The sequence below is a fragment of the Thamnophis elegans genome, chromosome 1, assembly GCF_009769535.1.
Source record: "Thamnophis elegans isolate rThaEle1 chromosome 1, rThaEle1.pri, whole genome shotgun sequence".
Taxonomy (NCBI): Eukaryota; Metazoa; Chordata; class Lepidosauria; order Squamata; family Colubridae; genus Thamnophis; species Thamnophis elegans.
Genome location: NC_045541.1, coordinates 120,750,235 through 120,894,413, shown reverse-complemented (window position 1 = coordinate 120,894,413; position 144,179 = coordinate 120,750,235). Strand labels below are relative to the sequence as shown.

At 38.1% G+C, this 144,179-nt stretch overlaps 1 protein-coding gene and 1 pseudogene across 1 annotated transcript; one reads left to right on the top strand and one right to left on the bottom strand.

Annotated features, from left to right (window-relative positions):
• The first annotated feature begins 47,380 nt into the window (after window positions 1-47,380).
• SPRED1 (sprouty related EVH1 domain containing 1) lies at window positions 47,381-125,845 on the top strand. Its single transcript, XM_032229991.1, has 6 exons — window positions 47,381-49,177; window positions 99,376-99,550; window positions 108,123-108,291; window positions 109,404-109,453; window positions 120,164-120,322; window positions 123,814-125,845. Exons 1-6 carry the CDS (start codon window positions 49,146-49,148, stop codon window positions 124,471-124,473), a joined length of 1,245 nt encoding a protein of 414 aa, XP_032085882.1. The 5' UTR covers window positions 47,381-49,145; the 3' UTR covers window positions 124,474-125,845.
• LOC116523754 lies at window positions 111,363-111,481 on the bottom strand (annotated as a pseudogene).
• Window positions 125,846-144,179: the final 18,334 nt, after the last annotated feature.

The window sequence follows — 144,179 nt, the reverse complement described above, 5'->3', positions numbered from 1 at the left end:
TATTCTACCATCACCATGGGCTCCATAGCTAACCACCATGTCTCTATTTCAAGGACTATAAGATATAAGAAATTCACCATACAAGTTAAATCTGAACTTAAACTGTTGAAACATAATGTTGCACCACATGCCTTATGCTCACACCCATTTGTACTAGAACTGCAAAAGGGTCTTTATAAAATGGTAATGCTGAAGGATTCTATGGCATGTATTATCACTTATTATCATCAAGAAGTACTGATGGAATGTGGACCAACAACTAAATGTTGCCCTTCCTCCTTTTTCAGTTCCATACTATATCCAGGATAGCTGCCTCTGGCCCATGGGCCTTGAGTTTGACACGCCTGGGCTACAGCTATTTGCAGAGGGTCCTGGTAGTTACCATGGCATGTAGTAATTGTATCTGCTTTCAAAGCTTGAGCAGTTATTGTTTATACCTGCACTGGCTTGGCCAAAGTGACTATTGGGGTCTGTAATGCTTTAACCATTGCAAAGTCTATAAAGTTGCCCTTTGTCACAGAATCCACTAACACTGCAATCCCTTCTTCATGTCTATGGGTCAAGTCAAGGCAACAGAAATGTTTAGCAATGTACCTTATTTAGATGGTGTTGAGCCATCTTTAATGTTTGAATAACCCCTCCTGAGGACTCTTATGAGGAGGGTTGTTGTTGTTTCCCTGGGTGTGGGCTCTGTGTTCAGGGTGGTGATTTCCTGAGCCCTGGCTGGGGGGATGTTTCTCTACTCTGGATGGCTTGGTTGGGCCATTTCTTACCATATGCCCAGATTCTCCACAGTAAAACCATAGTGCCAAGTCTCTATGATTCTGATTTGTTCTGTGGCTGGTGATTTCCTTGGCGTCCTATTTGCATGGGTTCCTCTCCCTCATGCTCAGTCCCCATTGGCATAATGCAAAGAAGGTTAGGTGTGATGCTGGTTGTCTGCAACATCCAAATTGGCCTCAAATCTCTTCTAAACATGAGTCAGTGATAATACAAATTGGTATATTTGGTTTAAAATCTGTAGAACCCCTTGTCTAATGAGCTCAGTACCAATTTGGCCATTCAGTCCTTGTCTGAACTGAACAATTTCATGAGGTTAAGATTTGCACTGCCTCTTTCCATCCTATGTCTGCTGTGATTAATTTGAATTTTGTTATTGTTAAATCGGCGGAAGGAAAAGCAGAGGCGTCTGAGGTAACTGTAAGAAACTCTTTATTACAGGCAAGAACAGTAACTGTTGGTAGACCGGCACCTCTCCTTCATCTGACAGCTTTTTATATGGAGCTGTCAGACAGACGAGCCAATAGCCTCGCAGATGACAGCCCGACAACCCGCAGGCGCGCCTAATTGGCTAAGGCGCGCCTGGCTGCTGCCGAGCTGTCATTCGTAAGTCCGAGGACTTACAAGGCTATTACAGTTATGTATAGTGTGACCTTTCTTTTTTATATATAAAAACATTTCATATTTTTAAACAAACAAGTACAGGCAAACATAAAACATAAAAACATCTTCCAATTCCGTACAGTGTGTCGATTGGTTACAAAACTTTTTTGTACATTCTCACCATGGTCTTCACTTACACTTTATATAGAATCTCATATTATCAATCTGATATATATGTATACAATTATAATCATTGTTATACATTTATTTTACTATAATTGTCATTGCTTCATTTTATGTGAGATATTCTACATTTTAGGTAAATTTATATTATGACATTTCATTACATCATCCTAAATCCATCCAGTAATAATACATCTTTATAAAATTCTTTGTCTAACCTTTAATAAGATAAGTCCCATGTTTTATAAAATTGTTTATCTTTGGTTACCAAACTTTTATGCATCCTCTTCATAATCCTCACTTACAAATTATATAAAATCTCATATTATCAGTCTAATATATATGTATACACTATTATCATTATTAATCATTTATTTGACTATAACTATTATTACTTCTTTTTATACAAAATATTCTAACTTTAAATAAATTCAAATTAATTTTTATTATAATATTTCATTACATCATCCTGTATCCATCCAATAGTAGTGCAATCTTTTATTTCTTGCCATTTGTGGTATTTGTATTCTAATTGCTTTTTTAGTAAATCTTGTATGGACATCTCTTGGCAACATATTTTACTGTGTATCCATCATCTTCCCTTTAGTTATGACCAATGCTTCTGCCAGAATTTCTATCATTACTTCTGCCAAATTTTCTCCCTTTTCTTCTTCTATCTTCTGGAATCTGAGGTAAAATTCTAGTCTATCAATCTCCCATTCCAATATTCCACTCTTATCTTTTTCAACAGCACTCATTCTGCTGTCAATATCTCCAATTTTCTTATCTCTTTGTTCATCTTTTTCTTCAGTTTTTTGAGATCTGTCCTCATATTTCATCATAGTTTGGTGAGTATTCTCAATTTTTTCCTCTGTTTTTTCTGTTCTTTTTCCAATAATCTCCAATCTCTTTTCAATGCTCTCTGTTCTTACTTGTATTTTTTGAATTTCTTGCATTATCATCTGCAATGTCACTTTCTTTTCTTTTTCCTGTTGCAACATTGTCTGTATTGATCTTTTCCTTCCAATAGTGCACACTGCCACTGTAAAATCCAAGGGTCTTTTCCAAACAAAGTTAATTGTTCTCTTTCCCAGTTCAGTGCAATCTTTTTCCCCACTCCAATCTTTTCACTCTGATAGTACCAGAGAAGCACCTGTATAAACATTCATGCTCTTCCCACTATCATTTTAAATAAACTCAGAGTCATTGAAGTGTAACACCATCTCTTACTTTGCACAAGATTATCAAACGCTCAAATATAGAGAAGAAAAACAATATTTCCAAGCTTCCAAACCTCTAAGTGGCAGTGTTACTTCTTTTCATCTATTTTCACTTTCCTCTTTATATTTTTTATATTCCAGGAAAGAAAGAAAGAAAATTTTTAACAAGAAAATATTATAGGGCGTTGAAAAGAGAAAAAGAATAGAAATCTTTTAAAAAGAGAAAAACAAAATCAGTCCAGTTTAAAAAATAAGCATTTGTAGAAATTCCAGCAGTAAAAGGATTAAAGAAAAATAACATACTAAGTTTGACTCAGGCTTAATCTCGCCACTTGACCTCTTCTGTCTTCAATTTTAACTTTACTTTTAATCTTTGGGGTGTTCTCTCACCTAATAGTAAAAATTTATCTCACCAATTCAGCACACTTTCTCTCCTGCTTGTCTTCCATTTCTGGAGCTGTCCCAACTTTCAACAGCTATTCTATTTTAACACTACTTATGTATCTATATGTGTATATTTGTGTTATGTATGTGTTTGGTAGCTATACACTTTTTCTTGAATTTCATTTTTAATGTGGGCCAGTGTGCTTAAAGTAAAAAAAAAGTCAATAAAAATTATCATCTTATCTAAATTATATATTATTTAATTTTATTTCTGTATGCTGCCTTTATTATTTTTACAGATAATAACACAAGGTGGAGAACATATAGCATCTGCTTTAGACCAATTCCAGAGGTTTGTTTTAAATGGAATAATGCAACAATAGAGAAAAGATTGCATTTGGTGATTACTGCACTAATGTTAAGGTTACATATTATACGGGCAAAACGGGATGTTCTTTGGAGGACACATGACTGGTTTACAAGCAAGCAAGCAAACAAACAAACAAGGCTTCAGAGTTAAAACACAGCCGCTGGAACGCTGCAGAATTTTGCATAGCAGTCACTATTAGGGAGACAGTCGGCAAATTGTTTGTTTTTCTTTTTTCTATAAATGCGGAAACAACAGATAGAGAAAGTTTGACTACAAAAATAACCTTCAGAGAAAGGGTTCCCACTGCCTTTTCCAACAGCATTTCATTTTATTAAAAGTTCAAGAAAAGAAAAATTAAAAAGTTAGCATATTCTTGTTCATAGACCAGCTTACAAAAACTTTCCAGTTCTGTCTCTTTTGCATCCAGTTAATGCAAATTTATAAGGGCGGGACATTATAAATGCAGCGAGATGTACAGAAAACAAATTTAATAAATAATAAAATGAACTGAAATGAAATGAAACACTTTTATCAACTTTTCATCACAGACTAAGACTTTTTCTCCAAGTAGGAGAAATGACCACATATGAACTCTTTCAAAGATGGAGAACAATTTTTGACATTCTTCTGTTCCCAAAAGAATCATTTGAACAACCTTATTCCTTAAGTCATGCAGCAGTTGGTTCTCCATTATGCAGCTACTTATGTATGTGCATTTAAAATAATACAGATTTGATCTTAATGCCTAGTTTTGACCTGGGTTACTGGCAGCAGATTTCGAAGATTCCAGAAGAGATCTTTATATCATTAGTACTGTCGAATTCCCTAAATGTATCAAAATCCACTTTTTATATTTCCTAAATACAAGGCCTCATATTCATCCATAGTCTTTTTCAATAGCTGTTACCTGTCCTGGCTGTCAGTGTCTACATTTTTCTAACTTCTGGATCTTTAAGTATAAGAATGTCATGAAAAAAATTCAAAGCAACAATATAATTTATTACATTTTTAACTACTAATATTGACCATTGTCATACAAGTTTTGTGCACAGATAAAGGAAATGCATCCCCTCATGGACCAGTCCAGAGTTTCAGGACTTAAATCATGTCTCAAATATTTGCATTCTGTTTCTTAAAACCATAAGAGCAAATGGGCCAAGGAGGGCTTTTCATTCATCTCCACATCTTTGTTCATTGAATCAGAAGATGACACCAGATGATTAATCTTTTTCTGTTATTGACACAGAGTTTCCAGAAATGATTGAGCTTCCTCCATATGAGAACTTGGGACAAAAGAGAGATCAGATTTTCCTTTTGTGTTACCAGTAAAACCATGCTTGCTAACCTGCCTCTGTTTTATAAAATACTAGCGGATAACCTGGCGTTGCCTGGGTATTTATTTATAGGGGGGAAAATGTCCAGACCAAAGGTAATTTCTAATGTTGGATTTTCCCCCTAACCAGACGAAGCCCCCTTGTGGAGTACTGTGAAGCTGTTACCATGGCAACTCTGCTGCGCTGTACAGTAGAAGCCATTTATGGCAGCACAATAGAAGCCATTTGAAGGCACAACAGCAGGGGTGGGTTCCTATCAGTCCTTGCCGGTCCTTGCGGACCGGTTGGTCAGTGAACTCGGAAGTAATTAACTTCCGGGAACGCCCCCTCTAAGGTGCGGCTAGAACTGGCCACCCGCAAAGGACCTCCCCAGACTTGTTTTGTTGAGCACTGGGTGACTGATGGTAGTTTGCGCTGGCTGCAGCTGCTCAAACTAGCGCCAGTTGCCCCATTTTCAGCAAAGCAAGCCCGGGGAGGTCCTTTGTGGGCGGCCAGTCCTAGCCGCTTCCGTCTGGCGCTGCGGCTGAAGTGAACCCCCAAAGCCCCCACTGCCACCGGAATATCTGCTGCCATCTCCTCCTCCTCCAACAGCACTGCCAGATTTGCCGCCCGATGCTGCAGCTGAGGTGAAGCCGCCAAAGCTCCTGCCAGCACCCCCACCTGTGGCAGTGACGCCTCCCCCTCCGCTCAGAGCACCTGAGCTGGGTCCTGGGTTACCCCTGCTGCTGCCTCCTCCTCCTCCTCTGCCATGCTTTTGAGAAGCCATGAGGCCTTTTTTTCCTGCTCCTGCCCCCTCCACCGCCTTCCTACTGGCCCCCGCGGCCTCATAGCTCCTCAAAAGCGTGGCGGAGGAGGAGGGGGGAGGGATAATGTGGGGCCCAGCTCAGGTGCTCCAAACAGAGGGGGAGGCGTCGCTGCCACGGGCAGGGGTGCTGGCAGCTTTGGCGGCTTCACCTCAGCCGCAGCGTCGGGCAGCAAATCCGGCAGTGCTGTTGGAGAAGGAAGAGGCAGCAGCAGATATTCTGGTGGCGGTGGGGGCTTTGGGGATTCACTTCAGCTGCAGCGCCAGGTGCAAGCGGCTAGGACTGGCCGCCCACAAAGGGGGCTTACCAAGTTTACCCATCTTCTCCAAGAAGCAACTACATTTCTCTCTTTCTTTATTGCATATTAGGCAGATGTATTAACCACTAAGCCACAGGCTGTCCTCCGTTATCAGCTGAGTCAGGGAGAAAGGTATATATTTAAAGTCACAACCCCTGGTACGCCCAAATATGGGAGGAAGGTCACTACTTCCATTCTCTGTCCATCGGCTCATCATAAGAGACCATCCAGACAGAAACCCAATATTTTTACTGTTGCCTTTGTTACATTTGTGCTGTGTTTGTGTGGATAAATAAATAAAGGGAGACTAGTATAGATCTATTTCAAGCTATATATTTGACTTTTGAGTTTTATGCTGCCAGAAATAGTCTAAAAGAATTAATAGTCTTTCTTTGTTTCTGAGATCAGAGGCTTGGGATCAGGCTAGAAGACTTGCTAAAGACCTCTGAAAGACATTACCTGTTTCAATCAGGATTCTTTTTAAATACAAGTGCCTTGGCATAAACTCTATTGCTGACTTATATTTATACAGCTTATTCTAGTTCCTAAAGCTACCTCTCACAGCTCCTATGTCGAGTGGTACAGTGGCCTAGAATGTTTCTTCTGCAATAACAATAAAACAGTTTCCCTTCCTCATTGCCGTATTGATTTTACTAGAACTGTTAGAAAAATTTTGGGAATGAGAGGGCATTCAAGAAAGCTTAGAATTTTCAGCTTAAAGCTTCAGTATTGCTCTATAATTAGCATTTGACCTAAGCCATTTATGGTTCTTTACATATAAGGTATTAGTTTCCTCTTTGCAGAAAGGTAAAAAGATGAACAGATTAGTAATAACAACTACCATTATATGTCATGTTTAGTTTTTTAATTTAAGTTTTGCAAATCAACTCTTATTCAGGTCAACATACCATCTTGTACTGATTTCAGCATAACCTGATCTTTTATAGGAGAGATTAAAAATAGCCATATATGAGTAAGAACATCCATTTACGGGCCATAATTTTACTGCTAAATAAGAGAATTGTGCATGAGGTGTGGGGGTGGTTACTTGGTGAATCATTTTCTTCGAGGTCAAGTAACAGTTGAATTCAAGTGAAGATTCAAAAAGTTCACGATATTGCCAAGTCTACCAGCATGGAGGTGGCGCCTTTTCTGGCAAGGGGTTAAAGGTCAAACAACATCCAAAACCATTTACTAAAACATTGTTAAGAGTATCGCTGATATTAAATGATGGAGGGAGAAACATGTTTTGGAAAATCAGACATAGCTGTGGCTGTTCTAGAGTCTCAGTTTATACCTAAATTTAGATATAGACCACTGGGTGGTGGATCGTTGTTCCTTCATCTCCACCAACATCATTTCCTGACCATATGACTCAACATATCTTGCAGAACGTCTTGCTGGGTGGTAAGTGCTGAGAAATTAGAGAACATTTCTATGTTCTCTGCTTCATAATTGCAGATTCAAGGGCACAATTTCACTCTGAGTGGAACAACTTGCTCAGTCAGACAAGTTGCATGTTTGTTTCCCATATACCGTTGGCATGCTGCTTTTACTCCATGGCTGACTCATTAAGATGAGAATATGGCATAGCACATTTAGGCTTTGGGGTTTATTTCAGCCTTTCCAAATACCTTTTCACAATAACCTGTATATATACTTGTGACTCAGCCTGGCTCCAGATATCAAGGTGGAACAATGTAAATCAAAACAGATGTTCATTTCTCTGTGGTACAAAAGTCTGAACTTGATCAGTTCCAGGTCTCCATGAGTTCCAATTTCTCTAGAGCAGCAGCATACTGCAGAGATCTCAATAGTATCATCACCGTCTAGAATATATGTGTCAAAGTGGCAGCCTATAGGCCGCATGCATCATGTGCAGGCCACACCCACCCTGGCTCCGCAAAGGCAAAAAATGTCTTGATACATCATGTGATCAAGCTTGACACCCACGATCTAAGTAAAAGGAGAAGAAGTTTGCATTCAGTAAAAGTCAGATCAATCTTCAAATTAGAGCTTTACAATTAAACCACCATTAGTCATCCATAATCACAGCATTTTGTAGGTAGAGAGGTCTTAGAAATAAGAAGAGATCTTTCATTTAGCCATTTGCTCCAAGCAGCTGCACATCATCGTCTAACTGCTTGTCCTGAATGATTATGTAACATTCTTTTCTGAGTTGAATGAGCTGGCTAGTAGCTAATCTGTTTCATTGAAAAGACCCGCAAATGACCATTTATATTACCACAGCAACCCTAACAATCAAAATCCCTGTATTTAGAAAACGGCATCAACTTTTTTCTTATGAACATCCTGGTGTGTTTTTTTTTCCTGCATGGACTTCTTTTAATTTGGCACAGGTGTTTGGAAACCTATTTTTAATCTCTACCCCAGAATTCAAAGAGATATCTCACACACTGGACTAATTAGTATAAATCTTTTAAGATCATATTCACTTAGGTAAGGTGTAGCAGTCCAAAATCAAGTTTGGGCATGTTTATGCTTGCCAACTTTGAGCAAGCTCAGTTGGCATTTCTCTGACAAATTTATCTGAAACCAGAGCTTTTGGTTTTTTGAAACTATTCTTTTCCATACATCTCTTGTTCTTCCAGTGGCAAGAATTCTTGCCTCTTCTTACCTTAGAGCACCCATATTAAAACAAACCATGGTATTTTATCAGTCAAATGAAAAAAGCCAAAAAAACAGGCACCTCTGGGGGGAGGGGGTTAACAATGAAATTAAAATGCCATGTTCAGTGTACATTAGAACTATAAAAATAAAACACAAACACACATCCTTCACATTATATACAATTGAATTGAAAATCCCTGATATTGCCATTCAGCAATATGGAGTGCTGAATGTCTGTTGGTTCCTCCATCCAAAAGAAGAGGAAGTAGGCAGAACTCTTGCCAATTTCACTGTGCCTTGGGTACCACAGTACAGTAAGGATTAAATAGGAGAAATTTCAAGGATCCTCAAGCAGTCAATGCAGCCAAGATCACTCTTGGCTTTATTTTGAAATGTCATTTGTGCAGTCTGTCTTCATTGTTTAATAACTATCTCATGTCCTGTTCCATTACAGATGCTATAGTAGCATGTAACCATGACTAGAGATACTAAGAAAACATATCTCACTGCAAAATAGTCAATATGATATGGTATAACTTTAGATGCTTTATATGCAATACAATAATGGTAGCAAAGGGCTTGGATGTATTCTTTCAAACTATCACTGGGTTCTCCTTATATGAACCTGAGTATGGCATAGTGGCAGAATATTATTTTATTTTCTTTGTAGCAGTACAGTGGGGTGAAGAAATGGGATGTTTCTTTTTCCAAACAATGGAGGCTTAGCATTAGGGCTAGCATTTTTGTGCTTTTCTTTCCAACCTCTGAAGGTAGCTCTGATATAGAGATGGGTTCCTACCAGTTCGCACCTATTCGCTAGAACCGGTTCATCAAATCTACCGAACCGGTTAGAAGAGGTTCCACCAGTGGACCTGGAAAGCAGGCCACACCTACAGAAAAGGTTCCAAAATTTTTTGAAACCCACCACTGGTCCTTGGGTATGATTATTCTACACTATCATGCTCATATTTATAAATCTCAGTGCCTCTGTGAAAGGTAAGGATGACTACTGCGTTTGTGGTGCAATCAGAACATTGCATGTGTTGAAGTTGTTTTAACGCAAACCAAAGATGCCTTTTAAAAAACAAGTTTACATCATATTCGTATGCATGTGCTGTGTGTCAGGTAATTTAAGGTGGTTCTGAGAAGTGTCATCGGCATCTTCATATCCGGTCACATGGGCGGCAAGCCACTCCCATCCGGTCACATGGGTGGCAAGCCACTCCCACAAAGGAGGCCACACCCACAGAGTAGGTTCGAACAATTTTTGAAACCCATCACTGCTCTGATGTTTCCTTGCCATCTATTTTTTGTGTATTAAGTCTTTCAGCGGCAAACATAATCACAGATCAGTGATACTAACTGCTTTGGGATGGAGGATTTGAGAATAAATGTAGTGGTTTAAGCACCCTTAAGAATTGCATCAAAAACATATCCACACATCATGTATGCTTTTATTTTAAAACCATAGCCTACTTTCAAAATTCTGAAACAGATTCTACTTCCACATATTCTAATGTTCATTTCCTGCAGCTGCAAATTTAATTTAGGGGTTTTTTTTCTCTTTATTGTGAGGATGAGCTGTTGTAATACCATGTTTCATGGAACAGGAAACCACGGTAGACCAGACAGTGACAGCAACCCCAAAGGCCAGACTAAGGCCAGGGTTCTCTTTCTCTTAGAATTATTTCTAGAAAATAATACAAGAGTTGCTATTAGTTAGATTTAATAATTTCTTAGAATAAGAAAATATCGAAGTTCCAAAGTGGTTTATAAATGCAAGAATTTTCTAAATCTGCCTCCTATCTATAAGTAATTCTTCCTTTTTTGGCATCTCCTTGTACTGTTCTCCATTTACCTGAAACAATATATACTTTTTCTTCAAATCTAGATTTACAGGTTAACAGAGTTGGAAGGGACCTTGTAGGTCATATAGTCCAACTCCCCCACCCAAGCAGGAAACCCTACATCTTTCTGACAAATGGCAGTCCAATCTCTTCTTGAAAGCCTCCAGTGATGAAGCTCCCTATATTCCACATGTCCAGTGAAATGGACTAATAAATATTCTGCCCTGATTTTTTGGAACAATAGAATACAGATAATCCTCCACTTACAACAGTTCATTTAGTGAACTAGAAAAAAGCACTGGCACTGAAAAAAGGAACATATGACCCTTTTTTACACAATCATTGTAGTAAACCTATGACTATGTGATCAAAATTCAAACACTTGGAAACTGACTTATATTTATTATAGTTGCAATGTCCCAGGGTCATATGACCTTCTGAAAAAGAAAGTCAATAGGGAAGCCAGATTAACTTAATAACTGTGTGACAAACCGCAGTGAACTATGGCAAGAAAGTTCGTAAAATGGGGAAAACTCACTTAACAAATATCTCACTTAGAAACAGAAATTATGAGCTCAATTGTGGTCGTAAGTTGAGGAGTACCTGTAACACAAATTTTGTTTCCTGAACAGGAGAAAATGTTTGATGCAGAATTTGAATCCATGTTTCATTTCAACACACTGAGAGAACCGCCAATATGTAGAGGCATGCCATAGGATCTCCTGTACAGAAGATATTTAGATACAACACGTATAACTTCCATTGACACTCTTGTCTGTCTCTGAAATATGAAACTATCTTAAGCCAATGACTTTTTTTTCACCTAAAGCATCTCTCCTTTTGAACCAACCTGTTTGATTTTCTAGGAAGCTGGAAAAATCAGTAGGAGAGATAACCTGAAAAAAAGTTGAAAACTTAGGATAAATTAAACACAAGTGGAAAAAGAGAAGCTGACCCTTGACTTAATTTGTGTACAACTATCAATTGTTTCAGAGTCCCAAAGAGCAAGTATTCTGGCGGTTAGTTATCCAACTTCTCCTTCCTTCCTAGAAGACGTCAGGAAATGATTAAAGTCACTCCTTGTCGTCTAACTGGTGTCTTTTGATAATATTTCATCACTTACTATTAGGATATAACTCATAATCTCTCTGCAGTCTTCAAGGAATTACAATAAATGATAAAAAGGGGGTGAGGCAAATTTGCACATTGAAAAGCATTCATAATAAATAATAGAGATTTCAATAATGGATGAATGGTGCAAAAGCTGATGGAATTAGCAAGAGATGGCTAAATTGACTGCTTTGGTCAAGGAAGAAAATACAAATACCTTTGTTTCTACCTGGAAACCGTATACTGGACATTGTGCTTGAGATAGAAAAAATGAAATTTTGATTTTGGCCTTTACCAATTAGATAGATATGGTGTTATGGAAATGACTAGCTTAAACTACTATGTAAAACTAAAAAGTTGTGGTTTGATGTTATTACCCTATTTTAGGAAATTGCTGTTAATTTCTTTCTCGTCCCCTTCTTTTCCACACTTTTCCCTTCCCCTTTCCCCCTTCCCATTCCCTACTTCTGCTTCTTTTTGCTTTTGTATTTTTTTGTATGTGATATCATAAATTAATAAAATTGTTACAAACCCACAAACAAATAAATAATAGAGATTGATGTTTTAAAATTACTTAGCAGAAAAGAAAGTTACAACCCTCACCTCTTTTTATGCACATTCAATCCCATACTACACATTTGCAATGACTGCAGCTTTAAGAAGACTTGGGAGGAATGACTCTAGTCCTGTTAACCAAATGGCGCCTAAATATACTGTTCTCCAGGATATGGCCACAATAACAGATTACTTAAAGTGGTTTTCAGCTATTCACTGCCCAATATTATGCTTCTAACAAAATGCGGAAGTCTAAAATATCTCTGTAATTATGGTAAACACAGACAACAATCACTGAAATTGTAGAGTACTACTCTCTCTCCTTAACCTACAGGCTGTATATAGAAAGCTAAATGAAATAGTTTTTCTTCTCCTGTGTAATTAGATATGTACTACATTCCAGGTGTTGGGAGATTATAGGGGCTTGCTTTTGCTGGGGGCCAAATTCTAATTCATTTCCTTTCCCAGTTTGTGCTGTTTGTTGCATTTTGAATAGAAGAATAGAGACATTTTAAGCAAGCCCCCCTGACTTCTATTAAATGTGTTTCAATTCAATGTGTTTAGGGGCGAGATGAAAATGTAGCTCCTTGCTGAAAAGCATCGTAGAACAATATGTTAGCTATTAGATTTGACATTGTCATAAATCTCATTCTCATCCTTCTTTCATATATCTAGGATCAAAATGATTATATTAAAACTGCACTAATTATGACAGAAGCATACATATGTATTTATTTAAAGAAAAAATGATATCTCCTCTTTCTCCTTGATGAGAGAAACCATCCAGACTCTAAGGAAGTGTTCTGGGGTGTGTGGGAGTAAAAATACAGCTTTTCTTGACCGATCCATATCTTTTTCAAGCATTTTTCATGACCCTTAAAAAGGCATAACTGTTTTAAAGAGTATATCAGTGGTGGGTTGGGGCGGTATGCTCTGGTTTGGGAGCAGCAGGCACTGTTCCGGTATGGTGTTTTGGAGGGCCCGCCCACCTGCCCGCATTCCTGAGCTGTATTTGACCCAACCGGCCATTTCTGCGCATTTGATACAGACACATCTTGTTTTCAGGTTAACCCAGAGCCTGAGTACATGCATACTTAGTAAAAATCTAATATATGATTAATTTCTTTTCAAGTCATGAATCTAAAATTTGTAAAATTAATTTTTGCTGTTTGCCTTTTTTCTTCATTATTTTTTGTGATTTTTTGCTATTTATTATACATTATAGATTGTACTTTATTCTCCTGGCCTGTGCAGTATCTTCAGAGTATTTTTATTTCAGTAAAAATAGAATTAAAAAACAAAATAAATCTAATTTTTCCAGTGAAAATTTTATTTTATATACTTAGAAAATGTTCATCCTACATTTCATTGTAATGTAACCCCAAGATAATCAGTACATAAAAATAAAAAGCAATAAAATGAATAATAGTTGAGCTGTCAAATTCACTCTGTGCCCTTAACTGCTTGTCTCTAATACCTAGTTCTCAAACTGATTAAACAGCCTGATGGATGATTAACTATGTTTCACTGGTTTTCATTTTAAAGTTCAGTTCCCTTTAGAAGGCAAAAAATTAAATGTTTCCAAAACATATTTCTGGCTGACTCAAGTATTCATCAAGTTCTAATTCCAGAACCATGCTCTTAGTATTTAGTTTGCTTGCTTATCTTTAGAATATTTTACTGGCTTTGGAGTGTGAGCTGTCTTTGTAATGCTTCCATAGACATATTCATGGCTCACTGATCTATCCTTATATTTGGCCATTAACCGGCAACTATCCTAGTTTGTCAAAGGTCATGAATGAGTTTCATAAAACATTTAGATAAAGGAAGCCACATATCTCACAGCAACTGTGGACGTGAAACAATCATCATTATTTTACAGATGTAAGGAATCTTTAGTTTTAAACAAAATCAGATTACTGTTTCCTTTCAGAAATAGTAACCAAGCACTTTATAAATTTTACAAATTCTTTTTCCTCATATTGTTCTCAAAGATTTATTGATCTATATATTAAGTGAAATGTTGCCCTTCTGAAAATCCCATTTAGATGTTGGCACGATATGGGATCACAGCATGGAACTCAGAATAGTTAGCCTCAGGATATTGGTTTTGAAGATGTAATCAGCAGGGGTGTGTTCAGACAAGAATGTAAGAAGCTGAACTTCTGCATTTAATTCAGCAAAATTATCTATCAGGAAGCAGGAAAATTGGGGGGGGGACCTTTGAACTTTGAACTAATACTCATTGTCCTCACCCATTGGTGCTGGGCACTGTCCTCCATGTTCCAACAATTTCAGATTGGTAGTATATTGAAAACTACAATTGCTGTCCCTGACATAGTATTTGCTCAGCTTTTAGCTTTTTCTATCTTTTGAACAATGGTGGGTTCCAGATCCCGGCATCGTCCACATGGACGAGTGCAGCACGAGCATGCGTCTTACCACCTCCATGAGCCTCTGCAACGTTCCAGCTGCTCAGCGGAGCAGCATGCAGGCACTGTATGCGCCGTGCCCTTGAACAGAAGCGCCAAAGACTTAAAAGACTGGTAAGGAGCTCAGGCGGGCGGGTGGGCCCTCCGGAGCACTGTACTGGAATGGTATCCGGTGCTACGGGCAGGCTCCAGTACGCCCGTACCGGGCCGTACCTCCTGCAACCCACCACTGCTTCTGAACCTACTGCATTAACATTTTCAGATAGTCAATCACTTAATGCACAGCGGTACAATTTGAGTCCTCCATATAATTCAGTCTCCTGTACAGACATCAATGGATGGAAAGGCTAAGCCATTAACACAATGTTCAGAGCAAACTACGTGGCTGTGACGTCTACCTACTTTTACCTAGCTATGAGTTTGATTCTTCTTCTGGTTTAAATTTTATAAAATGTGTTTATCAAAAGCAAAATTACAAAACAGAACCTGGATAAGATTAGTATATATTAGTGTTTGGGGTGTTTTTCTCCAAAATGATATGATAATGATAATGATGATGATGATGATATATTTTGAGAGGATTTATTCTGGGGAAGATGTAAAAAAATATTAAGATCATTTCAGTACTAAAATTCAGTTTCTGCTAGTTTTTGCATGATAGCCAGAAAGTATAATCCTTCCTTTGGGACTTTGTTTACTTCTTAGCCAATACAATTCCTAACATAGTTAATTTTTTTATATTATTTAAAGGTAACATGAGTCTTGCCCAAAAGGCTTACTGATTCCGCATGATATTTATGAGAGATACATGATGATACAACTCCCACAAGAGGCCATATGCAGCTTGTTCCTTCTCACATCCTACTTTAGCTTTCTATATTCAGATCCATGAATGAGAGGAAGTGGGCAGGATATTGCAAAATCAGCTGATTCCCATTCTGTGTGGGAAGAAGCCTTTGTGTGATCAGTTCCTGCTGTGTTTGTGCATGCATGTCAAGATGTTAGCCCTGCATGAGCTATTTTGCAATGAATTGTCCAGTTTTTTTTAAACCAAACCTGTGGTCCAAAAGACATAATTCCATTTCCAGCTTGGCAACAGCGTTTGAATCACATGGATACTTCAGCCAGGCTTCCTCTTTTGGGAGATTTATCATTCAATCAACCAGAATGTCAGACTGAAAAAAGAACCAGAGAGGAAGTTTAAGGACCAGTTTCTTTAAAAAGAAGTAGTAGCAGCTCTACAAAGTTATTGAATGTTTAATTCTATCCACTGTCAGAAAAGAGAGATCCACAGCTAAATCTATAAAGTGTGTACCAGATTGCTGTGTATTTTTTTCTTTTGAAACAGAATCCCCTAAAAACAAAAGATAACTTTTGCTGTTGTCCATGAAAATACCTAATTTTGCTCAGGATTTTCTTTGTTACATTTCAAAGCACTCAAAAGCATCTCTTCTGATGATATGATGCCCTTCTCCAAATCCTTATAATGTGTTTGTGATCTGATATGATTTGTCTTTCATTTATCTATTTTCCATTTATCATGCAGTCCTCCCTACCTAAATTCCCTGCCTCCTTTTATTGTCCAAAGCCTGCCTTGGTAGTGCCAAAAACTAAAATATCCACTTTGTTAAATATTGTTATACAGGGGAGGAATGTTTGGTTTCATCTACTTGTGAAGGGCAGCCCTGAGCAGACATTCTCCTGACCTGAAAAACATTGCCTACTGCTGTGTTATAATGTTCAATAAATCAATAACAATAACATAACATGCCCTTGAATACCACTGTGGAACCTTTCACTAGTCCAGATTTCACTAGTCCTTGATGTGCACATGTGATAGCCCTGCTGGGGCAAATGCTAATTTGCCTTAGGGTGCGATACAAGGTTCTGGTTTTAACCTACAAAGCTCTACATAGCCAAGGGCCTGGTTACTGGAAGTCATTATTTACATGATGTCTGATTTGCTGATTTGCTGATTTGCATAGAGAGAATTGGTATGCTCCAGGTTACTCCAATTAAATAATGTCACATATCAGCAAGCAGAAAGTGGGCATTCTCAGTTGCATTTTCTGTCCTCTGGAGTGTGACTCCCTCTGAGATTTTGGTTGCTTCCCCACCCTTGGTGCTCTAAAGAACCATAAAGAGCTGGCTATCATCTCAGGCTTTGGGATAGGGTGGTTTGAGGCTCCCTTTGCTAGATGTGGGATGTTTTGGTACTTGCCAGATGGCCATTTTGCCAGATTGTAAGGGTATGTTTTAAGTTATCTATAGGCATTTAGAACCAGGAAACAATAAATTGAATAAATAAATAAGCAAGCAAACATAAAAGCAGCGATCAGTAAAACTTTATAATGGCCTAATGTCTGGGTAAATGAATGTATTAGCTGGCCATTAAATCCATCAAAATAAAAAAAAAAGTTGGAGTCAGTGACACAAAGTTAATTAGATTACTTTAAAGAAAGTCAGATAAAAAAGTATTTCTCTCACTATTATAACCAATGAATTCAGGTGTATCAATGGTCTTTTGTTTTCAAATCATGTAAAACAAAAGGTGAAGCTTACTGAGCTGCTTATTTCAGTGCATATATGAAAATTGTTTTTAACATACTGTATAATTCTTCACCATCAGTTCTCTTGGAATTGTATGATATGTAACAATAGCTTTGCCCACTGCTACCAACTGCTCTGGTACAGTGGCACTTATCAACACAGTTACATAAAATAATCCTGGATCAACTCATGAACAAGCATGATACAATATTGTTCTCAGACAACTATCACAGCTTCTTTAGATTTGTGCATTTATTTTCTTTGGTGGATCCAGCCTCTGTATTTGGGGTATACCTAAAGACCCACCATGTCTTTAAAAAAATGAGCATAAGGTCATCCTAACTAGAATATTAGTTCATAATTGAGCAAGTTCCACAGAAAGATTCTTTATGGCTAAACTTCTGGTGACCTGCTTAGAATGAAGTCAGTTTAACTAAGAATGGGGACAAGACCTATATTTAAAATGTTCTGCCACACCAAGCCCACAATTAGTGAACCCTTTCATTTTAAATGAAGTTGAGTGGAAGATTTTCTATAAGGGATATGTTGTAGCATAATCCTCTCTATTTCAAAGTTCTCAGTGATCTCAGTAAACACATAAGAGTGTCAAATGCCTTATATAGCCTCTTTGCTCAGAAGGAATAGAGTTTTAAACTGACTGAAACTCGGGCTTTACATTTGCAATGGAAGTTATGGCAACGTGTTGATTATATTTTGTCTGTGAGAACCCATCCAGTATTTCACAAAGTGTTAAACCATGTCATGGCTCATATATCATCCTCCTTACTATATAGCCAAGACAGAGCTTTGCTTTGGCAAAAACATGTAAAAACCAATATATTAAACAGAGGGGAAGATGGTAGCAGAAGAGAGGATTATTTGGTTGTAGGTTTATTTGTCTATACAACTATTTGTATGCCCTCTATTCTCTCAGGTAACATTGGAATGCTGTGACTGGCCATAAAGGGGAACTGGTTGTCAAGTGCCCAAAATGCAGTCATGTGAATGTAGAGTGTGAGTGAACCTATTGGAAGTTCATAATGGGTCATAAGTCGTTTGGTTTCCCATCAAAATTTTAAATACTTCCTAACCAAGTGAGGACTATGTGTATATGTAAAAGGAAATTTAAACCTATAAACATATTAAGAATATGATTGTTAATTTCTGTTGTGATTGCTAAATGTATCTTCACTGTTATTTTGTTTTTTTAAAGTTTACAACAGTTTACCAGGTTTACAATTGCTTAATGTATTGTAAGTGTGTGTAGGACTGCACTTTTAACAAGTGAAGAGCTCAGGTGTATAAAAGAATTCATGTGCATTTCCATCCTGTAGTATCCATCAAATTACAGGGCAGTGGAGCTTAAGTAAAATACAAGTACTAGCTTTCATATGCTTATTTCTTTTTAAAATGTGCTAAGTTTGAAAAAAAACCCAACATTTTTAAAATAGATAAATGAGCAATCCTAACCCACTATTGTTGATAATTACAGGAAATTTGCTTCTTCTGCTTTTATTTAAAGTTGTTCTTCATTGCCTTCTATACTTACCTTCTTTATATTTACAGTTCTTTATTTTGTTAGTTTGGTGCTATGTGCTACATAAACATCTTGCTGAGCAAAGAATGAATTTTTGGATAACTCAAAATAGTAAACTGGAGTACTGTGTGCTTCTCTATTTTCTAATTGCCAGTATAAGAGTTAACTTTTAACAATGAACAATGACACATTAGTATTCTCATGCAAATATTAATTACTCATAGGGTTTAGTTTTGACAAAGAAGATGGCCAGGATGTGAAACTTTTAAGGAACAGAAAATAGGAATGCTTGCAAAGAAGGGGAGAATCCAGTGAGACAGAGAAAGACAGTGAGAAACAAAAGAATTAAAAAGGGGGAAATGAAACTGATATACAAAAATAGCATCAGCAATCAGATGAGCTGTACTACAGTACCATAAACAGAATACTGGATAATGAATATGTTTAGGAGTCCTAAATTGAGTTGCCAAAAAAGCTTCAAACTCAAACACCCAAACAAGATAGAACAGGTGACACCTGGCTATTGAATAATCACAGTTTATTTATTTCTTAAATTTTTATTAAAGATCTTCACAAAAGTAAAAGAAAACATGAATTAATATAGAGTAAGATTAAAAACAAGAAACAAAAAAGATACAAAAAGTGTGAAAAGAAATACAAATAAAAGAAAAAAGAAGATACACAAAGAACTAATTTCCAATCCTCTTTACAAGTTACTAACTTAATCTCTGTCCTCCTTTATTAAAATTACATTAAAATTACCTTCTTTTCATGTCCAACCCTTTTTAATCAGCAAATCCAGTTCATCAATCACCCAATTCATTTTTTTCCATTTTCAGCAAAAAGTCTATAGGATTTCCAGTATTTAATAAAAAGTACTTACTGTCTTATCACTGATCAAACAATTCATTTTAATCATTTCCTTGGATACCATTCTATCATCTTCCCAACCCATGCATCTAATGTGGGTATTTCAATATCTCTGTGTGTATAAAGTATAACAGCAGTTACCATATCAGTGGTGAGATTCCAAAATTTTTACTACAGGTTCTGTGGGCATGGCTTGGTGGACATAGCATGGCTTGGTGGGTATGGCTTGGTGAGCATGGCAGGGGAAGAATACTGTAAAATTTCCATTCCCTCCAGATCAGCTGGGACTCAGGAGGCAGAGAATTGATGGTGGTGGGGCCAGTCAGAGGTGGTATTTACTGGTTCTCGAAACACTCAAAATTTTCACTACTGGTTCTCCAGAACTGGTCAGAACCTGCTGAATACCACCTCTGTACCAGGGGTGGGTTTCAACCGGTTCGCAGCGGTCCCTGCGAACCGGTTGGTCGCCGAACCCGGAAGTAAGTAACTTCCGGGAACGGCGAAGGGCGTGCCCGCCTGCCCACAGTCCTTACCCGGTTTTGACGAGTTCTGCGCTTCCACGCATGTGCAGGACGCATACAGCGCCTGCACGATCGTCCAGGAGCAGCAGGAGCATCGCGCAGATGCTAGTACGCATGCGTGCACCACGCGCGTGCACGAGGACACCGCCGGCCCCGTTCCAACCGAACCGGTTGGAACGGGGCGAGAAACCCAGCCCTGCTCTGTACCATATACAAAACCAATCTCAGATATGTCTTTTCTAATTGGCTACCCTGAATAATCACAATTTACATCTACTGTGACAGACTTTTGGCAATGGACATTTACAAAGGGACGAGAAACACTTGCCACCTTCACTGAGCCATCATCTACCAATTTCCAGCTTTCTTTAGTTAAAAAAAAGTAGATAAAATGGTGTTAGGTAGCTAAAGGAGCTCAAGAAAAACATTAGAATTCATTCTGATTTTCCATTCCAAAAGGTACTCACAGAAATTAGCAATTCCTAAACTGCTTTTTGAGTGATCAAAGACATTTCTCTATAATATATATTAAGCAATAATTTCTGGATTTTTCCCCATGCCTGATCAAGGTAAAACATACTGAAGTAGAACTAGATTGGGGGAGGGGCATAATAAAAGCAGTTTGCTACTACATTCTTTGGATATGTATGTATGTATGTATGTGTGTGTGTGTGTGTGTGTGTGTCTTAATATATATATTAAGTCAAGCTAATTTCTATTTTAGGATAAAAACATCATTTGGATTTCTGCCCTTGAAGATTTTGTAATGTTTTATGACAATTTATCAAGCAGTACATTTGAAAGCATTTGCATATAAAAACTACAGTTAACACAAGCCAGTGTGGATGAGTTTGCAAACTATGCTGAATTAATTCTATATCTTTTTCCAAACAGTTGCCAATTTAATAGATCAAGGGAATGCTTCATAATATACCTGATCCTCAACAAAGCCTTCAACAGAGAGCATCATAATATTACCCTTCAAAAAGTGATTAAAATAGCTAGATGGTACTACTATTAAATGGACTTAAGTTGGCTAAATGACCATACTCCCAAGGTATTTTGTACAAGCTGTCAGCTAATTGAGTAGGCTGCCATATTAAGAGTCCCTGATATATCGGACTGTGAAACCAATGCCATAAAGTATTACTTTTATTGTAAAGCTCTAGTATAAAATCTTTCAAGGCGGAATACCCTTCTACCTCCCTTCCTTTATCTTGGTGTGATCTAGGGAGGAGCTTGTTTAAAATGTTTACTCATCTTACCTTCCTGTCTTTCTTGTCCCATAAGAGTCACATAAAAGATCCCTTTTATGTGATTCTTGCCTTGGTAGCAGCTCTTCTTCTTATCCAAAAAAATAACTAACATCCACAAATGTCATTTTTCTTAAAGTTACAGTTTCCGTCATTGAGAAACAAAAGGAGAATACACAATTAAATACTCCATACTGATTACATTAAAAGAAAAAAAACTTACTTTTATTTGTGGCAGGCATCATATGGTTTAAACCTTTGATCTTTTTTATTTACCCCTGCCATGACTTTGATATAATCTGTTGCATATGTAGGCTTGCTAGAATGCATATTATAATCTTAAATGGGATCTATAAAGTGTATCTTCTCCAAAAGAAAGAAAAGCGGAAACTTACAACTGAGTTTTTCATTCTTTTTTAATGTCAGTAGTAACAAATAAAAGGTTGACCTCTCTAGTCTTTATATATTTAATTGTCTGGGATTCTTCTTGGGTTTGATTTATATAATTATTTACACTCCATTTTTTCAGCTTGATGGGTCCCTTGAGTAGCTTACACTTAAACTAAACCATAAAAACAAAGTCATGTAAACTTGGTAAAAAATAAATCCTGAAAACATCAAAAAAAAGTGCAACAATCTAGTGTCACATTCAGTTTAGCCTCAAGAGCAAAGGCATTTCATGAATAAGTTTTCCTTAACCTATTGTTTTCCAGATGTTTTGGAACTATAATTTCCAACTTGTCAGCATCTGGGAATTCTGAGAGCATAGACCCCAAAACATGAATATTCAACATATGAATCCAGAAACTTTGGAAGAAAGTTTACAATATCAATACAAAATGACACAACTGTTTAAATTCTTCTGAAACTAAATTAAGTGCATTACAAATATTGGTGACATCGGATTCAGTAATATAATGTGAATTCTTATTGTCATAATCTTTTAATACCTGGTTTCATACTTGTCCATAAAATTGTTCGGAATTTATTCCTCTATAGTGGTAATTAAGTCCTACATTTTTGCTTCTTTTATAGCTTCCTGAAAGCTGAATGAATATTTAATTTGAAGATTTGTTCTGAAGAAACAATTGTTACATTACCCCTTTGACATAAATGTTCAAATCACATCAAAAAGATTCAGATCCAGTTCATGCATTAGTACAGATATTTGCCTATGCAAAAATACCCATTTTCTAATAATTTCCCATAGTTTGAAGAAAACCAATTCAATTCAAATATTTGAATCAATTCAAATTTCTGAATCAATTTTTTTTAAATCCAAGGGTCCTGGATTTTCCTAATTTTTATTTTGCTGTGATGCTCCGACTTTTCTGTCTGGCAGACAGATTTATATGTTAGATTTAGGCTGTAATGAGACTTCATCACCTTTCCTACAGTCTAAAATATTTGAGACTCTTTAGCTTAAAAAAAAAAGAAGCGGAGATATGATTCAGCAGGGATGTGACTGAGACATGAATTCTTGCCTCATGGATAAAATGAGCAGTTTTCCCTCACTTGTGGCGACAGTGTGCCTTCTACTAAATACTGACTCCTGGCAATAGCCTAGATTAGTCCCAGTAGTTTTCCCAATAGCATTTTCAGAAGTAGTCTGCTATTACTTTCTTCCTACAGCTGAGGAAAATAATTGAGCCATAATCTCCCAGCTGACTTTGTGCCTAAGGTAAGATGAGAACTCACAAGTCTCTAGCCCAGCCCAGGGGTGTCAAACTCACATCATCACAGCAGTGTCATGTGATGTAGTGGGACTTTCCCCCCCCCATTGCTGAACTGGGCATGAGTGTGGCCAGCACGTGATGCATCTGGCCTGTGGACCAAGAGTTTGACAGCCCTGCTCTAGCCTGATAACTTAACCACTACACCAAATTGCCTTTATGTCCCTCACTAAGGATGGATGGTGAAATATCAAACATGCTCTAGTGAATCCTACACTGAGCTGGGAGGTGAATTAGGGGATTTCTCATTCCCTTTCAACTTGATTCTAGTTTTTAATTGATATAGTAGTCTACTACTACAAGCCTTGGAGTGTCTCTTTTCAGAAAGTTCCACATTTACCAAATCTGCTGAGTTTACCCTTTGTTCTTTCTGCAGCTGAAACTGAATGCCTGGATTCTTTCCCTGCTCTCCTTCACTCCTTTTTCACTTTGTTTCAAATATTTACACGTTATCTGTCATGCAATGCATCTCCAGGCAGTTTACAGAAACAGAAGATTTTTACATAAATACAATCATGTAAAAACAAACATGTCCACCAGTATAACTGTAACACTGTATAGCTGTGTATCAGTGCCGCATAAATATTTCATCCCTGCTATCACAAGTTCTCAAATGCTTAGGTGGATTTTAAAAAAATTAACAACCTTCTCCCCTGAGTTTCAGAAGGTTCCACCCTTTTAGATTTCCAGAAAACTATGAACAGATGATCTTCCCTAAGTGCTAGGTTAAGATGAGACTGGAGTTCAGCTATGCATTGGGGAGTAAGGTCTTTGAGGCACCATGAACTGTAGTTTTGATTTTAATGTTTTTCTTTTCTTTTGTTTGTTTTATTGTTGCTATGAACCTACCAGGATTATTGTATATGAGAGGGATGGTCATATAAATATTGAACAGAATGAAACCAGACACTCAACTCCATTCCTGCCTTTTCTCCAACCTCATATTTAGAAGTTCTGAATGGGGAACTTTAGCTGTGTTCCTTCAAAATGAGTGCAACTTCTCAAATGATCTGACATCTGAATTAAGCAAGATCCAAAAACTTACCCATAGATATTCTCACCTTCAAGTGATTGAAAGTAGATGTTTTAGATCAGTGGTGGGTTTCTGCTGGTCTGCACCGGTTCGGACGAACTGGTTGGTGAAATTCAGCGAGCCGGTGAGGACTGGTGTACTCGGAAGTAACTTCCGGGAACACCGACACCGGCCCTGTCGCTCGATCGCCCTTACTGTCCCGTCGCAGCTCGCTCGCTCCCCCGCCCGTCCGCACTAAACTAGGTTAGCCCAGCCTACCACTCACTGATTGGCTGCAGTCCAGCCAATCAGTGAGAGGGCTGGAGGCGACTTGTTTAAAAGTGGGATGCCAACAGCCAACATTCCTCTCTTCCTCGTTCCCGAGCTGACAGCTTGCTGATCGGTCCTCCCTTCGCTTCGCCTTCCAGGAGCTTGCTGCTTCCCTCAGGTAAGCAACTAAGCGTGAGGTGGGGCGGCGGGACTTGGGAGGCTAGCTTACGCCAGCTCGTGAAAGCCGCGAGCTGGTGTACACCGTGTGCCTGAAAGCACACGGTGTGGGTGGCGGTAGTGGCCTAGCTTTAGCCTAGCAAAAGCTTTCACCTAGCAAAAGCCGCGTGCTGGTGTACATCATGCAGCCAAAGGCGGGTGGGCGACAGCGCCAGTGCTGGCCTAGCTTTCAGTGAAAGCCACGGGCTGGCATACGCCACACAGCCAAAAGCCCCCCAACCCCCCTCTCCAGCCTCGCCTGGCTGGCTAAGCCTCCAGGCAATGTGCTTAGTGACAGGCTGGCCTTGTCTCTCCAGTCCAGTGTCTTACCTGTCCTGCTGCCTCTCTGCATGCCTGCTCCCTGTTGCATCCCTCCATCGCATCGGAGTCAGATCCATCGCATCGGAGTGCTGCTGATTCTGCCTGCTGGTAAGTGACCCGTTTTTTTTCTTTTATTTTTTTTAATGTATTTTAAAATATTTTATTTATTGTGCATAGAATTTTTTAAAATAGTTTTACTAAAAAGTATTGAGTATACAATATTTTAAAATGGTTTACTTCAATTTATTGTGTATGGATTCTTGTTTTAAATTGTCTTTGGTTTATGTGTCTCAAAGTGGCTGCTTTTCTATGGGCAGGCCAGGTTGGTGCAAGGCAGCTTTGCCAGATTTAGTGTGTTTCACCCTCGTTGTTTAAGTAATTCTGAGGTGGTTGCTGGTTCTGTGAGCTTCCTGGCACTGTTCTTTATAATTTCCCACAATGCCTTGATGGTTTTTATTCCAGTGACTTTGTCTTTCCTGTCCTTAGGGTTAGGGAAAAAAACTGGTTTCATTTGCAGTCTTTTGGGGGGGGATTCTTATTTTTTGGTGTTTTCTGGCACTGTCATAGTTTGTGTGTGGGTGGGTGGGTGTAATGTCCCGCAGTTATCTATGCATTAATAATGATCTAGTAATATTTCCTTATACATTTAGGGACCTTTCCTTACATAACTGGTGTTTTCTTCATACTTTTGGATTTCTAATTTCTGTTTCTGTTAGTTAATAATTGCTAAAACAAATCCCACGTGAAAAAGTATTCTTGATTTTAATTGTCAGTTTATTTATTCCTGCACATTGTAATATTTATTCATTTTCATATCTCTGTTTTTCCACTGTTGTGCAAACACAATTCCAGCAGCTGCTAACATGTGTAAAATTAAATATATATTGTACTCCCTTTCAAATAGCCAACAAAATATTTCTGGTTTTAATTCCATATCTTGCTTTACCATTGCTTCTAACCACTAACTTCTGAATAGCTACTTGGACCGACCTAAGTGGTGTGCAGAAGACCGGCAAACCAGTGATCCTTCATCTGCAAGTAGCTGTCTTTATAGCTGGGTGTGCTCTGTGCTGGGTTCATCCTTGAGATAGTAAAGTCTTGCTTTCTGTGTCTCTCCTTTGTGCAGGTTATTGGAGCAAGGTAGTGAGGTGGTGGTGCAGAAGATGGAAAAAAGGACAGTAATTTTCTTTTCTATTGTTTTTTGTGCTTGTTTCATCCTAATGCAGTGCATGCAATTAAAGTCTTGTTTTTTGTGTCTCTCCTTTGTGCTGGTTATTGGAGCAATGTGGTGAGGTGGTGGTGCAGAAGACCAGCAAGGCAGTAATCTTCCCTCTGTAAGTAGCTGTCTTTATTGTTTTGTGTGCTGGTTTCATCTCAATGATGGCAATGAAAGAGTTCATTTCTGTGTCTCTTCTTTGTGCAGCCCATTCATTGGAGTCAGTGATACTGAAGACTGGCAAGAACAGCCATATTCCTGCTGTAAGTAGCTCTTTTATTGTTTTTGTACTTATTTTAATGTTATTTAATGTTCATCCATTGGGGCAAAGAATTCAGTGACATCGTCTTGGCCACTCCCACCCAGTTACATGGCTGGCAAGCCACTCCCACCCGGTCACATGGCCGGCAAGCCACCCCCACAAAGGATAGATACCACACCGACAGAGTAGGTTCCAAAAATTTTTGAAACCCACCACTGTTTTAGATGCAATATGTGGTAAGAGCCAAAGACACTGCCTGCACCACAGATATGCTTTATTATTTTCCACTTTGAACTTCTTTTTCATTCAGATGAATGTCAAAATGAAATTAGTTCTTGCTTTATTGCTAATAGTGTGCTCTCCAAATGTACTAATAGAAAAAGCCCTATTCTGAGTAATTCTGTTACTAGAATCAGCTTTATACATCATTTTTGCAGTTCCCTAGAAACAAATAAAATATGCAAAATCTTATTTAGACTTTACTACAATTATAATAGTGTTCCAATTCATTCCCTCTGGTTTTAAAAGAAATCCAGTCATTTAAGTTAAAGTAGCCTAGGATTGAAAGTAAGTAAGATGACCTTGACAGAGATATACAGGCTCCATTGCTAAGCGTAAAGAGTGGAAGCATTTTCTAGGTCCACAAGAAGATAAATTTGGAAGTGGCTCAGGCAGGCATTTTCTGTAATTCACTAGAGCATAATAAGGAGCAAGTACAGCACAGTCAGACTTGCAAGATTCAATTATGATAGCCAAGTTCAATGAAAATAATTTTAGCCTTCCTATGAATTCATTTCCTGGCCTTTTTTATTGTGTGCATCTAATAAATCAATCAAAATATAGTTATCAGATGAACTAGAAGAATATGTAAACTCAAAAGTTGGTATTCAAGCCTTTCTGTCTGCCAACTGAATGCACACAACTGAAAGAATGAACTTTCTTTCCTCTCTCTTAGCTTCCTAAGTTTATGTTGAAGGATGGGAATCCCCTTTGCAGCAGATTTGCAGAAGGAAGTGTAAAAAAGGGTAGAAAAGAGGAAGATGGTAGAGCAACAGGAACTTCATCCACACAACTATGGATATCAGCTAATAAATGAAGTCCACATTTCATGAATAATTCTATAAAAATAATGAGCATATAGGTAGAAAACGCAAGGAAATGAAGCATTTGTAAGAAGATAACATTTTATGACAGGATAAAAATAATTGCCTGTTTTTTCATGTCTAACACAATTGCAAGGCTAAGGTTAGCTCCAAGGAAACAAGTAAACTATCGATAGAGACAGCATACAAATCTATTCAGAGCAGCAAATTAGCCAAGAAATCTGAACCAAGGGCCCATAATCAAAGAGGAACTTCAAACAAATGCATTTAGTTGAAGAATTAGCATGCATATATAGCAGCTTGATAGCATAGCAAATTTGCCCAAACAGTGCTTAAATAAATTAACTGAACATTTGCCTTCTACGTTTGTCTTCCACTATCTAAAACATTAGTCCATATTACTTTTATAACAATACCAGAATATACAAAAACACTAACAAGTGAAGATACATTCTAGAGCAGTGATGGTGAATCTTTTTCTTACGGCGTGCCCAAATTGCACACACACACACACTCAATCTCCCCAACCCCCTACCTGCCCATGCAAGCACAACACACCCCATCTTCCTGCATATGCACACATGATCCCTCCATAGGCTCCAGAGGCATTCCTGAAGCCTGAGGAGGGTGAAAATGACCTCCCCCGGTGGCCCTCCGGAAGCCGGAAACAGATTGTTTTTGAACTTCCAGATGGCCCGTTGGGTTCATTTTTCATCCTCCCCAGCCTCCGGAGGCTTTCCTGAAGCCTGGTGAGGGTGAAAACATCCTCCTCTGGTCCTATGTATGGGCAAAAAATCAGCTGGCTCATGCGCACATGCACACTGGAGCTGACAGTTGGTGTGCCACCTGTGGCATGCATGCTATAGGATCGCCATTACAGATCTAGATAATATATGTCTGTTATTATCTTCAATTTGACCAATTTGACTTCACACTATCTGTCTGGGGAGGGAGGGGTTATCAAAAACCAAATCTGGGACCAAATTCAGGCTTTTTCATTCAGATGTTTAAAACATGGACAATCCAAATGAACAACTGACTTTCATGAGCCGAAGTCTGTTCCATCCAGGCTTTTAAACTTCTGTTTGCATCTCCAACTTTTCTGATGGCAAAACCATTGGGTAAGGAGAAAAAGAGAACATTTTTTGTGAGGCCCAAGGTTAGAAAAAATTAAAAATCAAGATGATAGTCATGCAATCAATGTCTTGCTGTTGTGTCTTTCTGAGATATACGGCAGTGCTGGGTACTCCGAGATATCTCTCTATTACTCAAAGCACCACTGGTAACCTGTCTTTGATATGGTCATTTTGATCTTTCCTGAAAGAAATGACCTGGTGACAGTCTGTTGTGACAGGCCAAGTCCCAAAACAGATACAAGAGACATTCAATTAATGCTACTTCATTGTTGTAGGACTGTGATGACAAACCTATGGCACATGAGCAGGAGGTGGCACGCAGAGCCCTTTCTGTGGGCACATGTGCACGCATGGTGGTCTTTGCACGCATTGGAGTGCCAGAAACTCAAAGACCAGCTGACCGGTGTACATATGCACGCCAGCCAGTTAGTCTTTGGGTTTCCGTGCGCTCCAGCACACAGACACACAAATTTGCATGCACGCGGGCATTCCATTTTGGGTACTCGGTGCCAAAAGGTTCGCCGTCACTGTTGTAGGGTATGACTCTTATGAGGTGAGGTTACTTTAAGCTTCTTTCTCATAATTACTCAAATTTCTGGATAATCTCGTTTCCAAGTTCCTTCTTAACAGCCCTTTTATATATTTCCCAAATTTATCTCTAAATTCCTTTAGACCCTGCCCCAATAATTTATGCTATAATACCTACTTAATTAGGTTATTACAATCTGTATATATATATATATGCTGGTCTTGTTATATTCAGGTCTTTTCCTGTGTAAGATTGAGATTGTCTTGGCAACGTTTCAGCGAGGTCTCACTCACCATCTTCAGACTGGGTTTTGGGCTGAAAAACTGCATATATGTAGGCAACATTTTAAAAAATGGCTTTCTGCCTGGGTGGCTCTCAGAGTGATCCGATAGACAGAAAAGGGAAGCAGTATGCTCCCTCCCATATTTGGACATACCAGGGGGTGTGACACAACACACACACACACACACACACACACACACACACACACACACACACACACATATATATATATATATATATATATATATATATATATATGATGCACATAATAAATCAATACTAGGCCTCTGAGACTTGGAAATGAGATATAAAGTAACAGTATTAGCCATTTATTTACATATGTGTATTAAATATGCTAATAAAAGCTGATAGCAGTAGACTTATATACCGCTTCATAGGCCTTTCAGGCCTCTCTAAGCGGTTTACAGAGAGTCAGCATATTGCCCCCAACAATCTGGGTCCTCATTTTACCCACCTCGGAAGGATGGAAGGCTGAGTCAACCCTGAGCCGGTGAGATTTGAACCGCTGAACTGCTGATCTAGCAGTAGCCTGCAGTGCTGCATTTAACCACTGTGCCACCTTGGCTCTTAGCTGAGAATTATATTTTATATATTTTCCTAACTTTGGGGTGGATGCATTCTTGATTGCCCCAAGTATTTCCCCACTAATTCAAAATTCATAATAATTTTACATGTTTACAATCTGCACCTTTTAATTCTAAGAAAAAAATAAATTTCATTCTTTAATGAACTGTAGCTCATATTAGGAATCTCCCCAGTACAGAGCTTTCGAGCCAAGTGTTCAGATTACTGCAATTCCATCCAGATGGGCATTAAAAGATAGGTGCGGATTGAATGTAAAATCAGACAAGAAACCAGAAAGTTGCTATTACATAATTTCTATTGGTAGCCTTCTTTCCTGAAGAACTTTTACATAGTATTACACATTCCACAAATGGTCATGAGTTCAACAGTAAATGCCAGATAATAAAGAGAAATGTTTCCCGTGACCAGGCATAGGATTGTGTGTCACATAATATAAAGTTTATATTATTGAAGAAATCTGGTTAAAGGTATTTGAAATACAGGTAGAAATAGGGCTGCAGAAGTACTCAATTTACTTGGTTAAAAGACTCAAAATAATAATAATAATAAAATGAAACTTTTATTTTAGGTTTTGGCGATTAGATCAACTTTGTGGTTAAAGAAATGTTTTGTATCTACTAAAAATGTCAAGCAAAAAGTTGAGGATGTAACTTTTTTTGTACTGAAAAAAACAGAAATCACTGCTTTTTTCCTTTCTATATCTTTGCACTCTTTTGTTTCTTCTTTTCCCTTTCTTTTCTGATTATTGTTTCTATTTGTATTTACAATTATAATAAACTTTTATAAAATTCTTGGAGGGGGGGGGAAGGCAACCCTTTAACTGCTTCTTCCCCAGAAATGTTTCATTTCAAAATGATTGTTATACACTGGACCATTGTTCCCAATTATGGAATGATATAGCATTGTTCAGAAAATAAGTGCAAGTGGTAGATTTTAAACAGCTTCCATATTTTTATTATCTTCCATATATGCATTTGTTCTTCATTTCCAAGTCTAATAAAGGCCTAGTAATGAAAGGAAAGTCCACCAATCTCTAAATCATCAATCAGCTAGAGGAAGCTAACCGTAAGATATAACTTTAAGATAAATTTAAAAAATCAATTTTTCCGAACGTAGAAGAAATAGGCAAGTGTAGATTCACAAGCTGCTCTCACTGTGAGGGAGTAGACAGCTTTGGTAAATGTTCTAAAATAAATAAAATAAATAAATGTCTGAGGTTGACCAATTGTATGCTAGAAAGCAAAGTGACTCACATCTGTAGGACCTTCTAAATATATTGGCTTCTGAATAGGAACACTAATCAAGAAATATGCCTACTCAGCAATACTGGGCCGCAGTTGCTAAATGCTAGAAGTGAGGATGAAAATACTTACCAGCAAGATCAATTACGTTTTGACATTTTACAATCAGCCTTGTTTATTTCCCTGAAAAGTAGAGTCACTGATTACACTTTCATATTCAATACTTATAATCAAATCAATAACTTAGGGGAAACCAATAAAAACAATACATTTCTGAAACATAAGGTCACAGTTGTCATGAATATTTACATATATATTTCTATCTCACAATAATATCAATTTAATAATCCTGCAAGAACAACAACAAATAAGCAACCTGCCTAACTTGTAATCAGCGTGGATTGAATTTGATCTTAGACCCGAGACTATCATTCACTGCTATCAACCATGAGCAGCTCTATTTTGACTCTGGGCTGCAATAAGTCAAATAACTGTTTGAAGTTCTTTTGTTCTGAGAGGTATACAATATCACTACTACACAGTTCCTATGTTCAATTCAAAATATTCCTTTAAAGCCTTACATGACACAGGTCCAGTTTATTGGTGGGGCTATTTCCCTCAGAGGGCATCTAGGTCAAATAAAGTGAGATTATGTCCAGGCTCTTCCATTAAAGGTTATCATCTGATGAGGCTTTGGAGGCACATCTTCTCCATATCTGCCCCAGCCCTTTGCAATAGCCTTCTAATCTGAGATTCAAGGGCTCCCTTCTGTTTTAGCCTTCTGAGAGACCATAAATACCTGGGTCTTCTCTAAACATTGGGCTAGCTTGGAGATTGAGCTAGGAGGCAAATAGTTTGATTGGTCTACTCTGGTGGTTGATGGGAGTGGTTGTTTAATTTTTATTGAATTGTTTTTATTGGTTGTTGAACCAATGTGTAAGAAACCTTCCACTTTTGGAGTAGCTGATAACCTTGGCCCAGCTCTCAGAATTCTGGACTGATTCTGGACTAGTCTTCCACATACTCCTATTTGCAAATAACTCATTCAGGCAAATATCTGAGACTCTGTTTTGAATTGCATGATATTATCTCTTGACCTTGAGTAAACTGAAATATATCATAGCAACTGTAAGTAAGTCAATAATTGAAACCTGAAGCAGGGCAGAGAAGAGATATATCAGCCTACAGAGGGAACGGGGCCAGAGCAAGTGTCTCAGTAGGGATTCTCCCTAATTCTCTGGGCAGCAAAGGCAAAAGGGATGGAGTGCTTTCAAAATTTGCAAGACTCTGTTATGTAAACTTACAACAAAGATGGTATTACTACTTATGGCACCAATCCTCAAATTATGGCCTGTCGGCTGGATACAGTCCGCCAATGCAAAATATCCGGCTTGCAGAGTGGTGAGATTCAGCCCCGCTCCTCACCCCACTCTGCCCTTCACTGTCAGCCTTATCTTCCAGCGAGCATCCTCTCCATTTGCACTTCTGGTTAGTTATTTCACTGGTTGAGCTGCACTTCTGATCACACTACTGCCGCCAAGGTAAGGCCGAAGGGTGCTGGGGAGGACCAGTTGACTGAGGGGTGATCTTGCCAGTGCAGCCACATGATCCAGGGCCAGTGGGTGAGTAGAGGAGAGGCTGCTGCTGGCTTGAAAAGCAGCTCTGCTGCCAGCTTGTAAAGTAGTGCTTTAAAAGTCTTTAAAAATGCTTTAAAAACAGCCTTTCAGGATGTTTTTCACAGCTATATGATCCAGGGCCGGTGGGTAAGTGGGGGAGGAGCAAATACAGCAAGGACAAAGGCAAAATGGACTACTAAATTGGCCATGCCTACCCAGTCACATGCCCACCTAGCATGCCTACCCAGTCATATGACCACCTAGCCATGCCCACCCAGTTGGTGCAGCTCCCCAACAGTCTGAGGGACCCTGAATCATCCCCGTTAAAAAAGTTTGAGGACCCCTGATTTATGGTTTTAGTTATTGTCTGGACCACCTCAAAAAACAGACACATGGTTTATCATCTTCAGATTTCCTAGTGTTCTGTCACAGCAGCATCTAACGATTTGGATGAACTTGTCAAAACTAAACAAAGTCAGATCTAATTAATATTCAAATGGGAAGCCAACAGGGAATCTCAGAATCCTTAAGCTTGACTAGAAAGCAAAAAAAAAATTATAATCCTGGAAAGTAATGACAAGTTACTTCTCTACTGTTTGCAAGAAAGTGACAGAGATACAATATGTCCATGTAATCACCATGAGTCAAGTTGAATGTGAGGAAACCTTTTAAATATGGACAATTCTTTCAGTCCTATTCCTATCCATAATAAAATATATTCATAATAACTATATTATTCATATTAATGATTCCCATCACATTTTTGGCTCATTGTGTAAGGTGACCAGACGTCCCGATTTTGGTGGGACAGTCACGATTTATAACAATTTGTCCCATGTCCCGGGCCATTTTTAAAAAGTCCCGATTTTCTGGCTTCATGCTGAAAGTCCAGTGGATTTGCTTAAGAAATCCTAACCGGGGCAAGACAAAAGACATTCTGTCTAAACCCTCTCTATGTCTCAGTACTTTCATTGAAGATAAAACGTTAAAGCAAGAAAACGCCCCCCCTCCCGCCCATTTTACTTACTTTTATAAGAAAAGATGACCCAGTACCATAGAGCTCCAGGAAATACTTGGCTAGAGAAGTCGTGAGTGTTCCTTCCTGGATTTTCTGGAGGGGAGGGGCACGGAGGTTGGAGGTTGGCTCGTGTGGAAAAAATGGTGGCAAAGTTTCTTTGGAAAATATTTCCCTGACTAATTTCACCATTTTAATTTGCTCAGTTCTTTGTATTAATATCTACATCATTCTGGATTGACTTGGAGTTCCTGTCTGCTGGTAAGTGAGCTGGGTTTTTTTCTTTTATTTTTTTAATGTATTTTAAAATAATATTTTATTTATTCTGCATAGGATTTTTTAAAATAGTTTTATTCTGTGTGGATTCTTTTTTTAAATTGTCTTAGACTATTTAAAAATAGATTCCATCCAAAATAAATTGAAGTGAAACCATTTTTAAAAATTCTATGCACAATACTTTGAAATATATTGTGCATAGAATTTTTAAAAATAGTTTTACTTCAATTTATTCTGTGTGGAATAGTTTAAAATGTTTTACTTCAATTTATTCTGTGTGGATTCTTTTTTAAAATTGTCTTAGACTATTTAAAAAAAGATTCTATCCAAAATACAAAATACCAGCTGCAGTTATTCACTTAAGAACTGTGGCAAGAAAGGTGGTATAGTGACCAAAGTTACAATGGCATTGAAAAAAGTGACTGATGACCATTTTTCACACTTAGCGACCGTTGCAGCATCCTCATGGTCACGTGATCAAAATTTTGATGTTTGGCAACAGTTACAATTTATATTTGTAAATTGTAGTTATGTTGAAATTAAAAAAATATTACAATACTATTTTTGCGTTATATGAAAATTTTTGTTGCTCCGTATAAAATTTTTAATCAACACCCCCCCCCCCCGGTCAAAGGTGTCCCTCTTTACCAATCTGAAAATCTGGTCACCTTATCATTGTGGCATGTTTTTAACTCTGGGAACTGAAGATGATAAGTGATGAAGGAACCAGGTAGCTTTGAACTGAGCAGACCAAAGTGGCTGTCAGCACTGAAGCCATTTTGGGAGCATCTTCAGGGCTGCCACAGCAAGGCTGGTTGGAGCTGTGGGAACATGGGGGGGGGGGAGAGATAGAGATAGCTGGGGAATGTGTAGCCAAAATAGCATTCTTTCCAGTGGGAGCCAAGGACACTACCAGGTGGTGGAAGGGCATGGACAAAAGCCAGCTGAAGTTGGGACTGCAACCTGATTGGATCATGTGATGGACATGTGACCTAAGGGGAAAAACTTTGGGTTTTGATTTGGATGGGGAAAACCTCGGGTCCTTCAGAGTCAGGTTTTCACCAACCATGCCAATATAACATTCTTAATAAATCCATAATTTAAGAAAACTCTAGGCCTCAGGATTTTGATTACTTTGGGTCTGTTATTTGGAACCCTGACAGTGGCTACTTTAAGTAAGGAGTCCCTGCAGATTTTATTCTGCTACTTGTTGCTGACAATAGGGTGTGTGTGCGTGCTCATATCCATTTCAAGGGCATTGAGCCAGTGCTGTACAAAGACATTTCTGTGGTCATGTGGCCAGCATGATGTCATGGAGTGCTGTTACCTTCCTACCATAGTGGTACCTATTTATCTACTCTCATTTGCATGTTTTTGAACTGCTCATTTGGCAGGAGCTTGGGCAAGGGAGTTCACCCCATCATCTGACCCTCAGGACTAGAACCTGGGCTGCCAATATTCTGGGCTGTCTTAGGCACTGAGACATCTTATCTCTGATATTTTAAGAGCATTATTGAAATTCTGCAGCAAATCACAACTACTGGATTTTAAAATTATCATCTTGAATTGGGGGGGGGGGCATTGTTCTCCCCAAGGTGTGTGTGTGTGTGTGTGTGTATTTATAAAATGAACAAATAAAACTAGCCATAGGGTAAACCCAGTACTTTACACCTTCATGTGAAGAAATGTATTATTCAGTACAAATTTCTGCCACATAATTACAAAAATTATGCAGAATCAAAGGGCAATTAACAGAGATGATATTTGTATAGGCAGAAAAGGAACTTTTGTGATGATCCAGCCAGATCAACTTTTAAGGAAGTTAATGGAAATTATTTAAGAAAAAAATCATCTTTTTTATAGCTATAACAACTATTTTTCCATTTTTATTTTATTATTCCTCTTGTTTTGCAAGAGGAAAATTGTGCAAATACTCACACAATTTCCCAGGCATGTGATATTATAAAACGCCTTATAAATAAATCCACTGCTGGAATCAATAAAGTGTTTGACCAAAGTAAATAAAAATAACTTGTTTTTTTTTTATTCCCTTTCTTCTCTTTTCTCTGACATTTGGGCAAGAATAGTTAGACAAAAGCTATGAGAACATTTTGGGAGAGGTCATCAGAAAACAGATACTTAGCAAGTTCATGTAAGGTAGGTAGGCTGGCACACACCAAGCTCTTAGCATTGTGCAGACAACTCTACAAAGTACTCCAAATCTATCAATTAGTGGAAAAATTAGAAGCTTTGCTGGAATTCTGCCTTTCCAAATGGAACATTTTTAGTTAATGGATTTCATAATTCTGCAAATAGGCATGAAGTAGGGATTTTCCCCCTCCCTTTCATTCAATCATGTCTGATTCGTGAAGACTGCCTGGACCAATCCCAGCAGTTTTCTTGGCAAGGTTTTTCAGAAATGGTTTGCCATTGCTTCCTTTCTCAGGCTGAGAAAAAAGACTGGCCCAAGGTCATCTCTCTGGCTTCATCCCCATGGTGGGACTAAAACTCACAGTGTCTAGCCCAATGCTTATACCAAACTGGCTCTCATGAAGTAGTTAAAATTTCTGCAGCTTATTTTTGGTGCCTTAGACCAAATCAAAACAAGTAGTAATTTACACAGCAATATTAATATGAGTGCTACAACTTTCCTTATTATCAACCATTTTAAGAGAACCTCTTTCATCAAACCAGAAGTGTACTGTATATTGTGAAGTTTTATAAGTATTCCGTATTATAATGTGATCACTATTAAAAACCTGTTTTTCTGTGTTACATTTATTACTTTAACATTCGATATCAAACCTTTCAAGGAAAGTTCTCAAGGCTCCACATCCCAAAGAAAATAAGACTAAAGTTTTTTTTTATGTTTCATACAATGCTTTCCATTCACATATCGTTGAAGGACCAGAGGAAAACAGAGAAATGCAATATCTTTCCAAATGTGCATTGCAAGAAGGTCTATTGGGAAATACAGAATTTACTTTTCACTAAATAATGGGAATTGGGATGAAAATATAGCACTATTTAAGAGTAGCCTAGTGGGAAGAAGCCACTACTTAAATAACCCTACAAATTCATGGCTACATATTGTTCTCAAAATAACACTAATCATTGCAAGTAAACTTGGATTTCTTTAACCATTTTTGTACAGAACAGCCTTCGCCTTCCATATATTCACTGGTGTTGATACAGCCTAAAAGGCAAGGGCTTTAAAACATTTCTGACCACAAATCTTCATTGATGTCATATGTGCTCACAAAGCAGTCTCCACTTATGATCAAACACAGCAGCTTTATTCTACACATAGAAGCTAACACAAAAAAAAATTGTTGCAATACCTTTGACTGCACCTGCTTATAACAAACTATTCTGGATAGACCCAAAGATGCTTTTTCAAGAGGCAACTGGACCTCCTGTTTTTTTCTTTGAAGACATTTCAATTCTCATCCACATTTCGCTTCTCATCCAAGAACCTTCTTCATCTTGGATGAGAAGCAAAACATCTTCAAAGAAAAACCCAAAAGTCCAGTTGCCTCTTGAAAAAGTACCTTGGGGACAACCATGACCTGGATGACTGAAAATCTCCATAGACATCCTGGATAGAAAAATTACCTCCAGATCAATGAATGCATATTAAGAGCATATGTGCATAAGTGGATAGGTTAAAGAAGACCCAGTTCAAGCCCATCCATAACCAGACAAGATCAATTATTATTCCTAGCACAGACAATATTGCAAGATTGGAGAGGGGGCAGCAGTACATACGGTCTTCCACTATGGAAGGGGAAATGGTATATAAGTCCAGGGAATAAAATTAGAAATAAAAAAAGAAAATGAATATCTCTTGAATTATCAGTGTGAACATTTATGCATCTGAGTCTTTTTTCCAAAGTCTTCATTACTGCCCCACCAAGTGCTAGTCTCTGCTTTCTTTTGAACTGCTGCTTCTTTCCTTTTGCTAATCAATCCTAAACCACCACCCCCAAAATCCACCCATTGTAACTTGGTTGCTGTTATCTGTTGTCATTAGTTGGGCCTTTTTAATATTTAATCATAGGGTTCTTTCACTGTATTCCTTGACTTTCATTATTAGATATTTGCATATCATTTGTTTCAGTTATCAGAGTACTATCATCCAATCAAGCAGATTAATGATGCTTTTCCCTTCCTATTTTGAAACTACACTCAGTTTCTTGCAATCTGTCCTCCCCCCCTCCCTCCCTCCCTCCCTCCCTCCCCCCCTCTATCTATCTATCTATCTATCTATCTATCTATCTATCTATCTATCTATCTATCTATCTATATATATATATTCAGAATATAGGTTCAATTGAGTGTACAACATTATCTCACTCCCTTGATAATCTGGAACTAGTTGTTACACCATGTTCTGTTTGGACTATGATTTTATGACCTATGTGTACATTTTGTGTGAGGACAATGAGATTTCAATTCATTTGCTAAATTGTATGGCCAGTCAGCACCTTGTGACTCTGGTTGGTGTACAATAGGAAAACAGTTTAATAATACAGACAACCGAATAATAGACATCTGGAGTAGAGTGGACCAATAATCTCTACAAGAAGCCATGTGACACACTCCAAACTGCCTTTCTTTTGCATTAGTCCAAGACCCAGGGGAAAACCCCAATTTTGAGGGCTCTTTTAAACAAATCTTTGGGGGACATGTTTTTCCAGATGGGAGGCACTTCAACAGAGAAAGGCAAACTTGGTTCGATCCTATCAAATGAAACTCTTTACTGGATGGGGCCTGAAGCATCCCTGATCATGTATGTTCTGGGATTTTCCTAAGGACAATTGGCATTTTAACATGGTTAGTATAATCAAAGACTTTATTAATTATGTATTAATTTCCTTTTGGGATTCTTCAGCTTTCTCATTTATTCAGCATTGTTTTGGTTCCGCAGCCTTTTCTTAAACTATCTTGAATATCTAGCATAGTTGGGTTGTGGAAATCTTGGATGTTAGTTTTAGAATCCAATTTATTTCTAGTTTTGTTAAGGTAGATGTTCTTTCACTCCCCTTGCCAACTGCCTGTTGATGCAAAGGGAAATGTCAAAAAATGGATCATCAAACAAATCAATCCAGAGTTCTCACTGAAGGCAGAAATGATCAGACTCAAGCTACCCTATTCTGGATACACTATGCAGAGTCTTAGCTCTCTGAAGCCCTAAATATGAGAAAGTTAGAAATGAAGAAGAGAATGACTAGCAACTAGTGGATGGAGTCAGTTACAGTAGTGATAGGTACACCATTGGGGAAGCTGAAGGACCAGTAAGGGGCCCTCTGGAACGAGCTCCCCGTGGAAATTCAGACCCTCACCGCCATCCAGGCTTTCCGCAAAGCCCTCAAGACCTGGCTGTTCCGACAGGCCTGGGGCTGATGAGTTCCTGTCCCCACTCGAATGGTGTGTCTGTTGAATTGCTTTTAAATTGTGGTATTGTCTGTCCATGTCTTTTTTGCCCTATTTGTACCCCCTAACCCCCCCCCCCTGACTTGAGTTGTGAGCCGTCCTGAGTCCCCTCGGGGAAAAGGGCGGCATAGAAATATAATAAATTCAATTCAATTCAATTCAGATGGTAATGGAGAAGATGTATTTACGTATGTGATTACTGAAAATCAGTGTAGAATTGATGACACAGAAGCAATCAATCAAATTTATGAAATAAGAAAGCACTGTGTTTTTATTCCAGAAATACACTGCTTCTTTATTAAATTAACAGCTATACTGAAAAGGGTGCTCTCTTAAATTTACAGTCCTGTCTGTCTGTCTGTCTGTCTATCTATCTATCTATCTAATCATCCATCCATTCTCTAGAGCAGGGATTCCCTAGCACTGGTCTGTGGCATTCCAGAAACTGGGCTGCACAAACAAGTGAAGCCCCATCCGTGGACTGCAAGCAGCATGTAAAATCAGCCTCCTCCTCAGTCCACGGAAAAAACTTCTCTCCACAGAACTGGTCCCTGGTATCCAAAAGGTTGGGGGCCACTGCCTTAGAGATATTCTGTATAATACTTTAATAAGCCAAATGACAGAAATCCTGATTATAAAGAATCCAACCTTATGTGCTATTCAGGTCATTGAGATTTATTCCTAAAATGCACAGAACTGCAATCTTAGAAACAATATAGTTTTGAGATACCACCGGACAACCAGGTTTCAAAATCTTCAAGATACAAAAAATTTTTTTTTTATGTTTACTCAATCTTATGAAAAATACTGAAGGGAGCTGCCACTGCCAAGCAATATCATTGTGCAGTAAGTCCAAAATTAGGGTGTTTAAACATGAGTTTGAGGGAGTGAAGTGCCCCTGCAATTACATCAGCAGGCTGCCAAGTGTTCAATTTTTGATTACACAATCATGACCATGGGAGCTCTGCAATGGCCACAACTTTGGGTATCAGACATAGGTACTATTTGTTCAGTACTACTATTAATTTTGAGCAGAAGCTGAACTAATGGTTGTAAATTGAGGATTACCTATATTAATTTAGAACCCTTACTCTCAAGAGTATTTTCTGAAGATTAAAAGTAAAATATTCCAAACATTTATTTTATTTTACAATAAACACATTTGGAGGACCATTTTAACCATGTAAGATTCATCACTCAGAATTTGCATCATAGCACTATCACCACATACAATTATTATTTTTAGATCATTGCAATGCCACTTTTGGGATCCCTTAATTTTTATGGCTCTAAAAAAATTGTGATCTTTTTTTTAAATGATATTGTTTAAACATTTCTCTAACATTATCAGGCTGATACAGGTGGTAAACTGAGGGCTACCTGGGTTTTTGTGGGGTTTTTTTTTGTGGGGAGGTTTTAATTGGTCCAGACATTGTTGCTGGCTTCATGTTGGCAACGAACCTAAAGCAAGCTGTGTGACTCAGTGACAGTTGCAGTCCAGACACTAGAAAGACAAAGAACTAATACACTGGAAAATTGTAGCCATGGATGACTTGAATAGTAAGAGATGCTGTGTATTTCTATACAAAATTAATGGATTGAGTGCTCTTGCTTAAAGTAGCTATTTATCTTTAGTACAGCTGAAAATATTTTTTGTCCATCTTTAAGGGGCAAAATCCATTCTAAAGCAACTTCCTCATTATAAATGGAGCAAAATATGAGTAAATCAATTGTAAAAGCAGACAATATATGCAATCAAAATACCAAAGTATTAAACATCCAGTCACAACTGTAATCTCAGGCAGAGCAATTTGCTGATTCACACAACTTGATTCTGTCAAAGACCAAACAGCTGCATACATTCAACATGCAAAACTTTGTACATTTTAACCTTGGTTAGATTTTCTCTACTTGACCGTCTTTGTGTGTGATGAACAAACCCTGCCTAGTTGTCTATTTGTGGTTCACTGTACTGTGAAACTGGAAAATGGGTTAATTCAGTAATCCAGTTAAGTGTCTTGTGCAGATCCATTCAGGGAAAAGTTTGGGTAAATGAATGGCTCTTTAGAGCTTTCTTACAACCTGGAAATAATAGGCCTTAATGAATTCCAGATGGCTAGGCATTTCCTAAGTACAGGGCCACTTCAGAAAAGGTAGTTCTTTCATTAAAAAGAGATTGGGTTTATACATCACACTGGAGTATAATATGATTTGTTTGAGTTTGGCTTAACTCTGTTGTGTGAACCAAGCCATTATATTTATAAGCATTAATTTAGTATGTTTTGTGAACATAGCCAAATTTGGTTTGTTCAGTAAGCCATGGTTTACCAATGACTTAGGAAATCAATAGTTGACATAGACATTTCTCTATGCATGCCATGAAATTTCACTGGGCTCCTTTGGGAAGAACGGAAAATAAACTGAAAATAATTCAGTTATTCCTGAAGTTATTCCTGAAATTGGTAACATTAAGGACTAAGACAAAAATTCTTACCTGTAATGGGCAAAAATAAAACTCTCTTTTGCCATGTAATCATTTCTTGCTATGGACAAGCAAATTTCATATAGCAGTTTTTTTCTGGTGGGTGGAAGGAACCAGGTGCAGATACAATCTCTGAGATTTTCAAAAATACAATGACTTCCATGTTTTTCTTGCAGAAGTACCCAACATAATTTTCATATCAAACCAAATTGACCCATGATCAGTGGTGGAATTCAATTTTTTTTAACTACAGATTCTGTGGGCGTGGCTTGGTGGGTGTGGCGGGGAAAGGATACTGTAAAATTTCTATTCCCACCACATTCATGGGAAGAATACTGTAAAATCTCCATTCCCTCCCCACTCCAGGGGAAGGTTACTGCAAAATCCCCATTCCCACCCGATCAGCTGCGATTCGGGAAGCCAAGAATCAGTGGTGGGTTTCAGGCAGTACGCCCCGGTATGGGCATGCTGGAGCCTGCCCAGAGCACCGGGTACCGTTCCAGTGCTCCAGAGGGCCCATCTGCCCGCCCTAGCTCCTTATCTGTCCTTTAAGTCTTTGGTGCTTCTGCGCACAGCACGTACGGTGCCTGTGTGATGCTCTGCTGAGAAGCTGGCAGGCAGGTATGATGCATGCGCACGCTGCACGCATCCATGTGGGTGACTCCAGGCCCATTCCAACCGTACCAGTTGGAACAGGATCCGGAACCCACCACTGCTGAGAATAGATGGGGGCAGAGCCAGTCAAGAGGTGATATATACCAGTTCTCTGAACTACTCAAAATTTCCGCTACTGGTTCTCCAGAATTGGTCAGAATCTGCTGAATACCACTGCCCATGATCCTAAATACCAGCCTTTTCCTGAAAATTCTCCTAAGGGAAATCTGGCACCTTTCTGAAGTGTTGAGACTGCAGTTCAGAGGATTTCCTAGCCAGGCAAACTAAATGCCCTGCTGGCTTGGATTTCCTGGAGTTACAGTCCAGTATGAGAGAGGCTGGTTTAAGTATCTAATTCTCTAACAGTAATCTTATTTTCTCCATAGAACATTTGTACACTGAATCCTGTTTAGAAATTTAATCAACAAGATATCATTGAACTAGTAACATAAGCAGCTAAATACAACTAAATCTGTATTAGCAGAATCTGGGTACTGGCCAGTAAGTGGTAACAGCCAAAGGATTTTTAACTATAGGAAATAAAGTAATATTAAGGATTCAAGCCTGGACAGAGTTGGGCTAATTACATCGCGTCAAGGTCACCAAGAGTTAAAAGGAATGGGATTACAGCCACTAATAATCATTTTCAAAAGACCATGCAGTAAAAACTATCAATCCTGATACAATTCCATAATACTTTATTTATTATCCAGAAGGTCTCTTGATGGACGCCTTTACTTATAAGTAAAAAATGAATAAAATATTCATAATAAAATAACTACAACCAAGAGTTTTGCTAAAATAGTTTAATAAAGAAGTATTTGGATTTAGTAGTTTATTTCTGGATGGAAAAATGTATATTCAGAACAATTTACTTACACAATTAGTTTTTTTCCCCATTTGTATACTTCTCAAACAAGGACATACCTGCAGGGTTTATAAACCAGTGAAAATAATTTTATCCATGTTATTACATTTATCAGTAGATCAGAATGATTGGGTGGAGTGGAACGGAAGTAAGAGTCAAAGATCAAAAACTGAAATGTATTTTTAAGTTTTGCTTAACCTGGTAAGGAGAAAGCAGCAACTCTCCAATTTAAGGAATGGTATAGAGAGATAATCTGGAGTAAATTTGCAAGTTTAGTTTGAAGAAAACATTAAGAATGAAATTACTCCTGTGATCTTGTCCTGAAGATCGAATCTATTATAGGATTAGCACTTGCATGATGTCTCATGCTACCTGTTTAGTTTTTATACAGGTAGTCCTCAATTTAGGATTGCAATTGGGAATGAAATTTTTGTTTTAAATTATGATGGTTGACAAGTCAAAGTATCCAATTGACCAGACCTAATTTTACAACTGTTTGTTAAAATGGCAATTAAGCAAATCACATGGTCATAAGTGAGAACTCATTCTCCTGAATGGGTATTTTTTGCCAGAAACCAGCAAAAACATTGCAAATTGCTGTCACATAACCACAAAACATAGCAACCAGTTATAAACGTGACCCAACTGCCAAGCTCCTGAAATGTGGTCATGTGACTCTGGAAAAAGCAATGGTCTGATAATTTACCACAAATGTGTTTTATGGGTCATAAAACAGCCTAAGCCTATCATAATTCCAAACTGTTGTTAAATAACTGGTCATAAATCAACAACTGCCTATATATGCTTTGATAGAATAGATACATACTTCCAAAAAAGGCTTTATCTCTGTTAAAGTCTTAGCAACCATTGGTAAGAAAAATTCCCTCTCCCGAGGACATTAGCTGCCCGAGAGAAACCCAATTTAGGTGCCTTAAAAAGAAAACTACAAACACTAGCGGATCAAATACAGAACAGGGCTATCCAGATGTACCATCTTTAAATGGCTTCAAAAGTCTAGTCCAGAATCAGATAGAAAATACCAAAAGTAGCCATAAGACATATATCATCCTTATGTTATCCTTATGCATTCCCAGATGCATCTGACTTACAAAAAAATGTTGACTGAGGCAGGTCTGATCCAACATAAGTTTTCTTTCTTTCTAGGGTTTCATGAAGAGCCATATGGTCTGGATCAGGGGTGTCAAACTCAAGGCCAAGCGGCTGGAGCCAGCTCGCGGGGTACTGGACTACGGAGCCACCCTGGAAACAGTGAATGATTGGCCCACAGTACTTCTACCAGTGAAAATTGGCTCCAGAGCTCTGTTTTCAGCTGCCACAGCCTCCTGCTACCCTCTGCCAGCAAAAATGAAGCTCTGTTTTCACTGGCAAGAGGGTTGCAGGAAGCCGTAAGAGCTGAAAACGGAACTCGGGAACCTATTTTCGCTGGCAGAGTGCTTGGGCCATCACAGGTGCCCCCAACAGGAGTGATGCTGAGTTGGCCACACCCACCCTGGCCATGCTCATCTGAGGTCAAACACAACCCTGATGCAGTCCTCAATGAAATCGAGTTTGATACCCCTGGTCTGGACCTTATGTGATCTGTTACTGAAGTTGCTGATCAGTGGGAAGAAATGGATGCTCTCGGGAAGATAGTCAACATCTGGGCAGGCCATTAATATGAAGAAGTGTTCCTTCAACAGATAAAGATCAACTTGTCAAACCACATCCCTACTGAAAAGATAAAGAACTGAAACGTTTGTCAACCATTCTTTAAACTATCTGAATCACAAGAAAAAACATTTAAATATGCATAAATATTTTGATAAGATTGTCTTCTATATGAAAAATTTGAAAATGAAGCAAATATTAGAAAACAATCTTCTTCTCGCTAGCATGAACTAAATCCAGTATGATCCTTCCTGCCACTATATTACACCTTTTGAGAATATTTCTTCTGGGAAATTCCAAAATTCTTCACATATGCTCTTTGCTTCTGCTGTGCTGCCTCCTGGAGGCCCCTGAAGGCTCTGGAGGTCAAAAATCGGCCCTATGGACAAACCAGAAGTCACCATTCTCGAACTTTCGGGTTCCCTATAGATCCGTTTTTTGCCCTCCGGAGGCTGCAGGGAAGCTTCTGAGGCCTCCAGAGGGCAGTCATGGGGGGGGGAGGCTGTTTTCACCCTCACCAGGCTCCTAGCAAGCCTCTGGAGCCTGGGGAAGGCGAAAAATCCACAGCAAAAGCGGGGGGGGGGGGGAGTCGCTGATCATGTGCATGCTGGGGGTTCGCGCACATAGCCTTTTGGGTATGGCACACCGGTGCATGACCCCCCTGTGCTCCCCCCGCTTTTGGCATGGCAGCCAAAAAAGGTTTGCCATCACTGCCCTAGAATGAAGCAGTCAGCAATTTTCGAGCTTTTGCCCAACTCTCAAAGGTAATATTTTTTTCTGTATTTCTTTTTCTCTTTATCAAATCTCAATCCTTTTCCACAAAACTGACACAGCTACGAAACACTTCTCTGATCTCTATTACTTATGGTCAACTGGACTTCACCTTCAACATATGACAGCGATGCATAAGGAATTGTATATGATGCTGCTGGGGGTCAGATGCCGTCAGCTGGAGAAGGAAAACACCTGGGGTTGATGAGTTCCCTTCCCCCCTCGAAGTGTGACTGTTGATTGTCTTTTAAATTCCCTTGTACCTTCTTTGTTGTATTTCCTTCATGTTTACCCCCCCCCCCTTGGGTTTGTGAGCCGCCCTGAGTCCCTCTGGGAATAGGGCGGCATATAAATAAAATAAACCTTCAAACCTTCATTTTCACATCCCAGCCAATTGACTTATATCACATATAGTCAAGTCTCACGCACAGGCTGGAGTCAAGAAAACAAGAAAATAGTTGGGGCATGACTCTTCCATGATTAAGACTACAAGAGGAAAGTTTCTCAAATTCATTGTTTTACACCAGTGTTTTTCAATCTCAGTAACCTAAAGTTGTGCTGACTTCTAACTCCCAGAATTGAAACTGAAATCCACATATTCTAAACACTAGCTGGGGAATTCTTGTGAAATCCAGACATCTTAAAAGTTACTGAGATTATAAAAGACTGGTCCTACACACAGCTTCTGGCATTTATACCCAGAAGTTGGGGATTTGGAAACAAATGAACACCACATTAGGAATGCTAGCAAGGACTTTAGTATTCTTTCAGTCACTCCTTAGAAATGCACGCCAACATTGAGCAGCCTAACTTCCTGTAGAATTGAGAAACGTTTCGCCACCCCACGTGTGGAGAGGAGGGGAAAAATGCTGGTTACTTGAATGAAAATCGGAATGCAAGACAGGAATGCATGCCCAGGATAGGAAACTCAACCAGCGTAGGGAAACATTGCGTAACTATTAAGAGCGTCCTACTCTCATCCCAGATCAAAGACACTGCTTACTTAATCGTCCCGGCTGGTCCACATTGCACCATTCGTCTTCAGCAGCAAAGGAACTTTTGGCTGAATTACGTGATTCAAGCCGGGCAGCCCCGGCTTCCACGCAAGACACAGATTTCTAGTGTAATTCGCTTGTGTAACCGAAGGGGAAGAGTTGCTCACGTCCCAAGGGTGAGAAAATCTTCCCAGCTTTTGGGCAAAAGGGAAGGACTTCAAGAGGTTTTGGGGTTGTTGGGGTTTTTTAAAAAACAAAACTTTGTTCCACTATTCCTGACTTCCCGTTCACCCCCACCCCACCCCCGTGTACATGAAGTACTCAGCCGCTTCAAAGTCTCAAGAACAACCCCCCCCCCGCCTCCGGAGAAGAGCGGGTGCGTGTTGAATTGTGCAGAACACTAGATATCCCTCCGCTTCCACCGTGCAACACTTCCAACCACACACACACACAAAATATCGAGGGAAGGGCGAACTATTTTCAGGAAACTAGCTCGTACCAGACCCCGGGCGGTGGAAATCAATTGGCCGTTCAGGAAGGGAGTGGGGATTAGAGAATTGATTAGGATTGTCCTTCCCCGTCTCGTTTCTGGCCTTCGGGAAGCTAACCTCCCCCCCACACACACACACGAGAGAATTCTTGCAGGGTCGGCAGGAGGGCGACTCAAGAAGCTCCATTTCGCAAACTGATAATCCGAGATTGATCGCCGGTGCAGACTCGGATCTCACGGCTCCTTCTAAGCTCCTCCTTTTGGAAGTCGGCTCTGGGCCCGATCCGTGCGGGCCTACAAAGCCTCTAGCAAAGGTGGGGGGAGCGCCAGCTCCCTCTCTCCCCCTCCCTCTGCGCTTAGAGCAGTGCACTTACTCGAGACCCGTCCACTACCCAGCTAAACGTGCTTGAGCTACAGTATTCAGCTTTCCCGGGCGGGAGGGGGCGCAGGACCCTATCCCTCCAAGGGGGTTGATTGTATGAGCTTGGAGAGTGGAAAGGAGCTCTATCCCCCATCCCCGCGTCGACGGCTCCCCTCTACCAAGTCCAGTGGATCAGCTACGGACCGTGCCTGCGCGCTGCTCTTTGGCACTTTTTTCAGAGCGAGCGAAGCAGGCCGGAGCTGCTTCCCCCGCCCCCACCGCGGTCTGCAGCCGTGGGCTCGCGCCTCTCCCCGGACAGCGGGTTCCCCGTCGGCCCTTTGGCCAAGACCGAGATCGCCTTTGGCCTCCTGAGCCTTGGCGGCGGAAGGAGCTTAAAGTCAACGCTTCCGCCCAGTTCTCCCGAAGGAGGGGGCCAAGCCAGGCGCTGGGGAAAAGCGCCGCGGTTCCTTCTGGGGGTTGGGGCGCCCTTGCTAAAGTTGCTTTCCTTCAGCTCCGGAGAGGGGAAGAGAGAGTTCTGCTCGTTCGTCCGCTTGGCTTCTTCCTTCTCAACCACCAGCTGCTGGTGACGCATCCGCCCTCCCCTCGTCTCCGGGCTGCTTTAAAATACACCCTCCCCCACTTTTCCCCCCCACCTTCCCTCCTCCCTTCCTCCCTCCCTCTTCCTCTCGCTCCGGGCTGAATTAGTTCCTCTCCCAGTGTGGCGTCTGCTGGCTCCCAGAGCTCGTTTCTTCTCCTTTTTTTTCGCGCGCTCTGCGATTTGGGGCCGCCGGTTCCTGCTTAAGAGTCTGGAGGAATTTTTGTGACTCCCCTTTTCCTTTCTGGCAGCAAGAGGGAACGGCGGCGAAGGCCAGTGTGCGGATGAAGGACCTGCTGCAGTAGCGGGCAATGAGGGCTCCTGTCCGGGTGCAGCTGCAGCCCCACAAGGACATTGGTCGGGAGCTGCGCTGCAGCTGAGCGAAGGGCTCCGGCTCGTCACCCCCACCGCGATCGGCGACGGCCACCCTTTTCCAAGCGGGGAAAAAAAGAAAGCAGAAGCTGCGATCGGTGCCGCTGACCCCCTCCCCTTCCCCGCAAAAGCCAGTCTGAGTCTCCGGAGGAGAAAGGCTGCTGTTTTACCCCACACATACACACACCCCACTCAAGGATTGAGGCCATTCTGGCGGAAGGGTGCGAAGGGGGGCTAGATCTGGGGTTTAACAATGGTGGGGCTTCTGGCGAGCTCCTGCTGCGCCCTGGCCGCGTCGGTGCTGCTCCATCCCGGTTTCGGATCTTGGTGAGGAAAAAATGAACGAAGAGACGGCGAATTCTAACCATGAGTAAGTTGCCTTTCATCTCTCCTGTGAATGGGTTGGTTAAGAGGACGGTCTCTTTCCCTGGTGGCCCCCGTTGCCCTGCAGCTTTTTTTTCTCTAGCCGAAATGCCTGTCTTTTGCCTACTTATCTATAGGAAATCTCGTTTTATTCGCTTCCTTTTGGAAAGTCACGGCAGTCTGGGATCTGGCGGGGGGGAGGGGGGAGATGTTTATGCTTATCCCGGATTAGCAATGGCCTGTACTCCGCCTCCTGATTAATCTTTTTTTTTGTTTTTCATGTGTATGTTTTATATTTCGAGTAAAGTGTGGGAGCTTCTTCATCCTGTAGGAAACTGGCCCTGAATTTTAATTGGATGAGTCAGTCAGTATAAATATTGTTAAACCTTCCCCTGAAGCTTAATTTTATAATGAGCTGTTAAGACTTTTCCTCCATTAACTAAAAATTGGAAGAAAGAGGATGTTTAACGTATTTACAACAATCGATTTCTAATCGGAAGTAAGCCCCTTCTTTGAGTTCATTCCCAGATGAGCGGTTTTTAGTATTATGGTATTCGAGGGTCTGCAGAATAGTAATTTTCAAAACATTTCTTAAGAGAAAAGTGCCACATCTTTTATATATTAAAAAAAGGAAAGTACGCTAGCCTTGTCACAGATCCTGAACTTGCCCAATTCTTTTAGGCAATGAACAATGTTGACATTACCTATGACACCTACCTTTTTAAATAGTTACTGTTATTTTAAGGAATGGATATCATTTATTGGATATAATTCGAATTATGAAAAAGCATTCTTCCGGTAACGGTAATTCTCCCCCCCCCCCCAAATGTCTGCGGTAGTTAAATGTTAAACATAATTCTTGGGTTTGGGTGGGGAAGGGACACTTGTCACTTGCAGATGCTCTTCCGAATAAAACAATAATCCTTTAAGATCTGTCAGTCAGAGCCTCCTTCTTTTGTTAATTATGTACTTTATTCTTAAACTAAAATGACAGGGGATTGAACCTAGGGTGCAATAGACAAAGTACAAAACATTGTACCCAGCTAGTTGATAAGGTGAAGTGTTGCAATACTGCTAGAACTGCGAGGGAAGCAGCCGCCGCCATATTTTCTTTTTTGTGAATTGTTCTAATTTGCATACCACAGTTTTCATTCATAAAAAAATAATTAAACCTTCACCACGTTTGCCATTGCTGGTCCTTCTTGGCAGGGAGTGGACTTTTTGTAGAAGAGTAGAAAAAGGTGATTAATCAGTACAAGAGTCAGGAATCTCTGGTTTTTTGTGTTGAAAAATGCTGCTTCTCTGGTTGTTGACACTGTTATGTGGGAAATATCAGCTCGGGAAGTGCTTAGAGCACGTGATCCACTCCATTCATAAAATACCTGGCTGGCCATTCACAATGCAATGCACTGTCTACATGGAGCAATTTCCAGATCAAACCTGATTTTTTTTTTTTTTTTTTTTTTTGGGAGGAAGATAATACATCTTGCTATGTACATCAGCATTACTTTTGCTGGCAATGCATAGAAAGTAGTATGCTTTGAAAAGAATTTTCAATTTTAAGGGAATTTCAGTAAAACAGTAATGCCACTGGGGGTTACTGCTCTTTATTTTAAAGTGCAGAATATTCCAGTATATGCTTCACTTTTAAAACATGGCACATCTAACAGTAGTTGTAAATGAGGGACAAATGGTTGCATGAAAGTGGCTTGAAGAGTTATTAATTAAGAATTAAAATGCTTGACTGCAATTCTGCAGTTCTTGGTTGATGCACTATATACAGCCTATTTTAATTTCATAAATTGTAAAATATTTGGCAATGAAAATTTTATTTAATAAATAATTGTGTTCTCTCAATTGTCAGTGAAGCATTTTCAGTAAAATTCCGGGATGAAAAAAAACTGTTATAATGTAAAATATGTTGTTGAAAAGATTTTTTGTTAGTGGCACATTTATTCTTCTTTTGTTCTTACAACATACAGATGTACCGTAGAAGAAATGCTCGAAGATCTTGTTTTGGTTGTTGTCAGATTGGATCCCTTCGTGTGTCATTAGTTTGTTGGTCATATCCTGAGTTGTTATTCTACTGATTCTTCAGAATATATTATAGTTAAAAGTGTTCTAGGTTGTTAGTTGTTATTCCATCCATTCTTAAAAAAACTGCTTTTTTTCCTGAAATGTTGCAATCAATGATTGTAGTTAATATTAATTCACATAAATTTTGTATTCAAAAGCTCATATTCTATTGAATTGCACATATCTATATTGTCCACACTTTGTTATTAAAATACATATCTATTAAATATTCTACTAGGCGCAGTTAGCAGAATTAGGTTCTAATATAACGAAAGTGTATGTGCACAAATACATACTTCATCCAAAGAATTTGCCATGAATAGCCAGTAATATTTTCCAGTGAGCATTTTTAAAAAACTTTTCTGGCTATTTATTTATAGTTATACGAGTTTTTTTAAAACAACAACAACAGAACTGCCAGAGCTTTTTACTCGGCCAGAGAAAGTATTTCATGGTTGAATAATGCTGTGCATTATGTGAATAGAATTGACAAATACTTTCTAATTCAAGCTTGCATTGTTTGTTTAAATATCCAGATCATAGCAGTGATTTTTTTAAAAAAAAAATACTGCTTGCTTTAAAGGATCATACTAGTGGCAGTTTTCGTAGTATTCTGTCATTGGATTCATTAGAAGCTAATATTTTTGCATAAACTGCCGATCAACTATTTTTGCTCATGAAGTTAAAATGGGACTATTGGTTTTGAATAATTGATGTTGTGAAGGCCATTTTAGGAAATATTTTGAATTATAGATCCATCTTAGCACACCTTTCCCTTGTTTCTTTTTAGTTTTTACTTCAAGCTGTCTCAAAGTACCATCCTAATTCATTCAGACTTTATTCTTAAAAGCCATTTCATTACCAAAATATAGTATTCTTAGGTTATGAATGAGAGGATAAAAAATGTAACTGTTTCCTTCCTATTCTTTCAGTAAAAATTCTGAAACTTACTGTTTTGTTTTCTTGTTCTCACATAAACCTGGTTGTGTACTGTTAATCATATACACTTGACAATTAGGGAAAGGACAGATCCTGCTCTCATTTCGATCGAGTTTGTTCTCTGACTTTGCAATGTGTTAGAAAGTCTGACTTTATTATTAAAGGTCCGATGTACCTGTTAACGTTACTTGCAAAGATTTGGCTCAAAATCATGCAAGGGTCTGAGGGTAAATGAAAGAACTACGCTAAATATCTTAAAAATGAGGACAACTATTTGAATTGCTGTTGTAGGTTGGAACTAATGTAGCTTTCCCAGCTGCACTCCTGGGTTGATGGCCTACATATATGCTTCTTGATTTTACGATCCAGCTATTATTATGACATGACTTTCAAGAAGTGTTTATTTTACATTTACAGAAGTACTAAAATGTTGATATTGCAGACATTTTATTGATAATGAAATTTAATCTGTTCACTGGTTGTATGAAATTTTAGATTTAAAATGTAAAGATGTGCGTATTTAATAAAGTTCTTCCAATAATAAATAGCAGCATATGTATAAATCACATTGAATGTACCATTTTATGATATAGATAAATGAAAGGTTCTGTAATGGCCGTAAACACTCAGACATGTATCCATATTAACTATTAATTTGCATTATATGGAGAGAGAACTTAATTGTATATTTATTTATTTATAAAATTGATTGGTCATCCATCTTACCATAGGGTAATTCTGGGTGGCTTGTAGTCATAAAAATATGTCTATAAATATACATTTTTTTAAAAATCAAACATGAAAATCTAAGGACATATATAAGCCAAATATATAAGGAAAACTCAACGTTATGGTATGTATTATTAATGCAGCTATTGCACGATGTCTTCAGAAAAACTGTAGTCAATAAATTGCAAAAAGGATATTTGCAATGAAAAGAACATGAAAATTAGGAAAGGTAAAATATAAGTAGCACTAAAATCAGTATAAGCAGAAGGAAAAAATAAATGGGGAAATATGATGTGTTAACTTGAAGTAAGGAAACAGGTTATAAATTGCACGTTGTAAATGGCATCTATGTATGTCATTTCATGTAGTAATTATTGTAAAGGTACATTTATATTAGGTGTGATAAATTTTAAAATTTCAACATCTTTGTAAATATTTAATTGGAATAGAGCCTGCTGAAGTTAGTACTGTGTTGTAAACATTTTGGCATCTGAAAAACACTAAATACAAACCATTTTTAAGAATATTTGGTATTTATAAAATTGGCATTCAAAGCAGAGTTCAGCTAAAGGATGAAAACAATGACATTCCTACATAAACCCCATTTATTTTAACTAATTTTTATTTGAAATGTACTTTCCTTGCATTGTAGTAGCTCTTGAAACCCCCTCAAGACTTTACATGGGATCATTTTTTCTGATATTGACAAGAGTCTTATGAATACATTCTACAACGGTATAAAATAGGAAACAGTAACTTAGCTACATTTAAATACTTCTTTTTTAAAAAATGGAAAACAGTAGTTAGAGTGGTGGCATAGCCCAGTATGATTTCAAGTGCCGTGGGAGATGCAATTCCAAATATCTCTTAACAACAATGAATATTGTAATGTTTACTTTTGAATATTGTGCATCAAGTCTACAGTTTTACTTTAATTTGTAGTACAGTAGTCTTCCAGTTATGACCACAATTGAGCCCAAAAATTATGTTGCTAAGTGAAACATTCGTTAAGTAACTTCGCTCCATTTTATGACTTTTCTTGCCATATTTGTCAAGTGAATCATTGTATATTTTAAGTTAATAACATGGTTGTTAAGTGAATCTGGGTTCCCCATTGCTTGTCAGAAGGTTGAACAAGCTGATCATGTGACCCTAGGACACTGCAACCGTCATAAATAGGAACCACTTGCCAAGCATTTAAATTTTGATCACGTGACCATGGGGATGCTGCAATGGTTGTAAGTGTCAAAAATGGTCATGTCACTTTTTTTCAGTGCCATTGTAACTTTGAACAGTCACTAAATGAACTGTTGTATGTCTAGGACTACCTCTATAAATAAAGGACTGATTCGATTCAAATGAAAGTAAATTCAAATCTTTATCAAGTCAAGTTTAATTCCTAGTGACAAGAAATATGGAAAGAACTCAAAACAGGCATTTCACAGTTACATGCTTTACATGTTACATACTTCTACTTCACATGAATACTTTTGAATGCCTTGCACAGCAAAGCATAATCCCGACAACAGAGACATAGCCATGTTGACTTTTTAATGGGATGATGGGTGGTTTGCCATTACCTGCCTGTAGGATGTTTTTACCAATCTTGTCAACTTCGTAAGGATTTCGTAATAGTCTCCCATTCAGACATTAATCTTGTGTGACCCTGCTTAACTGTCTCAGGAACATCCAAGATTGTCCTAGTGCTGCTATTTGCTGAAACTGAAGGATACTCATCCTCATTGAAATTAAAATAAAAGAATTGGGGGAAGTCTTTAATCTATTACTCTTTAGTTTCTTAGAGCAAGTTTAATAAATAAAAGCAAAGACAAAAATGCTCTTATTTCAATCTGTCATGTTAAAACATTCTGGCTCGTTAAAAGGAATTAAAATAAATCATTTTTTAAAAGCAAGAATTTGCCATATTGATCCTTCGAGTGTAATCGCTAAAGAAAACTGTTTCATAAGTCTTTCATTCAGGTTTTCATTTAGACCATTGGCTTCTTATTTATAAAAAAATATTTTAAAAAACGATCATGATCAAACTGTCTGTTGCTAAGCAATGCTGTCGTAAAGTGTGCAATCGTGTTACTGTGTTGCTTAGCAACAGCAGTCTCCATTGCCACTGTTAAATGAATCCCACTGATTATTAGGTGGAAAGCCAAACCGAGCCATTCCCAGCTTGCTTTCTCTCAACTCTGAGCCTCAGTAAGATAAGGGACTACCTTGTCTGCACCTCTTCCATTCCCCCCCCCCCGCACCCACCTGCCTATATTCCTCCCATCTCTTTCCTTTTGGTTGCCTGACACAGCAGTACTCTTCAGTGGTGGCAGCACAGGGTCTTCAGCACTCGTTTTGATGACACAAAGGAAGTGGTTTGCCACTACCTTCCTGCAGGATGTTGGCCACCATTGTTCCTGGACCTCTTCTTCAGCTCCAATGCTGCTGCCATGGGGTGTCTTAAGTCCTGTGCCGTAGCACCTGTCACAACACAAAGCACCCACTACACTGTACTTCTCCAACCTTGCTGAACCCAGCTGGTCATCTTCTCAAAACATCATGAGCATGAAATGCACAAATTGGAGAACAGAGGATGTGGCCTTTTTTTTTTTTTGGCAAGACTTCAAAAACCTTCCAAATCATTGTGAGAATGAATTTGGAAAATTCTCCAAATGCTCTTTGGGCAACAGTGGGAACAGTCTTGGGAAGAACACCTGGCATAGCCATCAGCTGCTTCACATGAGGACAGGCTTGCCAGCAGTGGGAGAATGCCGGTAAGGGCAGCAGGGCTTGAGGAGGTGGTAGAGGCTTTGCACTGCGGCACTGGGATAGATGGTTGCAGCACAGAGCTCCTTGGTGGAGCTGGGGCTGAAGTAGAGGCCTGGGACTGTGTTGGTGAGCTGAGACTCAGCTAAAGTCCATAGGCCTTTAGTTCAGCCCCAGTTTGCTGTTGAAGACAAAGAGTGACACTGTACAGGGCCTACAAAGGACAGAGATGGGGAGGAGATAGGTGGGCTGGGAGAGTTGAAGTGCCTCTGCAGTTGTAAGTATGGGCGGGCTGCCAAGCCCCAAATTTTGTTCATCTGACCACAGGAGTGCTACAACAACCATAACTTCATAGGTACTCTTTGTTTACTAACTTCAAACGGTTGCTGAACAGTCATTAAATTAAGTGAGGACTACCTATACTTCTATCTTCTTTGGGTAGAAATAGGATCCATTTCTATTCCTTTGTATCGAAATAGAGTCCATTTTTATTAATGGATGGAAACTAATTAAGGAGAGAAGCAATCTGGAATTAAGGAGAAACTTTCTTACAGTGGAAACAATTAACCAGTGGAAAAGCTTGCCTTCAGAAGTTGTGGGCACTTCATCACTGGAGGTTTTTAAGAGGAGACTGGACAGTCACTTGTCTGAAATGATATAGGGTCTTCTGCTTAAGCAGGGGGCTGGACTAGAAGACCTCCAAGATCCCTTTCAGCTGTATTCTAGTTGATTAAAAAAAACAGATTCTCTAAATTATCAGTTTCCTTGCCATAGTGAATTGACAGACATGATTTATTTTCATTTTAGCCACTATAACTTAATGACAAGAAGATTATTTTTATTGTTGGAAACTATATTTTGCCGTCTTTCTTGTTTGATGCCACAAATAATTTGATGCCACAAGACAGTTACTGTTTGTAAAAACTGCTTTAATTAGAATAATCTTACTATTTTAGGGATAGATTTCAGCTAACTTAATAAGGTAAGTTTCCAAAAGGGATAGCAAAAATAATCCAGGGGGAAAATAAATTTATTATGTCGTCATTGACAGGTGGTTTTTGCATGCTAAATAAAAGACATTTGCCACAGTTTATTGGACTTTTAATATTCCAACTGTCTAGCAAGGGTTGCTAAAATTCTGTGCTAAAATAGTTTTGCCATTGAAAAATGAATTCTCCTATTTTAAGAATGATTGATCATCTTATACCTTGTCCTTCAAATCCAGGACTATGAACAAGGTTGCATTCAGACAGAATGAAAAACTAAATTCTGAACCCGATTACAGTTTGAATCTAAAGCCAATATATCTCCATGTTTCATAAATGAACTGAAGTATGCCATTTCATTCCTTATATCATCAGCTTAAACATCTTTTTTTTCAAAGCCGAACCGCACACACCTATAAATGCTCACCCAATGTTGCTATGGCAATGGAAACATTTCTGCATACTTAACAAGCCAAAGTCAGGTAATAGAAGCTTTGCGAAAATAAGTTCAGTTAAGTATTTGCCTAGGGCATTGAAAAATAAAGTTGCTCATAAAAGCTACTTATCAAAACAAAAAAAACACCAGTAGATTTAATAAGATTTCTATAGTTTGGGCAGGCCTCTGATCTGCTAACAATATTAAGATTGGAGATTTTTCAACAAACAACAGGTAAAAGATATTGCTGCAGAATGATGATTTCTTTGTTAAGAGGGTATTGTGCAACATGGGTCAATGCTGCATACAGTTATAAGATCAAATGCAATCCGGCTATCAAAAGTTGAATTACAGTTACATTCAATATGAAGTACTTTCATTTCTGTCTATTTGCATGAACAAGCATTGTACAATGTGTGGTTTTAAACCAAGAACAGTAGAATTATTATTTTCTTTTGATATTGATACCAAGACTTTATTGCTGCCTGTAGATAAATATATTTCCAGGTAATTCATCAATCATTTTATTAGAGCCTCCTATTTTAAAAGAAGTGCTTGTTTTATAATGAAGTCTGACCTTGATTAGAGCTAACCTTGGTTCATTAGTAACCGGATGTAATGTGTTGACCTGGGGATCATGCTGCAGAATTCATTTTAGCAGGGCAGCAGGTGACTCCTTATCAAGGGATTGAAGGAGGGAAATGGGAGGAATTTACCACCACTAAAAGAAAAGCTTCCACTAGAAGCTTTTTAGGAAAAACACACCAGGAATTAGGAAATTGGCACCTAGGCGAATACAGACCATCCTAGCCATGAAACCCCCCAAAACAATACAACAAGTAAGAGCCCTATTGGGAGTTTTAGGGTTTTGCTGGCCATGGATCCCCTCCTTTGGGGTACTTGCCAGGCCTCTAATACAACTGACTAAAAAGGACATGCCTGATCCCATTGAGCCAAATGGGCAGCAACACAGCCGTTACCTCATCATCTTATGACACCAGCATTAACAATCATTCCTGAAGCATCCTAGAAAGAATTTTTGGATAACGGGGAAGCAAAACAATGCGAGGAAAAGTTGGGAGCAATTTTTAAGGAGGAATTTTGGAGGGTGCCTATAGCCACATGCCACCTTCTTAGGTTAATTTGCCAAAGGTTGCATGCCAAGGTACATTGTGGAACACAAGCTATGGTAGATGCTATCAGGAGAGAATGGTATGCACCGGCTGCTTACAGTGAGGCTATGAGAATGGCTAGCACTTGTCAAACATGCCAAGCAAATAACTCCATCTCCAGGAAATCCATTCATGAGGGAGGAAGGCCCTGGGCACAGCACCCTTTTGAAAAAGTACAAATGGATTACATACAACTCCCATATGTCCTTGTATGTAGGGTCCAACTGACTCACTGGATAGAGGTCTTCTCTTGCCGACGCGCCATGGCCCTTGAAACAGCCAGACACCTTCTTAAGGCTATATGGGGTACCCAGTGTCCTGGATATGGATAGAGGCAAACATTTTATATGCCCAGATCCTCACACACATATTCCAAGCCTTGGGCATTACACAAAACCTACACGTTCCACATTCTCCCACATCCTCTGCGGGGACTGAAAGGGCCAGCAGGGAAGTAAAGACCCTGCTGGGCAAACACTACCAGGAGACACACCTTTCCTGGCCACAGGTGCTCCCAATTGCACTCTTTTACATTAGAACTAGACCCAGATGAGATATAGGCGTCTCCCCCATTGAGATCCTTTTTGGCCAACCCCCAGATACATTAAAAGGCCTGGACCCACATTCCCTCTGTTTAGAAAAGGGGGATATGGTTCTCTCTTCTTATCTTTCAGCATTAAACAAAAGATTGCAGATCCTATGGATTCAAAGTGCCTTGACACAGACCTTGCCCTTGGAGGAAGCCCTGCACCCATTTGAACCAGGAGACTGAGTGTGGATCAAATTCTTCACGAGGAACTCGCCCCTACAACTTAAGTGGAAAGGACCCTACCAAGTCTTGCTGACTACACAAACAGCCATCAGGGTTGCTGACAAGGTCTCCTGGATTAATTGGACATATGCCAAGCCTACAGTTGTAGACCACAGCCCACCGTCAGCACTGACACAATCAATTCCAACGATCAAGTTGAGGAAAAACCCTGAGACAGACCAGTAGATATTGCAAACATTTTTTTTACAACATAGAACCTGGATGCCAAGATATAAACACTGGAATACAACAAACTAGACTGTATTTTTTTAAAAAAGAAGAAATAACAAACTTTCATTTTATTCCCCTTATTTTTTTTAATTTTCTAATTAATACTCATTTTTTTATCGTAAGGAGGAAATAATGGGTTTTAATTTTTTGATTGTTATTTTTTTTCCTTTCTCCAACGGACTCGACCTTTTTTATTTTTCACCTTATTTTTTTTTAAAAAGGGGGGGGAGCGTTGATCCAACCATGGGAAACAAACAATTCAATGTAAACACACTGTGTAGCTTATATAGTATATTACTATCTGTACTAGTTGTAACACAGGTAACAGCATTCTTAGAGCCAAACCTTATCCCAGAGAAAGGAAACATATGGGAATATTTAGCAAAGGAAATACTCAACACCACTAACTTTTGCTTAGCAGAAGGAAAATCAGTCAAGGATATTCTAACCACATGCTTAATGGGAGTAGCATCTAGACCACATGGTATCCTCAACCACACTACACTTAGAGACCTCCACCTTCCTGATTCCTACAAAAGCATCTTCAACTGGGGTTTTTCAGACACTAAGGACCGCACTATGTACACACTACACATTGCCGCAGTTACTGCTTCTGAGCAGTGCTTTAATCTCACAGGGTGTAGGCCACCGAAAGTCACAGAATGCATCAACTTAAGCAATACAGATTTACAATGCAATCACACAGAAACTATCCCATTTTCTTACAGCTACCTGAGGCTTCCCCCAGGATGGCTTTTCTTATGTGGGTTAAAAGCCTTCTCATATCTCCCTGCGAATGCCACGGGAGGCCCCTGTACTTTAGGGATATTGACAATGTTTATGCCCTCCTTACAGAGGCGACACAGAAGAGCTTTTCACACTTTAGACCCAGATTGTGACTCCAAAGTCTCCTTACTCACAAAAACTGAATATGTTTCATTGGCAGTATCACTAGTGGGAGTGCCAGGGCTGGCAGTACGAAATTCCAGGAATTTGAATAGCCTAGCATGTACCCTAGCCAGAAGTTTAAATTTGACCTCCCATGCCGTGATGCCTCAACTGAGAACTGAGAGAGGTCAGAGAAGCCACCCTGGAGAATAGGGCAGCAATAGATTTTCTATTATTGAAACATAATTATGGCTGCGAAGCATTCAAAGGGATGTGTTGCTTTGAAATTGACCAAACTTCTGGACTTATAGAGAGGGACATCCACCACCTGAAAGAGCTGGCCCAAAATATTGGCCACGAACAATCATTCTTCGATTTTTCCTGGCTCTTCTCATGGTTACCAGATTTTCATTGGCTTAAAGTCCTCATAGCAACCATAGTCGCTATTTGTGTCCTGGGAGCTCTCCTGTGTTGTCTCTGTCAATTCATACCTCTCTGCCTTAGTTGCATAAGAGCCTTTAGGCCTGCCCCTCAATCGAATATCCCAGGGAAATAGGCAGCTCTAATGATGGTTCAAATTGACCATGAATACCAAGTATATTCAGACATCCAATTAGAGGAAACAGACAGTAAAGAAAATCACTAAGAACAAAAAAAATGGGGATTGTAGAAAGTAAATGGGAGGAATTTACCACCACTAAAAGAAAAAAAGGATAAAATCCTAAAACAAAGGCACCAGTAGAAGCTTTTTAGGAAAAACATGAAACATTGGAATAGAAAATCATTTAAAACCCCCATAGAAACAGATAGCCCAAGAAGGAAGACAAAAGTAATTAAAATTCCAATATAGTGGAGGAAAAACAGGAAATGCAGATACAAGAGATCGGGCTAGGTGACAAGGGGGAAGCAAAGGGTGCTAAAGACAGACCAGGATGACAAGGAAGGAAGAAAAAAGGTGCTGAAGACAGGTTATAAAGATAGTATCAGTTTTGGGAAAACATACTTGGGGCAAATAAAGTTAAAATTACAAACACAAACTAGCAAACACCTCCTTGCCAATCAAAGAGCAAAGCAGGAATGAAACCATTAACAGAGGAATCACGCAAAAGCCAGAATCATTAGCACAAAGCTACAAAAAATAATAATAATATCAGACTTCAAAGGTAAAAAAGAGTATAAAATATCTAGTCAATCCCAGTTTAGTTGCTAGCCCAGGAACGGTGTCCTTGCTGCTTGTACCTTGCTGCTTGTACCTCCTTCTTGAAAAATAAAATACCTGGCTTCCACCCAGCTGTTTCGGTCAAATTATTTTTCACGCTTCCCGGCGGGAAATTTGAACCTAGCAAAGGAAGATTTGAAACCTTCCAACAGGATCCTAAAGTCCAACCAAGATTCAAGGGAAGTACTTTATTATTTCTTCCTCTACTGGTGCTTTATGCTTTTAAACTTAGTCTGTAGAAACCAGTGTGTGGCAAACTAAATAGCAGGCTTGCAGTATCTTTTGGCTATTTCTAGTCCCATCAGAGGCCCATTTCTCCCTATCAGAATTAGTAGCAGCAAAGCTTGCTATAGGAAGTACTATAGTAGTACTGCATCTCTAGTCACCAGTCCTGGAGAAAGTTCATAGTAACTTGGCAATATCTTCCTCAGGAATTTTCTTTTTTGCTTTCATGATTGGAAATGAGACTTAGGGAAAATATTCAGGATTTTTTTTTCAACAGACATTGAGAGATTGATATGCCAAAGGGTATACAGGGGTGGGAGATTGATTCATTGGTTTGATTCATTGGAGATTGATTCATTGGATTGATTCATTTCTTACTCAGTGTGAAGATGTGTAGTAAGGGCTAGTTCAGCTATTGCTGGCCCTTGAACAAATTGCAATTGCCTATGTTTCCTTACTGCCATGTAAAAGATTTGTCTCAATATTGATAGGATGAGTGCGTTCAATGTTTTGGACTAAGCATTCAAACTGTGAAACTCTTGCAAAACGTCCAAGCTTTATAGTAGTAAGAGAGCATTTATGTCGCTGTCTTGTCTCTACTAAATTTGAGTGATCAATGAATGGAGAAGTATTTCAAATGTAAACAAACATTCTGCAAAAGTAGCTGTAAAACTTTATTGATTGCTCTTACTCACTGAACTGCATTAATCCAGGCATTTCCTTGCCCTGGAAACCTCAGCACTGAATAAAAACACTATGCTAAAATACTAAGATTTTGCACGGCATTTGAATGGGTTTATCTGTACATAATCCTGCTTTGTTCCTATCCTTGTTTCTTTTGGCTATTGTAGGGGCTTCCTGTTTTGCCCCATCTGTATCATTCATTGCATGTGTTGGGTGAAAGCAGTTCCCATTGAATATTTGCTTTTCTTCTGACAATCACTTCCTGGTTTTGTTCATGCTGCATTTTATCAACTCTTTTATCACTGAAATACAATTTTATGGCTAAATTTATGATGGCCTTTAAAGTCTCATATATAATATATGCTAGAAAATATATGTATTACATTCTAAGACCACAAAACAGTGGTGGGTTACAGACGGTACGCCCCGGTAGCATGGGAGCACCTGGTACCGTTCCGGTATGGTGCTCTGGAGGGCCTGCCCACCCGCCCTCCTTATCTGTATTTGACCCAACCGGGCCATTTGCGCACATGCATGGAGTATATGGCACATGTACGATGACCTTCCAAGCAGCTGGAGCGTTGACGGCGGTGGGTGTGCATGCGCTTGCAATGCTCATGCAAGTGGTGTGCATGCACGCACAATGCTCATGCACGTGGTGGACACCTGGCCCTGTCGCAGCGTACCAGTTGCAACGGGATCCAGAACCCACCACTACCACAAAACTGATCTTCTGCCCTGTACTATGCAAATATCGTACAATAGTTCTGCCTTAGTTTTATGAATGAATTGTTTTTTGTTAAATTATTTCCTAATGAAGGTGATTTTTATTTTCTAGTACTCTGGTTCATAGTACAGGTAATATACCTGTGCCATGAAATAAAAAATGCATCAATATCACATAAAATAAATCTTAAGTCTTGTAATTTACATTTAACTAACTATATTAAAAATGGAAATCCAGAATTTTACATGTTATTGATACTGAAAACCTATGTTTAAATAAAATGTACTACGATACATGTTTTAAGTATTTTGTTATTTATCTTACTAAATTCACATCATTAAATATACTATTAAAATCTACTCAGTTTGTGAAATGGAAACATTTTGATTTTTAATTGTGGTGTTCTTATTTCGGATAGGCATATTCCATTCAAATCAGACATAATAGTTCTGAAGTTGAGTTTCAATTTTATTCTTTGAAAATGGGTGTCAATGCACACAAATAGTAAAGTATATTATTTAAAAATGATGAAAGCCATTGAAATAACTCAATGTAATCTTCACTTTACTTTTTTCTAAATAGGGGCGCTCCACAATGTTTTCTTATATCTGTGGCTGTATGTGTAGAATACAATGGTGTGTGTGTTTGTTAAATATCCTAATACCAATGCCAATTGCTAGATAGGAACAGCTGAATGAAAATGTGTATATTTATGTAGCTTTGTTTTTTTTAAAAAAAAATACAAATAATTGGAGAGGTTAGGTTCAATCACCACTTACTATCTAAAGAACTTTCACCTATTCAGTAAAAGCATGACGTCCAAAGTAAAAAATTACCTAACAGCATCAGATGATTCTATTAAATATTTGACAGTAAGTTAATAGACTATAATAGTTTGGGCACAAAGCACAAATACATTTTCAGTTTTTAAACATAGCCTCCCTAGAATAATAATTACATTGTAACTTGTATTATATAACGTTGGCTTACTGCATTATTTACCATATAGTATGAAGTCATAAGATTAAAATGCAGTTAGATTAAAATATCAATGTTCTATAATGGACCAAAGAGATCTTGGTTGAAGTCCAACTTCAGTCGTAGAGGTTATTTGCATGACTTGGGCCAACCATACTCTTTTCATTCCCTTCTATTTCACGTGGATATGGTTGCAGAGATAAAATGGAAACAGAATTGTTGTATATGTTGTATTGATCTCCTAAATGAATAGTAGGATATAAATAAAATCTTTGGTGCAATTGTATCAGCCAATAGAAAAGGTTGCTTTTATACCTCTACCCTTCTGTGTTCTTCCAAATCTGCTCTAGTATCTCAAGCAGATTTTGGGAACATACAAGAGGAGGAGGTATTGGGAAATTCCACAGTACCAAAGCATGCCTGTTCATGCAGTGTTGGATATAATACATAACTTTTAACATTTTGCAAAGTTGTAGGGTATTATGGGGACAATTATACATCTGATAGATGATTGCTGCTGATTTTTAAAACCTTAGCAACTGGAAAGCCTAGTTCTCTTGCTTGGGAATGAACATCTAGTTACTTGTTTGAATAAATAAGGAAAAGCCCACTGAAGTATTTGCACACATGGTGGAGAGGCAAGTGGGATAATGATTTATTGTGTCTATATTAATAAGGTATGCAGATTTGATGAATGATGGAACCATAATTAAGCCCCCTTCAACTGGATTAAGTTTTAAGACATGAAAGTGTATTAGCACAAGTGAAGCTCTCCTTAAACCACCCCTAAAGCAGCGGTATGCCTTAGAAGAATTATGCCACTGCTTTAGAAGTTTTCCCCAGCTTTCTGCCTGTGTTGTATGAACAGACGCTTTACTTTGCTGGTGATCCCAGTGGAACTATTGTCTGGGCAAATTGTTGGGAATATTCTTCAAAGCAGCAGTCTCAGCCTTCCAGAGACGTGATTGTGTTTAACACTTTGAGGTTGTTTTATTTATGCTAATGCATTTTCTAAAGCACCATTTTTGAATGTCATGCCGGGCTCTTAAACATGCTCTTTTATTTCAGTCAGAACAACAGGCTACCTTTGAAACAAAAGATCTACCCGTTATTTAATTTAATGGTTTTTTTCCCTGATTGTTTTTATCCTGCCTTTATTACCTTTATAAATGACTCAACACAGTGAACGTATCTAATATTGGTTCCTCCTCCTTTTTTCCCTGTAACAACTACCCACTGAGGTGAGAGATAGTGACTGTGGAGGAACCCCACAGAGACTCAGACTTGCTGAAGGACAAGGGCCTGGCCCCTGGCCAACCGGCCTTTGTGGGTCTCTCTTTAAGCCGTCCTTGTTCCCTTCCCTTCTCTTCAAGGCCAGGAAAATGGCCAATATGGGAACATCCCAACCTAGACAGGAATCTTCGACTGGGGTGGGGGAATCAAATGGATCTTCTGTTTTCCAAACCAGCTGTGGAAAAAGAGGTGGTTCATCTTCCAAATTATTCCTAGATGTCATCCATCGACCGTGGATTTCCCGGGGTTCTGGTCCCTTCCCTAACAATCAGGACAAATGTTTCTACAACATTGGTCCTGACTTAGCTAAGGCTCTTGAGGTTCCCACTGTGGATGCACCTGACACAGCCCTGTCATCAACAATGGTTATCACGGGTTCCCCTGAGAAAGCCCTCCGCCTGGCAGACGAAAGGTCTGAGCAGACTCTGGCAAAGTGCCACCAAGTTGCTGTCTGGCAGTCAGATACTCCACGCGGCGTCCTTCTTTACCAGAGATTTTCTATTCTGGTTGAAGAAATTTCAGGGTAGAATCCCCCTCACTGATGCCAGAGCCCATCAAGACCTCAATAAAATAAAGGCAGCAATGCAGTTTTCAGTGGACGCATCTCTGAATGCAGCTTGGTTTGCGTCGAAATCCATCATCTCGGCAGTAGCAACCAGGCACCTCTTTTGACTTAAACCATGGCAGGTTGACTCCAGACCAGTGGAGACAAGCGTCTTCCCCCTTCCCCTTTGCAGGGAATCAGCTTTTCAGAGCCCCTTTAGAGCCTCTCATGGTCAAGTCTAAGGACAAGCACAAGATTCTGCCATCACTTTACAGACAATCGGAGACTCAAGCTTCTACTATCGGTGCTGTTCATTTGGGTAGAGGAGTACCTACTGTAGATACGAGCGGAGCACATCTCTGAGGTGGCAAACATGCAGGCAGACTGGCTCGGACGCTTCCAGGTCAACCATACAGAGTGGCGCCTACACCCAAACCTGTTCAGAGATCTTATCTTCTGGTTCAACCTTCCAGTTCTCGACCTCTTTGCCATCCCAGACAACAGTCAACTGCCCTGATATTATACAAGGTACACAGTTCTGGACTTGAAGGGAGTAGAAGCCCTTCGTTGCCCATGGCCACCAAGGCTCTTGTATGTCTTTCCCCCTCTCCCACTCATCCAGATGGTTATCAGGAATATGTTGGAAGAGGGGGTGGAACTCCTGCTCCTAGCACCACACTGGCCCAGGCGACCTTGGTTCGCAGACTTAATGAACCTGACAGTGACTCCTCCCTAGAGACTTCCTCCTTCCAAGGTTGCACTCAGCCAGGGGTCACTCGTCCACCCGGATTCTCAGTGACTCCAGTTGACCACCTGGAGATTGAGCAGAGGGTCCTGACCATGGACAACTTTTCTCTGGGTATCATCATGACCATTCAGGCTTTGCGATGGTCCTCAACCAACCGTATCTATGACACCAGCTAGAAGGCTTTTACCTGCTGGTGCTTAAATAAAAACATCATCTGCATGGGTTCTTCCATCCCTAGTGTCCTGGAATTTATCCAACAGGGACTGGACAGCGGTTTGTTCCCTAACAGTCTTATGAGACAGGTAGTGGCCCTATCCTCGGTCCTGAATTGCAGATCCTCTGTATCTCTTGCCACCCACCCGCTAGTTCGAAGATTTCTCAGGGGTGCACCCGGTCTTCTATAGATATCCAACTTGGGACTTAACCAAAGTATTGGATGCCCCTACCAGGACTCCATTTGAACACTTGAGATCCACCTTCCAGCGCTACCTTTATCTCAAGGTAGTGTTCCTGGTGGCCATAACATCAGCCAGGCAAACTTGCAGCCCTGTCAGTGAGGCACGACCTCTGTGTATTCCATTCAGACAAGGTGGTGCTATGGCTGGACCTGCCTTTGTCCCGAAGGTGAATACAAGGTTTCATAGGTCTCAGCAGCTGTTGCTACGATGATCAGAGGCCTTCTTCGTTTTCTTCTAACCAGCCACAGTAGGAAACAGGGCTACCTCATCTTCCCTGAGTGGTTGAATCAGGGCCTGCATTGCAAAATCATACAAAGTCCAGTTGTTACCACCACCAAGGCGCATCACAGCTCATTCCACTAGGAGTGCAGCCATGACCGCAACCTGGGTAACACAGGCCTCAATAGAGGTCTGCCAGGCCGCCACTTGGACCTCTCTGTCCCCATTTATCCGCCATTACAAATTAGACAAATATGCATCAGCGGAGGCCACCTTTGGCAGAAGGGTCCTTCAACACATACGCACAGATTAGGGGCCTACCTGCAAGGACAAGCTAGCTTTGGTATGTCCCATTCCTGGATATCTCCACCACTTATGGAGAATGGGCATTGGTCTTACCTGAGACACCCATTCTCTCCAGCCCCACCTTGATTGGTGTCCGGCCCTAGACTAGTGACGAGAGGCATGGTCAATTAACATGTCTGTCTACATTGTTGACTTTATCAAAAGCTGAGAGGAGCTACCAGAGGAGGCGTATTATCACAGATTGTAGACTCAGTCCGATTGGATGCTGGATGGAGTTAAACCATTCCTGGATGCTATTTCCATCGCCAAGAGAACAGGCATCTTAGGTAACACCAATGCCCATTCTCCAAAAGCTCAGAGCAGTTGATTATATGGTAAAAAATATGTCCTTGTCTGTTTTGATGTTTAAGAACCAAAGTATTTTAGAAATTGTGTTTTGTGTGATAAAATAACTAGGCACACATGGATAAAATAGACTGTTCCTTCCCACTCCCTCCAACCTCTTGCAGCTGCTTTTGATTTAAATCAATAACTGGCTTCACACATTGTTCTGGTCCATAATGTTGTTTGGTTGCTTTAGATTTAGTGGTGATATGTGAACACAGCTGTTGTTTGTAAGACATGATTTATGGTTCAGCATTATGGCCAGGCTACTAAAATTTGTTTAGGAAGCCATGGTTAATCTGATAGACTAACCTATCTATGTTAATCTAACACTGCCAAGAAATGAGGAGAAACCAACTAGATATCTCATATAGTTTCAGTATCAGGATTTATAAATACAGGTAGAAAAGGACCTGTATGCCGACTGTTTGTGAATGCCAGAGCTTTTCAGTATATCACCCTTGATCTAAAATCTCCTGGCTGCTATAATTTTCAACTAAAGATAATGATATGGGAAATCTGAAAAAAGAATCTGCTAAATGGAAGCTAAAATGCTGAAATAATTTGGGGGTAGTTTATGTTCTGTATTTTTTAAAGACCCTCAGTGTGGTTTATTTTTAAAGCAGTCAAATACAATAATAGAGGAACCTTGCAACAGTATAACCACTGTAAATGGATTAGCATTAAAACAAAGTCAGATGAGGCTGGATGGAACTGAAGGCTCTCAATTAAATAAATAAAATTCTTGAGATCAGTGCTCAAATATCTGTGTTTTGTTGCACATATTCAGATGTATCTTATTTTCTGCAACATGGTTGTCCAACTTTTTTGCTTGCGTGGCCCGCATTGAATAAAGAATTGGTGTGTGTGTGTGTGTGTGTGTGTGTGTGTGTGTGTATGATTTTATAATTAATGTATATAAAGACACATACTGTTAAAAGTTTACAATCTTGTAGGGTTGTATTACTAGCTGTCGAGACCCAAACACACCCTTATTAGTGGAAAAATATTGTTTAAATGTGTCTATATTGCTTTTACAGTTGACAGTGATATTCATTATTCATTAACTTTATAAAAGTTAATTGAGAAAATCCTAATTCAATTCAATTTCCATAAAAAATAAGTTATTTTTGTTAATTAGTCTTATAATATATAATAGTGTGGTCTTTTGTCTAACCTTGGATATTAGTAATGAATGAGGACTCAAATGAAACCCAATTATATGAGCTGGAGTAGTATTTTATAACTGCCTTTGATTTTCAAAGCCATATCGCTATGCAGGATGCAAACAAGTCATAATAAGAACCAGTCTGTCATAGAGGAATCAAACTTTCACCATAGTTTCATTTGGGAAATAGTGGCAAACTCTGATTTTAAATTATAAAAACTCTACACTGCACAAAGCTTCTACACTGCTTTTAAGCATTGGTCAATAATGGGCTGACTTTTCTTGGAACTAGTCACTTCTTCCACTAAAATATTTTTTGTGTTACTCTCAATCTCTCAGTTTTCAACATATGAATAATGTGTATGAATAATGAAGATAAAATAAAATCAGGACTTGAGCAAAAAGAGTGCATTGTGTCTATATGTTTTTCATGGAAGGAGGGGAGAAGTTTCAAATCTGGCGGAGTCGGTGGGAACAGTTGCCAAGAAAGCTTAGGTTACTGAGAGAAGCGGGGGTTAATTTTTTAAGCTTGAGTTATACATTTTCCAGGCCATAAAAAACCATAGCATTCATATGGATAGAAAAGAATCTTTTGCTTCCTTTCTTTCTGTGCTGCTTTGGTTTTTAAAACTGAAAGATGCCTTGGGAATGGAACATGCTGTTTTCTGTGCCCTTCCGACACATACGTTCAACTGTGACATGCATATTATGAAGAGTAGGTAAGGTCAAGCAACTGCAAAAAAGGGTTTTTGCATCCTTTTCCCTTTCTGAAATCTGCTACTTCAAGGCCTTTCTACTGCTGACATTTTCTGTTTGCTTTACAGTCTTCATGTTAATATATCAAATCCGGTCATAAGACAGCACAGAAAGACAAATAACATTTGTGTAGCTAATGCTCCTTTCTTAAGAATGAAGTTACATTTCAAAAGACTTTCATTTTTTAAGTGAGAAAAAGAGCTGTGCAACATACTTTTATTCATTCAAGAAAAGTCTGATTATTATGTGTGTTTTAATATACATGTGCAGAGTAGTAAATGTTAATTTTCTCTAGCATGGTGTGATATAGTTTGATTTGGCTTAAATATTTTGCTCCTAGGGTATCTTCCCTACAAATAGACCACATAATTTTTAAAGTATTTTTTGATAACCGGCTTATAAAAGGTAGGAACGGTGTATAAAACCCAGTTAAAATTAATTAAAAATAGTTTTTGAAATCCCATTTCCTTGATCCAACAATACTGTATTGTTCTACTTATGCTCTACTTCCCTCTATTTATGATGATGATGAGAACTTCTAAATTCTGTTCAATAAAGGTACGTTTTGTATATCATGTCAAACCTTAGTAAGATTTCTGTTGTTTTATCATCTTCCTTCATTAGGGAGAGTTTATGTAGTGAGGCTAGCACTTCTGGACTTCTGTGTCATCTATTTGTGTGACACAAATATATTGTGGCAAGCTGCAAGCTAACTTTGCTTTCAGATTATCAAAGGCTAAATTAATTTTGAGAATGGAGAAGGTAACATGATTGGTGAAAAGACACAATTCCTTCCTATCATTAAAAAGTATCAGGCTTTTTTAAACATGTAGTTGAAAACAAATTATATTATAATTGTTGGGATCAAAATCAAAGTAAAACTGTTCAGGATTAACATGCAATAATCTTTGCTCTAAAACTGAATAACACATAATAATTACCAACAACTACCTTGCATTATTCATAATTGCCTTTTCTTACTTCAAATTGCACAAGTATGTATGCTTTTGAAATCACTCATTCAGAAATCTTCCATGACAGCAGGCCCTTTTCATCAAATTCAAGTAAGAAATCCTTACTGAGAAATATGAAATGCTTAGTTTCTTCTAATCATTGCAGTAGAAATACACTTGGTGAATTTGAAAAGAAAATTGGGGTGCTGTTTTTGTTTAGCTTGTTAACTTACCTGATTCAGAAGGCAGGTAGATGGATGAATCTGTTGGTCTTGTTTGCTCTCATATTTGATCAGTTTACTGTTGTGTTCTTTCTGCCTTGACATTTATAGCCTTTATTAAAATGAGAATCGGTCACCATATTTATTTATTTATCAATAGAATTGATTTTACCTAGAGGACAGAGCTCAAAAGAATGTTTTTTCCATTCCTTAAGAGAAACCACTTCTCAAAGAAAATAGTGGCATCCCATTTACATCTTCTGTTCAGCCCAGAGGAGGAGATTTGAAAGAAAAGAAGAAGTATCTGAAGACAGAAAATCAGGCTGCCAAAAACAGCAAATCCAAGAATTTGTGAGAAGTTTGTGAGAGCCCCCAAGACAAAGAGTTGACCACTTTATCCTTACAACTGGCCACTGAGATTGGAGAATTATCTGTCCAGTAGCAAGAAGAAGGCTTTCCAATATTCAGTTGATGCATATTTTTGTATTCAGTAAATTGTCCCAAAGAGTGGAAAAAGCAACAGAATTGTGTAGCAGGCAGTGTACAAAAAGAGGGGAAATGTACTGAACTCAGTATTGAAAACAATAACTAATAAGCCACACTTTTGGATGACATCCACCCAGTAACAGAAGGGTACACTGGGAATTTCTTGCTTCCTTGAGTGACCAAGGAACTGGCACCTAACATTTTTTTCCGATATCCCATCAATACTTAAAGATGGCAGCAGAAAAAATCAATGATAAATGCAAAAAATATTTGGATTTATTAAAGAAATGTATATATTTATATAACTACCCTGTTTCCCTGAAAATAAAACCTTCTGGAATAATAAGCCTAATCAGGCTTTTGAGCGCATGCGCTAAAATCAGCCCTCCCCTGAAAATAAGCCCTCCCCAAAAATATTGCAACACAGGAGCAGCCATAAGGTTACCACACTAGCCGTCTCCTACACCTCAAAATAATAAGACCACCTCAAAAATAAGGCCAAGCACTTATTTCGGGGGTTAAAAGAAAATAAGACCCTGGCTTTATTTCCGTAAAACACGGTACATTTTGGAAAAGAAGAAAGAAAGCCAATGCAGGAAACCATAAGATAATGGCAAAAAGTGTGAGAAGTCATAGGCAGATGGGAAAGGGATAGAAACATTAAAAAGCCCCTAAATCAGTTTAGAGCAGTGGTAGTCAACCTGGTCCCTACCGCCCACTAGTGGGCGTTCCAGCTTTCATGATGGGCGGTAGGGGTTTACTGTAACTCTGCTTTATACATTTTATAAAGTAAAGTTACTTCCCTATTTTATAAATCACCATTACTGTGGAACCGGTGGACGGTTAGAAAATTTTACTACTAACAGATATAAAAGTGGGTGGTAGGTATAAAAAGGTTGACTACCCCTGGTTTAGAGAAAAACAGAATCTAACCACTCCCCTTTCCATGAGCAAAAATATGATGCCCTTCTTTGAACAATGTTTATTCAAAAGGGATAAACTCTGTATTCTAAGAAGTAATTGATAAGACTTCCATTTCAAGGAACACTTACAGTCCTCCTTATTTCCATGTATTACTGTAGATCATAGCAGATCAACCCACCTGGCTTGTGTGGTTAATGGAGGGAGTATGGTTGAGTTTCAAAGCATCCAGTCAACCATCTGTTGTGAAAGTGTATCATATTTTGGAGTTCACGGAAATCTTGGCAAGAGCAAATAAAAATAAGTGAAGGATTGAAAAAGCTACTAAGGGACCTGGCCCAATTCATTCATCGGAGTCTATGAGCATGACAGACTCAAAAGTCTTTGAGAAAGACTTTTTCTGAAATTCTTAGAATCCATATCTAGAAACAGTCCTGAGGTAGGGCCTGACTAAGAACAAGTCAGTTTCCTCAGCAACACGTATTTAACAGTTCATCTGTTAAATGTGTTTAGCTGATACACAAACCTATTGCTTAATATTTTGTAACATTCACAGCAGCCGTGGATTTCACATTTTGTTACCACTGGTTCGCCCCGCACGCGCCTGCCTCAAAAACATGCCTAAATAAGACAGCATAGAGCCCACCCACAATTTCCACTACCGGTTCAAGTGAACCAGTCCAAACCAGCTGAATACCACCTGTGATTCACAGGCATTAAACTCCTATTTATGAATATAAGCTCAACTGGATGAAATGTGCTCTTTGCTATGAATTCCTGAGCACAACATTCCCTATAGAAATAAAAGCCTAGCAATATAAGGGTCTGTTGAAGAAATTGAGTCAACCCTCCCGTTCATATTAAACATTGTAGTTGGTTTAGGATTATTCAATAAGAAAGTTTTGTGCATTGCGCCAGATGTGTGGCTAAAAAACTACTATTAGGGAACAGCACCTATAAGTGAATTCTATCTGAATATACTTTTGGCTCTAAGAACTAGCAAAAGATTCTGTGATGGAGAACTGTAGTCTAGTGGTTGCTTCAGTGGGGGAAACTATTTTTAAGGAAGTCTTTGATGTGGAGTTAGCTGGAGACTTTTAGTCTACCGTACCTGAGTACCGCCTAAGATTGTCAGCTGACTTCCCAAAAGTATTGGGACTCAGGCCCTGATCTAGACTCAGTTTCATTTAGGAATCCCAAGATTTGTCAAAACTCCCTTGCTTTTGCTTCCTTTTAAAGCCTGCCATTTGGCTTTTTTATGGGCAGCTCCTGAACAAGCCACTTGCCACAGATATATGTGCAGTGGCAAAGTTGCACACTTTGAGGGTAGTGATTTTGCAACATCACTGGAAACTATTAATCTTATTCCCACATTGCTCTGACATAGAAGACTTTACATACAGTTAAAAAAAATTTAGAGTTGCTCTCAAAAGTTTTTCTTTTCCCTGAAGCTGAATTTCACTTTCTGTTATGCTCAGGGCAATGTAATACAAAAAAAGAGAGAATTTTTATGGATTATTGTGATTGTCAGAAGTCCTTCTTCTTTTCCTTTAAAGTGGATTGCTCCTCACTTCTCACATTGGTTGTGGCTCTTTATGTAGCTTTGCTTCAGATACTCTGGTTGTTGTATTTTTTTTTTTAAAAAATGTATCAATGAATATATTACTTTATTGATTTTAAAAAAGTATTTTTGTAGTGCAAACTTATCTATGTTGAACCAAATCAAAATCTAGGACTTATTCACTTGTAAATATATTTAGGATTACATAACATTTGTTTTAAAATTCAAAGCACTTTTAGAATTAGGAAAGATGCTTTCATTTTAGGATTTGGTATAAGAATCTTTAAAAAGACTGAAAAGAGAAGCTTTTGTCAGCATATTGCATTGTAAGGACAAAATGATATGTAAACATATGTTTAAATCTTCATTTGCCATGGTGTTTGATAAAATAAAATTGGACCAAAATTTAAACATTTTTTATTTGCTTTTTTTCTGTAGTCCTCTTATTCTATTGTCCTCTTTTCAGTAACATTTAAATTAGTTCTAGAATTTATTTAAATAGATCTAGACTTATAGATATAACTTTCTGGGTGAAAGTTAGGGTAGACAGTGCGGCAGCTAAATAGAATATTTTTTTCTATTTTCACTGACACGTTCTGCTGTTCATGCTTCGTTTTGCAGCCATTATATTCCCAGGCAACATATCTTATGAGACAAATATAACTCCATTAGTCAGCTTGCGTGGGTTGCTGATAGAATGTAGTCAGTAATTTCTCCTGGTGAATTTAGAAAAAATCTTTTGCATCTGGTTAAGCTGCCATTAGGAAACGGCAACTTGGGCAGTTTTTCAATAAGTACATTTTTCTATTTTGTTTCCCAAACCAAAAGTCATAATACAATTGTAGCAAGAGCATTTTGAGGACAAATACTCCTGAGATAAAATCCCCATTAAACAAAAACTTTCAGAGGTGTGAGTTGTAGGGGCTGAAATTATGGTAGTTTCACCAGTAATTAGAATGTGGTTTTTAATTGATAAAATCAGGCTGCTTGCTGAAATACATATCCACAATACTTTGAAATTGTACTGATGTGTATGAATACTTTTTATCAGAACATAAAGGAGATTGACATGAGAGCCAGTTTGATTTAGCGGTTAAGGCACCAGGCTAGCCTCTTGAGTGACTTTGGGTCAATGATTGTTTCTCTGCCCAACCTACCTTACAGGATTGTTGTTATGGGGAAAATAGGAGAAGGAAGAAGTAACAAGTAGTCCTCCACTTACAACCACAATTGAGCCTCAAATTACTGTTGCGAAGTGAGAATTTGTTAAGTGAGTTTTGCCCCATTTTATGACACTTCTTGCCATCACTGCAGTTGTTAAGTTAGCCACATGGTTGTTAAGTGAATATGGTTTCCCAATTGACTTTACTTTTCAGAAGATTGCAGAAAGTAATCACATGACCCTGAGACTTAGCAACTGTCATAAATATGAAGCAATTGCCAAGTATTTGAATTGACCATGGGAATGCTGCAAAGATTGTAACTGAAAAACTGTCATAAGTTTCAGTGCTGTTGTAATTTTGAATGGTCACTAAATGAGCTGTTGTAAGTCGAGGACTACCTGTGTTAGGTATGTTGGCCCTCTTGACTTAGTTATGAAAATAATAAAAGGTGGGACAATAACAAAGATAACTTGGATAATGTACTATATTTGCACTTACAGATAAGTGCCAGAAAAGCTAGAGAAGTTTTGTTCCACATACCGTATTTTTCAGAGTAGAAGACGCACCGGAGTGTAAGACGCACCAAGATTTTGAAGAGGCAATTTTTTTAAAAAAGTAGGAAGGTAGATAGAGGGATAGAGAAGGAGAGAGAGAGAAATACAGTAGATAGGTAGAGAGAGAGAGTGTAGGTAGGTAGGTAGGTAGGTAGAGGGATAGAGAGAGAGTGTGTGTAGGTAGGTAGGTAGGTAGGTAGAGGGATAGAGAGAGAGAAATGCAGTAGGTAGGGAGAGAGAGGGTAGGTAGGTAGATAGAGGGAGGGAGAAATACAGTAGGGAGGGAGGGAGAGTTGGTAGGTAGGTAGATAGATAGAGGGAGGGAGGGAGAGAGAAAGAGAGAGGGAGAGAGAGAGAAATACAGTAGGTAGGTAGAGAGAGTGAGTAGGTAGGTAGGTAGATGTTTCCAGGTGTATTTATCCATGTGCTGGAGAAGGAAATCAATCTCCTAACTAAAGAGTGGTATTTTTGGTATTTTGGTATTTATTATACATTTATAGGCCGCCCTTTTCCCTGAGGGGACTCAGGGCGGCTTACAGTAAAAGGGGAAAGGGAGTGTAGGACAAATACAAAAAGTGCCTACCTTTCCAAAAGGAGGGGGAAAACTCCGAAAACGGGCCTGGTTTTTTTTTTCAAATAAAAGGCATGAATCGCCGGGGGGGGGGCTCCTGGAGGGGTGGAGAGCCAAAAATGAGCAAAAAACGGCACTTTTTTTTCAAAAACGGGGCTGATTTTTGTCAAAAAAATTGCATGCATAGTCTTATGGAGACTTATAGAGTGCTGTTGGGGGTTGGGGGGGCAAAAATGGCCTGTTTTATGCTCATTTCTGCCCTCCCCAGCCCCCAGGAGCTCCCTGAAAGCCTTTGTAAGGGTATGCAAGGCCATTTTTGTTAAGGGGCAAAAGAATGCTGTATTCGATGTATAAGACACACCCAGATTTTCAGCCTCTGTTTTGAGGGGAAAAGGTGCCTCTTATACTCTGAAAAACATATGTATCTTCATATGACTAGTTATTCCTTTGTTAGATACAGGAGAAATGAACAGTATTTTATACTAAACAAATAAGAAACAATACGGTAATAGAAAAAAAGCAATTTTGTGTCTAGTACAAATTAAACTGGCAGAAGCAAAATGAACTCTTCTCATGTTCAAAGCAAAAGCCTAACATTTCAATAATATAGAAAAATTCTATAAATGTTATGTAACAATATGTTTCATCCCATTACTTTTTATATGAGTAGTTTTCTTAGCTTGTGAGAAAAGAAGGTTTATCAAAATTATCAATATTAAGAAAGCACATGAAGGCAGTGATGACTTCCAAATCTTTTCCTACCAGTTCTATGAGAGCGTGCTTCACGCGCTCAGCACTAAAAGACCACCCACAATGTCAGCGCTGCTGAGCTGAACTGTTTTTTAGTTCAGCTGAGGCGCAGTAATCAGCTCTGCCACGTGACTCAGCTGGGCCAAAAACAAAGGAATATAGGACAGGGAACTGCAGGGGCATGAGAACGAAGCCAGTCAGCAGTGATATTTGCCGGTTCTCTGAACTACTCAAAATTTTTGCTGCTGGTACGCCAGAACCGGTCTGAACCGGCTGAATACCACCTCTGCATGAAGGGTATTGCTGAAATACTTCTATCAAAGAATAGGCCTTTTGGTCATGGTTTTCAGATAGTGTCAGAGAAAGAAAGGAAAGAAATAACATTTGACTGACAATTGTTTTATACATATATGTAAATACTACATTTGGTCCAAGAACATCGCTTATCTCTAATATTGCATGTGATGCATTTGGGGAATCAACCAAATTGTTGGACTGTGACCTTATAAATTTATGCTGTAGACCTATGATTTAGGCTATAAGTAGTATAGAGAGACATCTTTTCCTACAATGTGCTGTTCTGCCTTCCTTATGCGTTTCCTGTTGTCCAAGGATCAAAGGCTAAGTTCCTTATGATTAATTTCACCTTTACTCACTGTTTTAGCAATTCTACTTAGAGATTTCAAAGTTTAAAGGTATAGTTAGACATTTTCACTCTTCTCAGAACTTCAATTTTTCAATTTTTGTTTTCCCAAATTAGAATGAATTCTTGCCATCTGACAAATAAACTTGTGAACATGAGAAACCATTGAAATAGCTCATTTTAGCTAATTGTTACTACAGCATATCTGTAACATTTTAGTTTTAATCAAGCAGGCAGTCTTTATTAGGTCAAAGATATGTGGGCATTAAAATGCAATTGTGGGGACATAGTACCACGTTTCCCTGAAAATAAGACAGAAGCCGCCAGCAGAATTTCTCTAAGTGGCCTTTCCACGGAGGGTCTGGCTCCAGATTTTTCCACTGGTATAAGTGACCACCATTGGATGACTCCCATAGAAGGGCATCTTTAGCTGTTCCACGCCCAATGGGAGCACATCACATTGGACCAGTGGGTCCTTTGACTGGACCCGGCATTTATTCCCAAGATCAACTCCTGGTTTCACTGAGCCCAGGAAGTTGTTCTTCTGATTTCTCTCTGCATCCCAAACATCCAAGGGAAAAGAAATGGTACATGCTTGACGTTTGTTGCACGCTATGTAGGTACATCAAGCACACGGCAGATTTCAGACATTCTAAGTTGTTTTTCGTGTCCTTTCAACCTGCATCCCAAGGTCGCAAAGTCTCTTCATCTACCATTGGACGTTGGCTGCATGCATGCATTGCCCTCGCTTATGTCCTACAATCCAGACCGGTGCCATGCCATGTTACCGCACATTCTACACTGAGTGCCGCTACCACCATGCCCTGCGCAACCCAGGCACCAATAGAGGAGATCTGCAGGGCAGCTACTTCGACTTCCTTATCTCCCTTCGTTCAGAACTATAAATTGGACAAATTTGCTTCTGCAGAGGGGGCATTTGGGAGGCGAGTCCTACATAGTATTCATACCAGAGGAGAGACCCTGGACTCTTCAGCTTCCTGTCCTAGTGACATTTAACGTGGGTATATCCCATGCTAGGATTCTCCAAGCAGCGTACAGGAATTGGCTTACCTGAAGGGTTGTTTTCTGTACGCTGCAAGGAGAGTCCACCCCCACCCCCCGGGTCTTTCTCCGCTGTCGATTCGTATTTTGGATGATTTTATGGACTTATTTAGACTACCTTTCAACGGGCACACATCCACGCCTTCATTGAAAAATCTGGCAGTCAAGGCAACACCAGAGACGTGGCTACAATTTCAATTCAGTCCTAGGCAGATTGGCTGAGTTTAACGCATTCTTGGACTCTCCTCGCAGCGTATAGAAAAGGGTAAATTTAAAAGTATAGTATTTAAATCAGAACAAGAGATTATTTCACTTTACAATAGTCACACTTCACCTCAAGTAGTGGGTCCATCATCAGAACTTGATTTAGACTAATTGAAACAGGGTTGGAGAAAGACAACAAGGGTGATTTGGAGATTAAAAATTAAATCCTGCAAAAAAATAGATAGATGCATCTATCACCCTGATAGCAAACCTATGGCATGCGTGCCACAGGTGGCACGCAGAGCCCTCTCTGCAGGCATGCAAGTTGTGGCCCCAGTTCAGCACTAACCATGCATGCAAGTGCACCTCCAACCAGCCAGGTGGTTTTCAGGTCTCTGCCATGCATATGTGGGGGGTGTCATGTGCGCTTGTGCGTATGTGCAGGGGGCTTGTGTGGGGTTGCGCACAAAAGTGGAGGGCAGGGGAAATGCATGGGAAGCACTGGGGTCATGCACACGTGGGGTGGGCACACATGCAAGAGAGGGCAGGCCATGCGGGGGATTATACGTGCATTGCATTATGGGTGCGTGTGGGCGTGCTTTCGGCACACGGAGAAAAAAAAGTTAGCTATCATTGTTCTATTATATACATTGTGGCTGCACCTTGACACAAGAGACAACTTCTAATTGAATTCATCCATTCTTCAGATAGACTTTCTCCTTTCTTTACAAAGGTATGTGATAAAATCATGCCAATTAAGGTTAAAAGTGCACCTGAATTTCTTTTGGTACCATCAGTGAAAAAAATGGTGTATCATGCACCAGTCTATTTGATGGATCAGGATAAAAATGCATGCAGTACTTTGTTGAAAATTATAGTTGACTGAATCTATAATGATAAGCCAAGAAGTGACATTTTTAGTTTGATAATATACATTTTGGTTAGCTTAGCATTTTCCCCCAACTAAGTTGTTTCTTAAAGCATCACAGTAATGATAAAAAAAAAATATTCAACACTTTTTAAAGTATCCGTCAGACAAATATATGGGTGGGGAAATGGTTGAGTCCTTTCCCTTTAATACACACACACACACACACACACACACACACAAAGTTATACATAGCCTACTCCCAAGAACAGCAGGTCACACACACACACACACACACACAAAAAGTTATACATAGCCTACTCCCAAGAACAGCAGGTCATGATAACCAAATAAGCTGTTTGAATGCATGGTAGAGTTTCAAATAGTACTTGAATTCATTCATAAATGATTTTCAGATAACAAAAGTTCAGTGTTATATTTTTGGTTAGAAATGCTGGGTACAGCAGGAATTATATGAAAGTGGAGTATATACGTTGTTGGGTGGAGATATATATTCCACTTATATATACACCACCTAATCCTTTACATCTTTCATAGTACTCTTGTTCCAAGCAATTGAAGAACTTGAAGGCCTTGTTACCAGCTCATTCACTTGCAGGAACAATAGTGTTTAGCATGCCACACCTGCTCTGAAAAAGTCCTTTAGCTTTGTTATGCCTGTGTTCCTCTTGCGGCACACAGCACTCTTTAGTGCTTTTGAAATATATTATATTATAGGCATTAAACTTCAAGTTAGTGACAAAGCCACATTGAATTGAGAGTTGAAGGTGTTGGGAAAGTCATTTGTTATGTAAACCCTAACCCTTCCAACTCTGTTATTCTGTCTTCTGTTGGCTTCAGAGAGCCTGGACCATTTGTAGCAACACAATAACATTACAACAGGGAGAGGGGCAAAGTTTTCCCTCATTTGTTTTGCTGTACAAATAAGGTTTGATAAATTTATTTCTCCAAAATATCAAAGAAAACATTACAATGTTGGAACTGCAATTTGGGTGCCAAATTTTACTGGTATCAATAAAAAATATTTATAAATTCTTTATTGCATAAGGGAAATAGATACTTACTTGCTTGCATGGCAAAATATCAATACATCTGGTTTTACCGCAGTGTACAATATATATTATGCCAGAATTGTTTCCTCAAAATTAGCCTCATCAAATGCAGAAAGACCTACTTTTAAGTATACAAGTATATGGTTGTTATTTAATGTTTCTTGTAGCCAGCTAAGAATCTTTCTTGTCTTGTTTTTAGATGTTTCCCTCATTCTTCCTTGCGGAAATCAACTATCAAATAATACACTCTTAGATAACTTTGCATGTATAGGATATTTGAAACCTCCCTTCAGATTTCCAGCAATTTTCAATAATATTCAAATTTGAGGACAGTGAAATATTTTCAGATGCCTTTATATTTCTTTCCTTTAAGTACCAATTAGTTAATTTAGAGTTATATTTTTGGATCATTGTGTTGTTGAATCATCCAACTACTTTTCACTTTCAGTTCCTTCACTGACTGACATCAGCTTAAAGATCAAGAAAATCTCTATTAGAACTGCCCCCAAATTGAACAGATCTGTGAAACAGAACCACAGATCCCTATAAATATTTGCCAAACTTTTAGAGGATGCTGGAGGTGCATGTCACAAGTCCACAAGATTTTTGCATGAGTGTCAGGCATGCCTCCTTCAATATCCAAGAAAGAAAAACCTCAACTCCATTTGAATAGAGATAAAGTACTTTTACTAGATCTGAATTGAAAGCAGTGAAAAGGAAAGCAAGATCTGAATTGAAAGCAGCAAAAAAGAAAGCAAGATCTGAGCCAAAAAGGTGCAAACATGTACATATCAAATGTTTACCCAGCACCCTCCCCGCAATTTCCCAACCCTAAGTCCAATCTGCAACTCCCTAAGGTGTCACGTGGGGTGCATCTTCAAAAAGCCTCATAAAGTTGGTATGTGAGATGGTTGGCCTTGACCAAGTCCAAACACAGGCCATCAGCATGCGCGGAAGATGGTGAGAACAAAACTCGCTTCTTCATAACTCCTCCAGCACCAGTAATTCCCCTTCCCAAATATTTCAAGCCTCCTCCCTCTCCATTTCTATGGCAGCCGATAGCAAGCAAGAAAAGTAGAAGCTGACATGAGAGAGTTGTCAGAAGAAAACAATTTTTCAGATTGTTAAACTAGCCATCCAGATTTATGATGTAAATCTAAATATATATGAACCTAGGAAACTAATCTTTCTAGTGCTCCAATGTCCCCAAGGCTGCAAACAAAGCTCTATTTTGGAATTGAATCTGAAATCTTTTGCATATAAAATATACTACTGTATGAATCATAAAAGGAATACGACTGGAAGGCTTGAAGAATTGTTGAATAGTTGCTACTGAATCACTCATCTGATGATGATGCTTATAAGTGTTGACTGCCAATAGCATGGACCACAGATTCTTCACCCTTCATAGGGCATTTACATTTGAGTTATTTTTAACCTATTTTAATATACAATAATTGGGGTCATTGTAAAGCTGAAATTGACAATATAATCTGTTCATAATGGATTTACTTGGATTTGAAAGTTTACTTTGAACTGTTTGGTGTAGTGTGTATTTCCTGGTGTGTGGGAAGTTCATACAAAGAATGACTCGGACTCTGTAAACAGACATAAAGATAGAAAAGTAGGTGTAATCTGGATATCTGATTACCTTATACTTCCTTGACTCTAACATACAAAATACAATCTCGTTTATCTAAATTGCCCAAAGAAATAACATTAAATGTTTGCATAACTAGGAGTTATAACTGGGAGTGCCACTATTTTAATTTTGAGACAACTGGTTCTTAAAATCACTTCTGTCTCAATCCTTCTAAGCCCCAAATGAAGAATTAATAAATGTAATATATGCTGATTTTCACATCTTCTGTTCATTAGGGAGATTAAAATATTTTAGCAGGGGTGCTTGTTTCCATCCCTTCAAGCTCCTCCTTCATGCAGATACTATTATACAATATTTCTTGATGAGCTCAGCTTTTGATGACTACATTTTCTGGTATCATGGGTTGAGAATGTAGTGGGGAGGATTATAAAGGAGACAGGAAGGGAGGAGGCAGTTTTATTAGTGTCGTGTGGGTGCGTCATTACAAGAGACCTTGGCAACGATGGCTCAGATAGGCAACCACACTGAAAATGTTGCTTATGGATTTTTCTGTGTCTTGCACTATATGGAACATATCAGTGGTGGGTTCCGGATCCCATTGCAACTGGTACGGTTGCAATGGGGCCTGGTATCCACTACATGAACACGCGCAGTGTGCACGCACACATGCACAGAGCGCACATGCGTCCTTACCTCTTGCGACGCCTCCACGAGCCTCCGTGTTGCTCCAGCTGCTTGGCAAAGCATTGCACAGACACCGTGCACTCCGTGCGCGGAAGCACCTAAGAGCTCAAATACAAGTAAAAAGCTCGGGCGGGCGGGCCCTCCGGAGCACTGTACCAGAACGGTACCCAGTGCTCCAAGCAGTACCGCCTGCAACCCACCACTGGAGCATATAGAAGTGAAACAAACAAATAAATAGTGAAGCCATTGGAAAAAGCCAGGAATTCACAGCGTTGGTCAGGTGCATGCCAGGATTCACACATTAGATTTAAGTACATGAAGCATGAAAATCACAATCTAACCACAATGTGAAAGTCAAGTGTTAAAAGCTTCTTGGACTTTACCTGTGGTACAACTGTCATCTATTAAAACCTTTAAATGAAGGTGCCCCTCCCCAGGGGTAGGCTTTAAAATTTTTAGCAAGGGGTTCTCTTCCCGATTGCTGGGGATGTGGCCACGGTTGGTGAGGCCTAGTCAGCTTCCTGCACTATGGCAGGCAGGACGTTTTTGCCCTCCCCAGATTCCGGAGGTCCTCTGGAGGTTGGAAATGGGCCTGTTTTCCTGAACTTCCAGTAGGCCCATTTTTTGCCCTCACTGAGTCTCCGCGCACACCCTGCACTTACCTGCATCCAAAACGGGCTGTGTGAAGAAGGCGAGGCGGGTGGGTAGGGCCAGCCAAGAGTGGGATTTGGGGGTTCTCCGAACTGCACAGAATCTTAGGTAGAAGTTCTCTTGAACCCCTGTGAACTCCCAGCAGCCCACCCCTGCCCCTGCCTGAGTAGAACTTTGCTATCAAATAAGTCTATATTCCCAGAGAATGTTTATTCTTGTGTTGTACAGTATTTGGGGATATATTTTTCTTAAAACCTGGCAAGTTTTTGCGCTTTTCTTCTGACTTGGTTTGAGAAATCCTCTCCCTGAAGTTGGTCTAAGCCCAGACCTATATATCCCTACTTCTGCTTTTGGTCAAACAGGATGTAATAAAGATACAATGGTTTGCCCTTGGTCTTTGATATCTTTTACGTATAAAAAGCTAGATAACTTAGTAGCAGGTGGAAAAACCTGCTGTGTCTCTTCTACATTTGGTCAGATTGGCAAGCCTGTGAGAGAAAAATACAGTAAACTGTTCATTTAAAAAACTTTTTAACAAACTTCAGAAATATTATTTTTCCTTTTGGCCTTCTTTCCCATTAACTTAGGCTTTTTTAAATAATAGTTTTATTATAAAGTGCATTTGTATCAGTTAAATATTGTTACCATTGTTTTCCCATTTCAGCTGTGGTATTCAAGAAGTGGTGGTGGTGGTGGTGAGGATGTCTGTTTTGATTCTTAATTTTAACACTTTCCAGTCTGACATTATGCAACAAAATAATAGAGAAAAGAAAATAATATGATCAGTAAAAGTGATTGATAAATTTAAAAAAAAAATGTGTTACTCTCATTCAAACTGAGATTAAATATCAAGATCCATGTCAATCTAAATCTCTGAGAATGAAACTACATATGTTGTTTGCCGATCATGTTTAATTATTAAAATGAGTAAGAATTTGTGAAATTTCAGAGTCCCTGAAGTGCAATTTCCAACAAGCTTGGCTGATGGAAGAGGGTGTGAGAACTTGCAACGTGTGTGTGTGTATGTGTGTTTGTGTTTGTGTGTGTGTAATCTGAATAAATAACTGCATATAAATAGTAAGTGGATTCAAATTTACAGAAAAATTTGGTGCTTAATTTTAACCACGTCAATATTGCTAACTTGAGGTTCACTGAAGAATATTATTTTGTCCAGAGGTGTCCAATCTATGTTTATCTGGATATCTGTGTTTATAATAGTAATAAAGAATTTGGAAAATTAAAAATATGCTTAATGCTTAAAAAGAAGCATTTATTCACTTTAGTTGCTGGAAAAAAAAGGCTATAATCTAACTTATATGCAGCAAATATAAAGATTGTCTTTACAACCTGAGAAGTGAGAATCTAGGATGTGGAGATTGAGATAACTTCTAAGTAATTAGAGAAAGATAAGGAATGAGGTGTGAGAAAGAAGACAAAAGAAAATTAAGATCATCCTGTATCTCCCTTAAAGAAAAAGATAATGTTGCAACAGATAGCAGATAATAGGACAGAGGACATGACCTCAGTTACTAGCCAAAGAAGGGCAACATTTCATACTGCTTCCTGTCGTTTGTGGAGGAGTTGGCTTTGCTGTTTGATTTGTGTAAATTGCTCCAGGTCCTTGGGATCGAGTAGAATGTACACCAGGTAGATAGGTATTGATTTTGTCCTATGCATTTAATCAACTTGCTCATTATTGATGGCTTGCCTTGCTTAGCCAAGCTCACAGAGCAAATGAAATGAAAGAACATTTGGCTAAGAGATTCTGCCAATTGATTGATTGATTGCTAAGATTTATAAGGCTGTTCAGTTAAAACTATGTGGCTCTGAGCAGACACATAATTAAACAAGCAAATAAATTAATAAATAAACAATAGAGGCACAAAGGAGCTCTACAGAGGGGAATAGGAACTGATCTCTTGCCTACTCATAATATTTAAAAAGTTTATTTTTTTAAAAAAAACTTTACATTATTAAGATTTTAAAAATCTTACTGTATCTCAATCTCTGTATATGAATGAAGAAAGTGTTAGCAATCCCTGATGAAGCAACATAAGATTTAATGCCCAAAAGGAGATGCAAGTTAAGTGCGCTGTGTTTTTTACAGCATGTTTCATGCAGCAGTCCATCTATCTGCCCTATGATGTTATTACCTGAGCAAGGCTTGCCACAAAGAAGTTTCCTATCATATGCACTCAAGATACATTGGGATTTTAATTCTCAGAATTCTGAGGCTACAGGAGGGTAGGAATCAGTGGTGAAATTCATTTTTTTTTTACTACCGGTTCTGTGGGCGTGGCTTGGTGGGCGTGGAGTGGCTTGGTGAGAATGGCAGGGGAAGGATACTGCAAAATTTCATTTCCACTCCACTCTGGGGCCAGCCAGAGGTGGCATTTGCCAGTTCTCCAAACTAAAAATTTCCGCTACCGGTTCTCTAGAACTGCTGGATTTCACCCCTGATAGGAATTGCGAGAATTATACTCCTAATAAGTGATGTTGATTGAGCAAAAATAGTGATTAACCAAACAAATCCTAATACATCTGCTTGTGCATATTGCTAAGCTTCTCTAGATCATTTTTCTAAACATTCTTTCAGAGAGCCCTATTAATTTTTTGCACTCTCTAATAATACTTTTCCATGATTGTTCCTAGTGGCTTATGTATAAAAATAATTACAACTTTCACCAACAGTATCTTCTTATGTGAACCAGCTTAGTAATTTTCAATCGACTAAACTTTGACATAAAGGAAGAGTTGAATTGATTCAGATAAGGCATCTGAAATACTAACTCTATTAGATCTGTACTGAAAAAGGAGATAAACATGGATGGCCAGCATCTTACCTTTTCATAGATGAGTGCTAATTTGTATTAAACCAGATTTCTGTAATGTGCCACAAGACCTATTTCAGGTGGATAGGAAAAATAGAAAAAGACTAGCCAAGCAGCACTTTTTTAAAATATTATTTTGGGTTGTTGTTTTTTTAGAAAATGGAAGGTATTTCATTAAATTTTAGTTTTTACTGTTGAAACAGCATATATATGAAGTTGCTTAGGAAATCTGTGTTCAGAGAGTAGAAACATTAAGTACGAGGCAGCATAAGTTTAATACATTGTCATTATTATGATTAGTCACACAGACAGCCAGATATTTAAACTGGATTTGGTATTATTGTCCTCCTGTCAAATCCTTCTCAAGGATCTGAGATAGGCAGATGTTATTGTCTGATGGTATTAAAAGTTATCATCGCAGGATGTAAGCAGTTCCAAGTAAAGCTCTTTTTGCAATTGACTGATGATGATTCTGTCAAATGTTGATTGTGTTCAAGCAGTGCTCTAGTTGTGGGGGATTGCATCCAAGATGCCTGTTACTATTGGCATTGTTGTTGTTGTTATTTACACAACAATGTAAAATCACATCTATCAGTTCTTTAAGATCAGAGGCTACCCAATCCCGTGTCCCCTGCCAGTCTGTAGAGCTGGAAAGGTTAGGGACCGTTGCTTCAGCTGGTATTGGCCTTCATACACATCAAATTTTTCCGAGAACATAGGATATGGTAATGTATCAGTCTAATATATGTGCAGTCCCAACCACTGTGGCCTTTAGTAATTGACAAATAGAAATTTTGTGAATGCACAGATTTTCTAAGTGCTCTCCAAGATATTTGGGTATAGCACTCAATGTGCCAGTAATCACTGGAGTCACCATGACTGACCTATACCATAATCTTTCAACTTCAGTGTTCAGATTTGATACTTTGTGATCTTCTCATAAAGACAAATATTCTGTCTTCTGTCTTACACGGTTTAACTTGGTGTGTTATGAGCCAAGACTATATAATAGTGATGGCTAACCTTTTTTTGTTGTGTGCCGAAAGTGCATGTGTGCATGCACAACAGCTTTCATGTGTACCCACACCCAAAATGCAATGCGTGCACAATCCCCCTGCATTTCCCAATTCCCTGCGCATGCACACATGACCCCCATGCAACCCCACACAAGCGCCACCCCTCGCAGCCCATTTTGGCTTCTGACAAATTTAAAATTTTCAAATAGCAAGGTAGCCCTTTAGGTATTGCTCCAAAGGCTCGAATTACAATTGGGACAACACATGATTTATTTTTCCACAGTCGCTCAACTTCAATTTGCAAGTCCCGGTACTTTGTGATTTTTTTCTTGCTGTTTATCTTCAATTTGTGCATCTTCAGGTATTGCAATGTCAATGAACCATACTTTTTTCTTTTCAACTATTGTTATGTCAGGTGTGTTGTGGGCCAAGTGCCTGTCAGTCTGAATTCTGAAGTCCCACAAGATCTTGACTTTCTCATTCTCTAAAACCTTCTGAACCTGATGGTCCCAGTGGTTTTTGCTGAACTCAAATCCAAACTTTAGGCACAATTTCCAGTGAATGATCTTAGCAATGCGGTCATGGTGTTGTAGGTAGTCAGTTTGTGAAATTTTGCTGCACCCACTGATCAAGTGCTCGACTGTCTCGTCTTTCTCATTACAGAGGCGACATTTGCTATTGGTGGTAACATGCTGAATTTTTTTCCTTCATGCAGTTTGTGGCTAAGGCTTGTTCTTGAGCTGCTTATTATTATTGTTATTGTTATTGTGGTTGGTCATGTAGTCATCCAGATGTTAAGAATGGATTTGACATTTTTATCCATCTATCAGGTCCTTCCCAAGGATCTAGGATAAGCAGAAGTTGATGTTTGATGGTGTTCTTCTATGCTGTTGTCTCAAGTTATTGCCACGTCCACTAACCAAATCTTTTTTATCTTTCTTATCAACAGTTGTTAAGTCTGGGTGTTATGTGACAAGTGCCTATCTGTTCGAACTATAAAGTTCCAGAGCACTTTGTCTTCTTCATTTTTCTATTCCTTTCTTTTATTTTATGAGCCCACCAGTTCTTGCTTGCAGGCAAATGGTATTTCTTGAGATCTTTCAATGTATCCCTGATGCTACTTTGTCATGCCGTTGTTTGTAGTCTTATTATTATTATGGTTCATAACATAGTCGACCGGATGTTCAAACTGAATTGGCATTTTTGGTCCTTCCCAAAAACCTGAGTTAGTTAGATGTGGGTATTTGATGATGTAAAGATATCGTTACAAGGTGCAAGCTGTTCCGCGTAAAGCTGCCTTTTGCAATTGACTTTATGATTATTTTGTCAATGTCAATTAATATTATTATGATTCATAAAAATTTGAAATCACAGCTGTCAGTTCTTTAGCTGGTGTTTGACCTCCATATAACCTAGGATGTTGTAATGCAGGAGTCAAGCTGCTGGCCCGTGGTCCGGATGCATCACACATAGGCCACACCCACCCCAGCTCCATGAAGGGAAAAAAGGTGATACATCACATGACAGCAATGTGAAACTGTGGGTTTGATACCCATGTTGTAATGCATTGGCATAGTATGTATGCAAATCCAAGCATTGCGTGTCCTGCTTATTATTATTAAATAAAATATGCAGGATGTATAAACAACATAATTCTGCAATTAAAAATCAGTTTTTGATTTATAATATTTTGACAAAGTAACCTGGAGGAAACAGAGTTTCACTCTGTCCTTAGAATAGAAGTTCAGCAGATACCATTCTACTTTCTTTAGATCTATTAGAAACATAACTTGCAAATGAGCAAATACCTGGTGATTCTGTTATTCAGTACATAGAACACAATGTAATGGTATAGAGCAGGGGTCCCCAATCCCCAGCCAAAGCCCACAACTGTACCTTAAGCCATTTTGAAGCAGTGTGGGAAATGGTGGGCAAGCAGCAAGTGAGCATGTTTGTGCATTCTCCATTTGTGCCAGCGGCCAGCACGATTGCCCATTGCTTGTGCAAATGGAGTTGGTCACCCGCTGTTCGTGTGGAACCATCCCTCCCCCCTCCCAGGTCTGCAGAAGCCAAAGAGGTTAGGAACTGGTATAGAGTAGAGTAATGCCATTGAAAGGAAATCCATCAGAAATGCATATCTGTTTTTATCTTTTATGAGGAAGATGTAAAACTTAAAAGACAAAATTCTCAAGCATATTTTTATATGAAGGAACGCTGAAGGAGAATTCTCCAAGAGTAGGCTTTACTGTTTAATTCTTTAGGAAGCAGGCAGAGGTGATCCAGTACAGAGATGGATTGCTCTTGGTTCAGCCAAACCGGTAGTGGAATTCAGGCCTGGGTCGCAGTACTGGCAGCGACCCAGGCCTGCCATGCCCCCGAACCGGTTCCCTCGCCACTGCTGGCCACTGCCATTTTGGTTGTTAGTGACTTTGGGTGTGCAGGTCACTGTAAATTGTTCTGTGCATGTGCAAAGAACAATTTACAGCGAATTATGCACACGTGCATAGCGCACGTGTGGCATATGCGCGGGTTGCGAACCAGTAGTAAAACCAGTAGCAACTCTGATCCAATAGATACTTGGACTTTGGACTAAGCCTAACATAAAAGACTAGAATAAACTGAGAGAAACCTGGGTGAGGGAACAGGTCTGTTAACAGGTTGGATAAAGAAAAGAAGCAGAAAGAAGAAATATTTTGTGGAGGGAATGAAATAAATGGGTTGAATATGGTTCTAGTAATTACCCTTCAGTTAGGACTGGAACAGTTGAGAGTAAAAACAACAAAACCAACCAAATTGAACTAAAAAGGCTACTAATTCTTCAAACTTTTTAATTTGGGGGAAGGAGGAATGACTAACTTGCAGGGCATGATCTTAAATATGCCTAGTATGATAAAAATGATTATATCATAAAATGCAAGGAAAATGAAACAAATACTTATTTAAAAGCAATATATTTTTGTTTATTTTAAAATAACTAAACAATTTTTTACCCAGACTTACAACACAAATATGACTTTTCTTAATTGAGTAGTGGCACATGGATTATAAATTAGATTAAACTACATAGAAAACTTTACATACTTTTCCAGCAAATAATACAGCCTCTGAAGAAATGTGTAATAATCATGGACTTCATCAAATTGCATATATTTTAACATAGAATAACCACATTTTATATATGTAATTTTTTTTTATCTGTTAGAAAACAATACACATCATTTCGGCGTCTGAAATACCTCTTCCATTCCTTTCCATAGGTTTCTCCAATATTTTTATTACTAGCTAGACAAGCAAAAACAAAATGTAGGCAAACAATTGTTGTTTCAGATAATTGTGTTAAAACAGTATCATTTCTGAAATGTCTGGATTTATTAATTTATGTTATCATTATATAAACTTTTAAACAGCCATATCTAAACTGTTGGTTTAATTGCTTAAAATTTAATTGTAGTGGTAGCAGTTACTATAATGCAACATCTTGAATTCATGGCTATTTTTTCTAATGGAATTTATGGCATCCTGCTCTTCATAGAAGTTGGAGATAATTCAGGAACCTCTGTGGTTCAGGAGCTAGCGCTACCCACATAAAAATAATTTGTTCCTCATAGCTGTGTCCTCTGCTTATAATACCTTTGTTTTCTTGGGAACTCAAATACCTATCATAGCTCAATTGGCCCTTGTATCGTATGCTAAAATATTGTGGTTTTTTAAAATAGATAAATTGATTCATTTTAAAGATTCAGGGTTGAACAAGATTTTCATTAAAAAAAGATGTTAGCTATATCCAATATTGACTTCTGGATAACTTTTTCCTTCCTGGTAGCAAGGTACGTCATTCATCATCTTAAGTCCTTGTTGTCTGAAATAAAGATACAGTTGTTTATTTCTAGCTTTTATGGTTGTATCTTTATTCAACTGAAACCAGAACTTTTATTTTGTAAATATTTTTGACATCATTGCTAATAGAAATTCTACTTGATTGGGGCCCATTTTCCTGATGTTCATTGACAATATCTGTAAGATGCCTAAGATAAAAAAATATTGACATTCTTAAGATTTGAAAATAAACGTCCAAAACCTAGATCTGTAATCCATATCAAAACATACAGTATGCTGCTTTTTTATTCATGATAGCCACTAATCCCTGATATTAATCATTGTTGATTGAACTATTTATCTTTGAATATTTACATATTAACATTGTCTTGGTCGACAAGATAAGCTACTGTACAAAACTTTTTTTATCATAAGGAACAGTGGCTCAAATCTGAAAAAAAATATTTCCTCTTCTCTACAGATATGTATATCTTCATAGTAAATGATAATTTTATATGAAGTGGTCTTTTTTTCTGTTCCAAATAATCTAGTGGGTTGGAACTTATATTTGTTGGACTAATTATTATTAAATACACAGCTGTCAGTTGCTTAGCAAATGTTGATCTTCATTTGCATCAAGTTCTTCCCAATAACCTAGGATGTCGTAATGTAGTATTTGTGCAAATCCAAACAGTGTGGCCTTTTGCAATTGACAAATGGAAATCAGTGCTCAGTGCCATCCAAATATTTTTTTCCTTTGATAACTACTGGAATTATCATGGCCAGTTTATTATTATTTTGATGATTGATCACATAGCCAGAGGTTTCACCAGTGGTGGAGTCATGTGACTGGGTAGGTGTGACTATGTAGTCATGTATGTGGGGGGGTCAAAACACAGAAATTCACTTTAACAATGTCCTGCTGGAGCAGGGTTGGATTAGATGGCCTCCAGGTTCCTTCCAGCCCTGGATTATCCTCTGAAGCTGCATCTAGTGCCAGGTTTGTTGTCCTTCCTTCCTCTCCTTTTTCCCTCCCTTTCTCTCTCTCTCTCTCTCTCTCTCTCTCTCTCTCTCTCTCTCTCTCTCTCTCTCTTTCTTTCTTTCTCAGAACCCCCACCCCCATTTTTGGGCTAACAGGCTTTGGGAAGCCTACTGGGAGCAAAAATGGACCTCCCCCCCCCCCCACCCTGTTTTCGGCCTAGCAGGCTTCAGGAAAGCCTGCTGGGAGCAAAAACGGAACCCCCCCCCATTTTTGGCCTAGCAGTCCTCAGGAAAGCCTGCTGGGAGCAAAAATGGACCCGCACCCCGTTTTTGGTGAACCTGTAGTAAAAAAATGCTTTAAAAGTTAAAAAAAAAAGTTCCAAAGATTAGCTGTGCGCGTGTGATCGTTGGAACTGTGTTTTTTTTTTAAAAAAAAATAGTATTTTTTTACTACCAAGTCTGCAAACTAAAAAAAAACTTTTTTACTACCGGTTCAGACAAACCGGCCTGAACTGGTAGCATTTCAGCCCTGATTTTTACCCGCCTATGGAGTTGTTCCCAAGGCACTGGGCTGACCAATTTTGCCAGCACCGATCATGTTCAAGTGGTTTTGAACATGTTTTGGGATTGCTCCAGGACACCTGTTACTATTAGGACTATCTTTGTTTTCTTTTTCCACAATCATTTAACTTCTGTTGCAAATATTTGTATTTTGAGATTATTAGATTTTTTTTTTTTGAGGTTATCTGGGAATGTATGCAATCTGCCTTTTACGCTGTTCCCAGGCAATATTACTGTTACTTCAGATCCATTATGTTTGTCTCACAAATTACATATTTGAAAAAATTATATGGGATCCGTAGGTGCTCACAAAGAATTTATACAAACGCCAAAAGGTTCCAACAGGGCTATGTACAGGTACATAACCCATGAGTGTTAATTCATAGGTGACCACTTGGAAGAACTGCAATTACAAGTGAAACAGGCTGAGGTGGAAGGACTTGTTTATCTGTCAACCCCAACTGAGTGATACCAAATTGACTTCAACATTATGCTGTTGACAGATTTGACCCCTGCTACTGTTGAAGAATTTCGGGTCATCCGCTCTACATCTTTTCATATGTAATTAATGCTCTTAGGGTATAATTTTTCTTTGGGGGTTGTTTGATACAATATGATGTTTTGACTCTGTTTTTTTATAATAAAAACTATCACTTTATCTGATTTCTTCAAAACAGAAGGTTCTGAATATTGGAATGGGCATTGCAAATTTAAAGTAATTCTATATATCTTTATATGTGGCTCATTAAAACAGTTAATAGCTTATGGGTTCTTTTATACTATATTAGATTATTATTCCTATTTTATAAATGATACTAGGGATTTAATATATGATCACTTAATATATGATTTTTTCATAGGGTTAGGTGGAAATAAATCATAATTTAGCCAATCCTCATAGATCAGATTGATTCTCTACAAAACATTGTTATATTTGATTGGGGTTCTTTTTTACTTGATCCCTTCTTTGCTCTAGCAAATATATTTTTCTTATGGGCAAATAAGAAATTAAGTTTAAAATAAACTTCCAAAAGCTATTAAAGGACTAAAACTGGTTTGGAAATTGACTAGACCAGGGATTCCCAGCTCCCAGGCCACAGATCAGTAGCAGCAAAGCTTGTTGGGAACCGGACTGGGGAAGTGGCAAGCACGCAAAGCTTCATTTGTGCATGCATATGAACTCATCCTCTCCCCCACTGTCGGTCTATGGAGCCAGACAAATTGGGGACTCTCAGACTCCCAATTTCTGGTTTGCACATTAAGACAAGCCATAAATCTGCTAAAGAACATCTAAATTCCAGTGTATTTCTGTTTCCAGCTGTACTGGGAAAAATGTGAGAAGCTGTGCATATAGTATACCTGTTACATAAAAACATTAAAATGCAGAGAAAAATGTGGACATTTTTCAGATTTAGGGATTGTTTTTTTATATACCTTCCCTTTACATAAAATGCATGTTCCCACCAGAAGAGGGTATATAAGTATACATGTGCATGTATTCAACCTGTTTCTTTGCTTGGTCTTTTTGTTCCCTTTGGGATAATCATGTGACAAAAGTGACAAAAAAAGCTACCTTGCATTTTGCAGATATTGTGTATGGATAGTGAACTGAAAACTTTACAAGGCAGGCGGAAATTAACAAATAGCAAGGCCAGCTTCCAAGTTTTCTTTCCTGTAATTCATCAAAATGGATGCTGTCCTTGTCTCTCAGGGGTTGAATTTCTATTTATTTGTAGACGGGGTCATTCTTGGCGAGTGCAATAGAGAACTCCTTATCATTGTTCCAGGAGCTTTACTTTAAAACCAGTACTGAACCTCTCAGCAATCATTAAGTATTCAGAGTGGGAATGAGAAGGGAAGGAAACATAAGACCTGTTCTCAATCCTCCATAGAGGGAAGAAGCAGTATTGTCCTAGCAGATTCCTGTTCTTTTAAAATGTAAGCTCTATGTTCACCCTTGATGTTTTGATATTTCTCCAAAGGAGGATATCGGTTATCATTATATTAAAAATGGTTGATTATGAACACTGCATCTTCATGCAAGTTTCATTATAAGCCTTCCATACTTTAAGAGCATTTTATATGTAGCCTTTAAATCTGTTTCCCAATTTTGAATAGCTTGTACAATAGCAAACTAAAAGAAAATGCTTTCTTCGTGGACAACTAAGTCGAGAGGAATTCTTGCCAAGAACACATTGCATTCAAAGCATTAGTACGGGTTTGAATTTTGTTTACAACTAAGTGAAGCAATTGAATGAGTTTATCATTCCTTTTAACCTATCCCTTCATAGTCTCTCTCCAATCCTGGATATCCTAAAATATTGATTATAATTTATTTTTGTTTTATATTTTTTTTCCACCCACAACTCTCATTAATGGAAGGGTCGACTTGAAGATTAAGCTAATTCTGTATTATAGTTTAATTAGTAATATTTAAATGGCAAAAAATACTGCACCATCTCTTCAATGTTTTGTTTGATCTTTGTAGTTCATGTTCTTTTGGATTGGTACTGATTTAATAGAAACACATACAAAGCACAGTACTCTACGACGTTACGCTGTATTAACATTTATCTGGTGTTTTTTCCAAATGAGAAGAAAATATACTACTTTGTTACTTAATGAAACTTTGTAAGTTAAATCTTAATATGACAATAGGAAATAATTACTAAATGCATAATTGATATACCAGTAGTTAAGTTTCCCTTTTAAAATAAATTAAAACTTTAAAACAAAATGTTGCCTTGCATCTGGTAGGCATGCTCGCTGTCCCTATCGCCAACTCCTTAAATCAGTTGTGCCATTTCCTGGGATCACATAGGAACTGTACTATCCCAGGGTGATTCAGAATTGAATTAAAGTTATGGTGACAAGGCAGCATATCCAGTCACATATTTTCTGTGGACATCATGTTTTATTTAGCATATAGTGAGAGTATGACAAAAAAGAACCAGGGGCTGCACAGCTACCATAGGTGTCCAGAAAAGGCACATCTTTTTTAAGGAGCCCCTGATAGATACAGTGGGCATAAGACACAAGATCCAAGACAGCTTTCTGCTTTGAATTCAATATTACTGGATCCCTATTTATTTATTGCACTTTCATAGCATCTAGCACCTCTCCATACATAGTTGTATTTCAGTGTAGCAATAAACGTGTGTATATTTGTCTTTATTTTTGTGGTTTTGCATATTTAAGTGTAGTTGATTAAAGTTAGACTAGGTTTCTTTATGTTTGAATTTGTTACGCAATTGCTGTCCTGTCCCATAAATCACTGTAGCATGAGATTTACCCTGAGGAATCCTATGGGGATGTAGGGAGAAAGGAAATTTGTTCTACTGACAATTACTGTTCTGTAAACAAATACATGTATTTATTAGACAACCGATGTCCTGTTGGGTCATCATCTGGAGAAATAGTTCCTTACCTAAACAGAAACAGAATGACCATGGGTGAACAAAAAGTAATGGAAGTAGGAGCGACTTTTGATAACCTGCTGGCTTCCTCATCGAATTTCTTTATGGGAAGCTGGCAAGTGGCATTGGACATCTTTCTCCCTCCGTCCCTCCATCCTTTGAATTCTAACCAGCTTCCCCATTTATTTTGCTTGTGGGAAACTTGTGCGAGGAGAAAGACAGTGGGGAAGCCAGCAGGAACGTACAAGTCCAAGGCCAGCAGGCAGCCAAATGGCTGCTGCTGGGTCAGGGAGGAAGCAAGGAAATAATGGCTTTTCCATATCAAAAAAGTGACATTTAAAGAAGCTGACTGAAGGGCATAGTTAGACTGGAGGTTTCATAATTGTTCTGTATCCCTAATGTGAGGGCAAATTAGACATAGTACTGGTATATATATATATATTTCTACTGTTGTTTACAGGAGAATGGAACAGAGCTTCATTTAACACTAACAGATAAGAAAATGAATAAACTGTTCCCATTTCATATTTCCATTTGCCTATAAGCAGGAAGTCAGATTTATAGACTTAATATATCTATAGATAGATCTCTGATTGTGCAGAATAACATTACCTGTTATTAAACATTTCAGAATTCCTTGTCACATCCCAAGAGATCATGGTGAAATGAAGACAGATAGAACATAAATTTATTTACATTAAGCAGAGTTATCCATATACTTTTTTGCTTTTTTCAATACAAAGAGTGGGTGAGCTTTTACACATTTACAGTATAAATGGCATTGCTTTTCATAATTTGGATTGTAAATAAAAGCAAAAGCTTTGGGATCCATTGAAAAAAGTTCTGAAACATAATGTTTTTCAGGCAATAGAATGCCAGTATACAGTACTTGAAATTGCTGATAAGTAAAATTTGAGTTTCTTTTTCTATTAAAGTAATCTTGAATATGTTCCTCTAATGAATTTGCAACTTCTGCTGACTTTCCCACTGACTTTAGTTATGAGAATTGTGTAGAAGTTCTTGGCTAAATCCAATCTATCCATTTACTAAAAATACTAATGAACACTATATGTGGCCTTTCCAGTATGTTTGAGTGGGTAATAATTGGATTCTGGTTGTATTATTGATAGTAAGGTATTTGTTGTTCTAATTTGTTTACCACATTGGATTATTTTTACCATATTGCATCCAAAGTAACAATGTAGCAAAGTTCTTGAAGAAAAGATAAATCTGTTTGGTACAAATACAGTAAAGGAGAATAGAGTTAATTTCAGATTATTCTTCATTAAAATGGTATGCTTTTGTGTACTTGTGCCTTCCATTTTGAAATATAATAAATGTGGTCCTTTGCCTGTGCTTTTTGCATTTTAGTACCAAAGACTAGCTAAAAACATATTAACTTTTTTTAAAAATATCTGTATCAATCAATTTTTAAAAGTTTTTTCCCCATCTGATAAACAACAGAAAAGTAAATTTAAAACCTGCCCTTCAAGGCCCTGTACTTTATAATTAGATTACATTGAGGTGGCCTAAATGTCCCTTTCACAATCTTTTAACTTCTTCTTCAAAAGCTTCAACTTAAAATATTGGGGTGTAAAAGGATGAATACAACCTTAGTCCTGTTACTGTTTAATTTTTACTGGATGCTGACCTTCCATCGTTGTATCCCAAAAAGTCAGTGATGGTAAAATTAAGTTTGCATTTACTGGCAGTTAAGTGACTTTTTACAGGAAGCAAGTGAGCAAATATTGTGATTATCTCCTACTTAATTCATGCTTTCTTGTGGCAAGTTATTATGATCCAAACTGTGTCTTTCCCTTCTCACCAAATTAGAGAATGTACTGCTGAATATAAACAGAACTGCATCAAATAATGTGTTGCCCTGGTTACCAGCCCTGACCAATACTGCCATGCTACACATGCTGATGCAAGACAATCACAGCCAATGTGGTCTAGTAAATTTGGGAAGAGAAGATTTGTTATAGTGTTTTGACCTTGCTTGTGCAATAAAGTGTCTATCTTGGATCCATTTTCATATAAGAAACATTGGAAATCTCTACCAAAAGCATTAAGACTAGGCCACATTCTCTTTGATGATCCAACTAGCTGAACTTTTGCTGATAACAACATTACAAAATTTGCCTCATCTCCCCAACTATGTTCAAGTAAACTGTATACAGTAATACCATACAATAGCAGAGTTGGAAGGGACCTTGGAGGTCTTCTAGTCTACCCCCCTATACTGTTTCAGACAAATGGCTATTCAACATCTTCTTAAAGACTTCCAGTGTTGGGGCATTCACAACTTCTGGATGCAAGCTGTTCCACTGATTAATTGTTCTAACTGTCAGGAAATTTCTTCTCAGTTCTAAATTGCTTCTCTCCTTGATTAGTTTCCACCCATTGCTTCTTGTTCTACCCTCAGGTTCCTTGGAGAATAGTAATCAATAACAGTAACAGTAATCAATAGCAATAGCATTTAGACTTACATACCACTTCATAGTGCTTTATAGCCCTCTCAAAGCGGTTTAAAGAATCAACATATTGCCCCCAACAATCTGGGCCTCATTTTAACAATCTTGGAAGACTGAGTCAACAATGAGCAGGTCATAATCGAACTGCTGGCAGTCGGCAGAATTAGCCTGCAATACTGCATTCTAACCACTGTGCCACCACCACACTTCAGTATTCAGTTCAGATTACCAAAGATGTTCCCAATGCTGCTGACAATCATGGGATATGAAATGTTTTTTGAAAACTGTATAATTGACTAGATGGTTTGAATAATTTAATGTGGCTATGCAATGACTTAATTTAATCATATTCATTCCCACATAGAAAACTTAATTTTTTTTATCCTTAATCTGTTTCAGTAATAGTTATGCCCGTGTGCGAGCTGTGGTGATGACCCGTGATGACTCAAGTGGTGGATGGTTACCACTTGCAGGGGGTGGACTAAGCTACGTCACCATTTTCAAAGTCATTCACCAAGAAGAAAGTGGCTGTGCTGATTTTCTTATACATGGGGAACGTCTCAGGGATAAAACGGTAAAAATAATTATGTCTCTTTTGCTATATTAATTAAAGGGAAGTAACTCCATAAGAAACAGTTTGCAGCACCGTATTGTTTATACGTGTGTTTGTTCCCCTACTCTTTTCTCTTTGTGGATGCAGATGTGCACCCACATAGGCATATGTGTGCATGTTTATATACACACTTAAACACATTTTAGTAAGTGGTTTTAAATTTCAAAGTTCATAACATTTTCTGATCATTTGGAAAGTACTGTTGGATTGCATTAAAAGTGGTTGATTGAAAAATCCATTAAAATATTCCTGTTTCTTGCATTGGAGATAACCTAAAAATGGTTTAAAGTGATTTGTAATAATTAACACAATAAATGTATAAAATACATCATAAGATTGCAAAATTTGAAAGAAATGTATTGTTGGTACTGGCTAGGGAATTCTGGGAGTTGAGGTCCATACATTTTAAAGTTGCCAAGTTTGAAAAACACTGTTTTACACTAATCCATTTCAGGATAAGGATCATTATACAAACCATAGAAAAAGTGTAAGAAATAGTAAGCAAATAAATTGGAAGCAGACTAATATAAGATAAAATCTAATTAAATCCAGTGCACATTACATTATTCACTATGCTTCTAAACACTTTTTCTGTTTCTGCTTCATGCACCAATTCATACATTGCCTTTAGCCTTTTAAATTTCACGTCTCTTTTTGAGAATCTGTTTCTTTTTCTCTTTATCTTTTCTTCACAGATTGACTTTGTAATGTACTTCATGCTCTCTTTTTAACCAAAATATCTTAATGTCCTTCTTTCATACTAGTTACTTTTTTATTTAGTCTACATTCATTCAAATAATAATCATTCCTGACCATATCTCTTTATTTTGCCATACATATCCTTTTTCAGTTCATAAGGTAAATTCCATTTCAATTCACTGTGTTGTTCCTCCTGACATATCCAGCCCTCATTTCCATGGAACACAATGGTCAGAATAGTGCACCTACATACATATTTTAATTGCTTCCTGTAAATACAGATTCTTTACAGTACACTGCTTTTTACTGGAATTTAACAGAATAATATATTTTTCCATCTTTAGAAAACATTCTACCCTTGTATAGATTTTTTTTCTATTTTTTTCTTTTTTTGTTGTTGTTTGAGATCCATTATCCTCATTCATACAGTATTCTGTATCTAATATCACTGCAATCATTTGGGTTCCTAGTCAAGAGTAGTGCATCATTTGCAGCCATTTTCATGTCCTTGACTAATACATTTCTCGAATTATTGCAAGCATTCCATATATGTTTATCAATAAATGCATTAACAACCAAAGGTATATTGCACATCCTTGCTTTCTCTGTGTTGAATCATTTCCTTATTTCCTCGCATGCTTAACTTCCATCATATATCATCTTATTACATGCAGTAACCAACATTAAATTCCATATTTGCACAAATGTTCTGAAATACATTAATAAGCTTCATTATATACTTTCTTTAAATCAATAAATGTATATTTTTTGCTTTTATTCATTTCTCAATTACTTGGTGAAAAGCAAAAATCTTCTGCATATACGTTTTTCTTTTCTAAAATAATATCCTGTTACCTGCTCAGTGTCACTCTGGCAGTTGTATAAATTAGTTAAATAAATAATAAAGTTTCACTATACTTCACAAATTTAACTCATCCTGGACCATTGATTTCATTATCTTTTTCTTAGACATTGACAATATTAATCGTGATCTTTTAAATTCTATTTTTCTCATAGCACTGTCATTCCCATATAGAATCTTCCATCTCACTTTAGTTTGATTCCAAATTATTTTGTAATTTAGCAAATCATAGGAGAACTAGCAGATATATCACAATCATGCTCATACTATTATTCAACTCTACAATATAAAAATTAGCTCATAAGTTACTGTTACTGTCAACTCACAATTAGGAGGTAGATGATGCGTACTGCCACACTCGATATATTAGCATATAAAGTTGTGGATGTTTTAGATTGTTTTATTAGAAAGCATCAAAATGGAAAATAGTATGCAAAAAGAAAAAAAATAATACTGTAAAAATTAATAAAAATACTGTATTTATATCTACAGTGTGTATTGCTATCAGCATTGAGATTTTAAAAGTTGAGATAATGTCACTCTTAAGAATGTAGATTGTGAAAAAGATTGCAACCAACAAAAATCTTTTTTTTTTCAGTGAAATAATTTGTGCCAGAAAAATGAAAGGATAAATTACAAGAAATCAGAAAACTAAATGGGTTATTAGTTGCCTGTTTGGTATAGAATTCGTCATTAATATAATATCCATTTCTTACACATGATCATGCTTATAGGTGCAGCTGGATATAACTATTCACTGATTTGCTGATAAATAAAGAGCTCTTTAAACATAGCAGCTTGATGAAAATTACATTTACATAAGATTAGGGTTACAACTCATCCAGAAGGGCAGGGAGCAAGACTGGGGGATTGGCATTTGGAAACTCCCTGGATGGATTACTTTCTTTAAACGTTACCTTTAGCTATACAAGAGGCACCCAGAAAAAGGCAGCTCCCACATAACTGGTAAACCATGAGCCTGGCATGTAGTAATCCATGTAATATCTGCCCCCGAGTGCCTGTTTTGCCATTTAAATTAAATGTAGAGCTTGTGAAATTGTCTGCTTTATTCATACTCTCAGCAGAGCAGCTGCTAAATAATATAGTCTTTGAATGTATAAAGATTTAGTCATAATCATTAGTGTTAAATATCCTATTTGCTATTTAAATGTCTGCTGATTCTTAAAATCATGCAGGTATGAAGTGGTCTGTAGATACAGTGAAGCAAGGTTGGTTTGTAAGGATATCAAGCCATTGATATAGAGAGTGGGGTTGCAAACTAGATCTGGGTCCTTTTTTTGATGCCTACTTTTCTGCCCTTTTGTAACAACTATCAATCCAAAGGTTAGTTAGGGTTTCTTATGTTGTAAGACATCTGTTCCCTGCTTGCCCTTTACAGTTTTGCATAATGTTTCCACCAGCAAAAAGGAGTAGTGCACTGGATAAGAATTTACATTTGAATACCTTCAAAGTGTCATTTTAGAACCTGAAGCAAATTATTCGAGATAAATAATGTTGATAAAGGTTAGCGTGGGAATATTGAAATAATTGCTCAGAATAAGGTAAATCATGAAAAATGAGAGTATTTAGTATGGATGAGAGAAGGAGTTTCAGTGTATTGTCCAGTTCTATATTATAGTGTGATTCCCACGAACACACACATATATCCTTGAAACGTATGGTTTTGCTTATTATGCTCCTTCTTTTCATCTTCTGTCTTAAATTTTCCCACATTGTACCCCTTGCTTTCCAACTGAGCAATGCTTTTAGTACTGTTGTTCCAATATAGTCAACAAATGGCATTGCTGCTGCCATCTTTTATGGACTCTTTTATTACCTGAAGAAACAAGGAAATCTAGATTTCAACTATTTTGTCAGAAAAAGCAGAGAAAGCAAAGAAGAGAAGCTACTACCAGAGATCAAACCATAGGAGAATGAAGGAAGGGAAGATTTGGTGAAGCAGTTTGCTTGCTTTCAGCAAGGAGGAGCAGCTGTTTGTTACTTCTTCTGTAACTAGAGTTGAGCATACAGTTCAGGAAAACAATGGACATTTGCTGTTCACCAAATGATATCGTCACTGTTGGCTAGTTGTGGAGGAAGGAAAAAGTGATAGAATTGGAAAGCCACTATCTATGGTACTTCTATGTAAGGTGTGTCTTTATCCATTATTGAAGATGTACAAATGGAGAACAAGACCGCAACAATAATCATTCTCCTATCTGAAAATATATTGCCATGTATATGTTTGGCATGGACTCAAAGATTCTGAGCAGCTAGAATTTACTTTGTATGATTTCTCACAATTTTTAATAAGTACAACTTTGTTTCTTTCAGTGTAACATATCAACAGTGCACTATTATGAGAATTTTTTTTGTAAAAACTGCTATTGAAACAGTAATTAAGATTTAGCTGGCAAAAAGTCTTGCTTGCCAGTAAACCACTATCTTGTCATTGCTGCTGTTCTTTTGCAATGTGTTCTTGTGTGTCTGTGTGTATACACACACGTGTATATGATTAGCACTGACATCCAGAGCCAGCTGATTTGTTTGGTTGTGGGGAAGCTGTCATAAACCACTAATTATAGGTCAGACTTAAAAACTCATCAGGTAGCCCTGCCTTTGGTTTTTCTAGGAGTTGTCCTGTCGTTCAGTGTGGATGGACCGGTTTCCATACTTTTCTTTTATCCTACTTCTACTCTTCAGCCCTGAAAAGCCTTTTTGACTGGTTGACTCAGTCTCTTCCAGACCACCAGATACATTGAACTCCCCATCTCAGAATTCCTGGCCATCCTGTTCACTCGGTTCAGGAGTTTAATTCAAGATGCTTAAAACCATGAGTTTAAACCTCCGGTAATAAAGTGGAATGTATTTAAAAGGAAGACAACAGAGAAGGATTGTACATCACTTGATTTTTGAACCTTTAAAACCTGCTTAGCATTAATGACATTATTAAACATTTTCTTGCTGTAATGCACTCCTGAAATGAAGAATAGAACTTAACTTGAAACAAACATACATTAAAAGGTAAAGGTTCCCCTCGCACATGTGCTAGTCATTCCCAACTCTAGGGGATGGTGCTCATCTCTGTTTGAAAGCCAAAGAGCCAGCGCTGTCCGAATACCTCTCCGTGGTTATGTGGCCGGCATGACTAAATGCCGAAGGCACACAGAATGCTGTTAACTTTCCACCAAAGATGGTTCCTATTTTTCTGCTTGCATTTTTACATGTTTTCGAACTGCTAGATTGGAAGAAGCTAGGACAAGTAACAGGAGCTCACTCTCTTACGCAGCGCTAGGGATTTGAACCGCTGAACTGCCGACCTTTCTGATCGACAAGCTCAGCGTCTTAGTCACTGAGCCACCGCATCCCACTAAACATAAATTAGGAAGTGCTTTGATGTATACTGACTGTCTCTCTGACTGTTTGGGTGGGGTAGCAAGACAGAGGTCTAGTTCAGAAAAGCAATGCATTGGAATTTAAGTAGGGGAGGAGAGTTTTGTGGTGTGAGCTCACTGCATCTAGAAAGCACAAGATTATGCAAGTAAAATCTTTTGATTTATTTTGTTTTATTCGAGAGTACTTGTGACAAAATACTAGATGTACTTTCATGAATGAGAATACTTGCTTGACATGTTTTTGACGAACAATCTGCCCGGTATCTTGAAAAGCGATAGCACTGAGGAAATGAGTTTCACTTTGGAATGACAGAGACTATTTCTGGACTTGTTTACCCAGCTTGTTTAGACCTCTGTTGGAATGTAAAGCAGTTTTTTTTTCACTCTTTCTTCACAAAGCACCCTTGACATAATTGCACACTTCCTCCTTCATTATACTTCCCTTCTGAGATCTGGCTCCAGCCAGTCTAGTTTGAACAATTACCTTCTACTCTAACCTGGACAGGTCTGCTGCTGTTTTAAGCTATGTAAACATTGCCGGATAGTTCCTTTTATATGAAGCATTAAGTAGGCACGCAGGTTTCAGTATTTTAGATTGTCAAATGCTATTGCTTTTAAAGTGATGCTTACTTTGCTTTCCAATTTTATAATGAGTCAGTTTGTTGCCTGTTGCATATCTTATTTTCTGTTGCCTTTGTTTAATCAATGCAGATTAGCATATTCAGACAATGAAAAAAGCTTTTGAAACTTGTACCATTTAGGTCTTCTAGAATAGGAATTTGAGAAGCAGAGAAACAATTTTTAAATGTCATTGCTTGGCATCACACTTCTTCCATAATTTAGTGTGCAATGATTATGGAAATTTAGCATGATCATTTTTAGCAAGGAAAAAGGGAGACAAAAAAGATTGAAAATATTAAACTGAACAGGTAACCCTGGGCCCAGTTTTTCTTATCCTTAACCTATGTCACAGGGGACAAAAATCTTTGGATTCCTCCTTGAAAGATAGGAGATCAATGAATGACACTAAAACTTGGATAGATTAATCAGGGTTGTTATTAAAAACCATTACATTTTTTTTTCTGTAATTGCTCATCCTGGATGCTTTCTACATATATTGAGGGAGGGGTTTTAGTCTAAAATCGAAGAGGACCTAACAGCACTCTGGAAAGAAAAGCAGCTTGGGAACAGAACAGTGTGAAACAAAAGCAGTTGATGGAAATTGAGTATGGCTGCGAAATGGTTTGGATTTGATTCTGAAATGGTGTCCACGGTGTGCAAGGGCATAAATATAACATCTGTCTACAACTTAAAGCAACTACATCACATAGCAGGTCCATAATAAAGAAACTCCTTTGTGTTTGCATAGATAGAAAAAAGTAAAAACCTGGGTTTGTTTAAATGAATAGAATACATTCGCTGATTTTTTTCTGAAATTAATTTCTTAGGGAAAAAACCTTTTAATATACAGCATGAAGAACATTAACAGAGATATTGGAAAGCAAAGCCCTATCAAATCAAGGGTTTGCTTGCAATAAAGGCTAACCAGATATGTATTTAGAGTTATTTGTGCTTACAGATAGTCCTTAACTTACAATCAATCATTTAACAGCAGTCTCAAATTATAATGGTCTGAACCTCTGCAACAGTCTTTCCATTCTCAAAGAGCTGCCTACCAGAAGATCAAGCTGAAATCCTTCTGCTGGCAGCTTTCATTCTGCCACTTAATGACTTGGGATTCACTTAATGCACACAATTGGGAGTGCTGAGGGTTGTGGTTTTTCAACAAAGTAGTCATGTGGCATTTTGTTTAACTATTGCTTCTCTCCACGATCAAGATTCTGGTCCCAGATGTAGTCATAAGATGAGGACTACTTTTATTTCTACTCTGAATTTAATTCAGGAGCTCAAGGTGACATAGATAGCTTTCCCTTCTCCTATATTTCAACAATGACCAGCCGAAAGTCATCAAGTAGACTTTTGTTGCTAAGAGTAGACTACAATCTGGTTCTTTCTGATCCTGGTTCTTAACCGCTGTAATATAGTTGGTCTTAGTTACTGATGTCCTAGTCGCATCCAAATTAGGTTTGGACAGCTGGGAAGAATGTTTGTGGAAGATAGGTTCGTTCGTTCATTCGGTTTAGACACCACCCAACTCCAGACTGAATCTGGGTGCCTCACAGTACAAGACAATGTAGCAATAACAAACTACATAAAAGTAAACAAATGGCAGATCCAATCAATACATAAAACATATAATATCCCTAGCAATGGCTTCAAACCACCTTAGCCAAAAGTCTAGGAGAGAAACCAGGTCTTTAAGGATCTGCAGGATACCATTCAGATGGGAGCCCCCCACATATCATTTAGGAATTTCATTCCAAAAGGCAGGTGCCACAAAAAACAAGCTTAATCAGTTGCCTAGAACCAGTTTTGCCTAGTGGTTAGGGCACCAGGCTAGAAAGAGGGAAACTCTGAATTCTAGTCCTACCTGAGCCATGAAAGACAGCTGACTTTGGGCCAGCCTCCTTCCCTCTCTCTTTTTCTCTACCGAAACCACCTGACAGGGTTGTTGTGGGGAAAATAAGAGGAGGAAGGTGTGTTTGAGATGTTCACTGTCTTAAGTTATTTGTAAAAATAATAAAGGTAAAGGTACTAGCACATATGTGCTAATCGTTCCTGACTCTAGGGAGCGGTGCTCATCTTCGTTTCAAAGCCGAAGAGCCAGCGCTGTCCATGGTCATGAGGCTGGCATGACTAAACACCAAGGCACATGGAACACTCTTACCTTCCCACCAAAGGTGATCCCTATTTTTCTACTTGCATTTTTACATGCTTTCGAACTGCTAGGTTGGAAGAAGCTGGGACAATAATGGGAGCTCACTCCGTTACGCGGCGGTAGGGATTCGAACTGCTGAACTGCTGACCTTTCTGATCGACAAGCTCAGCATCTTAGCCACTAAGCCACTGTATCCCTTAAAAAAATAAAAAAATAAAAGCAGTATACAAATAAATACACAAATAATATTCTTGAGTCAAACTGCCAACCAATGCTGCTTGCAAAGCAGGAATATCAAACGGTCATATAAAGAAATCTATTCCAATATTGTATTACTTGTGAAAGATGTCATTTTCAAATCCTGTTTACTTGTTTACTTACATACCTGAATAGTCCATAATCAGTTCACTTTACAGACTGTTGCCCTTGTGTTCAGGTATAGCCAAACTTGCTGGAAGGGGCGAAAAACCAAGGATATCTTGATGATGGTTCCCCTTTATAAAGCTTCCTTTTTCTTTGTGTAAATATTTCTGTTTCTGCTTTTGATTTCACATTAATTAAATTTTGGGATATGTAGAATAGGTTGTTAATCTGATATGTTTTCAGGGCTAGCTTTTAGAGCTTTGTGATTAAATTTACATTCTATATGTTACTAATTAAAATCTTCTTTGCTATGAGTTTTTTCCCTTTTTGTTTTCTGTGAAAAGCTTTGATTTTTTTGAACAAAAATTGTTTAAATACACAAAGACACAAAGGTCCTGTATAGTAACCTCTTCTTTTAACTTGGTTTATTTTCAGGTGGTTTTGGAATGTACGTTAAAGAAGGAGCTTATTTACAATAAGGTTACGCCAACTTTTCACCACTGGAAGATTGATGAAAAAAAATTTGGCCTCACATTTCAAAGTCCCGCTGATGCAAGAGCATTCGATAGAGGAATTCGTAGGGCTGTTGAAGATATATCTCAAGGTATGCATTATTCAGGCATTGTTTTGTTTGGAAAGCTTACACCTCCCTTTTTTTTTTTCTTTTTAGTTGTTCATTCATCTGCTCTCACCAACCCACTTACTGACAGTTTTAAAGAATGAAAGCCGAAATGTATCACTAAAATATATGTGCACATATGCAGAAAGAAAACTTGCCTTAAGTCTTGAAGGGAAAAAAAAGAACAGTATGTTTAACAATAATAAAGTCCAGATCTTATTTGGGGGGAAAAAAACCTTTGCAAATTTCTGTAGTTATCAAAGTTTTACTTTATTTCAAAAAATACTTAGTTCTCACCGGCCCCTTCTACAGAATGGAGCAATGTCCATACACTGCATGCGAACCAGTTTGTAAACATACCATGGCATCTGATGTGCTTTGGTCCTTGTTTCAAACTTTGTTAACGTGTTTACTGTCCCTTGGCCTCAAAGACCAGGACATCTGGGAACAGAGCAATCACCATTCAAAATCAGTGTATTAAAATAGATCTATTCCTGTTTTCTAGCAAGAAAGGGATATGGAAACAAAATACACTACTGTCTAAAGTGTTTCCTCACATAATGTGTTTTATTATATCCTGTATTAAGATCAGAGGTGGGTTCCTATCAGTTCGCACCAGTTCAGTAGAACCGGTTCGTCAAATCTACCGAACCGATTAGAAGAGGTTCCACCAGTGGACCCGGAAAGCAGGCCACACCTACAGAAGAGGTTCCAATTTTTTTTGAAACACACACACACACACACACACACACACACACACACACACACAAAGAAAGAAAGGAAGAAAGAAATAAAAAAGAAAGAAAAAGTGAGAGATGAAAGAAAAAAAGGAAAAAGGGACAGAAAGGGGAGAGAGAGAGAGAGAGAGAGAGAGAGAACACATGGCCAGCAAGCCACTCCCACCAGGTCGCATGGCCGGCAAGCCACTCCCACAAAGGAGGCCACACCCACAGAGTAGGTTTGAAAAAAATTTGAAACCCACCACTGATTAATATGATATAAATATTGTTCTTTATAAAGTCGTTGCGCTATGCTTAGTGAGAAACTCTGGAAAACAAATAAAAGTGAAATTTTATGTTTGTGCCTTTCACCCATAGGTTGTTTGACCTCACATGATGAAATCGAAGTGCCTGCAGATGGCTTTCCAGTAAGTGTTTTCCAGTTCATTATGTTAATTGTGTTGGCTGAAATTACAATAAGTCTTAATCTAAAAGACATGCTTGTATTCATTTTTATCTGTCGATAGCTAGTTTTGGGAGAGTCTTGCCTTGAGACAAGGCTGGTGGACATCTCTGGGACTGTACAACTATTACCTGTCCCAAGGAAAGCTGTTAATGAATCAGCATGGTTTTGCAGACACACGAGTGACAGGCTCTACAAGCTAATTATTAACTTTTCTAATCCCTGAAAAGAAATGATTCATTGACAGAAAAAGATGCTGAAACTGGGATAGTAGCAACATATGGTTATGGATGTGGGAGGAATACAGGATTTAACAAGGCAAGATTGTCAGATATTGTGTTTTCAGAATTAAGGTTTGGCCCCAAAGCAGCAGTGTTTTTTTTCTTCAAAAATGTCTGCTTGGTGCCCTCCTATCAGAGCGGATTGCTGTCAGTCAGGAATTTACAAAAACAACATTGTAAAAGCTGGGCTTGGTTCAGTCTAAACTTCCTAGTGCACTTGTTTCGAATGCAGGTAGTCCTCAACCTATGACCACAATTGAGCCCAGAATTTATGTTGCTAAGTGATAAATTTGTTAAGTGAGTTTTCCCCCTATTTTACAACTATTCTTGCCACATTTGTTAAGTGAATCACTGCAGTTGTTAAATTAGTAACACAGATGTTAAGTAAACCTGCCTTCCCCATTGACTCTACTTGTCAGGTGGTCACAAAAGATGATTGTCATAAATATGAACCAGTCATCAAGCATCCGACTGTAATTCACCTGACCGTAAGGATGCTGCAACCATCCTAAGTATGAAAAATGATCATAAGTCCCTTTTTTCAGGGCCATTGTAACTTTGAACAGTCACTAAATATACTGTTGTTAAGTCGAGGACTACCTGTATTCAGAAAAAGTTTTTTGTTTTTGTTTTATTTCATGTATACTAATGTCCCAGGTTCATTCTGAGATGGTTCTGCCAATAGTCAGGATTATCTAAGAACAAAAGCAATATGAAGCTCTTGCTTTTTAAACTTGCCAGAATTTGATTAAAAATTAGGGATGTACAGGAATAAAGTTTATGGATTTCATTAAGGAAAACAACCATCCTTCCAAACACCATCGAGAGAATCTGACTGTGAAACATGGGTTGGAAAAGATCTATAATTTAAACCCTGGGGCAGTGACCCATATGAAGACTGCAGTGGGCAAATCTTTGTGTATACAACTTCATTGTTTCCTTCTGTAAAGAAAATAATCCAGCTGAGTTATGTCTGTGTAGCCTTCTGTTGAGCAAACCAATTCCTGAGAAAGCATTTAACATTTTTGGAGCGATAAGATTTACTGCTGACACCTGCTTCCACAAAAGGGCTGTCTCTTCTTGCTACTCTTATTGTATGAACCAAGTGTACACTAGTATGATAATTGAGCGTAATTTGCCAGGGGATCTCTTTATGTCCTTACTACTCTGGGCAATGCAAGATTTCTCCCAAGATCCTGAACCGCTGTGGATCTCCTGTAGCTCTCTTTGTTTTTGGTACTGCTTTCTTTCCTCAATAAGCAAATGAACCTTGCAACATGTTTGTGTTTTTGAAAGCAAGTTGCATATGTCCACAGAGAATTGCTTCTGCCATCCTTTTTAAAATTTCTAGCATGTTAATACATCCACGAATGTTTGCATGTTTTTTTTTTCTAAACAGGTAGGCATCCTTCAAAACCTGGCTACTCACAGCCACCATTTTTACTATTCAAAAAGTGAATGTGGAATATCTGTAACATTCTTCCATTTGCATTATTGGCTGAACCCCATAATTAACAACTAATCATCTAGTAGAACAGAATAGAATAACAGAATTGGAAGGTACCTTGGAGGTCTTCTAGTCCAGTCTCCTGCCTAGTACAGCACCTGGTATTCTCAGGCGGTCTCCTATCCAAGTACTAACCAGTCCTGACCCTGCTTAGCTTCTGAAATCAGATAGGATCGGGCGCGTTCAGGGTAGTATGGCATCTCTACAAATCTTCTAAGTAAAACGATACTAGTGCTTACCAGTGCTTGTTTCTCCATTTTTTAGAATAAATTGGTAAGGCATGGAGCCTGACTTGTGTCAAGAGAGTTTTCCTTGTTTAGCTACAGATACAACATTTCCTTACCCAAACTAGTCATTCTGGTTTGGAACACAGTATATAAGTCACAAGGCAAAAAGAAAAAAACACACACACACCTACACACAACAAAGGAAATCAAAATTTTCTTTTAATAAATATCCTGAACTTTTTATCTGTTTTCCTGTTTGCATATATGGTATCAAGAGAAAAAAAAACTCAAATAATGAATCTTTGACAAAAGTACCTTCTTCCAAAAAGCAACAAACAACTAATGTTAAATAAGCAAAAAATTGGCAGAGTTATTAGAACAAAGACAAAGCCAGTAACTTAGAACAAATTTTCATAGCAAGCCTGGTAACAAATTGAAGCTTATTTCCAAATTTGAAACTTTCTTAGTGGTGATATCTGGAAAGAAAATATATGTTTCAGGCAAGTGAACAAGCGTTTTAAATCAAGGTTTTCAAAGTAGTCTGTCCAACATGAATGATTTTACAGTTCATCAAATATAACCTATTTGTTGTTGTTAGTTGTGAAGTTGTGTCCGACCCATTGCAACCCAATGGACAATGCTCCTCAGGGTCTTTCTGTCCTCTACCATCTTCAGGAGTCCATTTAAGCTCATACCACTGCTTCGGTGAATCCATCCAGCCACCTCATTCTCTGTCGTCCCTTTCTTCTTTTGCCCCCAATAATTCCCAGCATTAGGCTTTCTCCAGTGAGTCCTTCCTTCTCATTAGGTGTCCAAACTATTTGAGTTTCATCTTCAGGATCTGGCCTCCTAAAGAGCAGTCAGGGTTGATCTCCTCTAGGACTGACTGGTTTGATTGCCAATCAGTCCTAGAGGAATAAAGCTATAGAGGTCAAATTATTTGAAAAGGAAAAGAAGTCTTGGGCTGAGTATCTGCCTTTCCACAGTTTTCACTTGAATCCACGCTTTCAGGGTTAGTGAATTCATTGATTTCTCATTAGTTCTAAAACAGACATCTGAATATGGATTAGAGTATTGGACTAAAGGGTGATTGTGGGTGTATGTGTGTTCATAGTTCACCAATAGATCACATGTATTTGCAGGGCAAACCTTTATAAAGAAGCAATCACATTAACTTCCTGGTAAGATAACTTACGACTGCAATTTTCATTGCCTTGGCTGAAGAGCAGGCAGCCAGAGGTCACAACCATTTTGTGCCTTCCAGATATTCTGCTGAAATTCAGGAATGAAATATTGATAGTTATAATTTGCCCCCACTGGCTGGGGGGGGGGTGTTTTAAAAAAATAGGGGGGATGTATTTTAAAGCTCTGGGAAGCTGTTAAGACAAGAATCACACCTTAATTGCCTCAAAATTATTGGGTGATTACTTCCTTGTGGTGGGGAAAATGAGGGGGGAAATCTGTAGGCTTCTTTGAAGCTTAATTTGTAACATCTCAAGTGTAAGTTGTGCCAAATATTTTGGACCACCCATTTAAGTGATATCATACCTTTATTGTTCATGCTTTCTGCAGCCTTCAGAGATTAAGAAAGTTCTTTTCTACTGTGTTTTATATATAAAGAGAAGTGCAAACTTGGAAATATAATTGCTTGTCTAGATTTTGAAGAGCAGAGTACCCTTATGTCTTTTCTTTGAGTATGTATGTCAAGTAGTGTGAATAGCGTAGCATGACTTATCTGTTATCTGAAAATCAATGACCTTGTACCAGTATTAAAATAAAATATACATATTTTGGTCAGCATATGCAGATACTAAAATATAAAGGAAATATAATGCAGCAATCTTTTGAGAGACTGCTCAAAGAAATTGGAATTGTAATATAAAATGTACAAAGAACAAAACCACAAAAGAAAATAATATTTAAAATGAGCACGTTGCATAGCAGTATGAATACTTCCAGTCACTAAGTTACAATTGTGTTGATAAAGCATTGTATTAAAAAGAAACATTGAGTTGGAAGGAAGCACTAATGTAATTGATCAAGCTGGTTTTAATTTAATAATGTTGAAGCATTTGTTTTAGAAAGGAAGCCTGAGTCTTGAAATAGACAACATTAATTTGGAAGTTGTTATGAGTACAGAAGAAGGACCAGGAAGTTGCACAGGAAGAACTGGAACCGGAGTAATAGAAATGGAATGAAATGAAATCCTGCCAAGTAGAAGGCTATGAACTTGGAATGATAAGAGACATTTTTGTTTTTGGCTGAGAATTCAGCTGAAAGTACTGAATAAAGAACCAGGAATCTTAGTTTATTAGAAAATGACTGAGCTGTTGATGTAATGTGTATCTGGAAAACCAAAATCAGTTTTGGATTGATTACAGGTAGTTCTTGACTTACAACCACAATTGAGCCCAAAATTTCTGTTTTTAAGTGAGACATTTGTGAAGTGAATTTGCCCCATTTTATGACCTTTCTTGCCACAGTTGTTAAGTGAATAACTGCAGTTGTTACATTAGTAACAGAGTTATTAAGTGAACCTGACTTGGCCATTGACTTTGCTTGTCAGAAGATCGCAAACGGTGATCACATGACTCCAGGACACTGCAACACTCATAAATATGAGTCACATGCCAAAGCATTTGAATTTTGATCATGTGACCATGGGGATGCCACAAAAGTCGTAAGTGTAAAAAATAATCGTAAGTCACATTTTTCAGTGCTGTTGTAATTTTGAATGGTCACTAAATGTATTGTTGTAAATCGAGGACTACCTATTTAAAAATATCCCAGTAATACAGTTAAAACGTGATTATTACTGTCAGATAGCCCAATTCTGAATGCTCATATATTGTTGAGGGATAAAACGGTTAAATTAGAAAAAGATATTAAGAAAAAAAGTGTAGGGTTGATAAATAGTAAATTGTACACTATTTTGGTAATCCCTGTTGGATTTTCAACCTGCCTCAAACAATAATCAAACAATCTTCATGGTGTAAAAATTGCCTCCTGTTCACAAAGCCAAGAGAAATGTAGGTTTCCTGATTTTGTAAGGCCTCTGTAAACTACTTCTGGCAAGCCACACTTGCAAGAACAGAAGTTCCCAAAGGAGTACATTGCTAAAGAAACGATGTTCCAATAGATAGGATTTTCAGGGCTAATAAAATTAAAAGCAGATCCTCTCTCAGTGGAGAATCTAGAAAAGCATTTCTTCTTTTTTTCTTTACATTCTCTGTTACATCAAACATCTGCAGCTAGCAGCCGTACATGTGACACTTGAAACCCACTTAAAAACATGTCACTAAAATCTGCTGAGTGGTTTAACGTTGGAAGAGTGCTTTCTACCATTTGAATCTGGTATCTGAAAGCCTTAACATGTGATTTCTTAAAAGTGCATCAGTATAAGGATACTGTGTAGGATTTTACTCTGAAGTCATTTTAAATATATAGTTTGATTAAACTGATATTCAGTCAAAAGTAGAGGGATTGATCTGGCATTTTTAATCTCTTTATGCAATAAATAGAGGTGATTTAGTGAAGCTTTTCGTAAGGCTTCCTATAAATTAAGAGCCGTAACTTAAAAGAAAAAAAAAATTCTCCTTAACTACTTGGTTGCATCTTCATGAATCCCACTATCCATGTTTGTGGGAAGAAAGATGTGAGGATTTGTGTAAATTCAGTTTGTGATCTATAAAACTTGGGAAACAGTGTCTTTCTATAACTATAGTAAAGGGGTGCTGCTAAAGGCATATTCGCAGGAGGGACAACCCTGTTCTCTGAACATCTGGATAAGGGAGTTACTTATGAATCCTATCATAAAATGCTGGCCAGCTGTTGTGAAATAAAGGCTGTTTTCATGTGTGGCTTTTAGTGGTTGGGACAGGAGAATTTCTATTTTCAGCTTGCTTTCTGAGTATGCCAGAAAACAGCAAGACATCATACTCTGCTTGTACTCCTAAGGAATTGGCTTAATCTTCTTAAGCATCTGAAGTGAGTGCTCTCTTACAGTATTACTGTTTGATTGAGAGGTAACTTATTGCATAAAAATAGAATTGGCCTTGTTTGTAAAGAGATTCTCACTGATTTGATCAGCAACAGAAACCTTAGGCCATGATTCTGAATATCCTTACATGCAGGGTGGGCTTCGAAAATTTTAGCAATGGGTTCTCTGTCTGATTGCTTGGTGGGCGTGGTCCAATGGTGGGTTCTGGATCCCATTCCAACCGGTATGGTTGGAACGGGCTCAGTGGCATCCACATGGATGTGCGCAGCGCGCGCATGCATCATACCTGCCAGCAACACCTCTGCAAACCTTGCGACGCTCCAGCTGCTCAGTGGAGTGTCACGCAGGTGATGTGCGCGGAGGTGCCAAAGGCTTTAAAGGACAGGTAAGGAGCTCGGGCAGGTGGTACCTGGTGCTCCGTGCAGGCTCCGGTACGTCCATACTGGGGCGTACTGCCTGCAACCCACCACTGGCGTGGTGTAGTTGGCCTCCTGCATCACAGTGGGGGAGTGTTTTTGCCCTCCCCAGGCTCCAGAGGAGCTTCCAGGAGGCACATTTTTCACCCTCCCTGGGCTCCAAAGGCTTTTTTCGAGCCTCCGGGAGGGTGAAAACAGCCTCCCCCAAGCTCTGGAGGCTCCCTGGAGGCCGGAAAGAGGCACATTTCTAGGCTTCCAGAGCCTCCAGGAAGCCCATTTTTTGCCCTCCTCAGGCCTCTGTAGGGGCCCTGCACTTACCTGGCATCCAAAATGGGCTGCGTGGAGACTCCTAGGAGTAGTGGGATGGGTGGGGCCAGACAGGAGTGGGTTTTTGGGGTTTGCTGAACCATGCAAAATCTTCACCCGGGCGAACCTGGAGCAGCCCACCCCTGCTTACATGACAGTAAACCCACATTGTGAAAGAAGTCCAGTGAAATAAAGTAGACAAAAGGTGGCAGCTTTGATAATGTGCATGCACTTGGATCCTGAAAAACAGAAACTGCTGTTATCGATGGTTCCCTCATGCTTTTAGCAGATGCTTTATGTGGGAAACATTCTGTTTTAAATGGCTACATAAAATATTTCATAGACCATAGACTGCTTCTGAAGCTATTCAGGAAGATGGGCAAGAAGAATGCAACTAATTGAAGAGAATCCGTTGTTGGTATTGAAAGCAATTGCTGCTGTCTGTGAAATCACAAAGCGGGGATGATTTCAAATTTGATGTTCATGTTCTTAATCTTTTTAAAATGTATTCTAAAGAAAAGGGGGCTGATGAATAAAATGCTTTTGGGAAATGTGGAAAATCCTGTAAAAGGTAAACAAGTGCAGCGCTGGTATCCCTTATTTTCATTTCACTTCTTAAATTACTTTCTTAACATGATTTGCAGGAGAGCACAATGTTCTCTCCTCGGAACTTCATCCTGGGAAAAGTATGGAGAGGAGGTTTGAAGAAGAGCACATCCAATCTGTTTTTTATTTTATCTGCAGCTGTCTTCCAGCTTTGAGTTCTGCTGGACTGCTACAGCTGGAATCATTTTATTACTCCTTTATCCAGCATCCTTTTGCTTGTGCACACAGAAATGTTTTAATAGCCTTGGAAAAAAGTCAAAGTATGTCTTAGCAACCATAGAACAGTAATTTTTATGCCAGCAGCTGAGAGCAAACCAGGTTTACACTATGCATTAAAATTGGTATAACTTCCTTTACAGGTGATAATGGATAGTTTATACCAGTGCTGCAGTTGAAGATATTGAATATAGGTGTGTAATTGCTTTGCAAGTAGAAAAGAATCAGACATTTGTATATCTGTTTGAGTACAGTGAGATAGAGACAATAATGAACATTAATGCAGTGACTTTTTTTTGTAATTTTACTATAAAAATGTTTGTTTTGGCTTCGTTTTTACTATAATAACAACTTGTGTTGGCGTCTTGTTGGAATTATGTTTCCTGATTAATTTTTTGTTCTATTACTGTTTTATTAACTTTATTTTATTTTTTTAGGAATGAACCCATGTAAATTCATAGTAGTCTAAAATGGAGAGTAAATAAATTGCTTTACATTACTGTAGCTGTTCCTGATGCTTAAAACCATATAGATCAATATGTTGTCACAGTGCAGAGTAATTATATTGCACATTCTCAGGAATGGCCAATGTTTATAAACTGGATCTGTCCAATTTAATGTGCAGACAGCCGGGATGGCGCAGTGGTTATAATGTAGTACTGCAGCTAATTCTGCTGACTGCCAGCTGCCTGCAATTTGGCAGTTTGACTCTCACCAGACTCAAGGTTGACTCAGCCTTCTATCTTTCCGAGGTGGGTAAAATGAGAATCCCGATTGTTAGGGATAATATGCTGACTCTGTACACCGTCTGTAGAGGGCTGTAAAGCACTATGAAGTGGTATAATGTCTTAAGTGCTATTGCTACATTCAGGAGGCTGCTTGTAAGTCCATTTTGTTTGCAAGTCCAAACAAACATGCCTATGTGGCATCCTGTAAACTAACAATCCAGGACCTTTTAGGTTGGAGTTGCAGACAGGTTTGTTTGTATCATCAAAAGATTGTAAGTAGAGTAATGTCTATGTATGCTGCTGAATTGAGCACAACTACTGCCTATAGTAATAAGATCCTAAATGCAGCTAGATTTCCTTCAATGGGACAATATCACAAATAGGACTGTGTCTTAGCCTCACTTGTATTGAATTTTTAATCAACATTTTGACCTTGAAGGATTTTTTTTAATTAAAGCAATTGCATTTTGATAGAAAGCGGTCTGCCTTTGTCTATGCCAATTACTTGATCTTAATGGCTCTGATAGAGTAGCCTTCAACAGCTGCATTCTGGGAGAACAAAACTTGTGAAAAAAATCATTTTCATACAGATGGAGCAGCATTCCCCACCTTGAATATTTATTTCCTGATGGCAGCTATTTTTCAGTTCTGCACAGCTTTACTTCAGTGGCAATTGCAATTGAAGTGTCCTTTGGGCATACACACACTCAGAGCATAGGGAAAAGGTTCTCTGTTAACAACATGAACGTTGCTATAAAGACATTTTGATAATTGATGAAACAGGTGACTTTCATATCACTAGCTCTGTTATAAAATGTAGACTTGGTACCCATGTATTCCTGAATAGACAAAGAGTTTGTCTGAAGTGTCTCAGAAATTCATCATACATCTAGTGAAGAAGCTTCAGGCTATGTCTAAAGCTTTTTCAAATAATTTGGTTTTTGGTGATTAAGGCTTACATGGTCTTGGTATTAAACTTGGCACTTTTCCTACCTATGGCATCTAGAAACCCTTTTTTATGTTTCTTGGTCTCTTAGGTTGGTAGCAGTTATTGACATTTTCCTTGGAAAAATTGAGTTCATGGCCTATCACAAGACTTCTGTTTTCTGAATGGAACTTTCTTTGCCTATTTTTTTCTCGAAATTCTGGCATCCTCAAAATCTATTCTGAAAGTTCACATGCATTTTGGGATAAATTTTGGGGGGAATGTGAGAAAACTGCTCCCTCCCCCCATTTTAAATGAATGAGCTTTTCTTTCTTTCTTTTTGTAAAGCATTAATTGGAAACTATGTTCCTCTGCTTTTCATCTGACAAAATAAGATATCCATGATCCATGATCTGTGTGATTTTTCCCCCTTTTATTTTTTTAAAAAACATTTTATGCTCTGTGATGTTCAAGAGTTGATTTGAACTGGCTTTTTACCTTAAATTACATTTAACATTTTTACTGAAAAGGTTGGGTTCAGTTCTGTAATATGGATGTTGGACAACTGTAAATTGATCAAAGTTTTAGCTTCTATTCAGCTTCTTTGAATTAATAGAGTTTTCTCAGAACTTAGATAGGCCATATTGTTTTGAAGCCTATTGGCCAAACAATAAATACATTCCCAGATTATTATAATAACTGAAAATGTGGAAGTGCTGGCAAGTATACAATATTCTTTTAAGATGGACTTTGTCAGGTGATGTCTTATATATTAAGACATGATCAAGGCATTTATCTGAGTTAAAGTAGTTATAATGGATATGTTTCTTCTATTTATAGTAATATCTAGATCTCTACTCTCTGATCTACAGGATTGAGACTTTTTAACTACATCATTCTACTCCATTACTGGCTACTTGAACAAGGGGAATTCTTGATTGATATCCTTGATTATCAAGCAAAGCAGTCATAATGCTAATCAGGGCTTGGGAAAATGATTAATACTCATTCAGTTCTAGCGCAGTTTTCTATGTGGCAAATATAAGAACAATTATATGGTCTTCTACCCATATTGCGTGGCTTTGATATATGTAGCTCTTAATGGTTGCTTCCTTTCTTGCACCTCTGATAAAGCACTGAGCAAGTACCTTTAAGGAGTGATCTCCTCAAATTAATCTGTCTTCTTCTTTCACTTCTTCTTTCACTTCCTCTTTCATTGCTTTGGGTTACAAAGGATTTCCAGTGTATTCGTTATTATTTTTATTTTGATGCTATAATGCTACCTCCATTTATTTAAAATAGTATGTATGGTGCATTTTAATTATGTATGAAATGGGTACTTTGAATGTCATATGCAGTTTACTAACTGAAGTTCTAAACAACATTGAAGTGGATTTAATTTATATAGATAAAAGAAAGAGAAAAAAACAACCCTATGTATTTTAATATATAATCTTTTCCAGGCAATTCCAGAAAATACATCAAGTTTGCTAATGAAAGATCCAATTTTCCAACATGACTCTCTAGCAAGCAATGATCCTCACAAAACCTTATGTATAAGACCTTCGGTCTTTGAAGATTTGAACAACAGGAGATTGTACTTCCACAACCAGCCAAACCAGGTAATCCATGAAAAACAACTTGTATATTGAATATGTCAAAAGATACCTCTGAAGTGCTACCAGAATTTTGCCTAGCAATATCACTGTTCCAGTTCAGACATAATGGAACAGAGGATTCCCTGCAATGATGTGAAATGTCACAAAAGAGACTGGAAGTTTCTGCTTTCAAACAAATCATAATTCTTGCTATGATTTGGTCATAATGAGTAACTGTTGCTTGTTTAACAGCAGAAGCAGGGGCTTTGAACTCACTTCTCTGGTTTGCATAATTCATTGATACATTGGAGATTCCTCTACTCACGTTCTATGACAGATAACCATTGTTTTTTCCCTCACCTTTTTCCCCCCCCCTCAGCTGTGGGGGTGCAATGGCTCAGTGGTTAAAGACGCTGAGCTTGTTAGCTGGAAAGCGGACAACCCAGTTCATGAAATGACAGGGAGAGCTCCCTTTATTTGCCCCAGCTCCTCTCCACCTAAACAATTAGACGGCATGCAAATGTGAGTAGATATTTAGGTACCACTTTGGTGGGAAGGTAACACTTTTGTGTACCTCGGCATGTAAATCATGCTGGCCATGTGATTATGGAAGTGTCTTCAGGCAATGTTGGCTACCTCAGCTAAGAAATGGAGATGAGCACTGCCCCCTAGAGTTGGACTTGACTGGAAAGAGGAAATCTTCATGTTTACCTTTATCTTACAGTGAACTAGCCTGTCATCTCATCAATATCATGATCAGCAATCATTTAGAGTTACTAACAAGCCATGAAATTCATGATGTTTATGGAAATTTTGATTTTAGGCTGAGAGAACTGAAATGCTTAATTTTAAGACTTGATGAAATAAGTCTTTAAAGATAAGTACAGTATATATTTCTATAGTGGTGCTGTGTTTTATTTCTTTTGCATCTGCTTGTGTTGAATCATGGTGGAAGTATCTCACAGATTATTTTTTTCTTATTGATTTTCTTTCAAATCTAGGCAAGCTATGTTCTTGGGTGAAGATCATACTTCCATAAATATTTGAACAAATACCTATTGTGCTTGCCCAAACTTATGCTGGCTATATGATTGTGAACAGCATTGTAAGCCAGTTTCTATCCATGAATCAAACAATCTTTTTGGTACCATGCACACTGATTTTCCATAGTAATGACTGAACTACTCTGTAATTAAAATTCAGAACTATATGTAAAAAAAAACAACTCTTGATTTGCATGCTCTGCTTTTAATTGAGAATGGAACTTGAATTATATTCCAAAGAATTCCATATTTAGCTTGCTCATTATGTAGCGAGTTTGAACCATTTGGCAAGAGTAGTTTTCATTAGTTTGAGCCAAGTAAGTCATAGTGAATCTCAAATATTCCAACATAAGGTTGCTCTGCCCTATAATGGAGTGTCTTGTCTTTGCCTTTGGCAGGGATGGGAGACGGCTATTTGCTTTTTAATCTTTGCTTATAAACTAAAACGTTATAGCAAACTTTACTTAGTGAACGATGCTTCTGTCATCACCAGCCAATACTGTAGAAGGCTATAGAAAAGTTATTTCTGTTTCGGTTTTGTGGATTTCCATTAGATGCCAGCAAAGTGAACAACTTCTTTGGTCCTGGCTGAAGTTCCTACCACAAGTGTTAATGTATTTATTAAGCAAGTACTTCAAGTAATCAAGGGATTTTTTTTCCTTCTAAAAGCATTTTGAAATAATTCAGGCCTGAGCTCCAAGGTTACTTTTACTTCTGCACCTGTACTAACCTTAACCTCTGCAACATGATTAAAGTTCTAGGCCTAGCTCAACGAGAATCACTTAAGACCAAATTCTTTCAACCTTCCTAATTTAGCAGTGGATGTTTGCTACAAATTTAGGCAGAGATCAAACTGGGGGCTGGGGAGGTGAGCCTTCTGAATCCACTCATGTTTGAGAGGTTTTCATGCTTCAAAATTAGATGGTTTCTTTTACTGATTTTTTTTTACTGACAGTTTTTATCCGTCAGATATTAAGCATGCACACAACCAACTGGGGATGGAGGGAGGAAATACCAATATGCAGCTTCCACTCACACAAAATTCTGTCTTTATTATTATCAAATTCTGCTGATGATATGTACATTTAATTTGTCTGTTAATTGACTGACTGTTGTTGCCAGCGGGAGGGAGGGATTGCTTTTTATTATTTTTTATGATAGATGTTTTATCTTCATAAGTTCATTGAGAGTTTATATGGGCAGCTACATAAATTTTCTTAAATAAATAAATGTTCTGTGTACACACAGTTACTGAAATTGCATTTTTTTCTCTAATTACATTTTGTTTACCGTTATTTATTGAACAGTTTTCCTGTTTAAAAGAATATAGCAGAAAAAGCAGTTAATATCCTCAAAACGGTAGATAAAATAATTATTGAATATAATAATAAAATAATTAGAATGCAGAGCCGTATTTAAGAAGCAAGCAAGAAACCATGTGGGGGTGGGGGGAGTAGAGGTAATTCCAGGATTATCACATTAACAATTGCTATGTGCTCAATAATCAACTTGATGACTTTCACAGATGGATTGGAAATCTTGGGTGTTGTATATAAGCTTACTTTCAGATTTTCAATACCAATATGATGGATTGGCTGCAGATATGAATCAGTTGTCTATATAACTACAACAGAAATACGTACACACAAACACAGACAAGGTTGAAATTTATGCACTTTTTTAAAGGATAGCCTCATATACAGTGCATTACTGTAATTCAGCTGGGATGTAACCAGAATTTGTGCACCAGTGCAATTAAGTTCATTAAATAAGACTACATATGGCAAGGAGTCCAAGCTGATAAATGGCATTGATGATGCTTCCTCTTCCAACAAAAAGAGCCAAATCTAGGAACACTTGCCAGTTGCATATTTGGGCTTTCAAAGGAAATGCAAATTCATCAGGTATAAATGTAAATTACTATCTGCAGAGATCCTGGCTTGATTAAGCTTCAGATTATTCACCCATCTTTCTTAGATTCCTATTTCCAGATATTCACTGTGGGAGTTCCACCATCTCCTTCACTTTAAAATAATGTTAGAACTGCATATCATCCACAGCTTGATGTAATCCCAGTCTAATTTTTAGATGCCTTCAAGGGATTGATATGACGTTGTGAATACGAAGTTCATTAAAAAACATTGTGCTTTGGAATAATCACCTTCTTGTTAATTTGTAATATTTCAACATGTCCTTTACTTCAAAATGTTCTGTGTGAGAGAGAATGTGAACTTAATAATATAACGATTATCAGCACTGCAGTGCTTGGTTATTTTGACTGTTGAAAAAAAACAACATTAAATATGGCAGATATGTTCAGTAAATTGCGCTGTTTAAGAAAACTGATTCTCTTTAGACATAAGGTATTATGACTTAATACTTTGCTTGTTTGAAGTAACGCACTCTGTCATCAGTATGGTTATGTGTAATATTAAAGGGCCCTTTTTCCCTTCTGTGTCTTCTTTTTTGTAGATACCCCAGAAGCCAGTCAGGAGTGTCACTTTTCAGGACGAAGAAGAAATTGTTCGGATAAACCCTCGTGATATTCTAATCCGTCGCTATGCAGACTATCGGCATCCTGATATGTGGAAAAATGACTTGGATAGGGATGAAATAGATTCCTCGCTGCACTGCCCTAAAGCAGACCATAAAAAATCGGACTATCTCTACCCATCCGGAGATGGGCCTAAACTGAATTCCCTAAAAGATTCTAAGAGTTCTGTGGTACTCAAAACACAGCCTTCTTCTATCAAATTGAAAAAATCTAAAAAAAGGAAAGAGGATGGTGAGCGCTCTCGATGCATATACTGTCAAGAGAGGTTTAACCGTGAAGAGAATGGCCGAGGCAAATGCCAAGATGCTCCAGACCCGATTAGAAGATGCATATACCAAGTTAGCTGCATGCTTTGTGCCGAGAGCATGCTCTACCACTGCATGTCAGACTCCGAAGGGGACTTCTCTGACCCTTGCTCCTGCGACACGAGTGACGACAAGTTTTGCCTACGATGGCTCGCCCTCGTCACTCTGTCATTCATTGCGCCATGTATGTGCTGCTACCTCCCGCTAAGAGCGTGCCACCACTGTGGCGAAATCTGTGGATGCTGTGGAGGAAAACATAAAGCTGCAAGTTGAAGAAGCCCAGTGCAAAAATGGGCTGACAAGTCTTTGTTGCTGGGAAGTATCCAATTCATGGAAGCACTTGGCATGCAGAAGGGAAAACCCACCCTATAGGAAAGGCCTCTTGTGGAAGAGATGTCAGAACTGTGGCATTTGACCAATGCAAGCCATGCCTAATCTACTTTTTAAGTGCATAGACAAGTGGTGAAGGAGTTCTTGCAACCTGAAAGCCTTTCCTTCCGATTGGTCTTTGAAAGAAGTATAAACTCCATACTTCAGCACTCTGTACATTTTGTGCTATAGGTGATGGGGGGGAACACTCTTTGAAATAATCAATTTGGCAGAAAACTTAATTACACCTGCACTAGGGAAAGCTGATTGAAAACTAAAGGAAGTTAATGTCTTGGCAGATATGAAAAATTAAATTGATTTTAAGTGCAACTAAATTACTTATAAATAGTTTTGGGAAACAGTTTTATGTACAAATAACAAATGTTTATATTTAACAAAATATACGGTACAAATTGTTAAATCTTTCTTCCACTTTCCAGTTCAGCAGTTATGGACCTTGTTTTCCAGGCACATTCCGTGGTAGTATTTATCAGTTTTAAATACTTAGTATTTTTATTCAAATAGAGAAATCAATATTTTCAGTCTTATTTCCCTTCAACTACATTTTTGTATTAATTTTCTTCTGTACATTCTGGTAATCTGAAAGCCTTTAAATATTAATTATTGTAGTCTTGAATGACCAATGTTTTGTTAAGCACAGATATAATTGTCTAATGCTCTTATGAGAACATAACATTTATTTTTATATATAAATAACTCTAATTTCAATGTAATGGCAAGATTTTACCCCTCCCTTTCTCGCAGCCAGCAAATTTTCTTTTAGGATTTCCTCCTAAAAATTTTGATGACAGATGTTTGGGAAGAGAAAATTACCACTTCGAAATTGTTTAAAATATATGCTTATAACTTTATTTCAACTCGGTGCCAGTTATTTCTTTATATGTTTCCATTATTTTACTTTTATTTGACCTACCACAAGTTAAACTTATGCTGTATGACAAACTGTAGTCCAGGTAGGAAAAAACAAGTTAATTTCTTGTTGAATGAAAATGGATTTTATTTTGTCTTTGAGTTGTATTAATGAATATATTTAACTTAACATTTGGCTGTGTGTTCTAAATGCCATTTCTGGTAATTCCTAAATGTTATCTATCATATGGCATAATAACATAATTAAGCATAGAGGATTTTTATTAATAAAAGTTTAAAGCAGTGGAGCAGTCGTTCATTCAAAAAGGTTAAAGGGTGTGGAGAAGGAAGTAAAATATGTCTTTAATATGTTTTTGGATTAAAATTAAAATTTCACAATTTTTAATATCTGTCTTTCTTCAGAAAAATATACATATTGATTTTGTTTTCTTTGGATCATGTTCCATCATACAGTTCCACCTCCACAATACAACCTACATTTCCCAGAGCCCAGACATTCAAAACCAAACAATTGTACATAACACTGTTTGTAAAATATCTTTTAAAAGGGGCATTTATATTTTATACAACAGCTTGAACAGACATTATGTACGTACATCATCTTGAAGTATTATTTCACATTGAAAAGAAGAGAAATATATTGATAAGTATTGAAGTTAAGAGCTTCTTTCTAGTTTTGTACTTTTATCTAGAATAAATAACCGAAGTCAGCAAACATGATTCTTTAGCAGCAGTTGCCTTTCCTGCATTTTATATCTTTAAAAACTGCTGCATAGGATGTCTTTCATGCTTCGTGTAGTCATTTAGTCAGCTAACTTGGTTGCCTAGGCAGAATGTTCATTTTTCCCCAAACAGAGAAAAAGGGGGAGAGAAAAAAAAATCTCTAATTTTTATCTCATTAATGGCATGAGAACTGCATGAATTGTGAATAGCAATGATTAAAACATTCTGGGTTTTTTTTTTTTTTTATGAAAGTGGGGCATAGCAACAAATAGCCATAAAAAGGTACTTGCTGGCTGACCAAGAAAGTGCTTTGGACCTCTGCATGTATATTTGCACACATACATATTTAGATATTTTAAGATACAGCGAGTCTGTCTGATGAGCACTAATCAATATAATACATCGGATCCTGTAATGTTTTTCACATGGAATTCTGTATGCTTTAATCCTCTTTCTGAATACGTGCATTTCAGTGTGTTGCAGAATTCAATCTGGCTTGGTCACTGGCACCAGAGGACATTATCCTGGGACATGTATATTCGCCTCCGTTCATGTCAGTGTGTATTTAAACATTTCGCTGGTAAACATGTATTATCCTTTATTGAATAAATTTATGTTCCTTTTTGGGGAAGGCCCTGAAATACAAACACAATACTATGGGATTTTAGGTTCACCACTACCATTTTTAAATGGAGATATTTGGAATTTAATGTAGGATTAAAGCAAAGTCCCTTCTTAGAATAACCATTAGATTTTAACTTAATAATCTACTGACTGTCTCCTATTATTTAATGAGTTTATTTAATAGTGTTTAATCATGCATTTTCAGTGGATGTTTATCCGTATGTTGGATGCATTTCTTGTTCCTGTTTTTTATTTTCATCCTGCTTTGTCCAGAAAAGTACAATGAAAAGCTGTATTTTATGAAACAGCAATTCAGGTACTTTCTAATAGATAAAGTTGCCTGTTTTGCTAAATCTCTGAATGATATTTTTAAGCTTGGGAAAGTTCTTCCTAGGTTATCCTACATGAAAATAGCTCTGTTACTCGGGCACCACCTGCTGGACAGACATGATTTAGAAATTGTGACGAGTCATACAGCCCTTTAAGCATTAATTTAGTAAAATCTTCCACCAAGTAGGCAAAAGTATATCAGGATCTGCTCATAAATATGGGGGTAATATGCAGCAGGTCAACAAAAATTTCTGGTTTCAAAAAATGAAAAGAAGGACTAGGGGAGGCATGATAGCCGTGTTCCAATTTCTCCGGAGCTGCCACAAACAAGAGGTAGTCAAGGTATTCTCCAAAGCACTTAAGAGCAGGACAAGAAGCAATGGGTGGAAACTAATCAAGAAGAGAAGCAACCTAGAACTAAGGAGAAATTTCTTGACAGTTAGAACAATTAATCAGTGGAACAACTTGCCTCCAGAAGTTGTGGATGCTCCACCACTGGAAGTTTTTAAGAAGATGGTGGATAACCATTTGTCTGAAATGGTGTAGGGTTTCCTGCCTAAAGGGAGGGGGTGGGGTGTTGGACTAAAAGACTTCCAAGGTGCCTTCCAACTCTTGTTATTCTGTTAATTCAACAATCGTGACAAAACTCTCCCTTCCTGCTAAATTAGGATATTGAAAGAAAGAAACTGTAAGAGGGTGGGAGGGAGCGAAACAGTAGCTTTATGAGTCATACAGTTTGCTTGCAACATCCAGCTGGTTTACTTGGAAGGCTTTGGGGATGCTAGAGAAATGAAATAGACAAGTCTAAAAGAATATAATGTAATGTACCCACTCACAAACTAGACCATGTGTATAGAATATATTTTCTGGGATTTGGCTCTACAGTGGAGGTCAATTCTTCCTATTTAGCATTTGCAATTTCTTTTTAATTCAATGTACTATAAATGTCATTTTTGAAAGGGTAATAAACTGATAATCACAGATTTGTCAAGTAGTAATAAAGTTGTAATGTTTTCACGCAAAATCCATGAGCTTCAAGAAAAATAGTTATAGACTAACTTTTAAAAGTTAAGATTGTTTTTCTCTGGAAAAGTTCTCTAAGATTAAATATATTCTTTAATCAACCTTATTCCCATTTCACCAAAAATCAGATCTATGTTGATGGAGAAGAGTTTGGGAAGAAACTAGGAAGCCTGAATGCTTTCTTAGAGAATGTCCCCAAATAATAGCTATGAACACCCCACACTCTTGCATATCATTTAAAAAGAAGTAGCTCAGAACATTTGCAGTGAATCACAGAAAGCTTGTCCTAGTTCTCCTTTAAAGCCAAGGATGAATTTTTATACACAGCCAGATTATAAAGGTTTAATATCTGAATCAATGTTTCTACAAGGTTGGCAGCTGGAATGTAAGGTAAAAACAACTGACAAACATATCAAATATCCTTCCCTAATTCAGTGTCCTACAAAGACTATGCTCGCATATCCTACCCATCTGGAGAAGGTTGAACTCTGAGAAATCTACCATTAAAATGTAAGGATATAACCATTCTTAACGGGCTTGATTCCTGAATCATAATCCACGGTAGCAGTTTCAGAAGATGTGTGTACATTGAGATATTTCACATTTTGTTCTTCCTAAATTTTTATACTCATATTTTGCCTCTGCACAACAAAATTTTAACACTAATTTGAGTAGTGTATAATGTTTATTCTACATGAAACTACAATTCACAAATTTCACTTAAGTATTGTGATTACTACAAGTGGGTGGTTAAAATATCCATATGCATTTTAGTGCCACTAAATGCCACTTAAATAGCATTAAATGACATTTTGCTCCAAAGATGCTTAATTTCAATAGTTGTCATTAGCTATGAGAATAGAAAAAGATTCAGTGGAAGAACTTTATATTGGGAGGTGCAATGTAACCTATATATAAAGTTTTTCCTTTTTATTTTTGGATTTTATTTTGGTAAATGCCATTTGTTTTTCACTTCTCAGAAAGTGCCTCACTTGCAGATTATTTCCATTTAAAAATGTTATATCTATACTAATGTAGGTTTTAGGTTCAATTTCATGTCATATATGTATTTCTTTATGTATAAAATAATATTAACAATATCCTTGAGTACCTAATGTAGATATATATGAGTTTTAACTCATCAGTTACTACAGTACACCTGTTGGAATTTGACATACTGGATAATAACATAAAACAGTTTTAAATGTTTTCTGCAATTATCTGAATAAAACTATCAGGACATTAAACAGAGTGAAGTCATGGTTATTGCATTTAATTTGGGGGACTATTCTGAGTAGGATATCAGGAAAAATTGTAGAAAATTGCATTATGTAGCATTTCCAATATGAGTCTGTTACCTTTGGCAAGGCCTTGTATGATGCCTGTAAAACAAGTGCTCTACTCACTTATATAGCAGGAACACACAACACTGTAATTCATAAATCCAAACCATGATGAAAATCTGAAGCCATCATACAAAGACAGTTCTATAAAGCCAAGCAGACAAAATACAGATTTTTTAAGGTAAAGCCAGCCAATGACAAACAAATTTGAAACTTCTGGAGAAATAAAAACATTTTAACTTGGTGATAAAAAGATAAGCAATTCCAAGTCAGTTCTTCAGGGAGCATGAATGTACTGCTAAAATAATTATCAAATAGTCCATGCTTAAGAATGACATACCTCATAAAGAAGGGCTTTGAAAATTACTTCTGTAACCAAATAGATGACATGAATAAATTCCATTCCATTGGTACTGAGGTTCAGTGCATAAAAGTACTGTAGTTCAAAGCTGATACCTCACATTGGTCTTAGAAATGAATGGGAAACTAGGCAGAACACATATCTTCAAACTTCTATCTTGAGTTGTTATAAAGTTGTTTCAAAATAGAAGAGGAAAGAGGACCCAATGTAGAAGAAATCAGATTTATCTCTGAATGTAAAGGCATCAAGTTTATCTAATATGAAGTGTGGAAGAAGTTTGTCCCACCTTTTAAAGCACAAGAACAGGTGTTGACAACTTTGAAATATGAAGTAAAGCACTCTGAGTAAAATTATCTTTGCCTGCAGCAAAAGGATATAAGAAAGCTCACCAGATGTTCTTCGGCAGCATGCTCCAAAGGGTAGAAGACCCAGCAAGAAAACCTTTGTACAGTTCCCATCAACCATTATTCTCATGGTAGACAAAGGGAGAAAGATCTTAAAGCCCAGATAAACCTGGAAGACAGAAGAGGACAAACGGGTTTGTTGTATGTTTTCACAGATTTTGACTTTTGCACTGATAATAGTGATGCTTCTCAAAGACTACAATAAAGTATTTTTGTTCTGTGCAGTTCTTTGTCAAAACCCCAATTGATTTAGGAGGTCTGTTGAGTTCAACTGGACTTGCATCTCAGGAGACAGAAATGTACAGAAGTGTTTTTCAGTTCTTTTAGTTTACCTATATATATATATAGGTAAACTAAAATGGCTATGTGTGTATGTTCCAGCATAACTCTGGAAAGTCTCGAGCAATTTCAACCAAACTTGGTACACAGATGACTTACTCTCTAGAAGCATACTGTGCGGGTAAGACAATCCTAACACCCTTTGGGGTATGTGTTCTGTTACGCCTGTTGTGTCTTAAAATGGCTTCTACTGTACTTCCGTAAAATGGCTTCTACTGTATAATGCACTGGAATTGCCATGGTAATGGCTTCACAGTACTCCATAAGGAGGCTCCCTCTGGTAAAGTGGAAAATACAACATTAGAAATTATGTTTGGTCTGGACATTTCCCCCCTATAAATCAATACCCAGACAACGCCAGGTTATCAGCTAGTTTCCAATAATAGAATGGGATGCAGGGCAAAAGGCCCAAAGAAGAGATGTGGATGAGCCACAGGAAAAGCAGAAAGAGAGCAGCCTAAAGTTCAAGGGTTTTTTTAATGCTACCCTCGGGGGTCTGCATATTAATCATGGCCACAGAGGCCATGCTTATCAGGAGAGCTTGCCAAATATTCAGCTTAAAAAAGCATAAAACGCATGTGTTAGGAAACACCTGCAGCCTTTTTTATTTATTTATCTGTTTGTTTATTAAACCTGTCTTTCTGCTGATGAAAGTATTATGTGTCTCAAGCATACAAAATGTAGTTTTTGGAAATTACATGTATCTCTCAAGCATTTATAGCTCTTATATTAATGTATGAAAATTAATGTAATTAATGATGAAATGCACATGCTATTGAAATGCAAATTTATTTGAAACAAAATTAAAAACTGTACTGGAGAGCAGCTAGCCTTCAAGGAATCACCTGACCCTTGAAAGCCAATGAAAGAACAGAAAAAAAGAGGGTTTCTCAAGTTTGAGGTAGGAAGAGTTTCGGAGTTCTGTTAATGAGAAAGTTGACTAGAATCCTGATGAGAGGGTGGCCTCCAGTAAGGTGAAAATTATTTAGCTGTAAATACCAAAGCACACTCAAAATTAGGAAAGCTAATGACTCAGGATCTATCTCTATTCAAAGAACAATCTCTATTCCTCAAAGAAAGAGTGTTTGATGCTCACCGAGGTTGCCTTATCCTATCTTATTTGACAAAGCACCCTCCTCCACAGATGTTCATTCTGTGGCTGTTCAATGGAACAAGTGAACAATCTTAAACCACGTTCATTTCTTAAGAGGTGGCCCAGTCTCCAGAATTGAGTACCCAAATTGATGGTTGCACTTGTCCTAATTCTGTTCTATACTCTGCATCAAAGAGGTAAAATTGTTAGCATATTGTGTTGCTATAACAACAAAATGACACCGTTGGCTGTAGCCAGAAAAAGCCTCTTTTATTTATACAGTGCCATGTATTAACTGGTGTAGCTTTGCATGTTTCAAATTTATTAATCCACTTATTTATTAGTAAAATTTGTATAAATGCTCATGGTAACACACAATAATTAGATAAAAACCACAAATATAAAAACATTAAATCTTGAAATCTGCTTTAAGAAATAAATTGTGTGTGTGTGTGTGTGTACACATACAAACAAAGCCTAGGTCAGGGGTGTCAAACTCGTGGCCCATGGCCTGGATAAGTCATGCGCTAGCCATGCCCACTCCCATTTTAGCAAGATAAGTTATGATACATCGCGTGGCAACAACTTGATGACGTGGGTTTGACACCCCTAGGTGAAGGGAAGATGCTGAGCTAAAATGACTGGGAAGAGGCAATAACTCAGACAACCCAGTTCCATGCTATGAAGGACTTTTCATATTAAATCCAACAATTTGAATTGGATCCAGAAGTAAACTGGCAACGGAAATGTAACTTGCACTGTTCTAGGAGCACATATAACTGGCCCTGCTACTGCATTCCATACCAGCTGAAGCTTCCAGATATTGTTCAAGGGCAGTCCCAGGTAGAGTGTATTGCTGTAGTCCAATCTGGAGGCCAGTAGGCTGTGAGTGAGTGTAAGCTGGGCCTGCTGACCCAAGAAAGAGGGCCACTTGTGCATAAGATGGAGCTATGAAAAGGTCCTGCTAGCAACAACTGCCACCTGCTCATCAAACAGGAGTTGTGAGTCTAGGAGGATCCCCAGATTGCACACTGGATCTGTTTGGGGGCAGTGAAATCCCATCAAACATCAAAGATGCATTATCCTAGAACCAGTGGGCCTCAAAATCCAGAGCCACTCAGTCTTGCCAGGTTTTAATTGAATCCTGTTATTCTCCCTTCCAGACTCTCACAGCTTTCAGCCATTGTGAAAAGATGTACATGGCATTTGTTGCAATGTCTTAGGCTGCAAGACTTTTAAAGACTATTATTTTTACAAGTGCATACAAATATTGTTTCTCCCATATAAATTATGCACATTTTGAATCAGCAATGACTCGTATTCCTATAATTAATGCAAAAGTTGTAATGGCAAAACCAGTTAATGTTGCCTAGTAATTTTCATTTTATTTGAACATTTCTGGTTCATGTGCGTTCCCAGCAATGACAGGAATGGATTGATTTGATGGATACTTTGCCAATCTTTTAACATGCATATTGGTATTTCCTAGACGCCATGTGGGAATAAATACAGCAAATATTGTAAAGTGTTTGCTTTAAAAATTAAGAAATAAATGTTCTTTCCAGTCCTAATTCTAATTCTTAGGTGAATTTATATTTAACATTTTGACCTACTAAGTTTTGAATGTTTACTCATTAACAGTAATTTCCTTTTTACCTTTTCCTTTGTGCTCGTAGTCTTTGTTTTAAAAGGAGGAAATGCTTTTGTATATTTTAAGATCAATTAACTGCATTAGCAATAACCTGTATCCTGAGGGTAATGGGAAATATGACAGCATGAGATATGACAATTTGGTTCCTCTGCCAGCAGCAAAAATGCCTGACTAAGACTGTGTGGAGGAATAGTGCTCACCAATTACTCATTTGCCATGTAAGTCCAATGTTCTCTTTCCATCATGACCACAGTCATGTGCTTGCTATAAATTAATCCAAGCTTTTGTTCTTCAATCAAGGCTATATTTCTATTCTTATCTATAGAACTTCTTTTATTTGGGGCGGGGTTCCCTAATAATGTTTCAAGTAGAACATACTGTATATGCTTTGTTGAAATGGGTGGCCTGATTACTTGGAGGAGCTAATGACAAATCTGGAACCAGTCTTTCTCCACTTGAGGTCTTCCATATGTGTTGGGATTTCAGCTCCCAGGATTCTCATCCACTGAGCCCTGTTATCTGGAAATATGGGGACTACAAATGACAGGTTGTCACATCAGAGAAAGGAGCCATGGTAACTCACTAGGGATGAAAGCCCATTGGATAGAATTGGCTTCTACTCTTGATATCAGTTGTCCTCTAGGTTGTTTACCAGAAGGGGAGATGCTTTGGTTGATCTAGAACAGGGCTGTCGATCCTTAGCAAATTCTGAGAGTTGAAGTCCACAAGTGTTCAAGTTGCCAAGTTTGGACACCCCTGATGTAGAGTGTACAGTAATAACGTTGATAGTTTGATAGTTTTGATGGGGGCAAACGTTTTAGTATAAAATGGCCTCATATTTATGACAGTTGCAGTGTCCCAGGGTCATGTGATCAGTTTTTGCAAACTCCTGACAAGCAAAGCCAATGGCAAAGCCAGATTCACTTAATAACAATGTTACTAACTTTAACACTTGCAGTTATCCATTTAACAAATACGGCGAGAAATGTATTGTAAAATAGGGCAAAACGTACTTAACAACTGTCTCTCTCAGCCAGAAAAATTTTGAGCTCAATTATTTTGGTCGTAAGTCGAGGACAACTGTACATTTTGTTGAATTCCAAATGCTATTAGCCAGTATTCAAGGACGATTTTAGTTGCAGTTTAACTCTTCAGGAATAGGGTCTCTGTTTACTGGCTTTTATATTCCCATTCATTTGTCTTACAAGTTCTTCTAGCGGTACTTATTGCATTCACAATTTTTGCCTTCTATTCCTTGAAAGAGAATAGCTTGTTGCATTATTTTTTCCTTGTCTCTGAAACATTTCCAAGTTAGTGTAATACAATAAATTAATTAAAAAACCCACTGAATGCTAATACAAGAAGTATGTGGAAACTTTCTTTCCCCTTGCTTCTCCCTCTTTCCTTGATTGTTTATATAATTTTTCAATAAGACTGGAAAACTATTTCTGAAACCATAGACTGTGACCTATGAGATAAGGTTTCTTAGCATATCTATAAGCATATCAGATCTATTTATTAATAAACAACTCCTGTGGAAGTTCAAGACAGTATACATAGGAATTCTTAATTTTCATTTGAACAACAGCCCTGTAACAGAGATCAAGCAGATATATAATTGGTCCATGGTCACCCGAGGAGCTTTCATTACAAGCAGATTCAAACATATTTTTGCTAACATGTTTGACAACCTACCCCAAAAGGCAATTTACTCATGAAGAGAATAGGAAGGGGGAGCTATGATTCAGATGTTAAACATGTCTCAAAACCCATTTCCATGTTGACAAATACTGCTGGCGTTGACTCAGTGGTGAGTAGTCAGCATGTTTCCAGAGCACAGCTATATTTACCGAATGAAAATACGTGTATCTCATCTTGATCTCATCCCGACGTCTATTTATTATAACAATAAATAATATAAAAACAAAATCATAAAATGTCACATAAGTAACATACCCTAGGAAAATGGGATCATCATTAAGGAAAAGAAACAAGGCTCACAAACATGAAACTTCGTGACTGTACACTCCTATATGAGGGGTGTCCAACCTTGGCAACGTGAAGACTTGTGGACTTCAACTCCCAGAATTTGCCAAAGTTGGACACCCCTGTTTTAGATCAACTAAAGCATCTCCTCTTCTGGTAAACAACCAAGAGGATAACTGACACCAAGAGTAGAGCCAATTCTATCCAATGGGCTTTCATCCCTAGTGAGTTTATCATAGAACTTACGAATGAAGCTTCTGAGGGAGCACCTTCATGAATATCAGTCTGAGCATGGGCAGATTTTTGAGATAAATAGGGGGTCTTCCTGCATATTGGATTATTTCAGTATATTGATGTCATGATTGGAAGTATAAGCTATGGTAGAAAAGTTCAGTCTTTCTAGGTTAGGCATACATGGTGAGGCATACACAGCAGTGGTGGGATTCAAATTTTTTTATTACTGGTTCTGTGGGCATGGCTTTGTGGGTGTGGTGTAGCTTTGTGGGCGTGGCAAGGAAAGGATACTACAAAATTCCCCACTCCTTCCCCACTCCTGGGGGAAGGATACTGCAAAATCCCCATTCCCTCCCCTCTCCACTAACCTGTTTTCAAGCTCCGTTCTCCTGTTCAGGGCAACAAAAGAAGATCAACTGGGAGGCAGTGGGGGTGGGGCCAGCCTATTTCCTGGTTCTCCGAACTACTCAAAATTTCTCGGTTCTCCAGAACTGAGAAATTTCCCAGGTCTCCAGAACCTGTCAGAACTGGCTGAATACCACCTGTCTATTACACAGGTTAGGCATACTTTCTAGGTTAGACATACATGGTGAGAATGGCTTATAGGTGGCTATATATAATTATTTAAAGAGTGCTGGTAAAATCTGTGTATTTCTTTTTTTAAGTTTTTTTAATTTTAATTGAACAAAAACACAAAAAAAGAATCATCCTTCATTACATCTTGTAGAAAGCATGTCGATTGGTTATAGATAACTTTCGTGCATTTCTTCCACAGTCATTACTTATAGTTCATATTAGATTATACACTTTAAATCAAAAATCTTTGTATATCTTACTATCAATGTACCGCAATTCTCATTTGACTACAATTATTTGAACATGCTTTTGCCTCAAATCATTCATTCTTAAAGACATAATGGCATTCATTAGCTATTTCAAAAAATCCTCCAATAACATTATACCTTTATGACATCTTTTAAGTAAAAGTCAATTAATAAAGTTTCTAAACCTTTTCCCCCCTTTTCCCCCCAACTCACTGTTTAGAATTTATATCCAAGTTACTTTTGCCAATACCATAGCATGTATATACTGTTAAACAATATCCATTGACATTTTCTTGTTTTTATTATAATTGGCTAAAAATCATTTACTCTTTATGTCCCATCTCCTCTCATCACCCCCCCCCAAAAAAAACTTACACCTTTATAACAAGATCTAAATAAAAAATTGTTAATAAAATTTATAGGTCTTTTTCCCAAGTCACAATTTGCAATTTATATCCAAATTTCTTTTACTAGTTTGCCAGTACATGTATATATCATTAAGCTGTATCCATTATCATTTCATTATTGTTATTATAGTTAATTATTTGTTAATGAATAAACATTTAATAACAATCTAAAATAATCTAAGAGTTACTAAATTCCTACTTATTAATCACCAAAATCAACTAATTTTTTATTATCAACTTTCATTGTCAACCTGTATCTTTCCAGTAACAAAACAGTCTTGCCAATTGTGGTGTCTTCTTTTTATCTGCTTTATAAGGTTTTTATAGACTTCTCTCCGCACTTTGTTGCTTGAAGGATCTCTCAGGTAATCTCATTGCTGCTACTAAAGTTAGCTTGTCTTTGTTTGTCAATCTTGCTTCTGAAAAAATTTCTCTTCTTAAATCCATCATCATTACCATTTTTTTCCTTCTGTATCCTGGAATCTGGGGTAGAGCTCCAATTCATCGAATTCCCTTTTCCATATTCCCTTCTTTCCACTTTCACCCACATTTGCTCCATTAATAAATTCATCTATTGTCTTATCTTTATCTTCCATATCTTCATTCTCCCCTTTAATTTTTGGGGCTCCAACCCTATCATCTTTTGCTGTGAGGAAGACTAGTCTTTCCAACTTCTTCTCAATTCTCCCATATCCTTCCAATAGATTTTGAATTCTAGCCAAGATATTTTGGAATTCCAAATTTGGAATTCAGGTTTCCTCATCTGAATATTGATCCATGTTTCCAAAACAGAAGAAAGAAGTGGGGGGGGGAAACCAATAGCCACTGCCACTCTAGCCTTCCAGGCCTCTTTTATTTTTTTATTTTAGATTGACTTAAACACAAGTTATTATATGCTCTTCAAAGGAGAAGGTTCTGTTTTTTCCCCCTTCCTTTCCCCTGCCAAAATAGTTCTCAAAGGCACCTGTGAAAACAATTCATGCCCTTGGCTCTTTATTAGTTTCTGTAAACGAGTTAAAAACCCTTCAGCTACAAAGTCAGTGAAATCGAAGAAGGATAGAAAAAAGATACATTGTTTCAAAAAACCCAGCCTCTAACCTCCGAGTGGCAGTGTGCTACTTTTCACTTTCTAATATTTATCTCTGGCTTATAGGAAACAAAGTTCTTTAATTTTAGTGAAATTTAATAACAAGTAATAGGAAGAATTGTTAAAATAAGAAGGAAGGTTTTAATCCAGAAGTTAAAAAATAAAGCAACAAAAAGCAGAAGAAAATAAATCAATCCGTTCACTTTAAGAGGAGAAATGAGAAACGTTGCGAGCACTTCAATCCACAAAGAATAGTTACAAAGAAAAAAAACTTTCCAAAGCAATCAAATTAGGGTTAAGTTCACCGCTCAATTCTTTTGCTTAAGGATCTAATTTGGCTTTAAAGAAAAATTTCTTTGGGCAGTCTTTCGCAAAATAGAAAAAATACCTCAGCAGATGGACTCACTTCTCTTTTCACTTCTTTCCTTCTGGAGCTGTCTCGACTTCATCAACCTGGAGGCTGCCTGTTTACCGCTGGCTTGAAGCGCTTCCCTTGGGTCAATCAGGGACTTTGCTATGTCCCTGAGCCCAGCAAGGCTTTGTCTTCCTTATCACCATCTCTACAGGACAGTTTAGGTCTCAATGGACCATCCAGCGGCAAAAGTGTCAACGGCGGTCTTGGAGTATCGAGACCGCACATCGGGACATGGCTCCTCCTTCCAAAATCTCTGTATTTCTATGACATACAGACTGCTTTGCACTTTGAGACTCTGTGGATGGAGTCTTTGATGTATATGTACTTAATCCCATCTGAAACTCATATCCTCTTTAGGTTTGTTCACATATAAACAACCTCTTTGAAGACAGGCATATTGTTAATTTATACAAACTTCAGCATGTTTTCTGTGGTACTATTTTATTTTTATACTTTGTACTACATTTTTCATTGTTTATTCATAATTATGAAGTCCCAGTTTGTGGTTCATTTATTTTTCTATTTTAATTATAAATTTTTATTCAGGGGCTTCAATTTTAATCTTAAACACAGAACTGTGCTAGGACATTTCTCCCCAAATATAACAAATGCATGCACTACAATAACTGAACAGAGACACTTTGTTCAAGCACATAAATCTTCATCAGGGTTTATTTTCCTCCTCCAGAAAGGCGCTTCTTTGTAATAAAAATACTTCAATCTCATTCCCAGGATAGTTTACCAAAAGAATATTTAAACATAAAAGTCAAAAATACAGTAAACTCAAAACATGCAGTCCTTGAACTAGCATAAAACAGTGGGCCTTTCCCTGGCATAAAAACAATACTAAAGTTTTTTTTAAAAAGGTGAATATGAGGATGATTATACCTGGAGAAAACACCACCAAGATGATTTGCTGTATCAAATGTAGACGGTAAAGCAGTTGTATTTGGCAGGACTTGGAAACCCTAATTAGCACAATTATACTAATGCTTCTGGGATACCATTGTCCCCAAGGTCCATTTGACCTGACTCTGCTATACTTTAGAAGAGTTTTTAAAACATGACTTTTCAAAGATCCAGAAGTTTTTTGGCTTAAGCTGAATAGTTGAAATTCTCTTACTTGCATTACTTCCCCGATGATCTGGTATTCCTGTATTTAATTGTGTATTCTTATAGGGTTGTTAATTTTATATACTGCCTTGAGTCTTTTGGTTTGGTGCCCTAATGAATTATATATATATATAAAGGTAAAGGTTCCTCTCACACATATGTGCTAGTCTTTCCCAACTCTAGGGAGCAGTGTTCATCTCCATTTCAAAGCCAAAGAGCCAGCACTATCCAAAGACATCTCCATGGTCATGTGGCTGGCATGACTAAACGCCGAAGGCACACAGAACACTGTTACCTTCCCACCAAAGGTGGTTCCTATTTTTCTACTTGCATGTTTATGTGCTTTCAAGGTTGGCAGAAGCTGGGACAAGTAATGGGAGCTCACTCCATTACCCAGTGCTAGGGATTCAAACCACCAATCTTTCTGATCAACAAGCTCAGCGTCTTAGCCACTGTGGCACCGCATCCCTTGTATGTGTGTGTGTGTGTGTGTGTGTGTGTGTCTCCAAAGTAAGATTTTGTTCTTAGCCATGTGCATGGGACAGTTTTGAAGGCCACAAAGAAGATAATTGAACAGTTTAAATCACTTTCTTTCATACTCTATGAATTATTAGGGAGGGCTATCCTCACCCTCTTTGTCTCATTTGGACTGAGTTGCCTCTTAGTCCTCTGGAATTCACACCCTCCCTCCTGGGAATCCACCTTCTTAATATGGTACATTCCATCACAGTCATTGAACAATTGGTAATTAAACAAGATCTGCTTGTACTTATTTGGTCGGTCAATACTAAAAGATAGCTCTGGGGAATATTATTCTGCATAATCCTTCAAATTTGAAGGGAAAAAAGAATTTCAAAATGCCCAGGACCATGCAAGTAAGTCTCTATTTACAACTATTTAAACCATATCCTTCCCCAGGATCATGTAGCTACCCTCTGCAGCTGCCACAAGAACCTGGAAAATGATCCATTAGTTTACAACTGGGGTGTCCAATCTTAGCTACTTCAAGGCTTATAGACCTCAACACCCAGAATTTCCCAGTCAGTCTGGCTGGAAAATTCTAAGATTTGAAGTCCAGAAGTCTTAAAAGTTGCCAAAGTTGGAAACCTCTGCTTTAAAGAATTGTAAGTAGGTGCTGGATTCCTGGTTCCCCAGAGGACCGGGAATCCAGCGAGAAGTCAGCAACAATCCAGCTCCAGGAGAAACGGCCATGTCCTAGGCCGCAATTCAGAAAGATCCATTGAGCAGACAGGAAGCAGCAATGGGTCCAACTGACTTGACCGCTGCTGGTACACTAAATGAACTGTGCAGATCGGACCTACTTGCGCAATTATGTCAGCTAAACGAACCCCTATTGGTCAATGACATATCCTGGTGGAGGGGTGTTGAATACTCATCAGTAAACAGAGTGAAGCCTAAGAAAGGGAGGCTTCACTCAGGTCTGCCGTCCAGGTGGGAAGAATAGTTTAAACTGATAGATCAATTCGCCTGGCAGCCCCCTATAAAAGGGCAAGCTGCCAGACAGGTATTGCTGGAGTTTCCTTATACAATAAAGAGCTGAAGTCACACTGGAGCCTCTGTCTTTTCTCTCTCCACCCACTATTTAACACTTAGTGTGTTATTTGCTGTTCAGATTTAAGTCTAACCTAAGCTCTACATAGTACTACAACATTCTAAACTAAAGAGGTCACTGAGTGTCTCAAGTCTCAGTTTTAATTCCCAGTTGGTATAACATCTACCAGAGGCAGGTAGAGAAGTTTCTTTTAAGTTGAGTTATCATCAACAAGCAATGACTCCTTCCTTTCCCTTTTCCCTTTCTCGAGATTTATTGCCTTGAGTGGAGCCAAAGACTGCTTGCCAGATCATAGTTAGACCCAAACAGAAATCCCCTCCTAATATAAAGAACGACATTGTTTGCTAAAGCCCCTGGCCTTTTAATAAGAAAGGCCTAGTAAGTTATGAAGCTCAGCAATCCTTGTTCCAGACATTTAATATGACATTGATTTAGTAATAAGAGTCCATCACAAATCTGAGAAATAATGTGCCTTTCTCCTATTTGTCCATTGGTGAGCTAATAGATAACAAGAAAGGGAATTGAAATGGGGAGGAAAGGGGTAAGATTTGAAGCTACTGGGAGATAAATACAGGTAGTCCTCAACTTACAATAGTTCGTTTAGTGACCATTCAAAGTTGCAATGGCACCGAAAAATGTGACTTAGGACCGTTTTTCACAGATGCAACTTTTGCAGCATCCCCAGGATCATGTGATGAAAATTCAGATGCTTGGCGACTGTTCATATTTATGAGTCTCCCAAGGTCATGTAATCACCTTTTGCGACCTTCTAACAAGCTAAATTAATGGGAGAACCAGATTCACTTAACAACCAGGTTGCTAACTTATCAACTGCAGTGATTCACTTAACAACTGTAGCAAGAAAGGTCGTAAAATAGGGCAAAACTCACTTAACAAATGTCTTACTTAACAACATAAATTTTGGGTTCAATTGTGGTCGTATATTGAGGACCACCTGTATGAAAACATTTGGAATGGGCTACCAGTCCCAAGTTTCACAGACTCATGCTGCAACCATGAGAATTAGTTGAAGAACATTTTCCAATTCTGAAATAACAATCCTATTCCAAGTCAAATTCCAGCCTATTTCACTGGAACATTTGGGTGTTCTCTTTGGAGGGAAATGAATGACCACAGTTTGAGTTTTATGTTACAGGAAACTGCAAAGGTTAGAAGGAAATCCTGATGAGTATTTCTTGCTATATAAAAAGCCTCTTGATTCATTCCCACTGAGAATTTATTTTAGCACATAATGATTCGCAATACATCATCTGAATTCAATGGAATTTAGCTCACTTAATGTCCCGAAAGGAAATGTCACTCGCTATGATTAAAAAAAAAATTCCTGTATCTAAGAAGAATCCAGCCTTTGGAATTCCATTTGTTTGGCAGAGAAGAACATTCTCCAGTTGCATAATATTGTACAACTTTTCTCTTCCCCTCCCCACTCCCAACCCCAGTGGACTGCCTGGACTGCAACCATAAATATGTGAGAATATTCTTCTGTTCTTTTGTAGAAAATCCTTTTCATTAGGCATTTCAATGTGGCTTATCAAAGTAACATACTGCTCTGTTTATTATTTCTATCTCTTCTGTCTCCTAGACATTTAACACGGTTGTCCAAGGCAGAGGAAAATGGTCAGACTGTTCCTGATTCACAAAATGTAAAACAAAATAAAAACATATGTTATAATGATGCTTATTGTAACAGTGCTTTTCCTCCCATGATATTTTTTTTCTTAGTAATGATACTACTCAGTTTCCACAGGGAGAACAAAATTAAAACTAGCAGTATCCTGTAGAGAGGATTGTCACAGCTCAGTGTCAAGCATGTGCTTTGTATAAGGAGAACATTTCGCTTCAATCGTCGTGAAAAATTCCTGCTTAAAACATTTGAGGAAGTGCTGTCAATCACTGAAGATAATAGAATAACAGAATTGGAAGAAACCTTGGAGGTCTTCTAGTCCAACTCTCTGCTCAGGCAGGAAGCCCTATATTTTTTCAGACAAATGGTTGTACAATCTCTTCTTGAAAACTTGCAGTATTGGAGCACCCACAACTTCTGGAGGCAAGTCATTCCATTGATTAATTGTTCTAACTGTCAGGAAATTTCTCCTTAGTTCTAGGTTGCTTTTCTCCTTGTCAATGGTTTTCATCCATTGCTTCTTCTGTCTTCAGGTGCTTTGAAGAATGGGTTGATCCTAGGAGTGGGTTGCTGCCAGCTTTACTGCTGGTTCGGTGTGCACAAAATTTTTGCATGCGCACTCACTTCACTTGTGCACACGCCAGACTTGCACTCCATGCGCATGCACATTTGCGCAAAAATAGGTCTGTGCAAGCACAAAACATTTTTAAAAAGAAAAAAAATCAATTTGTGCAATGAAAATTGTTTTGCACATGTACAGAACCAAAAATCAAGATGGTGGCGCTATATGAGAACCAGTTTGGGGCCGTGGCACACCTGGGTTGCTGTCGGTTCCAGCGACCCAGGTTGCCAAACAACTACCGGTTCAGCTGAACCGGTCTGAACCAGTAGGAACCCACCTCTGGTTGATCCCCTCTTCTTTGTGGCAACCCCTTAGATATTGGAACCATGCTATCATGTTACCCCTATTCCTTTTTTTCATTAAACCAGACATACCTAATTCCAGCAACCATAGTGCATCTGTTTTAGCCTCCAGTTCCCCCAATCATCTTTGTTACTCTTCTCTGCACTCTTTCTAGAGTGTCAATGTCTTTTTTACATTGTGGCAATCAAAACTGGATGCAGAATTCCAAATGTGTTCTTACCAAGGCATTATAAAGTGGTATTAACACTTCACGTGTTAATAACACCCGATTCCAGATAACACTGGATTCAACAGATCAATGGTTTGACTCAGTAACTTCATCTGTTCTGATTAGCTAATTTCTTCCTGAATACATACAAATATCTACAGCTGTACTATGCAACAACTTTCTCTAAACTGGATACCATTTGGATGAGTCAGAATTGCAACTCGTAGAATTCCCTGTAGACTGAGGAAAGCTAGTGCTCAAACAAGCTTATCACACACCCCAGAACCAGATGGAAGAAGTGTCCTCTCCCACAATTCAAATGAACAAGCCTTCATTGCCGATAGGAAAACTTGTAGCTGTATCAAGGACTAGCTGTATGAGACACAGCTATAAACTTTCCTATTCTTAGGA

Coding starts and splice junctions, on each gene's coding strand:
- SPRED1 (XM_032229991.1), top strand. CDS start 49,146: ATGAACGAAGAGACGGCGAATTCTAACCATGA. Junction 99,551..108,122: donor AACGTCTCAGGGATAAAACG/GTAAAAATAATT, acceptor GTTTATTTTCAG/GTGGTTTTGGAATGTACGTT. Junction 109,454..120,163: donor TGCCTGCAGATGGCTTTCCA/GTAAGTGTTTTC, acceptor AATCTTTTCCAG/GCAATTCCAGAAAATACATC.